Consider the following 144,179-nt stretch of genomic DNA (forward strand, 5'->3'; position numbering starts at 1 on the left):
GGAGGGGGATCAGGCAGCAGCAAATGAATGGGATTATCTCCTCCCCTACCCTCCCTCACTCTCTCTTTCCTTTCTACAACTCTCCAACAAACAATGCGAGCTGCAACATGGAGATAGATGGTCCTTTTTTCTATGCAGAACAGGTAGTCAAAATATATAAAACAAAATCTGATGGTTTTCTTGCAATCTGCATTGTAAGTATTCAATCTCTGGCCGAATTATGAATTTACTGTTCTGAAGAAAGTTTACCAACCTGACACATTCTTTCTCTCCACAGACACTGACTGACCTGCTGAGTATTTCCAACACTTTTTGTTTTTATTTTAGATTTCCAATATCTGCTGTAATTGATGAATTTATTCTCCCGTTGTAATGTACAGAAAATGTTCATAAGGCACTCATTGAAATCAGTGTTATTGCCAGCACATTTTTGTAAATTGGCAATGGGATAGTTTTCTGTCAAATTAACAATATCACACAATGCTGTTAAGATAAAATTTGTACTTCCTGGATCGTTTATGAATTGCAGTGGGATCATCTATAGGATGTACCCAAACACTGCATTATATTTTTGCTGTTCCTAATATTAATGACCCTATGTTGCCTATATCTATTTTGGATATATCTTGATATTTGCTTGCCATTTTTGGATGGTCATTTTACTGGGATCTTTCTGCGATTGTTTGGTGAATTGATTGATGAATCTTGAAAAGAGAGAAACAACATGCCTGATTACGATGGAGAGTTCCAGGGAGGGGGTGGGGATAGGAGCCCGGAAACAGGAGGAACGACAGGGTCTGTGATTTCTCTCCCTGGCTCTGGCAGTGACTTGTGTCACCTACGCAAGGCACCTCTGGGTGCTGGAGAATTTCCACCAGTGGTGCCTCTACAGGATACTCAAAGTCAAGTGGGAAGCCAGGTATATAAACTGCAGTACCCTTACCAAAAACAACTCTTCCAGCATCACGGCCGGAATGATGCAATATCAGCTCTGCTGAGCTGGACACTACAACCACATGGCAAATAATTGACCTCTAAAGCAGATTCTCTTTTCACAACTTAAAGATGTCACCCAATCTTGAGGATAACTGAGACAAGACTTTAAGGACATGCTGACGGCCTTATTGAAAAGCAGATAAGTTGACACTGGTGCATAGGAAGAACTGGCCACAAACTGTACCATGTGGCAGTGCCCCATCCAAGAAGCCACAGCACAGTCAGAAACACACCGCCTAATCTCTGCTGGGAAGAAGTGAAGGAAGAAGTGAAGGAAGTGGAATGAGAGAGAGAGCAGAATACTGGCTCAAGAAACTTCCCCTCCCCCACTTCCCTAGGGCAACGCTTAACCTCTGTGCGCAAGGCAGCTCCAGGATTGACCTGCTGATTCACCCGAGGACACACAAATCGTAAGATGTGGCAGTTTTGAACTGACGGTGACAATGATGAACGCAAAACATTTGGTGCATTGTAATTCAGATGTGAATATACCCATGTGTGCATTTAGACCAGGGAGCATGGCAGCACTTCACCCAGCTTCACCCAAAGCATAATCTTGACTCACTACACTGAGTCAGAAGGCCATGGGTTCAAGTCATATTCATGGTTTTGGGTTCCTGTGACATCAAAAGAAACCCAACACTGTATGTTCAAAAACTTTATCCTTATTGTGATTTTACTCAAATGGAATTCTTTGCTGAACAAAGAAAAGATGGCTGCTACAAGTCGCCTGTCCTCAGGGTTGGCTCTTTGTCTCAGAGCTATCCCTAGGAGTTTCAAGATTATCTGGCCTTTTGCCTAATTGCTCCTTGTGGAATCTCGATGTGCACAAATTGGTTTCATTTCCTACGTTACAACAGTGAGCACATTTCAAAGGTACATAATTGGCTAGAAGAAGTTTTGGAACATATCACATTCATGAAGTGAGTTATAGAAAAGCAAATCTTTCTATTTTAATGTGGTGTTAAAAACATTTCTATGATATGTATAAAATTCATTTTGAATCTTGATGCTATTAAGAGGCTGAATAAAAAGTTAGCCAGCATTTGAATTTAGGGATTTGTATGTCCCGAGCCCAAAAGGAAATGAAAATGGAGGCAGCAACATAACACAAAGCTCCCAGTTCTCAGTAGCTAGCTCTGTCAGGAAACACAATGGGCAGGATTACACGCACAGCAGGTAATTTGGAAGAAAGCTGGTACATTGGTCTTTATTGCAAGTGCAATGAGTATAAAAATAGGGAAATCTTGCTATAACTGTACAGGGCATTGGTGAGACTGAAACAAGAATACTGGGTACAGTTTTAGTCTCCTTACTGAAGGACAGATATATTTGTATTGGCAACAGGCTGATTCCGGCAATGAAGGAGTTGTCTTTTGAAGAAAGGTTAAACAAGCTGAGTTAAAGCAAATTAGAGTAGCTGCCGGAATCTGATACAAAAACAGAAAATGCTGGAAAATTTCAGGAGGTCTGACAGCATCTGTGGAGAGAGAACAGAGCTTATGTTTCGAGTCTGGTTGCCTGGAGAGACACTGGGAGGTTCTGAGGAACAAAGGGACCTTGGCGTGTTTGTCCATAGATCTCTGAAGGCAGAAAGGGACAGGTTAGTAGGGTGGTGGAAAAGGCAAATGGGACACTTGCCTTTATCAATTGAGTAAGAAGTCTCACAACACCAGGTTAAAGTCCAACAGGTTTATTTCTCACTGCACAGAATTACACAATCACACAGTGAAGAAGAGGCCCTTCGGCCCATCGAGTCCACACCGACACATTAGAAACACCTGAACTCCCACCTAATAAATAAACCTGTTGGACTTTAACCTGGTGTTGTGAGACTTCTTACTGTGCTTACCCCAGTCCAACGCCGGCATCTCCACATCATGTTTATCAATTGAGGCATAGATGACAAAAGCAGAGAAGTCATTTTGGAGTTGGATAGAACTTTGGTGAGGCCACAGCTGGAGTACTGGTCATTTGCAGTTCTGGTCATTCTGATTTAGTTGCACTGGAGGGGGTGCAGAGAATATTTACCAGGATGCTACCTGGGATGTAAGAATTTAAGTTATGAAGAGAAGTTGGATGGGCTTGTGTTGTTTTTGTTGGAGCAGAGAAGACCGAGGGATGGCCTGATCAGGGTTAAGAGGTTATGAGGGGCATGGACAAGATGTGGATAGGAGAGGATGATGACAGTCTGGAATGCACTGCCTGGGAGGGTGGTAGAGACGAGTTGCCTCACATCCTTTAAGAAGTACCTGGATGAGCACTTGGCACATCATAACATTCAAGGTTTTGGGCCAAGTGTTGTTTGATGGGATTAGGTGGGAGTTCAGGTGTTTCTAATGTGTCGGTGTGGACTCGACGGGCCGAAGGGCCTCTTCTTCACTGTGTGATTGTGTAATTCTGTGCAGTGAGAAAGAACAGCATTATCAATCCTATCATTTAATCATCTCTTGTTCTTCCCTGGATCTCTTTACAGTCACTTTTTTTCCTTTTCATTTCTTTCCCACATTCTTTTCCCTTATTCTGCTCCTTTTTATAAGCTGTTCAATTGTAATATCTCACAGTTCTGACAAAGGGTCAGGGACCTGAAACGCGAACCAAAAGGATTTCGCTGCTCACTTCATCCTGGAGGTTAAAAAAAAACTGCTCAGTACAATCAAAAATAGTCACATCTAAATAACCCAGCGATTGCAATCAGACACAACCTTCCAAATAAAGATTCGGTTGAAAGAGATTTACTGTTGAGCAAATGTCTTGAATTTTCCCTGGAGGGATAAAAACAATGTAAGAAATAAATGGGACATGGAAAAATACACCAGCAGATTCATCTATTGAAAAAAGATGCATTGTCCTCTCAATGGAGATTGACACAGGCTCTGGGGAGAATGCACCAACTGAATAATCATCAAGATAAGGATAGATGTGTCTTCTTTCCAAATTAATGTGGGCAGCTATTGCGAAAGGTTAACAGCTGGTATTAGAAAAAGAGGTAGCGTTTCCCAGTTAGATGGTTTCCCTGATAAGAAATACTCAGACCCACGGATAAGTTTGACATTATCAGTCTCCCTCCCTGCACAGCCCAATGTAGAGTAAAGGAAATGCCCAGAGTGTTTAATGTCATCTAATGTTGCCTGCACTATGTGCAGAGCACTTAGTACCTGGAATTACTAAATAAAATATGAAGTGTGGGAAATGGAGGATAACTGCATTCAACATCCAATTTGAACCAGTCAACCTCATAATTCTTGCATCAGGTTTCAACTCATTGATAATCAATTAAACCGCATACCTCATGGGGCAGCGCGGTGGCACAGTGGTTAGCACTGTGTGGAGTTTGCACATTCTCCCCATGTCTGCGTGGATTTCCTCTGGGTGCGCCAGTTTCCTCCCACAGTCCAAAGATGTGCGGGTTAGGTTGATTGGCCATGCTAAAATTGATCACAGTGTCAGGGGATTAGCAGGTGGGCTTGGGAGAATAGGTCCTGGGTGGGATTATGGTCGGTGCACACTCGATGGCCAAGAATCATAGAATCCCTACAGTGCAGAAAGTGCCATTCAGCCCATTGAGTCTGCACCAACTCTCTGAAAGGGCATCCCAACCTGACCTGCCCTAGGACCCCTCACCCTATTCCCATAACCCCATGCATTTATCATGACTAATCCACCTAACGGTCACATCATTTTAGACACTATACAGCAATTTTAGCATGGCCGACCCACCTAATCTGCAGATCTTTGGCCTGGGATATCTGTCCTGGGACTTTCCTGCAATACTTTCATTCATCTATCTATAACATCCAGCCCTGGGCATCTTCATGTGCATGACCTTTATTGATTGAACTACAAACACTTTTGGACTGGCATTCCATTCCATCCAGTTAGTGCACAGTATATAACTTTGCGAGGTCACAATGTGAAACTAAGGCATCATATTGTCACATCTGTTCCACTGTGGTGATACAACATTCCTGTCTTCTTATCAGACTTGGAACCCCATTTCAGAGTTACAACAATACTCTGATCCAACTTGACCAGCCCGAAAGTCAATCTCCCCAAAATCCCATTCACCCATGCTGTCAACTGAAATGCAAAGACAGGGGAGTATCACAACACAGAATCAAACCTTTCTGCTCAACTTCTCTATACCAGTGTTGATACTTCACATAAATATTCTCGCAATCATGTGCGATCGTCCATAATTGTCATCATTCCCAGGCTTTTGTTGGATGGGAATTGATTCTCTCATTCTCACTTCTCCGCTCTGTGTTTGGGCAGGCTTCCTTTAATGGGTAAATCATAAAACAAAATTACATAGAATTCAAACCACAGAAGCAGGTTATTCGGTCCATTTGATCTATCCCACCACACTTCATCTATTAATATATAATTCTACTCCTTTCTCCCTTGTAACAATCCAGAGTCCCTCAAATGCTGTTGTTTTTGAAATATGAGATATATATGTGGATCCCTTTCAGGAATCCACTCTGAGAAATCCCTCTTCAGTGACAAATAGAGCCTTAGAAAGAATTCAAATGGATCAATTTAAAATTGTTTCCCAGTCTCAGTGGTGTGTGACATATCCTTGTCAGGTTGAATGTGAACTAAACAAATGCTGGAAATACTCAGCAGGTAACGGCAGCATCTATGGAGTGCGAAACAAAGTTAACACTTAAAGTTGATGATATTTCAAGTGTGGCTGGGCTGACCAGAAAGACAGTAATGCACTGAGCACAAACACAGGAACAGGTGTCAGCCATTCAGCTTGAGTCTGTTCTGCCATTCAATGACCAAACAACAGAACAGGCATTGTCTGTGCAATCGGGCCTCATAATTTAATCTTGGAGTCCAGATAGTGTTCTCGTAAATCTGCACTCCATTCAAGGCCAATGTACCTTCCAGAAGGTGTAGTGCCCAGAAAGGCTCACAGTCTAACCAGGGATTTGTGTAGCTGTTCAAAACATCCAGGTCTTACGATTTGTGTACCCCTTTGTATTCTAGTCCTCTCAATATAAAGATCAGTATTCAGTGAGTATTTTCTGCACCTCATGATGGTTTGGAGTCACATGTGGATTTGGAGTCACTTGTAGACCAGACCAAGTAAGGATGGCAGATTTCCTTCCCTCAGGGACATTGGTGAGCGGCAATCAATAACTGTTCTGTAGTCACCATTCAATTAAATGTTTTAGAAGCTTTAAGGCATACCTTGGGATCATTGGGAAAAGAATCCTGACATCCCAGGAAAAGTCAGGAAATTTTGGGAGTGAAGTCCTGGGTTGGAGTCAGACTTTTGGGGTGGAGGTCTAGGCGAGTTTGGTATTCAGAGTTTGACAGCATTTAAGGACAGAGATTTACAGTGTTCCGGACAATGGGAGTCAAACTGCTATCGGCCCTGAATAGACTTTCAGATCTTGGAGCAAATCTGTTCCTCTTGGTTCCTCATTCAGGCAAATAAAAAATAGAAGTATTCAAAATTATAAGGGGACTAGACAGAGTAGATAGAGAGAAACTGTTCCCACACAAGAAAGGATCAAGGACCAGAGGGCATAGATTCAAGGTGAATGGAAAAAGAAACAATGGCGACATGAGGAGGAACTTTTTCACCCAGTGAGTGGTTAGGGTCCGGAATGCACTGCCTGAAAGTGTGGTGATGGAAGGTTCAATCAAGGCTTTCAAGAGTGGGATATGGGCATCACTGGCTGGGCCAGCATTTATTGCCCATCCCTAATTGCCCTTGAGGGGGCATTTAAGAGAAACACATTGTTGTGGATCTGGAGTCACATAGAGACCAGACCAGGTAAGGACTGCAGATTTCCTTCCCTGAAGGTTTTTCCCCCAAATGGGCTTTTACAACAATTGACAGTGGTTTCATGGTCATTATTAGACTATTAATTCCAGATACTTAGTAAATTCAAATTTCACCATGGGATTTGAGCCCAGGTTCCCAGAGCATTACTGGGAATGTATTTCTGGATTACTCGTCCAGTGTGACACTGCCTCCCCTGATTCTTTGAAAAGAATCAACCTGCTTGGTTACGGGGAGAAGGCAGGGGAATGACACTAGGGCAAATGCTTATTTGGAGATCCGGTGCAGACACAATGGCCTCCTTCTGTGCTGTAATAATTCAGAGATTCTGCAGAAAGAAAAACAAATCCTACTTTGTAAATTGCAGGCAATCCCCAGGGGTGGTTTCCAAGTCAGGCCAGTGTGAATTGCCTCAGGGCAGGACCTCAAGCTGGTGTTAGGCCCTTTATTTGATTATTCAAGTAGGGCTTATTTCAGGTGTGGATATAGGACACCTTTCTTTCCTTGCCCAATATGGCAGATAGTGCATCTCTAACCTGAAATGTGTGAGAGCTGCCATTTTGGGAGTTAGCACCAGGAAAAAAGGCCATATTTCCAGGTTTTTAAATAGTAAAGAATCTCTTTGTCTCATCTCTTTGAAAGTTGCACTGTGAAGTGATTCAGTTCAGTTTTCTGCGACCCAATCTTACTAAGTCGAGGACAGGCACAGTTCAATATGTCTGTGGCTTGTGATATTGTTGTGTCGACAAAAACTGAGATTAATCATTGAGGTGCAGGGAGAGGCAACTTAAATGTTATACACTTGCCTTATTCCTGTCTTGCTTTTATTTGAATGAGTTTCTTTGCAAAAAATGTAATTATAAAACAATTTTGCAGTTATGAATTTATACCTTCCGCACAGCTTCGCAAATGCTTTTCTAGAAAGTGCACAGTGAATACTGTTCAATGTTATGTACAGTGTTTTTATAATACATTTACAATTGTTTATATCCTGCAAAATAATCCACTGAGCGTTAGGAATGTATATTGCTGCAAATAATTATTAGAGCCTTGAGTCTGCTTTTGGCAGCCAATATGTTATTAAGCCGAAGTGATAAGAAAACAATAATGCAATATGTGTGTATGTGAACATATCGTAGCAAACATCACAACTGCAGTTCTCAGCATTAAATAGCAACTATTGTCAAATGGAAAATAAATAGACTTTCATTTGAAAGGAATCTGAAGGTGAGAAAAAAGTCTACGGTACGGTAGCACAGTGGTTAGCACTGCTGCTTCACAGCTCCAGGGTCCCGGGTTCGATTCCCGGCTCGGGTCACTGTCTGTGTGGAGTTTGCGCATTCTTCTCATGTCTGCGTGGGTTTCCTCCGGGTGCTCCGGTTTCCTCCCATAGTCCAAAGATGTGCGGGTTAGGTTGATTGGCCAGGTTAAAAATTGCCCCTTAGAGTCCTGGGATGCGTAGGTTAGAGGGATTAGCGGGTAAATATGTGGGGTGGGATTGTGGTCGGTGCAGACTCGATGGGCCGAATGGCCTCCTTCTGCACTGTAGGGTTTCTATGATATACAGTTTGCAGCAGAGTTCCATTGTATTAAAGCATGCAAGTCACCATTTTAAAACTCATACCAGAACATTACATGAAACGATAGAGAATTATACAGCACAGAAGGAGGCTATTCAGCCCATCTTGCATGTAGTTTTTTGAAAGGCCTCTCCAATTAGTTCTGCTTTCCTCATCTTCCCCATAGTCCTAGAATCATAGAATCCTACAGTGCAGAAGGAGGTTATTCGGCCATTAAGTCTACACTGACCACAATTTGCAATTTGTTTTCTATTCAATGGTGTGCTATCTCTCATATCTGCTGCTTCTCTGTTTCCCAATCTACATCGCATTACATCACTTCTTTGCGTACGTTATGACAGCATGACTCTGCAGTGAACCAAAAGAGACAAATATATAATATTTCCTTTCCCCTTAATTTCAACTTTTCCAAAACAAGTTCAACGTGAACAATAGTCAACGGGTTAGTTCGTACTATAAATTCAGGTCGTCTGGAGGTCATTGCTCTTGGAACCATTGATGGCGAACCTCTGGCGTTTTCACCTTCACACTGAGGTCAGCGGTGGTTGGTTTAACTGGTGTTGACCTGGGAACTGGAGACTGTCTCTGCACCTGAAGAGAGGGTGAGGTGTTGACTTCCTCAACGGTGTCTGGTGGCATAAGGATTACAGGAAAGTTCTGGCTTGGTAAGGCTCAACAGGCTCCAATCTTGGCGGATCTGTTTTTCCCAACCAGTAACTAGTCTGCATGTCTCCTCCAGATAATGTTATCAGAGGTCTGGACAGCATAAGAGACAGGTCAGTCTGCACAAGGACTGTGGCAGGAACTCGGAGTAATTCCAAGCCAAGATTCCTTGTCCCTCTGGAAAAGTCGGTGCTTTGTCTTGCTTTCACGTTGCTCCACTTGTGCTTGTTGCACAATCTCCTTAGTTTTTGGAGGCTTTAGAAGATCAAATGCAGAATGAGTAATGAGGAGAGATCTTGGTCATAGCATGTGTTGTTCCAATGGACTAGTTAGAATTTGTTGCGACGTTGGCTCATTGACGAGATCTTGAGTTTTGTGTTTTTGAATATAAATACTTTTATTGGTAGGCTTTAACTATGTACAGTTAAAAACATAGGGGCCGATCTTACCAAAAGATGGTGAGGCCATCATGTCTGGTTGTGCCGGGGACTATATTTGATCCTCGCCGGTGAGGACCTCCACCATGATAGAGTGTTAGGCAAGTGATTCAGATGATTGCATCCTGGGCTCACTAATTACATTAAAATGTGGTTTTAAATATTTAAATCAGCCTCGCGCCATTACTCCAGCAGATCAGGGCTGGTAAGATCGCGAGTGGCAAGAACCGGGCGCGAATCTGGTTTTTTGCCTCTTTTGCGATCCTACCTGCTTACCATGTTGATCGACTGGTGGGACAAGTTAGTAAGGTTACCCCCATAGTCTTTCCTGGTGCTGAATAATGCTTGCTTGCTGCTTAGTGAGTTCTCTGACCATGTTACTACATAAAATCACTCTGTGGGCAGTGCCGATCTCCAGTCCCACAAGACCCTTCTCTGCCAAGAAACTTGCATTATAATGTATGCAGGCACATAGCATCACAGTACAACAAAGTCTTATATCTTGAAAGTTCTTTCACAATCTTGGTCTGTGACGTGTGAAGGAATGGTATTGGTACTCTGTTTCTGGTACTTTGGCCTTGTGATAAAGTTTCTTCTCTTTTCAGCATTTCAATTCAGCATCTTTTTCTTCGACCATTTTATCATATTGGTCCTTGAGCCTTTCCATTAGTGTGGCCATTTCCGCAATCTTGTTTTGACAAGGCACAGGATTTTCCAGCCATATGTGCCCCAAGACCAGAAGTTCCTGCCCGAGGTCAACAGTCCTTTAAATGGTCCACCAAACTTTCTATTCCACCCGCTACTTCTTGATTGATAAGGGGATCAGGGGTTACGGGTTTTAAAGGCAGGAGAATGGGGATGAGAAAAATATCAGCCATGATTGAATGGCGGAGCAGACTCGAGGGGCCGAGTGGCCTAATTCTGCTCCTATGTCTTATGGTCTTATGGCTACGATTCCCATGGCAGGCGGGATGTGAAAATTTCACCCATTCTATCTCAGTTTCTTTCTGTGTCTGAATTGCTGATTCTGCTGTCAATTTCAATGCTCTGTCCCTTCAGTTAATTTCTCATTCTCAAGCTCTTATTCTCCTGATTCAATTCTTCACTGGACTTGTTCTTATTTTCTGGTGTTCAGCTTATTCTCCATTGTCTTATTAAGTTTTCCTTCTTTACTTTGTAAACTTTTGCATTTTTTTTCAAGTTTGTTGTCAGTCATTTCATCTTGTTGTTTTAATGTCTTCTCTAGAACTTTAATTCTTTTTGCTGATTCCTCTTTATGTTCAATAGTTCCTTGTTCCTTTTGAAGTCTTTAATTTCTGTGATTCTTCTGAGGTGAATCCATCATGGTATTATACATTTCACAAATGGAATCATCATTTCTACTTGTCTTAACTTCAGCTAAACCCTTTTTGGTTTCACTGTTGGTCGGATCTGTCTGCAACGAAGTGTTGACTTGTTTCCAATCTGCAATTCTCTTATTGCCCTCATTCGGTCATTTATTGTCTTTCATTACTCTCCTGGCGTCTTTCATCATTGCACTCCTTTTGGGCTCTTTCAGTGCCCTCCTTCTGGGGTCTTTCATTGCCCTTGATCCAGGGGTCCGTCATTGCCCTCTATCAGGGGTCTTTGTTGTCACTACTTTTGAGGTCTTCCATTGCCTCTTCCTTGAGGTCTTTTTTTGAGAGTTGCCCTCTAGCTGGGTCTTCTCCAATTTTCTTGTCCATTTTTATTCGTTTGTTCTTATGGTTGCTACTTTAAACATATTATCATTTTAAATGCATTACCGCATTAAGATTGTCATTTTTTTTTAAGTGTTGGCAACAGTGCTGGTTCTCTGTATTTTGCCTGCTCTTTTGAAGTTTTGGCACAAACTTGACTGTTTTTCTCTTTTGAACCTTTTTTAAACTTTTAAAACTTTCCTTCTCCACTGATGGAAAGCTCCTCTAGTGATCTCAGCAGCTTTTTATCCTTTCCTTTACCCGCCTGGAGAGTCCATTTTCTTTCTTCCCCTCGATGTGCTGTTCTTTCCTTTGTCAATTCCATTGGAAGATCCAGCACAGTCCCAGCCCATTCAGGACCATTGTTTTTTTTATTAAACTCTTTAACGTCTTCCTTTCAAACATGTTGAAGACTTCTGTTCTCCCCGAAAACTTCAGAACTTCGCTGCCTGCAGTCCCTCAGTACAGGGATCATTACCTGAACCATCCTGCATCACCCCCTCTCCCCGCAATGCTCCACCACCCCCCCCAACCCCCACACCCCTGCAGGCTCTGCTCCGATCGGGAACCCGGCAATCTCAGCCTCTTCATTTTCCTCCACTTCTGGAGACCTCTTTACAGCTCCCTCGAGCATTTTCTCTTCCGCCCAAAGCACTGCTCTATGTTCTATTTTCCTTTTTTTTAAAGCAACTAGTAGCAATTTTTGGGCGGTATTTTCCAGCTGCACTCACCCCAAGACCAGAAATTCCCACCCGAGGTCAATGGATCTTTGCATGATCCTATCCTGCCTGCTACAATTCCTGTGGTGGGCGGGATGGGAAAATTCCACCCTTTGTCTTTTTTTTGTGAAGCTTCATTTTTCCTTAAACTCAAAATCACATCTCTTCCTTCTGAGGGTAATTTTCTTTTATTTTCTTATATATATATGTTTCTAAACTTCTGATTGCGCTGGTCAATTTAGGTCCCATCCACATCCGCCCCTTGGGGTCTGGCAGTATCTCAACATCTGAAATGGGTATATTTGCCCAAAGAGAGGCATTCAGGTGAGTATTTCTTTCTCAGACTTCAATTAAAACTGATGTCGGGACAAAGGCTGCGTCATCATAATCTATCCGATCCTCATTGCCAGTTTTGTTGTGTATTCGGAGACAGACACTCAGGAACACTCGATAAATGAATATTACTTTATTGTGGTGTGTTCTCGCTCATACCTGCTGCGTCTCTGTTTCCTGCTCTACATCACATTACATCACTTCCTTGCATACAGCCAAAAGGGACAAACATATAACTAAAACTTCTCAGAATTTTGAACACTTCTATTACTTCCCCTTAAACTAATTTGCTCAAAGGAGAACAGTCCGAACTTTTACATTATCCCTAAATAATTGAAATCCCTAATTTCTGGGATAATTTTAGTAAATCACCTCTACACTCTCTCCAATGCCATCCTTCAAAAGCGTCACATTCAGAATTTCCCTTTTTCTAACAGCCTGATTTTCTTGCCCCAGCACCTTCAAACACTTCTTTATATTTCTGACACCCTTTTTAAAATCATACCATTAATTTATGTTGCCTCACCTATTTATTCTTCCCAACATGCTTACTCCACGTTCTATTAACAGATTTCCAAGTGAAAATGAAAATAGAGGTAGCTTCGCCAAGGGGGACCTGCTCACAGAACCAGTTTTACACCCAGGCAACATGGTAGTTACTGCTTTAAACGTATTATCATTTTAAATGCATTATCGCTTTAAGACTGTCAGCCTATCAGCATTCTGTTATCCAACAGGTTTTTCTCTGATTGGCCCATATGATTTATTCCATCCCGCTGTTGCTGGGACTGGTCCAAAGAGTGGAGCCGGTGATGAAAAGAGGCAGCGAGAAGTGCTGAGAGGCCTAGGAGAGGTGTGTGTGAGAGGGACAGGAGTGTGTCAGATATCATTCTTCAATCAACTCAGTTTGCTTCATTGATAACAAGAAAAGGCTGAGGATATTAGATACTGCAAAGCTATTGGCACTGGAAGTATCCCAGCAATAGTACAGAAGACTTTTGCTTCAGAATTAGCTGTGCCTCTAGCCAAGCTGTCCCGTACAGCTACAACACTGGTATCTACCTGGCAATGTGGCAAATTGCACAGATAGGTCAAAAAAAATCAGGACAAATCCAATCTGGCCAATCATGAACAAAGTGATGGAAAGCGTCAAGCGGCAATACACAGCAGCCACTGCTTAGTGAAGCTCAGTTTGGGTTCTGCCAGGGCCGTTTTGTTTCTGACCTCATTACAGCCTGGGTCCAAATGTGATCAAAACAGCTGAGCTTAAGTGGTGAGATGACTGTGACTGCCCTTTACATGAAGGCAGCATTTGAAAGTGTGTGGCATCAAGGAACTCTGGTAAAATTGAATTCAATGGCAATCAAACCAGCATCCCATCCATTGACTCTGTCTACACTTCCCGCTGCCTCAGCAAAGCAGCCAACATAATTAAGGACCCCACACACCCTGGACTTTCTTTTTTCCACCTTCTTCCGTCGGGAAAAAGACACAAAAGTCTGAGGTCACGTACCAACTGACTCAAGAACAGCTTCTTTCCTGCTGCCATCAGACTTTTGAATGGACCTACCTTGCATTAAGTTGATCGTTCTCTACACCCTAGCTATGACTGTAACACCACATTCTGCACTCTCTCGTTTCTTTCTCTGTGAATGGTATGCTTTGTCTGTATAGCGTGCAAGAATCAATACTTTTCACTGTATATTAATACATGTGACAATAACAAATCAAATCAGAAGGAAAATTCTCCACTAGGTGGTGTCATACCTGGCACAAAGAAAGATGGTTGTTGTTGGAGGTTCATCATCTCAGTTCCAGGGCATCACTGCAGGAGTTCCTCAGGATAGTGTCCTAGGCCCAACCATCTTCAACTGCTTCCTACCATCATAAGATCAAAAGTTGGGATGTTCGCTGATGACTGCACAATGTTTGGTATCATTGGCAACTCCTCAGATACTGAAGGAGTCCATGTCCATATCAATCAAGATTTAGATTGTGATTGTTGGGGATCTAAGGAGGAGGTCAAGATGGATCATCCATTTGGCACTTCTTCCTGAAGATTGTAGCAAATGCTTCAATCTTGCTTTTTGTACTGATGTGCTGGGCTCCTTCATCACTGAGAATTGGAATATTGATGGAACTTCCTCCTCTTGTTACTTGTTAATTTGTCCACCACCATTTACGCTTGATGTGGCAAGACTGCAGAGCTTAAATTTGATCCATTGGTTGTGGGATTGCATTAGCTCGATTGTATGTTGCTTCCACTGTTTGGCATGCAGGCAACCCTGTGTTGTAGCTTCAGCAGTTTGGCACCTCATTTTTGAATGTGACTGGGCTGTTCTTGGCATGTCCTCCTGCACTCTTCATTGAATCAGGGTTCAATGGCTTGCTAATGGTAGAGTGCAGATATATGCCATAAAGTTACAGGTTGTAGTTGAGTACAATTCTGCTGCTGCAGATACCCACAATGCCTCTTGGATGCCCAGTTTTCAGTTGTTAGATCTGTCCGAATTAGCATGATGGTAGTGCCACACAACATGATGGAGGGTATCCTCAATGCGAAGACAGGACTCTGTCTCTACAAGGACTGTGTAGTGGTCACTCCTGATGTAGTGACATACTGGGTAAGGATGGCCAAATTTCCTTCCCTTAAGGACATTGGGTTTTTACAACAATCAACAATGGCCATTATTAGACTTTTAATTCCAAACTTTTACTGAATTCAAATTCCATCTGCCATGCTGGGATTTGAACCCAGGTCCCTTAAGCATTGCCCTGAGTCTCTGGATTACTAGTCCAATAGCAATACCACTATGCCACCCCCTCCCCAGGTAGATTGGTGAGGATGGGGTCAAGTAGGTTTTACCTCTTGCAAGTTCTAGCACTGGCTGCCACAAATGCAGTCGAGCAGCTTTGTCCTTGAGGAGTCGGTCAGCTCAGTCTGTAGTGGTGCTACCGTGCCACTTTTGGTGATGGAATTGAAGTCCCCCACCCAGAGTGCATCTTGTGCCCTTGCCACCTTCAGTGTTTCCTGCAAGTGGTGTTCGGCATGAAGGGGTACTAGTTCATCAAGTGAGGAAATGTAAAAATAGAAGATTTATCCTCATAATTAAAGTTTATTTATTAGTCACAAATAAGGCTTACATTAACACTGCAATGAAGTTACTGTGAAATTCCCCTAGTTACCACAGTCCGGCGCCTATTCGGGTCAATGCACCTAACTAGCACGTCTTTAAGAATGTGGGAGGAAACCGGAGCACCCGGAGGAAACCCACGCAGACACGGGGAGAATGTGCAAACTCCATACAGACAGTGACCCAAGCCGGGAATTGAACCCAGGACATTGGTGCTGTGAAACAGCAGTGCTAACCACTGTGCTACCGTGCCACCCCTTATTATAGTGAGTTCTGTCAGACTGTGCTGCACCTGACCTGGGAAACTGGAAGCTGAGATTGATCACATAAAATGCAACAAAGCGAGAGTTGGAAGATGTGTGCTAGTGGGTTGAATGCTGTTAAATGCCTGTCCAATCCTTCTTTCCAGTTAAGTTAATATCAAGGATAATCAAACTGTACATGTAATGAGCAGCTCATCCATTATTATCTGTTATCTGTCACCACTGATGTTAATTTTCATCCCTTGGGTGTCCAATATTGCAAAACCTTTTTCATTTCATGTTGGTATAAGAGACCAATATAGAGAGAGCAGTACAGAGGTCAGTATGATGGCACAGTGGTTAGCACTGCTGCCTCACAGCACCAGGGAACCAGATTCAATTCCAGCCTTGGGTGACTGTCTGTGTGGAGTTTGCACATTCTCCCCCTATCTGTGTGAATTTCCTCCGATTTCCTCCCGCAGTCCAAAGGTATGCAGGTTAGGTGGATTGGCAATGCTAAGTTGCCCCTTGGTGTCCCAAGGTTAAGGGGATTAGCGGGGTCAGTATGTTATGAGATAGCACCTGGGTAAATGCTCTGTTGGAGAGTTGATGCAGATTCGATGGGCCAAATGGCCTCCTTCTGCACTGTAGGGATTCTATGATAAGACAGAAACCAGGATTGCTTTAATGAGGCTCTGAGGCCCAGGACAAAAGTTGGTTAGGTCTGAAATGCTTCTGAACTGAACAAGTATCAGCAGGATTTCATGCTGTGAGTGTGACAGAGGTGCATTGGGCTGTGGAGAGCAGCTTCATCACATCTCAATGTGATTCCTTATTTATTCATTGCACAGAAAATGTTATAAATTTTTAAAAATATTATCTTTAGACAGGTGTGAATCAATGTGAAATATCTCTCAGGAGCTTTAGTATAAGGCCTTGCTTGACAGCCAATTATTTTTCAATTTATGAATAATACTTGCACGGCAGTATTTAATGCTCATCCCCAGGTATTCTGAAGATATGAAGGGGTAGATTCTGATTTTGAGTGAGTACGTGAAATGCGTGACAGTGAATAGGCAACTAATTTCACATCTCTACTGATATTTTTCTGCATTAAGGATAAGATATGAAGCAGCTTGCTGATTTTCTACCATCTCTTTCACATTCTCATACAAAGTTAAATCCCAATCAGTCAACCTCATAAAAGTAGGACTGGAATCACATGTAGACCACACCAGAGCAAAGAACAAAAACCAGGTAAGAGTTGGAAGCAAGTTCTCTTCTGTGGAGGATATGAACCATCCCAACTGGGTTTATTTGACAAATTATCAACTTAAAAATAGTAGACAAAGATTTCATTGGGACATAGGGTGAGGAATGGCCATTCGGCTCCTCAAACCTGCTCCACCATTTAACTTGATCATGGTTGATTTTCTACATCAATGTCAATTTCCTGCACTACTTTCATATTCCTTAATGTCATGGTATCTAGAAATCTATTGCCATCTGCTTTGAACAATCATCCATTCAAATATTTGAGTGACCATTGCTAATACAATGGGAAAATCAAAGAAAAATTAACTCGTATTTATATAGCACCTTTTACACTCTCAGTGTGACTCAGCATGTTTTACAACCAATGAAGTGCTTTTGAAGCCTAGCAACCGTTGCCATGCAGGAAAAACAGGAGACAATTTGCACAGAGCAAGCTCCCACAAACAGCAATGTGATAATGACCAGATTAATCTGTTTTCTGAAATAAATACACCATATCACAAGGTAATAGGGAGACTGAAATTGAAATGTGAACTGATCAACTGCGCTGCTTGTGAGAGTTCCCACTGAACTTAAATCACTAGCCCTAAGGAAACTGCTGCCAATATCAGCAGATCTAATGTCAAGGTGAAGTTGCACCAAAAGATAGAGGATAGATTGGAGAGGTTGGGGTTGTTCTCCTTGGAGAGAAGGTGGCTAAGAGAACGTTTGATAGAGCTCTGTTCAACTATCATCAACTGTCATAAAAAAACACCTGGTTCACAAATGTCCTTCAGGGATTCTAAAGGACATTGGAGAGAATCTAAATCTGCCGTCCTTACCTGGTCTGGCCAACATGTGACTCCAGCCCCACAGCAATATGGTTGACTCTTAATTGCCCCGGCCAAACAGCCCACTCCAAAGCACACTGTTAAAAATAGGTTTTCCTCATATCTCCTTGCCTTCTTTTGCATATCGCCTTATATCACTGTCCTCTCGTCTCCAATCCTTTCACAATAGTAATAGCGCCTCCATATCTATTCTTTTCAGACTCATGATTTTGAAAATTTCCCTCTGATCACCTCTGAATCTTCTCTAAGGAGAACAGCCCAGTTTCTCCAATCTATCCAATGGCTGAAGTTTCTCATTCTTGAACAACTTTATAATCTTTTTTGCACGTTCTTCTAATGCTTCATATCTTAAAGTGTGGTGCCTGAATTGGACATAATAATCCAGTTGAGGCTGAACCATGGTTGTAGACAGGTTTATTATATTTTCCTTGGTTTTATACTCTATGAACATACTTTAAAAATTGAGGATCCTGGAAGCTATATTAACTGTTTCCTCAATCTACTCGCCACCTTTAAAGATTTGTGTGCATATACCCCCAGGTCTCTCTGTTCCCTAACCTCTTCTAAAAATGCATCCTTTATTTATCTTCCTACTAAAATGTATCACTTCACACCTCCCTGCATTAAATTTCACCTGTCACTCACCCATCTGCCCATCCTGGTGGGTTGTCAATCTCAATATGTTAAATTGTTCAATTAAAATCATATTAACACAACTATTGCAATTTAACTTTGTATCCAAGGGTTTCCTATGCTTTCTGGAACTTACCAATGGAAGTAAGGTGAGTGCATAATGGCAGTTGAGGGAGATGAATCCAGAGCAGGAAATAATGGCAGTTGTAGTCGATACTCAAAATCTGCTCACATACCTACTTGTGTGAAAGAGTTCTTTTGCTGTGCTTATGCGAAGAGGTTACTTTACGGTTTTGGATGCGTCGACCGGAATTCTCCGACGTCACCCGCAGCTGGGATTCTCAGGTCCCGCTTCAGTGAATAGAGATTTGGTAGCAGGACGTACGACACTGGAGAACTCCAGCCGCCATCCACACATGCAGCTTCGTACATCTGATATGCACTTTGAAAATCTGATCTATCAGATCAGCTCCTGCTGTGTTACTTTGGACCTCAGGTGAGGATTAAGATGAACAGCAGCAGGAACTGCATCAGCAGCAACACTAAGGAGTGTTATATATTAATGTGGTCAGCTCACTTATACTGCAAAGATAAAAGAATGAAAAGGTTGCCAGACAGTGGGTCACTTAACCAGTTAGTGGAGCTTTATTAGAAAAGTGTTGTTTGCTTACAATCCAGGATGGAAGTGAGGGATAAACCCACAATTACCTTTTGTAATGTTTCTACATGTCTCGTGACTAATCAAACAGAGATGCATGGGTTTACAGTACATAACAAGGAGCATCTCAGTCTTGCAGCCTCACAAGAGAGAGGGGATGAGCAAAGAGATGTAGTTCACAGGAGATAAAGGCTGGCATGCCTGGTCTACAGAAAGAGGATATGCCCCTTCTATGTGTCAGCACACCAGTATCTCAGGAAGCTCAGAATGATGCATCAGGCAATGGCAGACGTTTGCAACACTCTGGAATGGGGCCTCTGTTGACCAGGTGGCCATGCCTTACCACTGATTGTCAAAGTATCTGCCAGAGACATTTGAAGGGGCTTGCCATCACAACTCTAGAAATGGATCAGATAGGTGACTGATGGACTGAAACGTTGGCTCTACTCTCTCTCCACAGATGCTGTCAGACATGCTGAGATTTTCCAGCATTTTTCTGAGTTTGTTTCAGATTCCAGCATCCGCAGTATTTTACGTTTATTTAAGTAAAGAGGAGGGTTGGTTAGTTCAGTTGACTGGCCAACTGGTTTGTGATGCAGAGCGATGCCAACAGCAAGGATTCAATTCCTGTACCGGCTGAGCCTATTCATGAAGACCCGTCTTCTCATCCTTGCCCCTTGCCTGAAGTGTGGTGATCCTCAGGTTAAATCACAACCAGTCAGCTCTTCCCTTCAAAGGGGAGAACACCCTTTGGTCATCTGGGACTACGGCGACTTTACCTTTACTGGGGATTTAATTCAGTCCGGTTCATCTGCAATGACAGCAGTCAGAATGAGTGGGTGCTCAGGGTTTGTGACTCTGGCTGCTTTCTCACAGGTACAGAGGGTAGACTTGTACCAATTAAGGAATTACTAGATCATCCAGGAATATTCATCAATCACAAAGATTTCCTCTTCATCACCATACACTGGTGTATACCCATAGAGGGATCTTTGTGCCAGCATGTGTGTATGTGTGCAAGATTCCTGGGGAGCTGGTGTACACCCCCACAGAGGGATCTTTGTGACTGTGTGTGTTTGTGCAAGATTCCTGTACAGCTGCCATGATGCTTTCCTCCTGAGTCAGTCCAAGTTTCCCACCTTGAAGCAGAGTTATTGACTGACTGCTCAGAGAGACCCAGTTAAATCATGGCTGCTGACACCCATGAAGAATCCAATCGACACAGCCCAGGAGCGATATAATGAAAGCTGGATGAAAATCTGATGTTTCATTAAGCAAGATATTGGCATGTACTGAGGGCATTCTCACTTTACATTGCACAGCAGTGAGCTTTGTACTTGGAGGAGGAACAAAGTGCAGAGTGCGGAGCCTCTATGAGGCCATTGTGAGATCGAGGAGGGAGAGCTAAAAGCTGATGAGAGCCTTGAAACATCAGAGTATCACACTGCTGCCCTTGCCACTCCGTTATTGCATCCAGGGAGAAATCGCTGAAATGAGGTGTAGATTTTGAATGTCTGGAATTCATTCAGCTAACTCCTTCTGTTGCGCTCCCAATTCTGAACTCTATCACATTGCATTGTCGGAATTATATTCTGGAGTTTAAAACACCTTAACAGGGTTATCATCAAGCCCACTCATACTCGCTGGTTGAAGAAACCAGAAATGAAATGATATTGTAGAGACTGGCTATAAAGTCACTGACAAGCATACTGCAGTTTGGTTTACAGCATGCTATAGGACACCTCTGCTTCCGACCGTCGCATAGGTAAAGACCATAAGATATAGGAACAGAATTAAGCCATTCGGCACATCATGTCTGCTCCGCCATTCAATCATGGCTGATGTGATTCTCATCCCCATTCTCCTGCCTTCTCCCCAGAACCCTTGATCCCTTTATTGATCAAGAACCTATCTATCTCTGTCTTAAAGACACTCAATGACCTGGCCTCCACAGCCCTCTGTGGCAATGAGTTCCACAGATTCACCACCCTCTGGCTGAAGAAATTCCTCCTCACCCCAGTTTTAAAGGAGTGTCCCTTCACTCTGAGGTTGTGCCCTCGAGTTCTAGTCTTGCCCACTAGTGGAAACATCCTCTCCACATCCATGCTATCCAGGCCTCTCAGTATTCTGTAAGTTTCAATTAGATCCCCACTCATCCTTATAAACTACATCAAGTATAGGCCCAGACTCCTCAACCACTCTTCATATGACAAACCCTTCATTCCTGGGATCATTCTTGTGAACCTCCTCTAGATCCCCTCCAAGGCCAGCACATCCTTCCTTAGGTATGGGGCACAAAACTGCTCACAATATTCCAAATGGGGTCTGACTAGAGCCTTATAAAGCCTCAGCAGTACATCCCTGCCCTTGTATTCTAGCCCTCTCGAAATGAATGCTAACATTGAATTTGCCTTCCTAACTGCCAACTGAACCTGCCTGTTAACCTTAAGAGAGTCCTGAACCAGAACTCCCAAGTCCCTATGTGCTTCAGATTTCTGAAGCCTTTCCACATTTAGAAAATAGTCTACATGGCTATTCTTCGAAAAGTGCATAACCTCACTCTTCCCCACGTTGTATTCCATCTGCCACTTCTTTGCCCACTTTCCTAGTCTGTCCAAGTTATTCTGCAGCCTCTCCACTTCTTCAACGATACCTGTCCCTCTACATATCTTTGTATCATCCACAAATTTAGCAACCATGACCTCAGTTCCATCGTCCAGATCATTAATGCATACAGTGAAAAGTTGTAGTCCCAACACTGACCCCTGTGGAACACCACTAGTCACTGGCTGCCATCCTGAAAAGGACCCCCTTATCCCCACTCTCTGCCTTCTGTCTGTCAGCCAATCTCCTATCCATGCTAGTACCTTGCCTCTAACACCATTGGCTCTTAGCTTATTCAGCAGTCTCCTGTAAGGCATCTTGTCAAAGGCTTTCTGGAAATCCAAATAAATCAGTAAAGCCTCAAACCCAAACCCATCATGAGGTAAAATCAAAGCTTTAATTCTCCGCAGTCTCTAATCCTCACAGAACATGTGTTTATGAAAAAGGAACAAATGTTTTCTTCGATGCCTCATTCTAAGTGTCTCAAATCTGGTTTGCCCTCCTTCCTATACTGTCTAGAAGCAGAGAGATTTCCAGTGGGAATTCTCCCATACACCACAAATATACCTGCTGCAGAGTGAACTAACCAGCAGGAAAGGGGTTGACAAACCACCCAGAGACCAAATGGCTAAAATTGATCCAGTTAAATTTGATAAACCTTTAATTCCCACATACAAAGTGGCTTCGTCAATGCAGTACAGACCTCAAGGATACAAGTGCACTGTTCATATTATTACTGATAGGTTTATTTGGTAGCAAATACCATAAGCTTTCGGAGCACTGCTCCTTCGTCAGATGGAGTGGAAATCTGTTCTCAAACAGGGCACAGACACAGAAATCAAATTACAGAATAGAAATCATAGAAATCATAGAAACCCTACAGTGCAGAAGGAGGCCATTCGGCCCATCGAGTCTGCACCGACCACAATCCCACCCAGGCCCTACGCCCATATCCCTACATATTTACCCGCTAATCCCTCTAATGTACACATCTCAGGACACTAAGGGGCAATTTTAGCATGGCCAATCAACCTAACCCGCACATCTTTGGACTGTGGGAGGAAACCGGAGCACCCGGAGGAAACCCACGCAGACACGAGGAGAATGTGCAAACTCCACACAGACAGTGACCCGAGCCGGGAATCGAACCCGGGACCCTGGAGCTGTGAAGCAGCAGTGCTAACCACTGTGCTACCGTGCCGCCCAATTAGAATACTAATTAGAATGCGAATCTCTACAGCATACAGAATCTAGACCTGGCTGGCTGTAGAGATTTGCATTCTAATTAGTATTCTGTAACTTGATTTCTGTGTCTGTGCACTGTTTGAGAACAGATGTCCACTCCATCTGACGAAGGAGCAGTGCTCCGAAAGCTTATGGTATTTGCTACCAAATAAACCTGTTGGACTTTAACCTGGTATTGTGAGACTTCTTACTGTGCTTACCCCAGTCCAACGCCGGCATCTCCACATCATATTATTACTGATACAGTGGTGCATCTCTCCTGACTTTGATTCAGGGCAGACATTGGGGAATGTTGAGCTGGAAGCTTCGACAATCCCACTTGACCTCATTGAGCAGGAACTGGGTGACTGTGAAAAGGAAGTGATGTATTTTGTTTTGAGTTTGTTATTGATGGATTTGAAGCAGTAAGACTTTCTGTTAGGCTTTACTGAACTCAAGGCCCCAAGAATACCCCGAGACAGGTGAGACATTGAAGGCAAACCCTGTCCTGCTGTCAACTGTGCATCAATTATTGTTTCTTCTATTCTGCTGTTTTGTGAAAAGTTACCAAGGATAACACTGAGACTATAAAACTGTTCTGGTGTTTTATTAAGTAGTCAATGAGTACCAAAGTTACACTTGGTTGAGAGCAGCTAAACCTCATTAACCCACAAGTGCCACTTCATAATGACCCTGCACATTGAAAATTGCCGCTTTGTTGATGTATGGTTTTACCCCCAGGGAATGTGCACATATCCTGCCTGCTCTGTTTCATGCACCAGGAATATCAGTTTCAAAATCATTAGGACCTGTCAATGGCCTGTTAATGTAAAACTAGGGTAACACTTCCTCTCTCTCGCATCCATAAATCCTTGCATTGTCTCACTTTTTCCTTCCTGCATCTACATACACCATTCTTTTTCAGATAATATGTAGAAATTATGTGTTGAGTGCAAAACATTTAACATACTGAATAAGATGATCTTCGACCTAGAATTCAACCAACTCATAAGGCACACAATTGCCCAGATTGAAATCATACAAGGAGAAATTTGCATTAATATTGCACAATTCATAACTTCAAGACATCGCAAAATGCTTTACAATTTTCAAGTGATGATGCTGATGTTGTAGATTTTGTAAAAAAAAACCTGTGCTCTCTTAAACAATGGGCACAGTGGTCCTTAAAAAGCTATCAAGGATCACCTGACGTTACAACTGCAATGTTGTTAAGCTTCTGGAAGGACTTGTGTGGGTTACAAGCAGACATACCCAGATGTGAAAAGACTTGAAATTCAATGAGTCTTCAAAAAGACAATGAATTTGTTTGGAGATTTGAACAGCCCCTTTTTATAGAACCATAGAATCCCTACAGTACAGAAAGAGGCCACCCAGCCAATTGAGTCTGCACAGACTCTCCAAAAGAGAATCCCACCCAAGCCCTTCCTTCCACCCTATCCCCATAATCCTGCGCATTTACCATGGCCAATTCACCTAACTTGCATATCTTGGACTGTGGGAGGAAACCGGAGCACCTGGAGGAAACCCACGGAGACACAGGGAGAACGAGAAACCTCCTGCCTCGGGTCGTGTCCCGAGGCAGTGCAGCCTCGGGTGATGTTTCTGAAACTTCATGCTCACCCCTCCCAAGGCGCTGCTATCGCTGCTGATAGTCAGCAATGATATTTCTCCTTCAGTTTCTCCCCCGCAACCTCAAGAGATGTTAGAACATAGAACAGTACAGCACAGAACAGGCCCTTCGGCCCACGATGTTGTGCCGAGCTTTATCTGAAACCAAGATCAAGCTATCCCACTCCCTATCATCCTGGTGTGCTCCATGTGCCTATCCAATAACCGCTTAAATGTTCCTAATGTGTCTGACTCCACTATCACTGCAGGCAGTCCATTCCACACCCCAACCACTCTCTGCGTAAAGAACCTACCTCTGATGTCCTTCCTATATCTCCCACCATGAACCCTATAGTTATGCCCCCTTGTAATAGCTCCATCCACCCGAGGAAATAATCTTTGAACGTTCACTCTATCTATCCCCTTCATCATTTTATAAACCTCCAAGATGTTGAATAACACGGTGGCACAGTGGCTTAACGCTGCTGCCTCAAAGTGCCAGGGACCCAGGTTCAATTCCCGGCTTGGGTCACTGTCTGTGCGGAGTCTGCATGTTTTCCCCCTGTGTCTGTGTGAGTTTCCTCTCGGCGCTCTAGTTTCTTCCCAAAGTACAAAAGATTTGCTGGATAAGTGGATTGGCCATGCTAAATCGTCCCTTACTATTAGGAGCATTATCACGGTAAATAGGTGGAGTTACAGGGGTAGGGCCTGGGTGAGGTTGTTATTGGTCAGGCATGATGGACCAAATGGCCTCCTTTTATGGGTGGCACAGTGGTTAACACTGCTGCCTCACAGCGCCAGGGACCCAGATTTGATTTCCGGCTCAGGTCACTGTCTGTGTGGAGTCACCACATTCTCCCCCCGTGTCTGCATGGGTTTCTTCTGGGTGCTCCTGTTTCCTCCCACAGTCCGAAAGATGTGCGGGTAGGTGCATTGGCAATGCTAAATTGCCCTTAGTGTCCTGGGATGCGTAGGTTAGAGGGATTAGCGGGGTAAATACATGGGATTATGGGGATAGGGGCTGGATGGGATTGTTGTCAGTGCAGACTCGATGGGCCGAATGACGTCCTTCTGTACTGTAGGGATTCTATGATTCTATAACGTGCAAACTCCACACAGTCACCAAGATCATAATCGAATCTAAGTCCCTGATGCTGTGAGGCAGCAGTGCTAACCACTGTGCAGGTCTGAAATAAAAATAGAAAATGCGATTATCGACTCAGCTTTGATTGTAACTTGAACTCATGACTTATAGGTGAGGGTATTACCAACCGAGTATGATGCAGATGTACAGTATTTTGCAAGATAGAGATCGCAGCCAAATGTTGACTTCCTAATGACAACCAGTCACAGAGCGATTTTAGGGAAGTGACTTGAATTGCCAGCAGTCTTTCAAAACAATTTTCCTTATTGGCCAAAATCAGAATCTATAGATTGCTGAAAGCTTACGATGTGCAGTTTACAACTCTCCTTAGTTTCACCGAAATATCATCAGTGAAGATGCAAACATGCAGGTGGTGAATGCTCTGCATCATCACAGTGTAGGGTGCTCGTTGCATTATCTCATTCTACCTGTTTTACAGAGGCCTAATTGTATTTTACCTCATGTTTGTGTAGTAATCAACTCCAGAATCAGCTAAAGGAATTGGTCTCAGTCAGCAGTCTCTGGCCCAGCCAATCAGAAAGACACAAGTTCACCGCACTGAATTACGACCTCGTCAGCTTAATCATCATCATAAATCTTTGAGCACTAACGGGTACCAAAGATACTGCAGAGAAATTATCTTCCAGCACACTGGAGGCTGCTCTATCAACTCAGAACTTTGCATTCATTATTGACGCTTGTCTGACCATCTGTATCTACCCTGAAGAAATATCCATTCGACTTCAAAACAGCTTCTTTGAACTCCATTATTTGTTTGAACATGCTCCTCAAAAATACATGTCAAAAGTAGAAGTGAGACAGCATCTGTGGAGGGCGAAACAGTATTTCGAGTCAAATATCACTCTTCTTCTGAGGAAGAGCCTTTTCAAATTGAAACATTAACTCTGATTCCTCTTTCTTCAGATGCTGCCAGCCCTGCTGTGCTTATCCAGCACTTTCTATTTTTATCTAAGATTTCCAATATCTGCAATTTTTTGCTTTCATTTTAACATTCAACAAAGGCTTATGAATGGGAGTTTGCAACTGAACATTGTGGCCCACTGACTATGCACATTTGGAAATCACAAGCACACTACTGACCACTTTCCATCGATTACAATCATGGATAACACAATGGCAATTGCTGGGTTCGGGCAAAAGCCAGCACGTTCAGAGCAGCCTAGAGTTATTGTTTTCACATGACTTGCTGAGACTGTGACACAACGGCAGTAAGTCAACAGTGTGTGGAAATCAAGAGCCAACGAGGATAGAGATGATCCTCCCGGGATCTTGTGTGCTTGCAGGAGATCTTTTGGCAGAGCCAGCCAGGATCTCCAAAACAGTCATTACAGCTCAAGCTGATCAGACCCTGAGCATTTGCAATATTCAATGGCTGTATAAACATACTGGTCCTGGCACTCTCGTCTCCTATATTAAAGCAACACACTTTAAGAAGTCAGATTGCCTATGCTGCCAAATGTTTGAACAGAATAATTAATGTGACACTCTTTTACTAGCACAGTCATTCAACTCACTTCTGTATGAGCATTAAAAAGTCATTAACAGTGAAAGGGGCCCCTCCTTCCTCCCACCTTCTTTGGTTATTAATCAGACGATGGAGAATTCTTCCCTGTCAATTTTAATTCTCTGTTTGACAGCTAAACATGGTCTGACTATAGAAGTTGAAATATTAAACCCAATGTGCTGTCACCAGGTTGGTAAGAGAGAGGCACACAATTGCCTACAGTAGGGCGGCACGGTGGCACAGTGGTTAGCACTGCTGCTTCACAGCTCCAGGGACCTGGGTTCGATTCCCGGCTTGGGTTACTGTCTGTGTGGAGTTTGCACATTCTCCTCGTGTCTGCGTGGGTTTCCTCCGGGTGCTCCGGTTTCCTCCCACAGTCCAAAGATGTGCGGGTTAGGTTGATTGGCCATGCTAAAAATTGCCCCTTAGTGTCCTGAGGTCAGAGGGATTAGTGGGTAAAATATGTAGGGATATGGGGTAGGGCCTGGGTGGGATTGTGGTCAGAGCAGACTCGATGGGCCGAATGGCCTCTTTCTGTACTGTAGGGATTCTATGATTCTAGTTCTGGTTATATGGCATTGGGGGGGGTGTGCTGGTAGTGAATTTCAACTCAACTTCATGAAGCGGCTTTTAATCTGAGGGAAGGAGGGAAGCAAGCAGTGTCCCTATTTGCTCCCTCAGGAGTCAAACATGTTGGTGCGGAGGCACCAGCCAAAGATTATCATTTTCTTCTTGAAGTTCCACATGATAGGAGTAAAAGTGAATCAGTTCAAATGAGTTCTCGTGGGAAGAGACAGTTTTATCCTTCAAAATAAGAGCAGAATTAATGCAAGTTGTTCTTCATATCAGGGGGAAATTTGTCAGGTTAGAAGGAAAGAGCAGGGGAGTGGGACTAATTGGATAGCTCTCAAAGAGTTGGCAGAGTAGATGGACTGAATGGCCTCTGTGTCGTATAATTCTTTCATTATATGATATATGTCCTTAAATTCTGTATTAATATAGTTGAGGTTAGTAGTGTGAAATTAGTCTTTCCTCAGTGACAATATGCACTATTGTTTTCAACATCCAAACTGTATATAACTTTGCTTTTCGTAACTCCCTTTCCCGCTATTCGACAACATTTAAATGTTATCCTGATGGTCATTTTCAAGTCATGAAAGTTCCCTTGGAAATTAGCATTATAGAATCATAGAATGTCCATAGTACAAAAGGAGACTTGTGCCAGTAGTGCCTATGCTGATTCTACTGGAGTTACTCATCATCCTCTCTCAGTTCACAATAATTCCAGTTTTGCATCACCTGCAAATTTTGAAATTGTGCCCTGTACACCAAGGTCTAGGACATTAATGTAGATCAAAAACAGCAGGGGTCCCAAAACTGACTCCCAGGGAATCCCACCGTATAACTTTCTCTCGTCTGAAATACAAATGTTCCCACTCTCACCTTTCCCTTTAGCCCTGCAAATCTTTTGTGTTTAGATAATCATTCAATTCTCTTTCGAAGACCCTGATTGAACCTGCCTCTCGCACACTCTCAGTCAGTACAGTATCTTACATTGGCCGGAATTCTCTGGCTGTTCATGCCCTGCCGCCACTGCCAGTGAGAAAGGAGAATATGGCGCGAAGCCAAATCTCCATTCACTGCAGCGGGACCAGAGAATCCCAGCTGTGGGCAGGGGGTCAGAGAATTCCAACCATTGGCACAATGGTTAGTACTGCTGCATCAGGAACCTGGGTTCAATTCCGACCTTGGGTCACTGTCTGTATGGAGTTGAACATTCTCCCCGTGTCTGCGTGGGTTTCCTCCGGGTGCTCCAGTTTCCTCCCACTTTCCAAAGATGTGCGAGTTAGGTTGATTGGCCATGCTAAATTGACCCTAGTGTCAGGGGGATTAGTGGGTAAATGTGTGGGGTGGGATTGTGGTGGGTGCAGACTTGATGGGCCGAATGGCCTCCTTCTGCACTGTAGGGATTTTATGATTCTATGATTCCAAGTCCACCCCAGACCAGGAACTGTCAGGGTTGGATAGGGTCCCCAGTCTACACCCTGTCTGATGCTGTGTGATTTTGCTCATTATTTTGGGCTGCAGATCAATATCATGGGTTCCAATCTGAGTTTGAGTCTGCTGGGTTGCAGTTAATTTAGATTAAAGCAGATTGTGAAACTGAGGGCCCGATTTTACCAAAACTTCGCGCCCGAAATCGCGGTAAAGTTGGGCGTTGGGCCTATACCACGATCTGCACCCGATTCCGAGCAGGTCGCAGCTTTACCGACACCCAATTCGGGCACGGGTCCGGCCCGCGCCCGAATCGGGCAGCCCGACGATTTAAATGCATTAGCATGCATTTAAATCGACTTAATGAACTCTACCGCCTCTGGACCCAACTCTACAGCCAAATCCCACTTTACCGTCTTCTGGCCCGTTCCGAATCTGCGCTTTTAGCGACCTGCAGAATAAAAGTCCAAAGTGGATTTCTATTCTGCAGGGGAACCTCCGAAGCTCTCTCTGCCCTTGTGAAGTCACCATCCTCCTCGACCATCCTTCGCGGACCTCCCCGCTAACCACCCCGGCAGACCCCCCCACCCCCCGCCCGGGATCAGACCCCCCTGGGAGGCAGGCTCCCCCGGCAGACACCGCCCCCCGCCTGGGATCGGACCCTCCTGGGAGGCAGGCTCCCCCGGCAGACCCCCCCCCTCCCCCCCCCCCCCCCCCGGATCAAACCCCCCTGGGAGGCAGGCTCCCCCGGCAGACCCCCCCCCCCCCCCAGGATCGGACCCCCCTGGGAGGCAGGCCCCCCGGCAGACCCCCCCCCCCCCCCAGGATCGGACCCCCCTGGGAGGCAGGGTCCCCCAGCATACACCCGTCCCCCCCGGGATCGGACCCCGCTGGGAGGCAGGCCCCCCCCCCCGGCAGAGCACACCCCCAATCTACCTCAATCGCTGGTCTCCCTCCACCATCCTTCCGTTAGCAAGATAAGCTTTATGTTCCTCAGCTAGATCCACTTTGGTCAACACAAAGATGGCCCTTCTGCCTTGTGGGTCCATCTGGCTCACCAAGTCAGTTACAATACTGGTTTCAGCATCTACTGAACCATCTTGGATACAAAGGATAATGAATGGTACTGGTCGATCTTCCTGGTGCTATCAGTACTGTAACATCAGGAATGGCTGCCAACACCAAGGATATAATTTTTAGCATAAGCAAGGCTTACATGCAAAACCCTAATGTCATTATCCATTGTATCCAAGATGGTTCAGTAGATGCTGAACGCAGTATTGTAACCGACTTGATGAGCCAGATGGACCTGTCACACCCCCTCTCCTCCTTCCACCCGCCCCCCCCATCCCCAGAGGGTGATCTGGGTCCCACCCCTTCTCTTCCTCCCATCCAGCACCCCCCCCCCCACCCCCCAGAGGATGATCTGGGTCCTTCCCTCTCTCCTTCTCCCATCCACCCCCCCCGCCCCCCCCCCAGAGGATGATCTGGGTGCCGCCCCCTCTCCTCCTCCCCCCCCCCCCCCCCCCACCCCCAGAGAGTGAGAGAGTGATCCGTCACGCCCCCTCTCCTCCTCCTCCCAACCCCCCTGCCCCCCCCCCCCCCCCCTCCACAAGATGATCTGGGTCAGAGAGCTGCTCTCTCTGCTTTTTTCTCCCCACCCGGGCGCGCTGCTTCGGATTTTATTTTCGAACTGAGCATGCGCAGTTCAGAGCTCCGATTGTTCCGGCAGCGCTAAGCCCCGCCCACAGCGCGAATCAGACCGGAGCCGGCAAAACACGTATGGGCGCGCTGGAAAGAGGATTCCAGGCTCGGGTCTATTTGACACCCAGATTCGGCACTTAGACTCAAAATGGTAAAATCAGGCCCTGAATCAAGACCAGTCCAATTGTGCCTTAATGAAACGAGTACAAAAGCTGCAAGTGTAATCTAGAAGACAAATGGAAACTCAGCCTGCAGACACACCAAATCCTGCAAGAAGCACAAGTATACAAGTGCTGTTTTGTTTTGCAAGTGCTCTGTTTTTCATGCTCTGTTTTTCATGCACCTCGGTGACGGAATGACTAAACACTGACATGACAAAACCTCAATCACAAAGCACTGTGTTAGAACGCAGGTGTACACAATGCTCACTCAGTGTTGAGGGTTCTTTCACTTTAGAAATGAGTGGGAGTCTGCACTCATTCATCAAGAGCTGAAGCAAGGACAAGTGAAAAATTGAGGAGACAATATCTTTGACATCTTATCAGCCCAAAGCCAGTTTAGTGGAACAAAAAGGATGTCTGAGAGGTGGAAATCTCTCCTTCCCATAGCACTTTCTGTGTCATTTTATCAGAATAACATAAAGACGTTCTTTTAGTCAAATGATACAGTTGTTCTTGCAGCAGAGAACTTTAGTGCTAAAGTTTAAGCACTGTTTAAAATGGAACTTTTAGAAGTTGTTTGGTTGACCATATTCTTGGAGGGTTTTATCACAATGAAAATTAGAAACATAGGACTTAGGAGTACGAGTAGGCCATTCAATAACATCATGGCTGAGCTGGTTGTGGTCTCAGCTCCACTTTCCTGTCTTTCTCCCCCATAACCCTTAATTCCCCTGTCTATCAAAAATCTATCTAAATCAGCCTTGAAAGTATTCCATAACCAAGCCTCCACTGCTCTTTGGAGTAAAAGATTCCACAGACAAATGCCTCTCTGAGAGAAAAACATTTATCTTTCTTGCCGTCTTCCTGATGTTGGCCTCCATGCTCTGCCAGTCGACATGCTCTTCCTCACACGCAACATATTCCCATTTCAGTTGAAAAGCAAACATGATTAGACAATTCAGTTTTAACAAGTTCCAGTGATGTTTCTCCTGAAATGCTGCAACAGTGTCCCGGGAGATTAATCTATATCTACTGGATCATCCTGGAGGGTTGGAAACCTTTCCTGAGATGCATTGCTGACCTGTTTATCCAAGCTGTTCCGCATGACCAGTAGATGCTGTTGCCAAAGTTGGTTAGACAGGAACTAGAGTCAAAGGTTACTCAGATGTTAAATAATTACTGTCAAATGAAGACCAGAGCTGGAGATTTTTAAAAGATCACAGTTGCCCTGGAGAGTTAAACTGATGAGTTCAAATGGATGCTGAGCCAGTGATAGATCTGTAAACTTTACTGAAGGAAGTTTCACATAGACAGCGACCCATTTTTCTCTCCCGGCTCTCTATATTTCAACAATCCAACTGCAGTCTCTGCTGTTCCATGTCAATTGTCCTGCATTGAATGTGCTACTGCTGGTATTTGTTCACTTTTGATTTCACTATATTCACTGCACTTGATTCACTGGGAGAGGGAAAGGTTGAATTCACTGACCTTTTCTCCAGGCAGCCTCTCATCCCATTGAGAATTTCAGTTGAAAAGGGGAATGAAACACGTCAAGAAAATAACCTATGAAGAGCAATGCTGCATTGATTGTCAGTGCTGAGGCACTGCCCCATCCTTTCCCTCAACACAAAGAAACAAGACTTGCATTTAAACAGTGCACTCCATAACCTCAGGATTTCCCAAAGCATTTCATGAAGTACTTTGAAATAGAGTCACAGTTGTGATGTAAGAAACCAATTTGTGATCAAAAAGCTGCCACACTCAATGAGATAAATTACCAAAAAAATCCAATTTTAATTGATGTTGGTTGAGGCATGCCATAGAGGAGTCTTCTGATCTTCCTCAGAATAGCAGCAGGCATGCCTCACATCCACCAGAGAGGGCAGACAGGGCCTTGCATTATTGGTTCATCTGTAAGATGGAAAAGAGTGTGTCATATTTCCAGTAGAAACTGATAAGGCACAGAAGAGAAAGGGGAGAAGGTTACATTCAGCAAATGTAATTAAGAAATTTAACAGGTCGATTTTAAATCAGCCCACTCATTGGACCATTGCAATTCTTTGAATATTAACTAACTTTATTGAGTACATGGTAAGGATATCTTGATGGAAACTGATTAGATTCTTTGCAAAGTATGTTGATTAGATTTTCAAACAATTCCATCAGGGCCCTGAGCTAGGAGTCTCTGTGTCTCCTGCTCGTTTAGCTTCATGGGCAGATGAGTCAGGTCAAAGCAGGCCCAAAGATAGTACATTTTTAAAAATGTATTTTGTCATAAAAGTCATGGAGTCATACAGTACAGAAGAGGCCCTTTCTTCGGCCCATCAAGTCTGCACCGACAAAACTACACCATGGGCGGATTTTACTGCCTCACTCATTCCGAAACTGTAAAATCCGGCCAAGGTCAATGGACCTTCCCATTGTTCACCCCTCACCCGCTACAATTCCCATGGCGGGTGGGGCGGTAAAATTTCAGCCTAAATCTACACCAATCCCACTCTCCAGCACTTGGCCCATTGCCTTGAATTTTATATTTCAAGTGCTCATTCATGTACTTTTTAAGCGTTGTGAGGTTTCCTAGCCTCTACTACCCACCCAGGCAGTGCATTCCAGACTCCCATCATCCTCTGGGTAAAAATGTTTTTATTTAAATCCCCTCTAAACCTCCTGTCCCTCACCTTAAAACTATGCTGCTCATTATTGACCCTTGAACTAAGAGGAACAGCTGCTTCCTATCCACCCTATCTGTATCCCTCATAATTTTAAACACCTCAATCAGGTCACCCCTAAGCCTTATCTGTTCTAAACAAAACAACCTAAGCCTATCCAGTCTCTCTTCATAGCTCAAATGCGCCATCCCAAGCAACATCCTGGTGAATGTCCTTTGCACCCTCCCCAATGCAATCACATCCATAGAACCATAGAATTCCTACAGTATAGAAGGAAGCCTTTCAGTCTATCGAGTCTGCACTGACTCTCCAAAAAAAATCTTACCCAGGCCCACCCTGTAACCCCGCCCATTTACCATGGTTAAACCATCTAACCTACACATGTTTATACACTAAAGGGCCATTCAGCATGGCCAATCCATCTAGCCTGTACATCTTCGGACTGTGGGAGGAAACCAGAGCACCTGGAGGAAATCCTTGCAGACACAGGGAGAAGGAAACTATTGGAGCAAATTCTGAATGAGAGAATTAATCTCTACTTGGAGAGACAAGGTTTGATCAGGGATAGTCAGCCTGGCTTTGTGAGGGAGGTCATGCCTAACAAATTTGATTAGATTTTTGAGGAGGTGACTGGGTGTATAGATGAGGGTAGTTCAGTTGATGTAGTTTAAAGTTTAAGTTTAAAGTTTATTTATTAATCACAAGTAGGCTTACATTTACACTGCAATTAAGTTACTGTGAAAATCCCTTAGTCGCCACATTCCGGCGCCTGTTCGGGTACATTGAGGGAGAATTTAGCATGGCCAATTCACCTAACCTACACATCTTTTGGACTGTGGGAGGAAACCAGAGCATCCGGAGGAAACCCACACAAACACAGGGGGAATGTGCAAACTCCACACAGACAGTGATCCAAGCCGAGAATTGAACCTGGGTCCCTGGCGCTGTGAGGCAACAGTGCTAACCACTGTGCCACCGTGCCGCCTGTTTATATGGATTTCAGCAAAGCTTTTGACAAGGTCCCACATGGGAGATAACAAAGGTAAAAAAGCACATGGGATCCAGGGTAACATGGCAAATGAACCCAAAACTGACTTCGTGGTAAGAGACAGAGAGACGGTGGTGATAGGAGACTGTTTGTGTGACTGGAGGCCGGTGTCTAGTGGTGTACCAATAGGATGAGTGCTAGGTCCCTATTGTTCATGATATATATAAATGATATAGATGGGGTCCGGGTCCATAGGACTCTAAAATCGGCCCCGCAGGTGGAGGAGGTGGTTAAGAAGGCGTATGGTGTGCTGGCCTTTCTCAATCGACGAATTGAGTTTAGGAGTCCGAGGATAATGATGCAGCTATATAAGACCTTCGTCAGACCCCACTTGGAGTACTGTGCTCAGTTCTGGTCGCCTCATTACAGGAAGGATGTGGAGGAGATTTACAAGGATGTTGCCTGGATTGAGTGGCATGCCTTATGAGGATAGGCTGAGGGAGCTCGGTCTTTTCTCCTTGGAGAGACGTAGGATGAGAGGAGACCTAATAGAGGTATATAAGATGTTGAGAGGTATAGATCGGGTGGACTCTCAGAGGCTTTTTCCCAGGGTGGAAATGGCTGCTACGAGAGGACACAGGTTTAAGGTGCTGGGATGTAGGTACAGGGGAAATATTAGGGGGAAGTTTTTCACACAGAGGGTGGTGGGCGAGTGGAATCGGCTGCCGTCAGTGGTGGTGGAGGCAAACTCAATAGGGTCTTTTAAGAGACTCCTGGATGAGTACATGGGACTTAATAGGATGGAGGGTTATAGGTAGGCCTAAAAGGTAGGGATATGTTCGGCACAACTTGTGGGGCCGAAGGGCCTGTTTTGTGCTGTAGTTTTCTATGTTTCTATGAGAATGTTAGGGTAAATGATAAGTAAGTTTGCGGATGACACGAAGATCGTCGTTGATAGTGAGGAAGAAGCTCTTATGTTGAAGGAAGATATTGATTGGTTGGTCAGATAGACAGATCAGTGACAGATGGAATTTAATTCTGAAAAGTGTGTGGTGATGCACTTTTGAAGGGGCAACAAGACAAGGGAGTACTCAATGAATGGCAGGACACTAGGAAGCTCAAAGGCACAGTGAGATCTTGGGGTGCTTGTCCACAGATTCTTGAAGGTGGCAGGCAGGTTTATTGAGTAGCTAGGAAGGTATATGGGACATTTGCCTTTATCAGTCATGGCATGGTGGAGCTGTACAAAACTTCATTTAAGCCACAGCTGGAATACTGTGGGCAGTTCTGGTTGCCTCACTATAGGAAGGATGGGCGGTATAAGGTCAGAATCAAACCCCTCCATGTCCAGGCCCTCCAGGGGCCACCCACCAGTGGCATCACAGGTTACAGGGCATAGAACGCAGTATACTGTCTTCACTTCCCATGTGCACTCTGGGGAACAGCTAGAAGGAGCAGGAGACCTCATAAAGTTAAGAAGTTGCAGGAGCACTGAGTTGGCACGGGTGAAATATAGAAGGGTTAGTCATAGAAGGGTTAGTTATGGAGAAGAAGGCACTGAATTACCATTAAAACAGTATTCACCTTCAGCCCGAGTACCTTTCACTTTGCTCAGTCAGCCTCATCAGTGGAGGATGATGGATGGAGGGTGGGGGATGGTGAGATGAGGGATGGTGGGATAAGGGATGGGGGGATGGGGGATGGGAGAATGGGGTTGGATGGCTCTTCTGTCTCCAGCGCAATATTCATGCTCTCACCAGCCCAACAAACCTAACCTCCAGTAGAAGCCATGTGAACCAGAGTGAGACATGCTGGCTAACAACTGTACCACTCTCCCTGCAGGAATCCCTCATCCTCGGCCAAACCCCCCCCCCCCAAATCCCCCACCCCAATCACACCCCGCCCCACCCCCGGCAACCCAGTTACCCACTGGATTACCTGTGGGCCAGATGGAAGTGCCCCCATCATACACTCAGGGATGGAAAAGGAGGTCAGTGGAATGTCTTGAGGTAGACAGAAGTTAGCTTTATCATCATGAGGGGCACTTCAGCATTCCTCAGTGATTCGCCATCACTCTCCTGCCTTGCAATCAGACCCGTTGGCAATGGGGGCAGGGGTAGAAATGGGTGAGGGGTGTGTGGAGGAAGAGTGGGTGTTCCAGAGGAAGGGGAGGGTGAGTCTAAAATCCATGACAGGTCTGAGGATATGGAGGTGGTGGGGAGTAGTTGAGGGGAATACTACAGATCGGTTTAAAAGGGAGGTGGATATCCCTTGAAGGAGAAAACATGCCAGAATGGCTCCCTTTGGACATCAAACCTGGAGGCAATTAGAGGCTCCCTGGTCCTACGGCCCTGTAGCACCCAGGCCCCACCTGTCCAGCATCCTCTGGATCCTCCTCGGGCTCCTCCTCAGTATTGTCATTGTCTTCCTCCCCATCCCCCTTCTTGGAGACTGCCTGTCCCTCCTCCACCTCTGCCACCATGTCGCCCGACTGCTGTGCAGGATTATGGAGCACACAGCAAGCAATCACAATCTCTACGAGCATCTCTGTACTGCAAAGCCACGCCAGACCAGTCCAGGCATCTGAACCACATCTTAGAGGGTGTATGCACTGCTCAATAACATTTCAGGTGGCAGAATGGGCCTCATTGTAACAGTACTCCGCCTCGGTCTGTGGCCTCCGCACTGGCATCATGAGCCATGACCTCAGCGGATAATCCTTGTCCCCCACTAGCCAATCCCTCAGTCAAGGGTTTACCCTCGGAGGCTCCGGGTACCTCTGAGTTTGCCAAGATGTAGATGTTGTGCACGCTCCCAGGATAACGTGCACAGACTTGCATGATATTCAGCTGGTGGTCGCACACCAGCTGCATGTTTTGGGAATGGAACCCCTTCCTGTTGATTTAGGGCATTCCCTGTTGAGATGGTGCTCATAGGGTGACATGTGTGCCATCAATCGCCCCTTGGACCAGGAGCATTCTGGTGATGGCACTGAATCCTGAAGCCTGGGCATCCTGATGGGCTTGGTCCAGTTTGAAACTGCTGTAATCTGATGCCTGAACATAAAGGGCATCTGTGACCTGACCAGTCACCAAAGTCAGTGCCTATGTTCATCTGGCGACTTTACCTATATGCCACTTCTGCTTTTGGTTTGCATGTAGAATTTTGATTAGCTTTGGATATGAGGTGAAGGGGCACAGAGGCAAGAGACGGGTATTAAAATCACGGAGACTTCAAGTTACTGAGGTCAGGATAACTGCCACTTGCATCAAAGCCCCACCTATCCCAGGTCTGCCCACTTGACTCCTCATTGGCTTTAACATTTGGCCAATCAGGTAAGAACAGGTGCAAAACACCTCAAAGAATTTACAGTACAGAAACAGGCCATTTGGCCATTCACCCAACTGGTCTACGCTGGTGTTTATGTTCCACACAAGCCTGCTTCATCTCACACGAACAAAATATTATTTTCTCCTTCAAGGGATATCCACCTCCCTTTTAAACCGATCTGTAGTATTCCCCTCAACTACTCCTTGTACTGGAAAGTTCCACATTCTCACCACTCTCTGAGTAAAGAAGTTTCCTCGATAAGTGAAGAAGATAAATCATTGCCTAAAAGTAATCTGCTATTTCTGACAACTCTTCATCATCACATTAAATATTTGGCCATCCTTTATATCGGAAAAAGATAATGCACACTTCTATCAGTTAATGCCATGCTGCAATGTTTGGGTGAGTCAAGGATAGCAAACTGTCCTCTTTTATCAGTATTAATATAGGAAAATCCAATTCCAATTTACAGTCGTACAACAAATGCTTCAGATCCCAGCACACTTTCTAATTTTTTTTGTCCCAAATGGCCAAGTAGATGACCCACTGTACATTTATTATCATTAATCTGTTATATTATATTTTTACATGAACAGCCATTGCAATGAATCTTCGACGATAAACTGCAAGTTTACAGTCTTCACACAATTGGGTCTGCGGTGCGTTCACAGATCAATTGATCAGGAATGTGAGTCTGAGAACATTTGCATTCCAACTCAAATCAGCAGATTAATTGTTATTGTGCTCATTTGCCTTGCCTGCGAGTGGAGGGACAGGGCAAATGGAGAAAAGACTGCAGAACTGCATTCAATGATGCTTTCAAATGGATGGGGACCATACAGTACCAAAAGAGGTAAATCAGCCCATTGTGCCTATGCTGGTTCTGTGAAAGAGCTACCCAATTCACTTTGCCCCTTCACCCTGCCAATTTTACCTTTTAAGCGTGTATCCAATGCCCTGTTTCGCAGCTTCCATCACCCCTTTTCAGGGAATGAATTCCAAATCACAACAATATAAGGGGAGAGAGAGCAGAAGGAAATACAGAAATTCTCCATCCAACAGGGCTAGAATTCCGTCACCTTAACTCTGCTTCTCTGGCTGTATTTATCCCGATTTACTCGACCAAACCCAATCGGAATTTTAAACAACTGTCTTAAATCTCCACTTAACTTTTTCTGTTTGAAGGAGACCAATGCCAATTTTTCCAGTCTCTCCAGTTTATCTAGCTTCTTTTCTAATTTCACCTGTGCACTCTATATTCCTCTAGACTTTCTGTAATATTGAGCTCTTAGAATCTGACATAAGCTTCTTTTTTGCCCTCTCCTGCTCAGTACGCTCTCTCATATCCATTAGGAGTCCCACCATGTTCTCTGTGGAGACGTATTTCCTCTGGACTCTTTCTACCTCCTCCTAAAATGCCTCTCACTGCTCTGACACTGATTTACCTCCAAGTAACTACATCAAAATCACATCTCTGCCTAGTAAAATTCCCTGACTTAAAACCTTTACTCTCAGTCTATCTTTATCCTTTTTCACAACTATCCAAATCTAACTGAATTATGATCATTGCTACTCAAATGCTCTCCTATTCTTAGAATCCCTACAGCACAGAAAGAGGCCACTTGGCCCATCGAGTCTGCACCGACCACAATCCCCACCCAGGCCCTACCCCCATATCCCTACATATTTACCCACTAATCCCTCTAACCTACGCATTCCAGGACTCTAAGGGCAATTTTTAGCTTGGCCAATCAACCTAACCCGCACATCTTTGGACTGTGGGAGGAAACCGGAGCACCCGGAGGAAACCCACGCAGACACGAGGAGAATGTGCAAACTCCACACAGACAGTGATACCTCACCCAACTGTCCAGCTTCATTCCCTAAAAATAAGTCCAGAACTGAACTTGTTTCTTGTTGGACTTGCTTCCTATTTGACTAGAAACTTTCTCCTGAGAGGAATTTTTAAAGGGGCAGCACAGCAGGTGCCGGAGATATATTTCAGGTGATGTGTCCCTTTTTATATGGAAATATGGGCTTCTCTGTCATAAACAGGACCCTGATTACCACTTTAGATCTGAGCTGGTTGGAGGTGGCACTGTGTCCAATCTGTCTGACCAGCTCCTCAGGTAATGGAATTGAGGCCAAACAAATACTTCAGTGGCCATATAAAGGGCTATATATAGGGAGATCATGCTCTCTTTCACTTGCAGGATACATTAAAGAGCATTTTGACTTTGGGGCATTATGATCAGCATCAATGCATTTGGATAAGTACACAAGGGAGAAGGAACCATAGAAACATAGAATCACAACAGTGCAGAAAGAGGCCATTCAGCTTACTGAATCTGCACCGACACTCCAAAAGAGCATCCCACCCAGGCACTCCCCTCCACCCTATCCCCATAACTCTGCACATTTACAATGGCCAATCCACCTAACTTACACTTTGGACTGTGGAAGGAAATCCACACTGACACAGCGAAAACATGCAAAATCCACACATAGTCACCCAATGCCAGAATCAAACCTGGGTCCTTGGCATTGCGAAGCAGCAGTGCTAACCACTGTGCCACCATGCCACCTGGAAGGATATATTAATAAGAGATAAAGTAGAGTTGGAAGAAGTTTGTGTGGAGCATAAATACCAGCATAGACTACTTGGACAAATGGTCTGTTTCTGTGGTGTATATTCTATGCGAAAAGGTAAAGTCACCATAGTCCCAGATGACCATATACTGCTCTCCCTTTGAGGGGGAGAACTGACTGGTGGTGATTTAACCTGAGGAACACCATTACCTCAGGCAAAGGGTAAGGTTGAGAATGCAAGGCCTTCATGAATAACCTCAACTGGTACAGGAATTGAACCCACGCTGTTGATGTCGCTCTGCAACACTAATCAGCTGTCCAGCCAATTGAGCTAAACTAACCTGCTTTTCTATGTATGCTTATGCCAAATGGTTAGAGTGGGAGAGTCATCTGGTCAGCCAAAACCACGTGGTGGTTGCAGTGCAACAGTCTCCAGATGCGCAAATTCTTAACATGAGCTGTACTCCATGGCAAGTGTCCTCCTCACTTCAAGGGACTGCTCCTGCCGTGGATGATGATAGTCTATGTAATTCAATGTCATTTGGTTTACATATTCCCCTTCAAAGGAATGCTGTCTGTACACAGCATGCGAGGGACAGAGAACAGGAGGGAATATGGGAATTCCCCATCCAACAGGGCTAGAAAAACAATGAAAATTATGGACGGCCCAAACCTCAGTTAATGTCTTTATTAATGGATCTCGACTTTAATTGAATCTACCTCCATAAACTATTTTCTCCAACAGTGCTCCATCTGTGCGACTCTGATTTTGATCATTAATTTTAAATTGCCTTTTTCAACACTGAGTTTAATCATTTACTGCAGCCTATTCTATTCTGCATATGGACATTGTGATAGAAAAAGGAAGTGCAGCTTTTGCTCATTTTGTCCTAGACATTTCTACACTGAAACACTGAAGAGAGCAATACTCTCCCCTGCTGTTGATGTAGTGTTGGAATATTCGATCACAGACAGTTTTGTTCTTAAATTACTGCTTGATTGTTTCGTTAGAGTGAAGTTTGTTTGCAATGCAGCTGTGATTTCTACATTACAATGGCAACAGCTAATGCATCTCCACAGGACTGTATTTTGCATGTTGGTTGCTTTTGTATCTGATAGTCTTGCTTAATTAACCAGTAGGCTCACTTCCTACAATGGTAGCTCTGTGTCCCTCAATATATATTCACTCTTCTCTCAACGGACTAACCATGCTGTACTTCCCTGAATAAGATTTTGCTTTTCTTTCCGTCTCTCTACTTCTTCCTTCAATGGAGGCCCACTCGTTTCCTGGACAACTTCTTCCTTAACTCCACTCATTTCCTCCAAGTGAAAGTTTTTTGTGGGAATTGTTACTGTCCTGCCTTTCATGGGATATGAAGGATCTTCTTTGTTGCAGACCAGCTTAGGGCCCATCTGTCACCTCTTTTCCTGTTGCATAGAGCACTATTTGTTTTGCTTCCAGTTTTTGCTCGTAACTGGAAAACGTTGTCAACTTTACTTTCAGTTTTCATCCTTCTCTCACTTTCATGTGATCGCTTATCAACTCTCTTCAACTTCCCAACTCCATTTCTGTGGATAGATTATTGACCAATATTCACTATAAGCCCACTGACTCCCACAGCTACCTCGGTGCCACTTCGTCTCATCTCCCTTCCTGTAAACACTCTGTCCCATTCTCCCAGTTTCTCCACCTTCATGTCATGACAATGGATCATAGCCGCAAATTCCTCCTGAAACATTCAACTTCTAAATAACTTTTAATTTTTTTTTAAAAGGAGATTCAAACAAAAACTGGCTGAGACTTTAAATAACAATTTCCTGGAATTCCAATGAGAATTAAACTTGCAGAAAATGCTGGAAAATCTCAGCAGGTCTGACAATGTCTCTGGAGAGAGAATAGAGCCAAGGTTTTGAGTCATGATGACCTTCTGCCAGAGCTCTCTACAGATGCTGTCAGACCTGCTGAGATTTTCCAGCATTTTCTGTTTTTGTTTCAGATTCCACCATCCACAGTATTTTGCTTTTATATTTGGATTATACTTGACCAACTTGTCCTGTGAGAATGGCATGTCACAACTTTTCCAGACAAAGATATTTCAAAAGAAGAGATGCATTGCAAAGACTGAACTGTAATCTCTCCTGAGGAGATAATGGAGGTTGATTACCATCTCAGCAGAAACCATCTCCTGTGAGTTAAATGCCAGACTGTGGGCATAATGTGAGTTGAAAGAAAGCAATTCTGGGTGAAAGACATGTCCGTGTTTTTTTTCTTCCAGGAATACACGAGATAAAGGGTTACAAACAAATTGGAACCCTGGTCTCTGTTTGCTTGTCTGGAAGTCTAGTTCTACTGTGCTAGTGTGCGCTGTGACGGTCATAGCTAAAGAACAATCACTGGGCATTCCTGCACTTGCAGGTAAAAAGGTCTGTCTCTTTGTTGACTGAAAGCAAGTCACGAGTCAGTAAAGCCACAATCAAAAAGGAAACAGTACAGCTCCCTTCAGCTAACCTGCAGAACCAAGAATATCCAAATCAATTGCTCAACTGCCAAAGTCAGTGCCACTGAAATCATCCAACCTAATGACTGCAACATTTCACCAGCTACTCCTCATGGACAGGCCAAAGATTGATGCTTACATCTTTTTAATTTTTATTTTGGATCCACTTCTCATGTCTAATATGTATATATGTATATGTGTGTGTGTATTGCATTTCATTATTTTTTCAAGCCTTTTAGTAACTAATAAGCTCACTCTTTCATTAACTCAAGAAAGTCTGGTTTTCTTTTAAAACATAAATTCATTTGGACTAAGAAAAAGGATCCAAGAGGGAAGGGGTCTTTTGTAAACTAACCTTGTTGGGACCAACGAAGGGGAGCCCAACTCATCCCTTCTCACCCAGGAGTATAACAAATTGGGGGACCTCGTCCAGGGACCAGTTGTAACATTCATCACATCTGTCCAAATTATGCCACCTTCACCGTCAGTGCTTCTGATATGTCTCCTTTTTCATTAACTGAAGATTCCCCTCTACTATGGTTGACAGGCCCTCGGCAGTGTTCATCACAATTCCTCCATTCTCACCTTTATCCCTTCCCCTCCCTCTGAGAACCATCTACCCACCAGCTGCCAAATGCAGTGGCTCTAAATGCTTCAATACTCATTTCTGTCACACAGACATGATGTCACTTCCACACACATCTTAAATGCTCCACCGTTTCAGCATTCTGAAGGGACTGTTCCTTCAGTGGCATCTTAATCCACTCATCAATCATCCCCTACACACACCCCTCCCCTTCTAATGGAGTTTTCCATGTAAATGCAAGCGATGGAACATGACTTTTTACCTCATCTATTCTCATCACCCAAAGTCCGAAACACTCCTTCCAAGTTGCCAAATGAGTCATATGTACTTCTTTCAATTTAGTATACTGTATTCACTGCTGACAATGTATTCTCATCAACATTAGCGGGGGGGGGGGGGACACAAACGTAGATTTAGTGACTGCTTTGGAGAACAACTCTGTTTAGTCCACAAGTCTGATCCCAAGATTCCTACTGCGTCAATTTAGTCTCCACTCCAATCGTACTATGACCTCCTTGAACCTTGACCTCTGAGACTGTTTCAATGAAGTTCAATGTAAGCTTGAGGAACAACATCTCATCTTTTAATTCGGCATTTTACAGCCTTCTGCATTTAACATTGAGTTCCATAACTCTGCCCCCATTTTTTTGGATAGAAATTGTTTTAATGATTCTCTTATTGCCATTCACACCTCCTCTGGAACCATCTTTTGTTTCTTTACTTGCCCCATTACTATCTTCTTCTGTCTTGTCCCATCATCCCATTTGTAATTGAATCGTTCCTGCCTTCCATCCATCACAGATTTTAATTTTTTCTCTTTCCCTTTGCCTCTTTCTCTGTGTCCCTTAAACTCTAAGAAGTCTCACAATACCAGGTTAAAGTCCAGCAGGTTTATTTGGAATCGTGAGCTTTCGGAGCACTGCTCCTTTCCCAGGTGAGTGGAGAGTTGGGTTCACAAACACGGCATATATAGACAGAGACGCAATTGCAAAATAATGGTTGGAATGTGAGTCTTTACAGGTAGTCAAGTCTTTACAGATACAGACAATGCGAGTGGAGAGAGGAATAATCACAGGTTAAAGAGGTGTGAATTGTCTCAAGCCAGGACAGTTAGTAGGATTTTGCAAGCCCAGGCCAAATGGTGGGGGTTACATGTAGTGTGACATGAACCCAAGATCCACATTGAGGCCGTCCTCATGTGTGCGAAACTTGGCTATCGATTTTGCCCGTTGATTCTGCGTTGTGTGTCTTGAAGGCCGCTTACCCGAAGATCGGAGGCTGAATGCCCTTGACTGCTGAAGTGTTCCCCGACAGGAAAGGAACACTTCTGCCTGGTGATTGTCGCGCAGTGTCCATTTATTCGTTGTCATAGCGACTGCATGGTCTCGCCGATATACCACCCTTTGGGACATTCTTTCCTGCAGCGTATGAGGTAAACAACCTTGACTGAGTAAGAACGGGATATAGGGCTCAACTCATCAATCGACAGTTCCGACGCGCCACAGCGAAAAACCGCACCGACCTCTTCAGAAGAAAAACATGGGACACGACCGACAGACTACCCTCTGTCATCCATCTGACAAAGGAGCAGCGCTCCGAAAGCTAATGGCATTTGTTACCAAATAAACCTGTTGGACTTTAACCTGGTGTTGTTAAAACTCTTACTGTCTTTACCCCCGTCCAACGCCGGCATCTCCACATCATATCCAGTGCTTCCCCAGAGTGGAGAAATTAAGACATCTTCTTCGGAGCCTTCAACATGTCATCGATAAAGACAAACATCTCGCCAAGGCCATCCTCACACCCCCACTACTTGCCTTCAAACAACTGTGCAAGCTCAGACCATTGTTTGCAGCAAACTACCCAGCCTTCAGGAGAACAGTGACCATGACACCTCACAACCCTACCACGGCAACCGCTGCAAAATGTGCCGGATCATCGACATGGATACCACCATCACACATGAGAACACCATCCACCTGGTACACAGTACACACTTATCTGACTCGGCCAACGTTGTCTACCTCATATGCTGCAGGAAAGAATGTCCTGAGGCGTGGTACATCGATGAGACCATGCAGACGCCATGACAACGGATGAACGGACACCGTGCGACAATCACCAGGCAGGAGTGTTCCCTTCCTGTCAGGGAATACTTCAGTAGCCAAGTGCATTCAGCCTCCTTTCTTCGGGTAAGCGCTCTCCAAGGTGGCCTTCAAGACACATGACAACGCAGAACCGCCGGGCAGAAACTGATAGCCAAGTCCCACATGCATGAGGACAGCCTTAACCGGATCTTGGGTTCATGTCACACTACATGTAACCCCCACCATTTGGCCTGGGCTAGCAAAATACTACTAACTTTCCTGTCTTGAGACAAGCACACCTCTTTAACCTGTGATTATCGCTCTCTCCACTCCCAATGTCTGTACCTGTAAGGACTTGATTATCTGTAAAGACTCGCATTCCAACCATTATCTTGCAATCGCGTCTCTGTCTATATGTGCCGTGTTTGTGAACCCAACTCTCCACTCACCTGAAGAAAGAGCAGCACTCCGAAAGCTTGTGATGCCAAATAAATGTGTTGGACTTTAACCTGGTGTTGTGAGACTTCTTACCGTGCCCACCCCAGTTCAACACCGGCATCTCCACATCATCCCTTAAACTCTGTTATGTCTCTGACTTTTTCTACAGAATCACATAATTAGTGCAGCACAGAAGGAGGACATCCTGTTGCTCATGTCGAACGCCAGCTCCCCAAATAAACAAGCAATAAAAAATAGTTGTTTGATAGTACAGAACTTTGGAATTGCTGAAAAAAGAGACGAGCTGTCAAAGATTTTTGTCTTGTGCTCATCAGGATAGAATTGCAAGAATACCACATTTCAAAGGGAGCAGCAATATATACTGCATGAGAAAAGGGTGCTGATTAGTTGGCAAGTGGACTTTGATTGATAGAGGCAGTCCCATACAGAATGCAACATGGAATTGTGGACATGCTTTCCTGTTTGCAAAGGACAGGGACAAGTATGAATATATATATGACTTCCAGTATGCAGAAGTGAGGCACACTGTAAGCCCCACTGATAAATTGATTTTCAATGTAACACTTAGCATATTCAGGATTGTTTAACATGTGTTATCCAATCACGGAATCACATTTCATGTTGGACACTATGTTCTGAGTTTTTCAAGCATGGGCTGGTTGAGTATGATCAGTGCTTGCTGCAAATAACCGAAAGGAAAACAAGATGTGTTGTTTGATATGATCCACAAGTCCTTTGGACACACGGCCTACATACCTAGCATCATACAGTCACTGAATTCATACCACGTTACTCATTTGTGTGGTAGGAGGTGATGGGGTCGTTCCATTGAAGATGCAATTTTTGTGGAAACTGACAAAGATGTTACTGAGAGCTGGACCTTAAAGGGATCCCATAGCAACTCTATCTACATGGGCACATATAGTGTCATTAAAACTGAACTCAGCTGCATAAGTTGCTGAGTTCGTAAGTTCAGTGAATACTGATTCGCGCAGTGGTGGCGGGTCTAGATCACCGTGATTTAGTGATGGGGGCACAATCTTACTGCCCGTTCACGCCAATCTCCCACTGCAACGAAGATGGAGAATTTGGCGACAAGCCAAATCTCCATTCACTGCAGCGGGATGGGAAAATGTCTAATGTCTGGTGTAAATGTCGATGGCTTCCTTAAATGGTACATTGGTGAATAGGCTAGCAATACCAAACGAGTACATGGACACGGTATTTCTCTTGATATGAATGTCCTGTATGGTCTTCGCAAGTGTGAATGAATCCTTCACCGTGTATATGGAAAACTTGCTCAAGACTATTTTTAACAATTAAACCAACCATTTAACCAATTCATGCTGTGCAGAACCAGGCATGGATAAGATAGGACATAAAGGGAAATCACTTTTGTATGTCTTGGGCAGCTGATACATACACAAACTAGGGGAACTATGAGGATGAATCCTAGCATATATACCACTGGGCAGCTGGTTACTCTTAAATAAGTCTTACAAATGTTTCTTGGTTTTGAACAGGACTGTGTGGTCATGCTTAGCGATGGAACCAATGGATACAGGTTTGGACCCATTGCTAACAAGGGCGTGCATTTGTCAATGTAATCACGTATTTCCATGGCAACCCCTCTACCAATTACAGTCCACTTGCCAATCAGCAGGTTGTTCTCATGAAATATAAATTGCTGTACCTTTTGAGAGTTAGCATTCTTGTGATTCTGTCCTAATGAGAGAGTGCAAGACAGGGGCAGAGTAATGATGAAACACACCCTGCTCTGGCACAGGGCCTCCAAATGGCAGCGAGCCACAAAATGATGAGTGAGTCTCTCTCAGCCTATCAGAGACAGGCGTCCCTTCTAGAATTTACATATCAATCACTCTGCTGAGCCAATCAAGGAAGGGGTAGCTCTTTCCTGATACAATCACCGTCAGAAGTACATCACCCATGTGTATTGTGGCACTATGTACCTGTGCAGTGAGGAGCGACAGTATGCAATCGGGGAAGACCCAGCCCGCGGTGCTTGAAGGGAATTGTAGTTCTGACATGGATGGCTACTGTTGGTGCCTAGTGCTCAGGGGTTTGAATCTGAAAAAGCGTGAGCCCAAGAGGCTGTCACATGGCAGGGCTGGATTGGAGGTGTGCATCTGTAAATCCCAGCCTCGGGCAGCAGAAACAAGATTACAACCATTTTACTCCCTCTTCCCTGCCTCTCACCCCCAAACCCCGGCCCCCCCCCTTCACCCTCATCCATCTCCTTCACATGTTATCCCCTCTCCTTCACCCCCCAGCCCCTATCACCCTCATCTCCCTCCTTCACTCGCCATCCCACTTTCAACCCCATCCCCTCTGCTTCACCCCCATCCACCCTCCTTCATGCACAATCCCAACTCCTTTATCCCCCATCCCCAGTCCTGCTTCCCTACCTGAGTAGAAGAACGCTGATTATGTAGGAGTGTGTGTGTGTCTGTGCATGCATGTGTCTGTGTGCTTTTGCGTGCGTTTGTGCATGTGATGTGTGTGTGTGTGTGGTGTGGATGTGATTGTGTGTGGGTGTGTTTGTGTTGGTGCATGTGTGTGTGTGTGTATGTGGGTGTGTTTGTGTTGGGATATGTGTGCATATGTGTGTCTGTACCTGTTTTTATCCAGTTTCCTTCAACAGTGAGTTAACCCTCAAAGCAGCCATCACATGGGGAGGTGCCCTCTGATACTGTGATGCAGTTGACTTCAGTAAGTGTTCAAGGGGCAGCCACGTTCGCATTAGAATGTACAGGAATGCACCTCCAGCTCACCGGGAGAGAGAAGCACTTTCTATAGCTAAATCCTTCACTCTCCCACTGAAATGAGGCCACGTCAGTCTACTTTAATCCTGTATTCAGTCAAAAAGAACAATGTATTCTGCTTTTCGATTAATGTCCTTTCTTCCTTTGTGTTATTGCAAGCAGGAGCGAATCAAGTCAATGGCCTCAATTATGGAATCTCAGAACCAAGGCTGCAACCTCTGTAGGCTTCCCGTTCTAATAAATATTTAATAAGGATCAAGACCTGGGTCATGTAAATTCTCTAGGAATATAGAGGTTTCTTTAGACCCCAGAAGTTCTGTCAATCACATCCTTTATCCTATTTGAAGCGTGACCACAAAACTTAAAAATGTATATTATGAAACGATGATAATTAGTCAGAAATTAGAATGCGTTACCTTATTCAATAGATAGGATACCAGGGCAAAGATAGTGGAGGGTGCAGGCAAGAATTTCTTCCTTAGTCAACATATTGGAAAGTAATGGATTTAATCAGTAGCAGTACTCCTGAGATGGTATCTGATTTCCATGTGGAGACCGTTGAACTTCAGCACAGATGGAAGCTACCTGCTCCAATATTGTCACGGCACAGCTCTCAGAATGAACTATCCATGTCATCCTATTCCCAATACCTCTTTATGGTTTTAATTTTAGATATGGAGGCCACATTCTTACCTGCCGTTCATGCCACGTTCCCGCTGCAGCAAAGTCAGAGAATTTGCCAGCCAAATCTCCGTTCACTCTGGCGGGATGGGAAAATCTCGTCGGTGTGAACGGTGGTAAAATTCCAACCAGAATCTATTCTTGCTGTTTCTGGTAGGAACATTCCATGTCCTAACAACCCCTAAATTCATATCAATAGTCATTGTATCATCATATATCTTTCGGTTGAGAAACCTCTGGCTGCAGACAACTTGCTGTACCTTGCTTACACCTGAAAATTGAATGGGTTCAGTTTCCAGGTACAAAGAAAGGTTTTAATAATGTAGATTGGGGTGTGCTGATTGCTGGAAATAAGTTACAGTGAAGAACAGTAAAGTTATTTACGTAAACAGTCAGAAAGTAGCCTCAACAATAAATATTTCACAAGGTATAAAAGATTGGCAATATTGCATGCATAGACATCAGATACAGGTGACATTAACTAAAGCCACAATTGAATGCCAAATGCATGTTAAAAACAACTGATCAGGTGGCATTCCCAGGGTAAAGCTTTATAAATTCTGTTAGTGGTCACATAGGTCCTTTGAAAGATTTTGCACAGTGGTTAGGATTGAACAAAGAACAAAGAACAATACAGCACAGGAACAGGTCCTTCGGCCCTCTAAGCCCGCGCCGCTCCCTGGTCCAAACTAGACCATTCTTTTGTATCCCTCAATTCCCACTCCGTTCATGTGGCTGTCTAGATAAGTCTTAAATGTTCCCAGTGTGTCCGCCTCCACCACCTTGCCTGGCAGCACATTCCAGGCCCCCACCACCCTCTGTGTAAAATACGTCCTTCTGATATCCATGTTAAACCTCCCCCCCCTCACCTTGAACCTATGACCCCTCGTGAACGTCACCACCGACCTGGGAAAAAGCTTCCCACCGTTCACCCTATCTATGCCTTTCATAATTTTATACACTTCTATTAGGTCACCCCTCATCCTCCGTCTTTCCAGTGAGAACAACCCCAGTTTACCCAATCTCTCCTCATAACGAAGCCCCTCCATACCAGACAACATCCTGGTAAACCTCCTCTGCACTCTCTCTAAAGCCTCCACGTCCTTCTGGTAGTGTGGCGACCAGAACTGGACGCAGTATTCCAAATGCGGCCGAACCAACGTTCTATACAACTGCAACATCAGACCCCAACTTTTATACTCTATGCCCCGTCCTATAAAGGCAAGCATGCCATATGCCTTATTCACTACCTTCTCCACCACCTTCTCCGCCTGTGACGTCACCTTCAAGGTGGACTTGCACACCCAGGTCCCTCTGCACCCTTTATGTTTCTGCCATTTATCGTATAGCTCCCCCCTACGTTAGTTCTACCAAAATGCATCACTTCGCATTTATCTGGATTGAACTCCATCTGCCATTTCTTTGCCCAAATTTCCAGTCCAGGAGTAGGACATGACTGAAATATAAATATATTTGTTTTGTATTCATTTTGACTATTGAAGATGATAAAGTAGGACATGGTAGGCGCAAATGCTTTAGATATTGGCTCCTTAAATGTAAATACATAAATGGCCTTAGCTTGGTTCAAGGCACCGAAGCTTGGCAAGATTAATGGACTTGATAACATTTGTCTTGAAATCTGCCTGTCTTCTTGGAGCTCTCTATTGAGAAAATGCCCTGGTAAGGGGACTTACTGGGGAGCTATCCTGGGCCTGTCTCTCAACCAATTTACTGCTTTCCCCACCAGCATCTCCCAGTCTGCCACCCATTCTTCTCCAGGCCCTCTGATTGAAAATACAGGCAAGGGGGAACTGGATCTTTCAACTTATTTGCAAATCAGACTTAGATTGATGGGATGAATCACTGATGACTGACTCCAACCAAAGAAAGCTGGGTCATCCCTATCTAATCCATGGAGTTCATTACCTGAGTGACTGCAGCCTCCATTCCATACTTGAGTATTGCTGCACTGTGATCACTGCTAACTCTATCTGCACAAAACTCATTAGAAGCTGCAGTAACACACCTCATATGTCCCAGTCCATTGGCACGAGCTGAACGGTATCCAGCAATTTATTTTGGTGAATTGCCCATTTCTTTGGAGAGGTCAAAATCTGAAGCCCCTGAACATGAAGAATTTCTGCACAATAGTCAACAAAACTTTCAGCATCCTCAATTGGTTGTCTGTCACGAGTATGTGAGTAATCGCCCTCTACTCTTTTTCAAATGCATTAAATCGTCCTCCCAAATACAATTGCTCCTCTGTGTCTTGCATTTAAGTAAGCAGTGGTTTAGTGGTCGCTCTCACCTGAGACATTCAAGAGTTATGTGACATACTGAGGTCTTAAATGGTGCTGGCTAAATTAAAGCTCTTTCTTTGTTTACCATCTCTGGATGGTACAGTTTGGTGAGATGGGGTACAGAGTCTGCGTTGGTTTCCTCCAGGTGTTCCGGTTTCCTTGTACAGTCCAAAGATGTGTAGGTTAGGTGGATTAGCCCTGGTAAATGCCCAGGATTATGAGAATAGGGCAACGGGGTGGGTCTGGGTCCGATGCTCTTTCAGAGAGTCAGTGATGACTCGATGGACTGAATGGCTTCCTTCTGCACTGTACAGATTCTGTGGATGGGATTCTTCAGCTGCACATGCCCCGAGACCAGAAATTCCCACCACAGCTCAACAGACCTTTAAATGGTCCACCGAATTTTCAGTCTCACCTGCTACAATTCCTGCAGCAGGCGAGACAGGAAATTTCCAGCCTATGGATTCTATGGAATTCTGTGGATTCTATGGTTCTTTGATTTTTACGGATTCTTTGGACGCTATGGAATTCTGTGGATACTATGGTTTTTATGGACTGTGAATTCTATGTACTTTATAGAAAGATTTAGACAGTTTAGGAGAGTGGTCCAAGAAGTGGCTGATGAAATTCAACGTGGGCAAGTGCGAGGTTGTACACTTTGGAAAAAAGAATAGAGGCATGGACTATTTTCTAAACGGTGACAAAATTCATAATGCTAAAGTGCAAAGGGACTTGGGAGTCCTAGTCCAGGATTCTCTAAAGGTAAACTTGCAGGTTGAGTCCGTAATTAAGAAAGCAAATGTAATGTTGTCATTTATCTCAAGAGGCTTGGAATACAAAAGCAGGGATGTACTTCTGAGGCTTTATAAAGCACTGGTTAGGCCCCATTTGGAGTACTGTGAGCAATTTTGGGCCCCACACCTCAGGAAGGACATACTGGCACTGGAGCGGGTCCAGCGGAGATTCACACGGATGATCCCAGGAATGGTAGGCCTGACATACGATGAACGTCTGAGGATCGTGGGATTATATTCATTGGAGTTTAGGAGGTTGAGGGGAGATCTGATAGAAACTTACAAGATAATGAACGGCTTAGATAGGATGGACGTAGGGAAGTTGTTTCCATTAACAGGGGAGACTAGGACGCGGGGGCACAGCCTTAGAATAAAAGGGAGTCACTTTAGAACAGAGATGAGGAGAAATTTCTTCAGCCAGAGAGTGGTGGGTCTGTGGAATTCATTGCCACAGAGGGCTGTGGAGGCCGAGACGTTGAGCGTCTTCAAGACAGAAATTGATAAATTCTTGATTTCTCGAGGAATTAAGGGCTATGGGGAGAGAGCGGGTAAATGGAGTTGAAATCAACCATGATTGAATGGTGGAGTGGACTCGATGGGCCGAATGGCCTTACTTCCGCTCCTATGTCTTATGGTCTTATGGTCTTTATGGATTCTATGGAGTTTAGACCCCTTTCTGCAGACCCCAGTCCTGAAAATGGCACAATCTGATAAACACATGGCGGTGGCAAACACACAACATGGTCCTGAATTTCCAGGAGCTTTTCCCTGATCTCTATTGATAACATTGGCTGAAGATCTAGGAGAGCCTAAGGAAAGGAGTGAAAATTGTCATTTACGCTCTTTCTTCCCGATTTCTGCTGATCTCCTGCAGTCGAAATCAGAAGAACCATGTTGAAAATTTCAGGGTTTAGCATCACTAGGACTGGTGTAGCCACGATGGGCCAAATGGCCTCCTTCTGCACTATAACAATTCTGTGACTTTGTGATTCTGTGATTGCATTAAATCCTGTTGGAACTGGAAGTCATTTTGTCATGAAGATATTTGTACAAATCAGGACCGATATCAGCTGCACCAACATCAGGGCTTCCCAAACTATGAAGGATTTCTATCATGTATGCCATCTAACAGTGTTAGGTTTTCACGCTGTTGCATCCAGCAACTCTAGGCCTTAATACTGAGATCTTTGCACTCCAATTTTGGACTTCTGCTCAGCCCAATTTTCATTGTGGCACCATTGCCATCTGTTACATCAGTTGCCTAAACCCTAATCCCTGGAATTCCTTCTCAATAGTTCTCCATTTCTCTAGTTCTCTCTCTCTCTCTCATTCGTGCTTTAAGATGCTCATTAAAACTTCTTCTTTATTGAAGCTTTTGGCCACCTCTTCTAATATCTTTATGTGGTTCAGTGTCGAATTTTGCTTGCTATCATTCCTGTGAAGCATTCTTTATGGTGTTTTACTATATAGGTGCGATATAAATGCAAGTTACTATTGTTGCATGCACCTCCTATCTCTTGCCTGCACAGCACTTAAGGCAGCTTTCTTTTGAAAAGAATGCATTGAATGAGAAAGGATTTGTCCGGTAATAGTGCGCCTGTCATCACACTGCACTCATTACAGGCACAACAGGTTGAAATATGAAGTACTTTGCTCAGTAAAGTTACGAAAGGTCTGGTGAGTAGCTTTGTTTAGCATTTTGCTTTGGGCAATCAGCAACCTTTCCCACCTGTAATTTCTCCCGTCTGTCTTTTGTCGACTGCCGTAATCCTTTCCAAGTGTCTTCATTACCTCATCTATTTACTGTACTTGCATTAAGTAACTGGATAAATTAGCCTTAATGATACTCTTCAGTGAAGGTACTCAAGCAAGCATGGCTGGCAGCTGAGAACCTCCTGGGAGATTGAAGCCAGCAACGTAAACAATTAAAAAACCATAACTAATTATAGGACTGGAAGGGTTCATTTACCTTGATTTCCTTGCCATTCTTGTTAAACTCAAAGATCCTATTGTGCACTTTGATCCATATGGATGAGGTGATCAATGTAGCTTTCATCCACTCAGGCGTTCTCTCGTACCTGCTTCTCTCTCTGTTTTTTGGATTCCCTGACCAGAATATCCTTCAACATTCCTTCACAATCATAGAATCATAGAATCCTATAGTGCAGAAGGAGGCTATTCGGCCCATCGAGTCTGCACCGACCACAATCCCACCCAGGCCTTATCCCCACAACCTCATGCATTTACCCTAGCTGGTCCCCCTGACACTAAGGGGCAATTCAGCATGGCCAATCCACCTAACCCGCAGATCTTTGGACTGTGGGAGGAAACCCATGCAGACACGGAGAATGTGCAAACTCCACACAGACAGTGACGCAAGCTGGGAATGGAATCCAAGTCCCTGGCGCTGTGAGGCAGCAGTGCTAACCACTGTGCCGCCCATTCTCTATTGAATTGTTCCATATATCTTTCTTATAATTTCCTATAATGTTTTCTGCTACAGGCGCTTGTGTTATTTCCTTGGGGCCTTGTTCATGAAAGAGGATCCAGGACCACCTTGGGTAATAGTCCTGGGATGGTATATAGGTTATCTTTTCTGCCTTTATGAACACAGCATATATTCTAACTGTGTAGTGCTGGATTGCTCCACCAGGTATTATTTCTAATGTATCTATGCCATTTAGCAGGTCATTGCGTCTTAGGAGTGATCTTGGGGTTGTGTCCAGGTTTCTGCTCTTGAAATGAATATTAAAAGTGTTTCCCAATTAATCAGCTAGAGAAAAAAACAATTTGTCCTTTCTACAAGACATGCCTTGGGTATTGTGTCAGATACAGCCTGCAGTGATCTGAGAGAATTAGATTCAGGAGTATGCCCATATGGTCTATATAGAATGAAACAGAAAACAACCCAGTTGTGGAATAGGATAGATGCTCTTTTGTTCTCAACTGAAGAAATGTATCTTCCAAATGGATCGTCATGCATATTTCTCCAATCTTTTGGACTGAAATATTTGGCAAAATATTTGGGGGTGCCATAGTGGTTAGCATTTCTGCCTCACAGGGTCGAGGACCCGGAATCGATTCCAGCATTGGGTGACTGTGAAAAGTTTGCATGTTTGCCCTGTGTCTGTGTGGGTTTCCTCTGGGTGCTCTGGTTTTTTTCCTACATTTCAGAGATGTGCAGGTTAGGTGGATTGGCCATGTTCATGGTGGGAGATATCGGAAGGACATCAGAGGTAGGTTCTTTACGCAGAGAGTGGTTGGGGTGTGGAATGGACTGCCTGCAGTGATAGTGGAGTCAGACACTTTAGGAACATTTAAGCGGTTATTGGATAGGCACATGGAGCACACCAGGATGATAGGGAGTGGGATAGCTTGATCTTGGTTTCAGATAAAGCTCGGCACAACATTGTGGGCCGAAGGGCCTGTTCTGTGCTGTACTGTTCTATGTAATGCACAAAGTTACGGGGATAGGGAGAGAGTGGGCACCGATGTACTCTTTCAGAGTGGATGCTCGATTGGCTGAATGGCCTTCTTCTGCACTGTGGGGATTCTATGAAAAGAGGGCCAGATGATAATCATTGAGGTAGTTCATTCCAGGTAATAAATGAATATACAGATCCAATGTTAAAGCAAATTCCACTAACTCAACGCAGTCTCACTTTTTTTTCTTTGTTCATTCACATCTCTAATCTGGAAACTGACGAGTCACCTTCTTGGATACAACAGAATGGCCATTCCAGGGACCAGTTTAGAGTCAATCATATTGCTGGGGGTCTGTGGTCACATGTAGGCAAGACTGGATAAGGATGGCAGAATTCATTGTCTAAAGGACATTAGTAAACCAGATGAGTTTGTACAATAAATCCAGTCCCCTCCTGGTCATCATTCGCTTTTTATTCCTCATTTATTTGATTAATTCAGTTTAAATTCCCTAGCTGCAAGGTGGGATTTGAAATCATGCTTCTAGATCAGTAGTCATGATGTAGTCTAGATCAGTAGCCCAGGCCCGTGGATTACTAGCTAATAACATTACCACAATGTTACTGTGTTCTCTATTCTCTGCCCTTCTGCTTGTAAATTAGGAGAGTATAATAAACCCTGTGCCCTGTCATTGTCATGGATTGTCTGGTTTGTTACATTAGCTACTTTTTAAAAATGACTACAGAAACTCACTTTTTCATTCAGCTCAAAGGCAAAGACTCTGACTCATATTTAGTCTATTCAGAGACTTTTCATTCCGAAATATCATATTCCCCTTCTTATATGTTAATTCTGACCCTGTAAGCAGAGGGTCAGTCGCCTTTCAGTCTAGGCGTTCACCAGAGGCTATGTCAACCAAACCAATTATCCATGTTCCTCCAACACCTCTTGGAAGTAATTGCCTTATTTAAACCTGCATAAATTTGTTTTATTTTAAAATGTAGTTCTTACAAATAGTTCAGCTCACAAATCTATTTTGTGAATTTTGTAAAAATCCACCTCCCCTCCTCACCCTACCAAATAGGGTGTTGAGAATCTTCATCAAGCTCTGGTGATACCCAAGTTTGAAGATCTTGGTGTAACAACCATCTGCCAAAATGTAGCAGAGTATACCTTCTGTTATATATTTAAATGGTTGCATGATTGCTTTAAGAGCCAGTCACATGATTTGATGGTGATGTCATTAGGGTGTTGCACAGGCTGCTGTTTAGTTTCAGTTTTTCTCTGTATAGGCAACAGCTCCGACGATAAATCTGTTAGTTCAAATCTACATGTGCAAACCACATTTTTCCTTTTTGTTTAAAACACACAACCCTTAACATTATTAGGACATTTATTGGTGGAATTTTCCAGCCATTCATCCCGGCAGGATTTTCTGGAGCTCCAAATTCTCCATCCTCCCTTGCAGTGGCGGTGGGGCATAAACAGTCGGAGAATTCCATCCTACATCTTCCATTCAACCCCTTTCAGTTAGGTAAAGTATTACATCAACAAGAAGTTAGTTATTTTTTTTAAAAAGGCATTAGAGTGCTTCATCTGGATGCTTCTAGACAAAACTTAGATATGTAACTATTCTCAGACGAGATTCAAGTCTTTATATCTAACAAGTTCTAAATGCTTCCAGCAGATTCTCCAGCCTGTCTTCATTCCCTACCATGCAGCAGAGTTTGAGAATATCAAACATGACATCAATCAGATTCTACACAGTTTATAACGAGTACTCTCAAACAGGACTGAACGAGATGAGGAGAAGTGCTTTGTGTTTTCTGAGCAGATTTTCTTTTGGGAGGTGGGGCATTTGTCTCTGCTGCGTTTTGAAAGCCTGCGAGAATTTTGATTCCGATTTTGATGAAAGAGAAAGTCCAAATTATATATCAGACTAATGTGAGTGGAATCAGGACAAATGGAACAAATGATTTATCTTTGCTTTCTTTACCTGCCATGCTGTGGCAGTGCCGATGATTGCTGGGCTCATTAAGAGGATGGTTACAAACCAGGTTCAGCCTAGCATGTCCTATTATTCAGTAATTGATTCATTATAATTATTCAATCTGACAACTCTCCCTCAATGTGTCAACATAATATCTTCCTACAGAACAGAAATTTAGGAACACGAAGAGGCTATTCTGTCCTTCGAACCTGCTCTAATGTTCAATTCGATCATGGCTGATCTGTACCTCAACTCCATTTAACGGCCTTAGCTTCATATCCCTTGATTCTCTAAATCAAGTAAAACCTATTGATCTCAGCTTGGAAAGCTTCAATTTTTCCCTGGCATCCATAGTCTTTTGTGGAAGAATTTTCCCGAATTCCAGATACTTTCTAATTTCCCTCCTAAATGACTGCGATTGAGTTTTAAGGTTATTTCCTCTTATCCTTGATTTACCCAGCAAAAGAAATACATTCTCCATCGACCTTCTCAAAATTATTTTTATAGTTACACGCCATTCCCAGATTATCCCCTCAATCTTCTAAACTCCAGAGAATATATGCTCTGTGTTGCGGGTGCAGGAACTAAGGCTGGAATTCTCCGGTCTTGCACGCCCTGCCATTGCTGCCTGATGCTGTGAGGCAGCAGTGCTAATCACTGTGCCACTATGCTGCCCCTATAAATTTGGTCGGTGGGTCTCTTCTTAATTCGAACTGAAAAATTGAATCAATACTTCTACACATACTGGTGTTTGGCAATCTGACTTAGGACACCAATGAGACTGATTAGTTAATAAATCTGGAATATAAATCTAGTTTCATTAATGGTGACCATGGCAGCTTTCATTATTAAAAGTCATCTGGTTCAGTAAAAATCCTTTAGGGAAGGAATTCTGCCATTCTTACCTGGTCTGGCCTACATGTGACTGTTAACTGCCCTCTGAAATAGCTTAGCAAGCCACAAGGAGAAGTTCATGTAGGTCTGTACCAGATTTCCCTGGGAGTTGTCCCAGTGCTTCCATATTGCAAGAATCTAACATCGGAACTTTTCATCCCAGGAAGCAGACTCAAGGGCTGGATAATAGGAGAGAAGGGATTCCCAAATTAAACTTGCTTCATGACACCCTGTAAGGAATGGCAAGAAGCAGGGTGGATGAGGGTGTAAGACACAGGAGCACCAGGTGTGACATTGAGCAAGCCATTGGAATGTTGAACACAGCTTTCAGGTGCCTTGATAGGCCTGCAAGCTCCTCAGTGCTCACCAGTGAGGGTGTTCAGAGTGATAATGTTGTGCTGCATCCAACATAACATTGTGAGGCAGGGAGAACTGCAGGTGGAGGAGGACCAAGAGACTCGTCACTCATCTTCAAATGAGGAAAATATTGAAAGGAGGATTAGAAGGAATATGAAGAAGGGGCTCAAGTATCACAAAGGTTTACCTTCTGTAAATGTAAGAAATGACTGTAGTTCTCTCTTACTATCAGGATCATCTTCCTCTCCTGTAAACTGAACAGCTCTTCAATTACTCACCCACCCACTGCACGTTCATCCAATGGATGCTGTCATGTATTGACAGTCACCATGAAACAAGCAAAAGGATGATATAACCTCCCAGAACGCAATAATGGAACAAGAGGGAAGTAATGTTGATCAATAAATCTTAGCGCTATAAGGAAAGGAAGCTTAACAGCATAATATTTTGTCAACCACTCTTGTGCATGTCCTTGTTGAATTAAAATAGCTTTAACCCAAGCCTCCTATTGCTCCTGTGGACTGAGTAGAGGTAGAGGCAGGCTTCTCCACTCCTTCCTCTGACTGCTGAGATGCTTTTGGCTGCTGCCCTCTGGATTTTGGAATCTATGAGGTGCCCCACAAAAGACTGTTCCACCTGCATCTGTCTAGGAGCAGAATCAGTAATATGGAGAGGAAGCATCATATCAGATATTGACTGAGAGAGGGCTCTAGATTGGAAATGGGAGCATTTTGAGTGAAGTTCCCCTTCCATGTCCTTTTCCATTGTCATCCCTCACCTGAGCCTTTCTGCTCAAGTCCAGCTTAGTTCAACTCATGGCACACTGTAAGGTTATGAAAACGGTATCTGTAATCTGATTAAGGCAGTAAGAAGTCTCTTAACACCATGTTAAAGTCCAACAGGTTTATTTGGTAGCAAATACCATATTTGCTACCAAATAAACCTGTTGGACTTTAACCTGGTGTTGTGAGACTTCTTACTGTGCTTACCCCAGTCCAACGCTGGCATCTCCACATCTGATTAAGGCAGCAAACGCATTAGGATCCAAAGTTACACAGCTATGAACAGCGATGCTTGAAGCTTCATTGACGCGGCCTTGCTCTTTTTATGGCAGACATCTTCCAATTACCTGCACCATCAACTCACTTGATTCCATTGGAGGCCGCCATTCTGTCTGCTCTTGTGAAAGTATGCATGGCGTATCTGTGTTAGATCCTTGCCACCAATGTGTGCTCACATTTGATGTGTGAATCATCAGGATAATACCCAACTAACTGCCTGACTAAACCCACCAGTGTGAGAATCTGCACTGGTGTATGGCTATATTGTGATAATGCATCCTTAGAAGGAATAAGATTCTCTGAGGAATTATCCTCACACATATGCACAGACCTTTCTTCTCCAGTGAAAACCAATGGAAGACAAAGAAAGGGTCTTATTTAGTTGTAGTAAATTCACACACTTGAAAATCATCATAATCAGTCTTCGCATAGTGCAGTCATTGATGAAACAAAATTAGTAAATGTGCGTCAGAGATGTTAATAATACTCCCACTCACCTGACGAAGGAGCACCACTCCGAAAGCTAGTGGCGTTTGCTACCAAATAAACCTGTTGGACTTTAACCTGGTGTTGTTAGACTCCTTACAATATTTCTGTCACCAGCTATCAGTGAGCTCCCTGTCTCTCACCAACTTTTACAGATGCACCATAGAAAGCATTCTTTCTGGTTGTATCACAGCTTGGTAGGGCTCCTGCTCTATCCAAGACTGCAAGAAACTACAAAGGGTCGTGAATGAAGCCCAGTTCATCTCTCAAACCAGCCTGCCACCCATTGACACTGTCTACACTTCCCGCTGCCTCAGAAAAGCAGCCAGCATAATTAAAAGTAAAGTAAAAGTAAAATTTATTTATTAGTCACAAGTAAGGCTTACATTAACACTGCAATGAAGTTACTGTGAAATTCCCTAGTCACCACAGTCTGGCACCTCTTTGGGTCAATGCACCTAGTTAGCGCGCCTTTCAGATAACACTGAGGACCCCACGCACCCCGGATATACTCTCTTCCACCTTCTTCCATCAGGGAAAAGATACAAAAGTCTGAGGTCACGTACCAACCGACTCAAGAACAGCTTCTTCCCTGCTGCCATCAGATTTTCGAATGGATCAACCTCGTATTAAGTTGATCTTTCTCTACACCCTAGCTATGGCTGTAACACTACATTCTGCACTTTCTCCTTTCCTTCACTCTTGAACAGTATGCTTTGTCTGTATAGCGCGCAAGAAGCAATACTTTTCACTGTATTTAATATATGTGACAGTAATAAATCAAATCATCTCCAAATGAGAGAGATGCAGTTGTGGCACTTAGCTTCCAGATTGTTTTCTCCTCCTCGACGAGCTCTATATCTATCAGTGGTGCCATCTCCAGTTCTCTCTCTTGCTTTTGCATTCTCTCCTCCTACAAGAGGTGAGGAAACAGTGAGTGGATGAAGGTCAGGTGATGGTGTAGTACATTTGGTGATGTTGATGGTGAGACAGGTACACATGAGTGGATGAACAAATGAGTAAGTGATGAGGTTCATAGAAAGTTCACTTTTGTGTGCTACTTTAAGGTGAGAGGGTTTGAGAAATGATGCATAGAGCAGTAGTTCCCAACCAGAGTGCTGTGGCACACCGGTGTGCCGTGAAATCCTCCCCAAGTGTGCCGTGAAAAAAGATTCAAACTGATTTAAAATTCACCTAGTTAAGCTAAAACTAACCTTCGTCTTCAGCTCTGTAGTTGGCATCTCCAAGACCCGATGAATCTTGGTCCTCTCCTGCTTGTGATGGCTGGGAAAGAGCCACACGTGCGTGGTTTAGATTTTTTATGTTGGTCAGACACATGCACATGACCAATGAGGCTTGGAGCTGAAGGTCCCATCCACCTACACAGAAAGCAAAAACTCAAAAAGGGCACAAAAACCTTGGGAGAAGCAAGAGAAATAGGGAGCGGTTAAGAAAAACAGGTGAGGCGACGGAGAAGTTAAAAATAAAGTTCCCAGTCAGGGAGGAAGGCAGAGAAAATAAGAGAGGAACCACATTTTTTTAATAATATAGAGGTGTGCCATGACGTAAAAGGTTGGGAAGCATTATGGTAGAGTACACTGAGCAAGACAGATTGAAAGGACAGTGCTTAAATCACAGGTTGTAGATGAATCAGCAAATGTATTCACCTTTCCTGACCTGGTTGGATAATTAGAATTTTCCTCCACTGCATTCTAGACACAATGTTCCTACTGCTCACATCATCGTGATGAGAGCAGCAGATTTCTTCCTCACATTGCTGGGGACAGGTTTGTCCCTCTCCTTACTGCACTAAACAGGAATTCAATAATTCTAGTTGCTACCCAGCTTGCTGCCTGCACCACGAATGTAGACATCTCCTGGCTCCTCCAAACCCCATCTGTGTATTGTCTCTTTCAGTGCAGCACTGTGCAGTTTCACAGAATTGCAGAAAAGGCCCTTCGGACCATCGAGTCTGCATCGATGCATGAAATGCCCTGACCTGCCCAATTAATCCCATTTGCCAGCACTTGGCACATAGCCTTGAAGTGCCAAGTATTCATCCAGGTACTTTTTAAAGACTGTGAGGCATCCCGCCTTCAGCACCCTCCCAGGCACTGCATTCCAGACTGTCTCCATGTTTTTCCTTACATCCCCCCTAAACCTCCCACCCCTCACTTTTAACTTGTATCCCCTTGTAACTGACCCTTCAACTAAGGGGAACAGCTGCTCCCTATCCACCTTATCCATGCCCCTCATAATTTTGAACACCTCAATCAGGTCGTCCCCTCAGTCTTCTCTGCTCCAATGAAAACAACCCAAGCCTATCCAACCTCTCTTTATAACTTAAATGTTCCATCCCAGTCAGCATCCTGGTAAATCTCCTCTGCACCCCCTCCAGTGCGTTCACGTCCTTCCTATAATGTGGTGACCAGAACTGCAGCTGTGGCCTCACAAAATTTCTACCCACCATCATGACCTCTCTGCTTTTGTAATCTATACCCCAATTAATAAAGGCGAGTGTGCCTTATGCCTTTTTCAGCACCCTATTTACCTGCCTTTTCGCCTTCGGAGATCTATGGACAAACACGCCAAGGTCCCTTTGCTCTTCGGAACTTCCCAGTGTCAGACCTTTCATAGTTTACTTCCTTGTCAAATTACTCCTTCCAAAGTGCATCACCTCACACTTTTCAGGGTTAAATTCCATCTGTTACTTACCCGCCCATTTGACCATCTCGTCTATATCTTCCTGTAACCCAAGACACAGTACGGTATCACAGTGGTTAGCACTGCTGCTTCACAGCTCCAGGGACCTGGGTTCGATTCCCGGCTTGGGTCAGTGTCTGTGTGGAGTTTGCACATTCTCCTTGTGTCTGCGTGGGTTTCCTCCAGGTGCTCCGGTTTCCTCCCACAGTCCAAAGATGTGCGGGTCAGGTTGATTGGCCATGCTAAAATTGCCTCTTAGTGTCCTGAGGTGTGTAAATTAGCGGGATTAGTGGATAAAATATGTAGGGATATGGGGGTGGGATTGTGGTCGGTGCAGACTCGATGGGCCAAATGGCCTCTTTCTGCACTGTAGGGTTTCTATGATTCTATGAAGACACTCAACTTCACTGTTAACCACCCGGCCAATCTTTGTGTCATCCACAAACTTACTGATCCTACCCCCACATAGTCATCTATGTCATTTATATAAATGACGAATAATAGGGGGCCCAACACATATCCCTGTGGTACGCCACTGGTCACTGGTCTCCAATCCCCTTGGTCCCTAATGGGCCCTACTCTTTCCCTGGTTATCCTCTTTCCATTGATATACTTACAGAATATCTTAGAATTTTTCCAACTTTTACCAGCCAGAGCTTTTTCATATCCCCTCTTTGCTCTCCTAATTGATTTCTTAAGTTCCATCCTGCACTTTCTGTACTGCATTAATACCTCCACAGATTTACTCCCCTTATACTTGTTAAAAGCCTCTCTTTTCCTTCTCATTGTATCTTGCTTGGAGACACAAAACCCAAAAGTCAAAATGTCTTCACTCCGTCCAGTCGAACTTGGAGAATCCCCCCCCCCCCCAACCCCATCAACTTGACCTCAGGATTCACCCACACCTTTCCCACTCAGAAGTTGCCTTCACATTAATGTTGGATCCTAAAGGCCCATTCTGTTTGTGCCACAGTGAAATTTCTAGAACAACCGAGAAGTCAATAAATTATATTTGGTTCACATGTAGCAGAATAGACGTGGCACATTTGTGACTCACTATCACCCAACGTGAACAACATTAAAATGAGCTTTAAAAAGCATCTTGTCGCCCACAAAGTTTATCATAATGAAAAATTGCCGTCTGGTAGCATCCATCCCCAGATAGAAAATCTAATTGGTTTAGTCACTGAGTACTGATCCATTACAGCTGTGGTTAATTCACTATGGGAATCACAAGACCTGCAGTAAATCTGCTCGAGACAAAATTAACACCAGAGAGATTTCTCCTACTCCAGGTATTAACAGACAGGCCAATTTCTGAATTATTTGTTTGAAATTTTCCGATTTAAAAAAAATGCCTCCATGTTCATTTCTGGGTCGGTCTCATTTTGAAATCTCAAGCATAAAATTTCATTTCAAAATTACACTGAGTTTCAAAGCACAAAGGTGCAGCAAGATATTAAATAAGATCTCCACATGCTTTATCAGAGCCTTCACACCTCCCAATGCTTGTGTTCCACTATTTTGCATAAGTAGGTTTACTCACAGCAGTCAGAGAGGGATTTGAGTGTCCAGCCAGGGACACCAGGGGACCACTCTGACTCTGTTGGTTAACTGCTGCTCTCTGCAGCTTTCTCAACGCACTGTATGGCCACCTCAATCTGTATTCTGTCAGTAACCCTGTGTGTTTATTCCACATCAAATAATCCGCAATCTATTATACTTTACTTTCTTACTGGAAAAATCATTGACTTCACAGCTAGCCAGAGTTAGCTGATGAAAATTAATGCGAGAACCAGGCACTGTGCTGGGTGTTCTGAGGTAATCATATGAAGAAAACCTGTCATACATTTTTATGGCTCATCTCCTGCTGCTGTTGACAAATATGCTAAACACAAGATGCAGCGGTATTCTGTAATAAATATTCATGCTCTCACAGCACATTATTTTCTGTGTATTCTGGAAAATATTACATTTCAATAGCATTACATGTCTTCAGGCGCTCTTACATAACAGAGCATGCATGGTGACTGACATATTTGCTTCAAGTCATTTATCTTCCTGGCTTAATCCATTGTCTGCAAATACGTATAGCAATAGAAACCTGACGCAAAGGCTGGAATACATCAAAGTCCAAGCATAGAAGTGAATTAAAATGGAGGTACTGTAACTGGAACTAGTTCAGTTAGGTTATCATTTGAAGCAGTATCAGAAATGCACAAGTGTAGAGGTTACATTGCCAGATTGATAGTCCTGAAGGCCGAGACTAACAATGAAGACAACGAGAGTTCAATTTCACCATGGCTGGTAGTAAATTTGAGTTCAGTTTAAAACAAAATTCAAATTAAACTGTCAATAAATGTGAACATAAAACTGTTGGATTGTTGCAAAAACCCAACAGTTTTAAACATAACATTTAAGAAAGATAACCTGCTATTGTTATCTAGGCTGTAACTTGAGCCCCACACTGATGTAGAAAAGTAAAGTCGTCATAGTCCAAGATGACCACAGATTGCTCTCACCTTTGAGGGGGAGAGCTGACTGGAGGTGATTTTAACCTGAGGATTACCACAACTCAGGTGAGGGGCAAGGTTGAGAAGGTGGCCTTCATGAACAACCTCAGCCAGTACAAGAATTAAAACCACACTGTTGGCATTACTCCGCATCACAGACCAGCCGTCCAGTCCACTGAGCTAAACCGACCATCCTATGCTGATGCATTTGCCTCTTAAATATCCTCTGAAATTGTGTTCAACTGCTGGCAATTTAAGAATGTTCAATTTCTCAAGGGCAGCTAGAGATGGACACTAAGTGCTGACCTTGTCAGCAAATACTCATATGTCCCAAGAATAAATCTTTAATAAAACAATCAGATTAATTTCCCAGAACCCAAAACTTATCTAGGTCCATTTATTTTCAATGAAGTTCAATAACAATTACCTTATATACCACCTTTAGCAAAGAAAAACATCTCGAGCTGCTTAACAGGGACATTAAACAAACCACAAAGATGAAGACATTAAGACAGGTGATGAAATGTTTTCTAAAAGAGGTTGGTTTTAAGGGCATTAGAAAGAAAGATAAAGGTGAAGAGGTAACATGAGGGAATTCCCAAGCTTAAGGCTTACACAGCTCAGGGCATTGCTGCTAATGCTGAGGCAAAGGACTTCAGTGATGCACTGGAGATCAGAATTGGAGGAACACCTAGATCTTGGAGGGTTGTAGATATTACAGAGATCGGGAGGGCCATGGAGTGATTTAAACACAAGGACCTGAATTTTAGATTTGAGGAAGATGAGGTTAGTGAGTACAACTGGTACACCACCTTTTCCTGGACATATAGGTGAACATTTTCCGATCCTTCCCGCTGCTGGGGTCTTCTGCAGGGCACACAAGTCACATAGACCTCGACGGAACTTGAACAGCTACTGCAGCCTACTTCCACCATTAGAAAATACGCTGCGGGGTGCCTGAAAATTCTACCCATAGTATCATCCTCGGGCCAGTAGGAACACCTTCACCACATGAATTGCAGAAGTTCAAGGAAAAGCAGCATCTTAGACCATAAGAAAGTGGAACAGGAGTAGGCTTTCCATTGAGTGGCGCACACCCAACACAACAGTACAAAATCTCATTACCTCTGAAACTCACAGATGGTAAAAAATGTACTTTAGGTGTAATGTGCTGCGGTAAGTGTTGTTTGATCAAACATCAGAATCCCAGCCGTCAACTTGACTGACTGATCTGACTGAACTAATCAATAAGGCCTGGAAAGCTGTGCTGATAGATTGAGATGAAGTAGAGGTGAGAGAAAGTTCGAGTAGAGCACAAACACAGTTCAGTGCAACTGTCCTGAATTTGTAAAACCATATACGAGAGAAAGTAAAAGTCACAGGAAGCCGTTCAAACATACAGTTGAACAAAAAATAATGGACTCTGCACCAGGGAATTGAGAAAAACAGATCACCTGAGAGTGTTGACCTGTCATCTTGTCTTCTGGGTCGTCTGTTTATCCTTTGTCCACCACCCAGAAAGCTAACCATTTTAAACACAGAAGGTAAGAGTACTCCAAATTGACCGGCATCGCTTTATGTAAACCAGTAAAAACACGCCACAGCACCACAACAAATACTGGCACAGTGATGAGCACTGCTGCCTCACAGCGCCAGGGACCTGGGTTCGATCCTCAGCTTGAGTCACTGTCTGTGCGGAGTCTGCACATTCTCCCCGTGTCTGCGTGGGTTTCCTCCACATGCTCCGGTTTCCTCCCACAGTCCAAAGGTATGCTGGTTAGGTGCATTGGCCATGCTAAATTCTCCCTCAGTGTACCCGAACAGGCGCCGGAGTGTGGCGACTAGAGGATTTTCACAGTAATTAGAAACATAGAAACATAGAAAAACTACAGCACAAAACAGGCCCTTCGGCCCCACAAGTTGTGCCGAACATATCCCTACCTTCTAGGCCTACCTATAACTCTCCAACCTATTAAGTCCCATGTACTCATCCAGGAGTCTCTTAAAAGACCCTATTGAGTTTGCCTCCACCACCACTGATGGCAGCCAATTCCACTCGCCCACCACTCTCTGTGTGAAAAACATACCCCTAACATCTCCCCCGTACCTACCCCCCAGCACCCTAAACCTGTGTCCTCTCATAGCAGTCATTTCCACCCTGGGAAAAAGCCTCTGAGATCCACCCGATCTGTGCCTCTCAACATCTTATATACCTCTATTAGGTCTCCTCTCATACGTCTCTCCAAGGAGAAAAGACCGAGCTCCCTCAGCCTATCCTCATAAGGCATGCCACTCAATCCAGGCAACATCCTTGTAAATCTCCTCTGCACCCTTTCAATCTTTTCCACATCCTTCCTGTAATGAGGCGACCAGAACTGAGCACATTACTCCAAGTGGGGTCTGACGAGGGTCTTATATAGCTGCATCATTATCCCCGGACTCCTAAACTCAATCCCTCGATTGATAAAGGCCAGCACACCATACGCCTTCTTAACCACCTCCTCCACCTGCGGGGCCGATTTTAGAGTCCTATGGACCCGCACCCCAAGGTCCTTCTGATCCTCGACAGTACTAAGAGTCTTTCCCTTTATATTGTACTCCTTCATCCCATTTGACCTGCCAAAATGGACCACCACGCATTTATCTGGGTTGAACTCCATCTGCCACCTCTCCGTCCAGTCTTGCATCCTATCTATGTCCCTCTGTAACTTCTGACATCCCTCCAGACTATCCACAACCCCACCAACCTTTGTGTCATCGATAAACTTACCAACCCATCCCTCCACTTCCTCATCCAGGTCATTTATGAAAATGACAAACAGCAAGGGTCCCAGAACAGATCCCTGGGGGACACCACTGGTGACTGGCCACCATTTAGAAAAAGACCCATATATACCCACTCTCTGCCTCCTTTGGGCAAGCCAGTTCTGGATCCACAGGGCAGCAGCCCCTTGGATCCCATGCCCTCTCACTTTTTCTAGAAGCCTTGCATGGGGGACCTTATCAAACGCCTTGCTAAAATCCATATAAACCACATCTACCGCTTTCCCTTCGTCAATGTGTTTAGTCACATTTTCGAAGAACTCCACCAGGCTCGTAAGGCACGGTTTGCCTTTGACAAAGCCATGCTGAGTATTCTTGAGCATACTAAAGCCTCTCTAAATGCGCAAAAATCTTGTCCCTCAGGATTTACTCCATCAGCTTACCAACCACTGAGGTTAGACTCACCGGTCGGTAATTTCCTGGGCTATCCCTATTCCCCGACTTGAAAATAGGAACCATATCCGCAATCCTCCAACCTTCCGGCACCACTCCCGTCTCCATCGACGACGCAGAGATCATCGCCAGAGGCTCTGCAATCTCTTCCCTCGCCTCCCACAGTAACCTGGGGTACATCCCATCCGGACCCGGCGACTTATCTACCTTGATGCCGTTCAAAGATTCCAGCCCAACCTCTTTCTTAAAGTCCACATACTCAAACTTTTCAGTCCACCGCAAGCCTGCAGTACATCCACCCAGGTCCTTCTCCTCTGTGAAAACCGAGGCAAAATACTCATTAAGCACCTCTGCCATTTCTAATGGTTCGTACAGACTTTCCCACCTTCACCTTTTATAGGTCCTATTCCTTCACGTCTCATCCTTTTACTCTTCACATATTTATAGAACGCCTTAGGGTTTTCCTTAATCCTACCTGCCAAGGCCTTCTTGTGACCCCTTCTGGCTCTCCTTCTTTAGTCCCTTCCTACAAGCCATATACTCATCTCGATCCCTATCTTCGCCAAGCTCTCTGAACCTTTAGTACGCTTTCCTTTTCTTCTTGACTAGGTCCCGCACAGCTTTCGTGCACCACTGTTCCTTTAACCTACCAACACCTCCTTGTCTGCTCGGAACATTGTCCTGTAGAACCCTAGACAGACATTCCTTGAAAAACTGCCACCTCTCTTCAGTACATTTCCCCGAGAATACCTCCTTCCAATTTACTCCTCTAATTTGCTGCCTTATGTCTTCATATTTCCCCTTACTCCATATAAACACTTTCCTAGCTTGCCTGATCCTCTCTTTTTCCAATGCAAGCATAAAGGAGATAGAGTTATTACATGTGAGATAGGAGATAGAGTTATTACTGCTAATTACATAGCAGTAAGTGACTAATAAATAAACTCATACTTTTACAGTTGCAGCAACACCTTTTTCTTTTATATCCCAACCCCCTTGAAATAAAAGCCAGAATTCCGTTTGTCTTCCCAATCACCTTATGCATCTGGATGCTAGCTTTCTGGGTTTCATGAACAAGGACCCCCAAGTCCCTTTGCACTGGAGTTTTCTGTGGTCTCTCTCCATTTAAATAATAATCCACTTTCTCATTCTTTCTTCCAAAATGAACAATCTCACATTTTCCAGCATTAAATTCCATTTGCCAATTTTCTGTCCACCCACTTAACCTGTCAAAATCTGGCCGCTGGCCTCTCTCCCCCACCGATCCCGACTGCAGAGCTGGACCCCTCACCCACACCGATCACCTCCCCCAGAGGCCCTGACCCATCAGGCCTGGCCCCCTTAGGCCTAACTCCCATGGCACTGCCCCATGCTTGATGGGCAATACCAAGATACCCCTTGGGCATTGGCGCATTGCCCCTTGGGCAGTGCCAGCGGGCCCAGGCAATCGAGGTCCCCCAGAGGGTCGGACCCTGAATTGCCACCTTGGCAGTGGCAGCTTGGGCCCCCTGGCACTGCCAAGGTGGCAATGCCCAGGGGGCAGCCCCCCTGCACCCGACCCTCTGGCGGGCCTCGACTGTCCTCCCTTCACTCAAGCGGGTCAGGTCGCTAGTTCCCCGAAAGTGGGGAGCTACTGTAAAACCCATTGGAGTAAAACACTCCTGGCAGGGGCGGGGAGATGCTAGCTGGCTCGGAGAATTCTGTCCAGGGTCCGCTAATGGCACTGAGATTATATGCAAATTAGGCACTGCATATATTTTGCAGCTCCACGCCTATTTCTCTCACAGAGCTGATGGCACCAGAAATCCAGCGCTGGGAGACGCGCTCAGGCCCGGATGTCCAGTGCGAGTCGGCCCACTGCGCTAAAAAACCAGTGCAGTGGAATGGGAGCATCGCCCCAATGTTGTCTCATTCCACACTTCCACAACACCACTTAGAACAAGGGAGAACAAGGGAGGAACAATCGAGGGATTGAGTTTAGGAGTCGGGAGATAATGATGCAGCTTTATAAGACACTCATCAGACCCCACTTAGAGTACTGTGCTCAGTTCTGGTCGCCTCATTACAGGAGGGATGTGGAAATTATTGAAAGGGTGCAGAGGAGATTTACAAGGATGTTGCCTGGATTGGTTGGCATGCCTTATGAGGATAAGTTGAGGGAGCTCGGTCTTTTCTCCTTGGAGAGACGAAGGATGACAGGTGACCTGATAGAAGTGTACAAGAAGATGAGAGGTATAGATCGGGTGGATTCTCGGAGGCTTTTTCCCAAGGCTGAAATGGCTGCTACGAGAAGACACAGGTTTAAGGTGCTGGGGAGTAGGTACAGAGGTGATGTCAGGGGTAAGTTTTTCACTCAGAGGGTGGTGGGTGAGTGAAATCAGCTGCCGTCAGTGGTGGTGGAGGCAAACTCGATAGGGTCTTTTTAGAGACTTCTGGATGAGTACATGGAACTTGATAGGATTGAGGGTTATAGGTAAGCCTACATATAAGCCTAGGTCGGTAGGGACATGACCGGCGCAACTTGTGGGCCGAAGGGCCTGTTTGTGCTGTATTTTTTCTATGTTCGATGTTCTATGTTCTAAGTTTAGGGAAGCAAGCCCAGAGCTGCAGGTTGAGGTACAAGAGGCACAGCCACCAACAGCTCATACAAATGGGTGATTTGGAAGAGACCAGAATTGGAGGATGGCGTATCTATCAGAATGTTGTCAAGTTGGAGAATGTTACAGGAATAAAGAGGGTTAAAGGCAGGGTGACGAATTGTCCTACATTTTAAAGGATCGTCCATTATATTGACTGCCTGTCCCATGTTCCGTATCTCTCTGACAGTCTGTAGGAAGCTGAATCTGGGAGACTCCTCTTGTTTATTGCCTCTTTGGTTTTTTTTATGAGCATGTATCTTCTGACTTCTCCCCCGCACCACCCCAGCGCCAACTCCCCACCCATCACCTGATCCCATGGTTGAAGTGCCCCTTATTTTAGTTCATAAGAGTTGATCACTCTCGGCCACTGAGGGATGTGAAAACAAGGGCTGGAATCTTCTAGTCCTTCACATTGGTGGGATCTTCTATTCCTGCTGGTATGAACAGAGATTTCAACGTCTCACTGGTCCCCTCATGGAGAAGCTGGAAAATTCCAGCTGGGGATGAGAAATGTAAAATTGCAGTGGCAATGTCCCAAAGGTTTTAAATTCAGCTGAGTACCATTTTTAATGAGCTTTTGTTTTGAAATATTTTTAAACACAGCAAAGCGTTCTGCCTTGAGCACAAAACTTACTTTGCTTTTGCGAAGCTACCTGGAAACTTGAGGTGACAAGTGAAAGTTGCAATCCAGAAGGAAAAGGCAATATGAGTGCGACTGTGGATTCAACCAAGCTGCAGAGGTGCTCCATAGAACCACAGAATAGAACCATGGAATCCCTACCATACAGAAGGAGGCCATTCAGCCCATCAGGTCTGCACTGACTCTCCAAAAGAGCATTTTACCCAGGTCTGTCCCCATAACGCTGTGCATTTACCATGGCTAATCCACCTAACCTGCACATCTTTGGACTGTGGTAAGAAACAGGAGCACCCAGAGGAAATCCACGCAGGCACGGGGAGAATGTGCAAACTCCACTCAGACAGTCACCTAAGGCTGGAATTGAACCCGGTTCCCTGGTGCTGTGAGGCAACAGTGCTAACCACTGTGCCACCTCCACAGTTAAACAGTCCACCAAAACCCTGGGCCCAATTTCTCAGCGCAGTCTACATGGGATGGAGCCTGGCTTGGGTGAGTGTGGATAGATCTAGAACAAGACAAAATCAATATCCATCCCATGGATTGCAACTGGTTCTGGCCACCAAGGTTATACATTTTTGTACATTGCTGCTAGGCCTCTCTCTGCAGGGTGATTCTGGTAGGTATTTATTTAGCAAATGCAGAGTCCCTAAGCCAAGCAGTTTCTTCCAGTATTGCTGTGTTGAGTGTGGGTAGGCCTCCACTGAGTCTCTGGATTGGACACTCTTCTATGATGTGGTGCATCGTTTGCTCTCTCCCAAAGGCACATGGAGACTGAAACTAATACCCCATGTGTGGAGATTGGCCAGGCAAGGGCCGTGGCTGCTCCTGAACCTGTTGAGGTTGGCCCACTCTTTCCTTGGAAGTTGAAACCAGGCAGCTGTTGGGTTTAGTTTGAGACCAGGTACTTGTTTATCATGTCCCATTCATTTGTCCAGGTGCAATTCTAGTACTGGAAGTTTAAATTGTTCAGTTATTTGCTTGCTTAGTATGTGGCTGAGTTACAGGAATAAAAATAATATTAAAACAAATATAATTGTAACTGCAACTGGCATTTACATGCACACCACAAAAGCACATTCATACAGATCACATCCTATTGATCTGCAGTCACAACTCCCAGATCATGTGGGATGTGACTTCACTTCCTTCACTGAGGCATGATTTATTGTCTCTGAAATTGCTCCTACACTGGGGAGGGCGGGGAGGAGGGTAGCTAGCAGTGGCCAACAGAGATGTTAAAGAACCAGCTGAAGAATCAAAAAAAATGTTTTTAAATTGTCTAATTTCAAATCCCTGTTATATATTTAAAATCCAATCTTTTCAAATTTGTATCTTCTACTCACCTCCCTGATGACCTGGGAATGCCCTATCTCTGCAGTTATAAGGCTGTAATCAGTGTGACTACATCCTCCTCTTCTTGTGATTCTTATTATTGATAAGATTGTTATTGTGATTATTCATCAAAGCACAGTGATTTTTCACTGCAGCTCGAATGAAAAGTGGAATCCGAAATCTGATTCAGTTGAATCAGTGACTGAACTCAATGCTACTGTGGTGTCTGCAGGGTTGATGCCAGGGGGCACGGAGGCTGACAAATTAAAGGAGCTTTACTAACAAGGTGTGTTCAGTACCGGCTGCTTCTTTACTCTGCCAGTTACCCCTGCTAGCGATCGGTGATGTCAAGCATATATAATCATATAGTGCTCAGTGTAGCTTCAGTGCTGCTTCTCCAAAATCAGTATAGGTACATAACCTTTCTTCCCTCTTTAAATCGAATGTCCCCAATAAATTTAAACAAGTGTAACATGAACAATAATAACCAATAGGTCGGATGGTTTGAAGATTGCCATTCACTGAATTGTTGCCAATGAACCTCAGGCGTTTGCTTCTTGGCACTGTTTGTAGCCTCTGATGTTTTCAACTTTGTACAAACATCGTCAGTGTTTGTTTTGACCGGTGTTGTTTTTGTAACTAGAGGTTGACTCTGTGCTTGGTCTGAAGGTGAGGTGTTGTTTTTCTCATCCGGTTCTGTCGGTGTCAGAGTTTCAGGAAGGCTCAGGTCTTGTACAGTTGAATTTGGATTCACTGCAGGTTCTATCTTTGACAGATCAGTTCTCCCTGCCAACAGCTGGTCCACATGTCTCCTCCAGATGACATCAGCCCAGGTCTGGACGATACACAAGACGGGTGTGAAGATGATCGTGGCAGTATCCCATTTCTTTCTTGTAGACTTGTTTCTAGTCAGAACTTCTTGTCCTCGGCAGAGGACAGAATGTTTTGCTTTGTTTTCCCATCATTCGACCTGACCTTGTTGCTTCTTTTGGACGATTTCTTTAATCTTTGAAGGTTTTAATAAGTCAATTGCCGAATCTGTGGGAAGGGAGGCAACGATTACAATGAATTGTAATTGATAATCCGAACCAATAGTAATGATATTTGCCAATCTTCTCTGTGTGTATATGTGGAATGTTGTATATATTCTATGCTGCACTGGATTTTTGGGGTTTGCTTTCCATTTGGTAAAATGGAAAATCATCAATAAATACATTTTATTAAAAAAATAAGCATTACAAGTTATTTAAATCAGGTGCAGAAGATAACCCAAAAGGCCACTGGAAGTCTGTTCATATTTCAGTTATACAAAGCGCTGGTTTGATCACACCTGGAGCACTGGGAGTTGTTCTGGTCACTATACATGCGGAAGGAGCTTGGATGGAGTCCAGAATGGTCCCTGGGGCTCTGGGTCACCCTGTCAAATGGAAGGGGTGCAAGGCAATGTGACTGGGCATAAACAAAATGTTCTTGTGGGTACAATGTGCCTACCCCTGTCATGCAAACAACTTCATCTTCCAAACATTGCATGGAATTGTGGTTTTTCCAGGCACTGGGAAAAAGGCATCCTCTCCATTACTCTTTTCTTGATAAAATGCTCCCCGTCCAATATCAGGACCATGGCTCCTTCCAAAAGGATTAAAGGAACTGAATTTTTTAAAGGAACATTGTCTCCATGAACAAAACCAAATGAGCCTTGTCTTATTTTTGTTATGGGGCAATCACGTACCAGCAAGAAGAAATTTAAGCTTCAATACAATTTGAGTCACTGCATGGTGTGTTTGTTTGTAAATGGCCTGGTGATCACTAAGTTAAGCAACACATCAATAGCAACCGCTTGGATAAGGTAAAGTATTTGACACTAATGAGCGAGGAGTCAACATTCGGCCAATCAGAGTGGAAGAGGCTGATGAGGAAAAAAGATGAAGACTCATGGTTTAAAACTTGTTATTAGATTGTACATTAGTAATACTAACCCCACAAGTTATTTATCTGTATTTGCCTCCTGCAGTTTGCTCTTTGCTAACTAATCACTGGTGTTAATCACTTTGGGCTGAATTTGAAGCTATAAGTGTACATGGGTTTGGGTGCAGGTGAGGAGGATTTAAAACCAATGAAATTAACAACCCACCAGGAAGCTGGCTAAATCCCACCAACTTTTACATTTCATTGCAAATAGGTTAAGACTGCGTGCACGCAGCCCCCTCGACAGAAGTGAGTTGCCAAACAGCATTTGCTAATTGCTTAATTGGAAGAATAATGCTGTGGGCTTTCTATGTAAACACTGGGCCCAAAGGTTTCCTAGCCTTCCCAGAATTCACTAACAAAAACAGGGGAAGAAGAAATCAGCAATCGGAGCGAACTGAAGACATGTCAGGGAAACAAGCCAACAAATACTGAGTATTCAACAGCTGCTGTCTATCCTGCTTGTGGGTGAAGGTGCTGAGAGGTTACGTTCTACACTGTGGAGGTTTGATCTATGGAGCTGTGTTCTATCAGGTCAGCATGGCTTCTGTTTTCATCTCCTTAAACTGGACCTCATGAGCAGGAGCAGTAACTGGCTGCTCTTCACGGACCTGCAACTCCACAGGAGAGAGGGGATCGGCAGGGAGTGAAGTTTGCAGGAGAGCCATACCTGTCACAGTCTGAGCATTCTGACACATTAGAATACCAGTGTACCCAGAGGCACAGGGTGTCACATCAGAGATTCGCAAGCTTCTGGGATGAAACCAGCTGCCAAGTGGACCTGGTGATCAGTCTTTGCTTTACCAGTGGTTAGCAAAGCCATCATCAAAGTCAACTCTTTAGCCTTTTGATCACTCCAGGGTTCTGCTGGGGACAGTTACAGGATCTTCCAGTTGACAGCCCACCAATGAATCAGACAGGTGATTGATAGTCTGTTTACCAGGGTCATCTGCAATGACACCAGCCAGAATGGGTGGATGCTCAGGGTTTGTGACTCTGGCTGCTTTCTCACAGGTACAGCGGGTAGATTTATACCAATTAATGAATCACCAGATCAGCAAGAAATGTTCATCTACCACAAAGGTTTCCCCTTCATCACTGTACAGCTGGTGTACACCCACAGAGGGATCCTTGTGACAGTGTGTGTGTGTGCAAGATTCCTGGGTGGCTGGTGTACAATATTGCATAACAGTGAGGTTTGGACTTGCAGGACCAAATTGTAGGAACACAGAGTCTCTCTGAGCATTCCAGGAAAGAGGATAAGGAAAGAGAAAGGAGGAGGTGTAGCTGGAAGGTGATGTGGACAATGAACCATTAGAGTCACCCACTGTTGCCTGGGATGCCCTCATTAATATGAAGTTAATTTTGCTTCTATCAGTTCACCCATCTGATAATCATATGTAAAAGACCTCCCTTCCCACCTGCCCCAATGCCCCACCACAACCCAGTCTTGCAAACCAACCGTATCTCCCTTTTACATTCCCCACTACTCACTGTCAATTCACATCTTCCCATTCATCAACTCCCCACTGAAAATGCCACTTGCTGGTCAGCAACCAAAACTGGAAAGTGATGGAAAGTAATAATATTTATGAGGCTCAAAAATGAACCAGAAACTTAGTCAATCTAACACTTTGTAACCCACCAGAGTGCATATCATCTACACATCTTTTTACTTCCTTTCCTGAGTAATTCTATGAGGTGTCACCTCTGTGGATTTAGCAGAGGGAGAAGCTGGATGCTGAGATCCCGACTCTGATGTTGAATCCTCTTAGCTCACATGTTCTGGGTTTAGGAGCCCATGAGCGGAGACATCATCACTCAGTTGAAGACATCTACCTATTGGGGTAGACTCAGCCATCAGAAGATGAATCTTACTGAGGGGGTTGTGGGGGTTGGAATAAATGGTTGAGAAGTAGTGGCACTTTAAGCTGAATTGCCACTTTCATATTTCCCTTCCAGTGTCATCATTCTCATGACCAACCCACACTTCCCTGCGAGCACTGAACTGAGAAACATTTTGCTGCAGGTCCGTGCATCGGCTAAGGCTGGGGTATCATTCATCCTATTCAAGGTGACTTTCAGCACATACAATCCATTGGTGAGGGCCTGCCAGCGCTCATATGATTGCTCCATGAATGTGGTAACACTATCCATAGATGAGGACATCATGTTAATGCCAAGGTAATCTGCTCTGATCTCTATAATTGTGCACTGTGTGGTTGGAACTCCTAACAGTACATCACACATTTTTTTGTTGCTGCTCAAGAAGTCTCCTGTTCGACATGGACTCCCTGAGGTACAACATCTGAATCTAGCTGAGCAGAGCTTGGAGAGTTTGGCACCCTCGGATGTAGACTCTTCATTGCTGTCCCTGTCTCCTCATCTACTCTTGCTCATTTGTGATGTGCAAGTCACCAGGTGAAAACTCATCTCATCCTCACCACTCCCACCAAAGGGAGAGTATCTGAGCCAGTGTATGTCTGCATGTGTCCTGTAAGAGTGCACACTCAGAGGGAGTGATCTCCTCTGAGGATCAATTTCATCAAGGGTGAACTGGACCACTGCCTGCTGAATGTGTGATGATCTATGGGAGATAACAGATTTGAATGTGTCCGGCCAATGTTTGAAGTTCATAGAAATCATAGAAACCCTACAGTACAGAAAGAGGCCATTCGGCCCATCGAGTCTGCACCGACCACAATCCCACCCAGGCCCTAGCCCCATATCCCTACATATTTACCCACTAATCCCTCTAACCTACACATCTCAGGACACCTAGGGCAATTTAGAATGGCCAATCAACCTAACCCGCACATCTTTGGACTGTGGGAGGAAACCGGAGCACCCGGAGGAAACCCACGCAGACACGAGGAGAATGTGCAAACTCCACACAGACAGTGACCCAAGCCGGGAATCGAACCCAGGTCCCTGGAGCTGTGAAGCAGCAGTGCTAACCACTGTGCTACCATGCCGCCCAAGAACACAATATGCACATGATAATATTCCACCTGTTGTTGCCATCAGGTCCACAGTGTAACTAGTAGATACCCCACTTCCCTTGGCTAGGCACACGCACACTCAGATGATCTTCAACCCAATCATGCTTTGTCTCCCCATGGCAACCTCAACTGTTTCAACTTGCATGCTTGAAGTGTCCCTTTAAATAATGTACTGTAGATCACGTCGTGTGACTGCCAACGATTGGGTGGGAAACCTAAAGTGAAATGATAATGTGGTAGCTGAGTTATTTCTGCATGTTATTCCCTCACCCCTGCTCTCAGTGCATATGCAAATTAAAATTCAGCTCATTGGCTATGCGCGTGAAAAGGTCAGATCATATCAGTTCAAAACAAATTTCAGTCAATTTACCAAAACTTCTGAACTTACTGGTTGACAAATCGCTGGACCGATTTGCAAATCACATCAAGCTTGAGCAGATGAACATGAAATATCTTATTGCAATGATTACCTCTCATTGAACATACATGAGGTACATCCCAATGCAGTGACGACTACACAATTCACTTACCAATACACCTAACCAGCACATCTTTCAGACTGTGGGAGGAAACCGGAGCACCTGGAGGAAACCCACACAGACACGGGGAGAATGTACAAACTCCACACAGACAGTGACCCAAGTCGGGAATCGAACCTGGGTCCCTGGGGCTGTGAGGTAGCAGTGCTAACCATTGTGCCACCGTGCTGCCCGATACCATTAAAATGTCATTGCCACTCGCTAACAGGATGGACTAGGTTTTCCCTTGCTAATGTGGGACAGAAGTGCATCAGGTAGACTTTAGAAATGGCGGGAGGATCCTGATTCTGAGGTACCTGCTCCCATTCCTGGTGCTGGAAATTTTCAGTGGAGTGGGTTGTGTTAGAAGCACAGATTCATGCAGATATCAGAATATTGCCTACTCCATTGTGCAAAGGGATATTTGAAACTTTCTAGCTGGTTTGGAGGTGGAAATCATTTGAAAGGTCAGTACAAAAGGTGCTGGCAACTTCATATGTCATAATGAAATGGCACCGCTTAAGTTTTATATGTTTTCATACAGTGAGTAATGATAGAAAAGGTAAGTGACCATTAAATTAAGTGGTTGCCAAGTTGTTACTTCAGACAACTGGCAAGATATAAAAAGAAAGAATAATATTGTGAAAGTGGAAAAGACTTCAGATGCATTGGAGTAGATTATCCACTCAATAAAGAGCTACTCTACTTTGTACGATAGCAAAAACCAGACTTAATAGTGTGAAATGTCCCAGCTGCTTTGATTCTTTGTTTGACTTTCAGTTCAGCAATTTGTTTGGCTGTTTTAAAGCTTTGACAGATGGTTGAGCTCTTGGCTATCTTTAAAGACTTTAATAGCTCTTGCTCAGAAAGACTTATTGACAGAGTTGTCCAGTACAATTTCATAATAAATGTTTGGATGTCTTCTAAACTATTAATGGATTCTGTGCAGCAGGGGTTGTTGACACATTCCTCAAGAGGATTATGAGCTTATTCATTTTGACAAGTTTATGAGTTTTTAAGAAGGTAATACTTCAGAAATGGATCTCAAGTAATATTTGTTTGTTTTGAAAGATAAATAAGATAAATTTTTAAGTGAGTCACAGGTAACACATCAGACCACCTGGCTGCAGAGCATTCGGATGCCATTTCACAAGGGAGCCCCGATCTCACAGTATACTGGGACCTCCCTCCTCCCACAGACATCAGGAACCCCATCTCATCGGAGGCATGTTCCCCCAAACCACCCCCCCTCCCGACATGTGTCCCTGGCATTGGGGTATCGGGGCCTTCCTGATGGGTCCCCCTGCCTGACATGCACCCCAATCATGACCTATGACATACCCCACATTATTCCCCCTTCTTGCTCCACCCCTGAATGACTCCGACCCGCCCACCGCATAGCCCCCCTACATTGTTCCCCACATTGTCCCCCCATCATAGCTCCACCTCCTTGACACTGCCCCTGGCACATTGGTAGTACCCAACTGGCACTGCTAGGGTGTCCAGTGGAGGCTACCAGAGTGCCAGTTGGGTACTACCAGCTGAGCACTACCAGGTGAGCACTGCCCAATGGGCAATACCCAGCTATGCCCCCAACCATCCGAGGGCCTCAATGACCTCCAAGAGGGGCAGCGTGGCCATCGCACCTGGTCTCATTCTTGCTGTTCTCACGCTGTGCCTCAAGATTGGAATATCCTAAACGCTGAGAGTCGAACAGGCTATGTGTATTTAAATGCTACCTTAAATATGCTGATCGGCTTTATGCTCGCTCTGGACGCAATCTAGTTCGTGCCATTAGAAAGGGACCGGGATGATTACAAACTGTTGCGCCAGGCATGGAACCGATTTTTAGGCTCAGAAGCTATTTTCCGGGATCAGCGTGATCTACACCAGACACGGCGAGGTCGGAAAATCACCTCCATAAATTGAATTTGCTGACCAATATTGCGCACTATACTCAGGGAAATCTAATCTTCCAAACCAATACCATCACAGTGGAGGCATTACAGTGAGATACAATAATAGGGAAGCAAAGAAGGGAAAATGGCCACAGTACATTACTGGGCCAAATATGCTTTCACCGATTGTCACTGACTAAATATTTTGTTTTACTCAGAATCGAATTTAAAGCACTGATGATACAATGCCGGAAAATGCCAATGTAAATCAATATAGATTAGTACCATCCTAGAGGCAGAGATTCAAATCTAGATATAGTTTTATCCCAGCAGAAAGGTTAAGTATTGAATATTAAACTACAAAGTGTCAGCAGGAAATATTAAATGTCATTTCAGATGAACGAAAGAATGAAATTTGACCATTTATGTTTTAGTCCTTTATCTGCACCCATGACCCATTGTTTCCCAAAGGATTCCACATTATTTGCTCTTCACACTTATAATTATTGCCAATACCTGACTTCTTATATTCTTAAAATTATGAGGGGTAAAATTGGATAACCCCTGATATTGAGGGCCGGGATCACAATGGACAGTTAACATGCGCCCATTTAAATTGTCAAAGGCAGCTTGTAAACTTGGTGTTGTCTACTCAGTATACTAGTTGTGACACAAAGCCCTCCACTGGATATAATATCTGAGAGGCTGCATATCTCAGCAGAGGTAGAAAAGCAAGTTGTGAGGAAGACACAGTGTCTGCAGAGATATGGAAAGGATAAATGAGTGAGGAAAATTGACTGGGAGAGAATATTGTGGGAAAATGTGAGGCTGCCCACTTTTGGCAAAAGGAATAGAAAATCTACATCTGCACTGGGCATCAGTGAGACCACACCATTGTACTGCACACACTTTTAGTCCCCTTCGTGATGGACGGATTTACTTGCATTGGAAACAGTTCAGAGAGGTTTAATAGGCCAATTCCTAGGATGATGGGGTTGTCTTATGAGGAAAGACTGAAAAGGTTCAGCCTATACTCACCTTTAGCAGAATGAGGTGATCTTATTGAAACATAAGATTCTTGACAGGGTATTTATAGAATAGAAACCCTACAGTGCAGAAAGAGGCCATTCGGCCCATCGAGTCTACACCGACCACGATCCCACCCAGGCCCTATCCCCATATCCCTACATATTTACCCACTAATCCCTCTAACCTAAGCATCCCAGGACACTAAGGGGCAATTTAGCATGGCCAATTAACCTAACCCGCACATCTTTGGACTGTGGGAGGAAACCGGAGCACCCGGAGGAAACCCACGCAGACACGAGGAGAATGTGCAAACTCCACACGGACAGTGACCCAAGCCGGGAATCGAACCCAGGTCCCTGGAGCTGTGAAGCAGCAGTGCTAACCACTGTGCTACCGTGCCGCCGGGTAGATACTGAGAAGATTTGTCCTCATGGGGGAATCTAGAATTGGAAATACAATTTCAGAATATGCGATCTCCCATTTAAGATGGAGATGAGGACAAATGTATTTCCTCAAAGATCTCTTACTCTTTGAAACTCTCTTCCCTAGAGGAGATTGGAGGTTGTGCCACAGAATATATTCATGGCTGAATTAGACAGATTTTTGATGAACAAGGGAGTCAAGGGTTATGAGGGGCAGGAAAGTGGAGTTAAGGGCACAATCACATCAGCCATGCATTTACTGAATGGCAAAGTAGGCTCAAGGATCAGATGACCTACTCTTGCTCTTATTTCTTGTGTTATGGTCTACGTTGGTGTGGAGCAAACACCACTTAAAGCTTGCCCATGCGGTTTAAAACTAGTCTGCATTTCTTCAGGGCAAGATGTATTCTGGCTGCAGCAGGGCTAGAAGTGGTAACAGAGGAGTTAAAGATGAGAAAGAACCAACAAAAGTGGTGCAAAAGGCCAGATAGCAGGGCCCAAGATTCTTAACCTCACAGGAGTGGACAAGGTCAATGAATGTATCATCTAATGCTTTCTGCTACCAACTGCACCGCAAACCTCACGCACTGCTCTCTTCCTTTGGCTATCTCCAATCTCTATCAAACACAAATACCATACATTCATAGCCCTACCACACCCATTTATCATTGCTGCAAACCTCATAAACATCTCTCACAGCTCGCATGCACTGCCAGCCATTCAACTGTGCCAAGCACACTTACTGGCACAGAGGCCCGCACTGTCTCCCAGGACACTGTAGTGTATAACTGAAAGCAGCAATGCCTATTGGCAGCAGCAGGCACAGCTGCATATGCTCATTGCCATGGAGGAGATGGTGCTGGAAATTACTGGAGTGATTGTCACTGAGCCGTGGCCAGAGGGAATGCTGAAACCATGAAAGGTAACTGTGTATTCCTGCCAAATCCTCCCTCTCGCATCCCACTTCACCCACATTATACAATCTCTTCCGATTTATAATTGGCGGATGCTGTAGCCATGCGCTTCTTGTTTCCTGGCATTCCCCTCACCTCAATACAACCCTGCGCCTTTGTCCTTTCAGGTACCCAAGGACTGCCACCAGGATAGATAGTGGTGCAGGAGGCTCAAGTCTGCGAGGAACAAGAGACTGATCATCATTGATAGTCATTGAAACCCACCCTTGCAGCCACCAGCTTAGATACTGACACTGCGTGTACTCTAAGGGGTAGCATAAAGAGGTGAAACACTGGGCATGGATGGCCTGCACGAGGGCATGGGGGCAAAGATCAGGCAGGCAAAACAAAGGGAAGCTCTGTGACAGGGTGGAGGACAGGGGAGATTAGCTAACTGAAGATTTCATGATGCAAAAGTCAAAGAGAATGTCATAGATATAGAAAAGAATCTGTCTAGATGAGGTGTGACTGGTATATGGCAACCATCTGAATGCAGCAGGAGGGAATAAAGAAAAAAACAAGCTAGTCAAAAAAAACCAAGAAAAACATGATCCATTCCACTATTTTGGCTGTTGCACTGTGAAATCTTTTGTTAGTTATCACAAATCTTCCCTTTTATTCTTCCTGCTCTCTCCATCCATCATCCTCCCCTCCCCTTCCCACCCCCAATCCCTTATCCTACATTAAAATCTCCTCCATTTCTATCTTTCTTCAATTCTGATGAAAGATCATCAACCTGAAATGTTAACTCTGTTTCCACCCGCAGATGGAGTCTGACCTGCCAAATATTTACAGTATTTTTCATCTTTATTCAAAGGAGAGAACAGCTGTGGCAACTTTAAATTTACCTCTGCCATTGAGGAATTTTTTGGACTTTCTGGCACCCCCCCCTCAAAATTGCTGCCATGGATGGCCCTACTAGGAACAAAGAGTTTTGGATGGCATCACTCAATAGATCATTGGAGTGCTCAAGACTTTCCATCAAGGTGGCAATCCATGGATGGAGCTAGTATTTTACAAGTGCTGCATATGTGTGATTGGGCTACGGAAGAAAGTCATGAGCCAGGTGTAGAGCGATAGCCCTTGTTATCCAGCAACTACCCTCTGGCCTGGTGCAGTAGCTGATAAACTGACACTGAACAAATGTTTCATGTTTGCTCCAAGAACAAATAGGAATGGGCAGCAGAATCCATGTTGAGCAGTTCTCTTCAGGATGCCCTTCGCTCACTGCAGGTAGGGAGAGGCCAGGAAAGGTGCTGGACAGTTTATAAACTTGTTCGACCAATGATAAATATCCATCTCAAAGCAGCCTGATTGAAAAGAGGAATTCTGGGTTCAGATCACAATCAATCTGAAAAATCCAATTTCAGAACAATGGGATCAAATAAAGACAACTGAACTGGACTCCAATGTCCAGACCATGGGGTACATGCATCATTGTCACCAGGGCTGGTTTAATGAACATAAGGTTAAAATGTGTGATGTCCTGAAATAAAATATAATGCCATTCACCAGCCTGATGAGCTGATGGTGATCATACAGCAACTGCATATTCAGAAGGACATGGTCAGCAACCACATGCAAACACCACCATTTTCAAGTTCTCCTCCAAATTACACACCATCCTGACTTGGGACTATATATCGCTGCTTTATATTGGAACTTTATATCGGAACTTTATATCAGTAAATTTGCAGATGACACCAAGATTGGTGGAGTAGTGGGTGAGGCGGAGGGCTGTTGTAGGCTGCAACGAGACATTGATAGGATGCAGAGCTGGGCTGAAAAATGGCAGATGGAGTTTAACCCTGATAAGTGCGAAGTGATTCATTTTGGTAGGACAAATTTGAATGCGGATTACAGGGTCAAAGGTAGGGTTCTGAGGAATGTGGAGGAACAAAGAGATCTTGGGGTTCATATCCACAGATCTCTGAAGGTTGCCACTCAAGTGGATAGAGCCGTGAAGAAGGCCTACAGTGTGTTAGCGTTTATTGACAGGGGGTTTGAGTTTAAGAGCTGTGGGGTTATGTTGCAACTGTACAGGACCTTGGTGAGACCACATTTGGAATACTGTGTGCAGTTCTGGTCACCTCACTATAATAAGGATGTGGAAGCACTGAAAAGCGTGCAAAGGAGATTTACCAGGATGCTGCCTGGTTTGAAGGGTAGGTCTTATGAGGAAAGAATATAATATTAAGGGTAAGACGCTTGGCAGTGTGGAAGATCAGAAGGATCTTGGGGTCCGGGTTCATAGGACGCTCACAGCAGCGTCTCAGAGGCTGTGGTTAAGAAGGCGTATGGAATACTGGCCTTCATCACTAGAGGAATTGAGTTTAGAAATCGGGAGATAATGCTGCAGCTGTATAGGACCCTGGTCAGACCCCACCTGGAGTACTGTGCCCAGTTCTGGTCGCCTCATTACAGAAAGGATGTGGAAGCCATAGAAAGGGTGCAGAGGAGATTTACAAGGATGTTGCCTGGATTAGGTGGCATGCCTTATGAGGATAGGTTGAGAGAGCTTGGTCTTTTTTCCTTGGAGAGGCGAAGAATGAGAGGTGACCTGATAGAGGTGCATAAGATGTTGAGGGGTATTGATAGAGTGAATTCTCAGAGGCTTTTACCCAGGGCTGAAATGGTTGCCACAAGAGGTCACAGGTTAAGGGTGCTGGCGAGTAGGTACAGAGGAGATGTTAGGGGTAAGTTCTTCACTCAGAGGGTGGTGGGTGCGTGGAATCGGCTGCCGGTAGTGGTGGTGGAGGTGGATTCGATAGGGTCTTTTAAGAGGCTTTTGGATAAATTCATGAAAGTTAGTAAGATAGAGGGTTATAGGTATGCCTAGTAGGTAGGAACATGTTCGGCGCATCTTGTGAGCCGAAGGGCCTGTTTGTGCTGTAGTTTTTCTATGTTCTATGTTCTATGAAAGGTTGAGGGAGCTCGGGCTTTTCTCTTTAGAGTGGAGGAGGTTGAGAGGTGACTTAATAGAGGTTTAAAAAATGATGAGGGGGATAGATAGAGTGGACGTTCAGAGACTATTTCTTTGGGCACTAGAATGGTCTAGTTTGGACCAGGGAGCGGCGCGGGCTTGGAGGGCCGAAGGGCCTGTTCCTGTGCTGTATTGTTCTTTGTTGTTCTTTGTTACTAGGGGGCATAACTATAAGGTTCGTGGTGGGAGATATAGGAGGGATGTACAAGGTAGGTTCTTTACTCAGAGAGTGGTTGTGGTGTGGAATGGACTGCCTGCTGTGATAGTGGAGTCGGACACTTTAGGAACTTTCAAGCGGTTATTGGATAGGCACATGGAGCACACTAGAATGATAGGGAGTGGGATAGCTTGATCTTGGTTTCAGAAAAGGTTCGGCAGAACATCGTGGGCCGAAGGGCCTGTACTGTGCTGTACTGTTCTATGTTCTATGTTCTATGCTCCTTCACTGTTGCTGGGTCAAAATCCTGGAACTCCTTTCCAAACAGCACCATGGGTGTATCTACACTATAGGAACTGTAGTGGTTCAAGAAGACAACTTACAGTAACCTTTTTGAGAGCAATCAGGGATGGGCAATGAATGCTGGCATTGTCAATAATGCCCACATCCCATAAATAAAAAGAAAGCCGTGTGTGCAATCTATGATACCCTGCACCCTGGCAAAGCCACATGCATGTTACACCTACTTCTCTCTGCTCAAAGAGAACACAATAAGCTGCTCTCACTTGTTATAAAAAGGCTCTGTCAACACGAATGCAGCAACAGATGGTAAACTAGGTGATGTCACCAGCCTGTAGAACCTGGAAAGTTCTGTCCAGAATTTTACCGTCCAACCCCGTCCTGGGAATCAGAGCGGGCGAGGGGCGGACGATGGAAAAGTCCGTTGACCTCCAGTGGGATTTTACGGTTTGGGGACTGGCTATCCGACAGGAAGCAAAGAGTCGGAATAAATGGGTGTTTTTCCGGTTGGAGGAAGGTAACTAGTGGCGTGCCGCAGGGATCGGTACTCGGGCCGCAACTGTTTACCATTTATATAGATGATCTGGAGGAGGGGACGGAGTGTAGGGTAACGAAGTTTGCAGACGACACAAAGATAAGTGGAAAAGTGAATCGTGTGGAGGACGGAGAAGATCTGCAGAGAGATTTGGACAGGCTGAGTGAGTGGGCGAGGATATGGCAAATGGAGTATAACGTTGAGAAATGCGAGGTTATACACTTTGGAGGAAATAATAACAAATGGGATTACTATCTCAATGGAAACAAATTAAAACATGCTACCGTGCAAAGGGACCTGGGGGTCCTTGTGCATGAGACGCAAAAGCCCAGTCTGCAGGTACAACAGGTGATCAAGAAGGCAAATGGGATGTTGGCCTATATTGCGAAGGGGATAGAATATAAAAGCAGGGATGTCTTGATGCACCTGTACAGGGCATTGGTGAGGCCGCAGCTGGAATACTGTGTGCAGTATTGGTCCCCTTATATGAGGAAGGATATATTGGCATTGGAGGGAGTGCAGAGAAGGTTCACCAGGTTGATACCGGAGATGAGGGGTTTGGATTATGAGGAGAGGCTGAGGAGATTGGGTTTGTACTCGTTGGAGTTTAGAAGGATGAGGGGGGATCTTATGGAGACTTATAAGATAATGCGGGGGCTGGATAGGGTGGAGGCGGAGAGATTCTTTCCACTTAGTAAGGAAGTTAAAACTAGAGGACACAGCCTCAAAATAAAGGGGGGTCGGTTTAAGACAGAGTTGAGGAGGAACTTCTTCTCCCAGAGGGTGGTGAATCTCTGGAATTCTCTGCCCGCTGAGGTGGTGGAGGCTACCTCGCTGAATATGTTTAAAGCGCGGATGGATGGATTCCTGATCGGTAAGGGAATTAAGGGTTATGGGGATCAGGCGGGTAAGTGGTACTGATCCACGTCAGATCAGCCATGATCTTATTGAATGGCGGGGCAGGCTCGAGGGGCTAGATGGCCTACTCCTGCTCCTATTTCTTATGTTCTTATGGGACCAACGGGGCTGTAAAATCCCACCAATAATAATTAATGGCCACAGTCACCTTCAGAACCATTGGCTGTGCTGTCATTGTCTGCCTCTGAGGGTGCAGATCTGGTTCCAGAGTCCTATGAGCACCTACTTCATGGATCACAAATGGTGCATATACTGCTCCTGGTTTAGGCTGAGGTCAGAGAATTCCTCTCTGAAGATAGTGAGTGGATAAGGCCTCCAGCAGAGAGCTCTTTTCCCTCTTCTCCCTATTTAAGCAGCTTGTCTTCTTATTTGCTGCCTCTGCTCCAGGCACCTTCTCATGCTGAAGCCCATGCTACATTATTATGATAACACCTGGGAGCAAGTGAACTGTCCAGTGTTCATGCAGTCACTTCCAACACCTTCCCCAAGTAGTAGACTTTGCTATCTGTAACCAATTCCTTCAACACCTAGGTGATGCGCGATTAATTCACTCGGGAGGCTAGGACGTACCCGGGAATAAAGGCTTTTATTCACAACAAGAATAGAGCATACTGCTTAACAATATGATCCCAGACTAAGGGCTACTAGGAAGTAGCAGTGACCTTTATACTCCTGTAAGGAAGGCAGAGCCAAATGGGGTGTACTACAGAACAATGCGAACAGGTGGAACACCCCAACCCTAACCCCAACAGTAACAAGAGTAACATATGTACAAGTACCCATAGTGGTAACCATCTATGGTTCACCACATTCACCCCTCCTTTAAAAACAAAGGCCGGTGGGGTAAGGAGACAATACGAACTGTCCACATGTTCACAAGTTCAGCCGTATCGGAGGTCCGCACCATCTCTGCGACCTCCGCAGCACTGGCTCCAGTGCCAGTTCTGGTGACGGTGGTGACGACCCTCTCTCCGAGGTGGTGTCCAGTGACTCCTCCAGTTCCTCACACGCCTGTGGACCTCGAGGTGGCGACAATCTCCTGGACTCAGGCAAGCTGTACACAGGAGTAAGAGGATTAAGTTGAGGTCCCGATGCTGCCCGCGCCGTGTCAGGAGGGGAGAGAATGGGCAAAGGAATCCTAACCAGGGGTGCAGGAGTGGCGGGGGTTTCCAGGTCCCCTGCAGGTGCCAGATCTCTGATAGAGACCGTGTCCTCTCGCCCGTCAGGATATGCCACATAGGCATATTGAGGGTTGGCGTGGAGGAGATGGACCTGTTCAACCAAAGGGTCGGACTTGCGGGCCCTAACATGCCGCCGCAGGAGGACAGGTCCTGAGTACGTCAACCAAGACGGCAGTGAGGTCCCAGAGGAAGACTTCCTAGGGAAGGTAAACATCCGTTCATGTGGGGTAGCGTTGGTTGCCGTACACAGGAGGGACCGGATTGAATGGAGCGCATCAGAAAGTACCTCTTGCCAACGGGAAACTGGAAGACCCCTGGACCTTAACGCCAGTAAAACAGCCTTCCAGACTGTAGCGTTTTCTCTCTCGACCTGTCCGTTACCCCTGGGGTTATAACTCGTAGTCCTACTTGAGGCAATTCCTTTAGAGAGCAGGTATTGCCTCAAGTCGTCGCTCATAAACGACGAACCCCTATCACTGTGGATATAACTGGGGTAGCCGAACAGGGTAAAAAGACTCCGCAGGGCTTTGATGACCGTGGCAGAGGACATGTCAGAACAGGGGATGGCAAAGGGGAATCGGGAATATTTGTCAACCACGTTGAGGAAATACACATTCCGATCTGTCGAAGGAAGGGGGCCCTTGAAGTCGACACTCAGTCCTTCAAAAGGGCGAGTGGCCTTAATGAGGTGTGCCCTGTCAGGCCGGTAGAAGTGCGGCTTGCACTCTGCACATACCTGGCAGCTTCGAGTTATCGACCTGACATCCTCTATGGAGTAGGGCAGATTCCGAGCCTTTACAAAATGGAAGAGCCGAGTGATCCCCGGATGGCAGAGATCATTGTGGAGGGCCTGTAACCGGTCCTCCTGCACACTGGCACATGTTCCACGCGACAGGGCATCTGAGGGCTCATTGAGCTTCCCCGGACGGTACATGATATCATAGTTGTAGGTGGAGAGTTCGATTCTCCACCTCAAGATTTTATCATTCTTAATTTTTCCCCTTAACGTGTTGTTGAACATGAAGGCCACGGACCGCTGGTCCGTGAGCAGGGTAAACCGTTTGCCAGCCAAATAATGGCGCCAATGCCGTACGGCCTCCACAATGGCCTGAGCCTCTTTCTCCACAGAGGAGTGCCGAATTTCAGGGCCTTGGAGGGTGCGAGAGAAAAAGGCGACGGGCCTGCCCGCCTGGTTAAGTGTGGCGGCCAGGGCGAAATCAGATGCATCACTCTCCACCTGAAAGGGGATGGACTCATCGACAGCGTGCATCGTGGCTTTCGCGATGTCGGCTTTTATCCCTTCAAAGGCTAGGCGAGCCTCTGCTGCCAGGGGAAAAGAGGTAGATTTTATGAGCGGATGGGCTTTGTCCGCGTAATTGGGAACCCACTGTGCATAGTACGAGAAGAAGCTGAAACATCTTCTCAGTGCTTTGATGCTCGTGGGTAGGGGAAGTTCAAGGAGGGGACGCATACGGTCTGGATCGGGGCCGATGACCCCGTTTTCCACCACGTATCCGAGGATTGCTAGGTGGTGCTTGCTGAATACGCACTTCTCCCTGTTATAGGTCAGGTTCAGGAGAGCCGCAGTGCGTAAAAACTTCTGAAGGTTGGCGTCGTGGTCCTGCTGGTCATGGCCGCAGATAGTGACGTTGTCCAGGTACAGGAAGGTAGCCCGTAGCCCGTTTTGGTCCACCATTCGGTCCATCTCACGCTGGAAGACCGAGACCCCATTAGTGATGCCGAAAGGGACTCTTAAAAAGTGGTAGAGACGGCCATCCGCCTCAAAGGCCGTGTATTTGCGGTCCTCTGGGCGAATGGGGAGCTGGTGGTAGGCTGACTTCAAGTCGATGGTGGAGAACACCCAGTACTGCGCAATCTGGTTGACCATGTCAGATATGCGCGGGAGAGGATACGCGTCCAGCTGCGTGTACCTATTAATGGTCTGACTATAGTCTATGACCATCCGGGGCTTGTCTCCAGTCTTGACCACCATGACTTGTGCTCTCCATGGGCTAGTGCTAGGTTGAATGACCCCTTCCCTGAGGAGCCGCTGAACCTCAGATCGAATAAAGATCCGATCCTCAGCGCTGTAACGCCTGCTCTTAGTCGCGATGGGCTTGCAGCCTGGCACGAGATTTTCGAATAGGGAAGGCGGGGTAATTTTGAGTGTCGATAGACTGCATGTGGAGCGCGCTGGACAATTTGGAGGCTGCTGTTCTCCCACTGAAAGTGGAGGGAGTGGCCCATCGTACTGCAGGGTCACACTCTTCAGGTGGACCATAAAGTCTAGCCCCAGGAGTACCGGAGCGCAAAGGTGCGGTAACACGACGAGCCTGAAGCTCTCGTAAACTGTGCCCCGCACCGTTAAGGTTACCACACAGCTCCCAAGAACGATAACAGATCGGGACCTCGACGCCATGGAGATTGTCTGCCTGACAGTTTGCACACAGAGAGCGCACAGTTTCACTGTATCCAGATGGATAAAGCTCTCCGTGCTCCCGCTGTCCAACAGGCAATGCGTCAGGCGCCCGTTTACCTCTATGTCCATCATGGACTTGTCGAGTCTGTGAGGCTTGGCCTGGTCCAGGATGATTGACGCCACTGTTGGATCCCGAGTGTAACTGCAGGCAGCTGAGATAGCCGACGACAAGGACCCCTGCTGGTCTTCTGCGGCCGGTGTCGACCAAAATGGCTGCGCCCACGAATCGCACATGGTCGATGATGTTGAAAACGGCGGCACCCGCAGGTCGCACGTGGCTTGCATCGTCGTCATAGGAAATGGCAGCGCCCGTGAATCGCATGTGGCTGAAGACATCGACGAGGCCGGAGACGAGGAGATGGATCCTGGGGAGTCACACGCATCACTGCTGGGCTTGGAAGGGGTCTTTGCTCGGCACACTTTTGCATAGTGCCCTTTCTTTCCACAGGTGGAGCAAAACACCGTCCTGGCCGGACATCTCTGATGAGGGTGCTTCGCCAATCCGTAGAAATAGCACCGTGGGCCTCCAGGAGCTGCCGCAGCCGTCAGGTCTGAAGTTGAGAGCATTATCGCGCAGTTCCGAGGAGCCGCTGGGTACAGTTGAGGCGGTGGCTGTACTTGCCACGATGTTCCCACGTGGTCGGTGGGGTAGGTTTCAAGACTTCTGGAGGCCGTTTCCATTTCACCGGCCAATTCTACCGTCTTAGCCAGCTCCAAGTTACCCTGCTCTAGCAGCCGCAGGTGAATATACGATGAGCCGATTCCCGCCATGAACGCATCTCGGATCAGATCATTGGTGTATTGAGTAGCCGACACCTCCTTGCAATTGCAGGCTCTGGCTAGCTGTTGAAGTTCGCACAGGTACTGTCCCGTAGTTTCGCCGGGCTGCCGCCGTCGAGTGGCTAATAGGTGACGAGCATGAATTTCGTTCGGCTGTTTATGGTACAGCTTCTTGAGTAATTCGATGGTCTCTTTGTAATTTTGGGAATCACGGATTGTTGCATACACAGTGTAGCTCACCCTTGCGTGGAGGACCCGCAATCTGTCAGCGGCGGACTGGACTGCTGTCGAGGCGTCGATGTAATCCTCGAAACACTTCAACCAATGGTCGAAAGTATTCGACGCTCCAGTGGCACGTGGATCCAAGGTTAGCCGATCGGGTTTCAGCATCTGCTCCATTTTCCTTTGAACAAAATTTTCGGAATTTTGTTGTGAATAAAATTGATGCGCGATTAATTCACTCGGGAGGCTAGGACGTACCCGGGAATAAAGGCTTTTATTCACAACAAGAATAGAGCATACTGCTTAACAATACTATCCCAGACTAAGGGCTACTAGGAAGAAGCAGTGACCTTTATACTCCTGTAAGAAGGCGGAGCCAAACGGAGTGTACCACAGACCAATGCTAACAGGTGGAACACCCCAACCCTAACCCCAACAGTAACAGGAGTAACATATGTACAAGCACCCATAGTGGTAACCATCTATGGTTCACCACACTAGGTCTTCATAAACTTTAAGGGCGGGATTTTCCAGCCTCGCTCGAGTGAGACTGAAAATTCCCGCCCAAGATCAACAGACATTTCCGTTATCCACCCCTCACCCATTGCAATTCCGTGGCAGGCGAGGACGTAGAATTCCAGTGATAGAGTCTGTAGAAAGTAATCATTTGTTATTGAAAGTTTCTTTAAATAGTGCTAGCGATGGAGGGACACGTTGGAGAAATTGGTCTTTGTGTTGTTAAAAGTATTTTTGTGTGTGTTTAAAAGAGGGCACTAACTGGGGGGATGAGGTCGACAATGGCAGCTCGATGTCATATCAGTGTTTGATTTTTACTGATGTCATGATCTGTCAGCTCTACCTTCGTCCAGCACCCTCTCACAACTCCCATCTTAGCACCTCATCAGAATATCCCACCTATCCAGAGGTGTGGTCTTTTAGATGGACGCCAAACTATATCTTCATCTTGCTCGTCAAGTGAATGTGAAAGTTTCCATGACACTTCTTCAAAAAGGGAAAAGTCCTCCCCCCTTCCCCTGCCCCTGATGTCCTGGTCAATATTTAACACTCAGCTAACAGCTATGTTATGATCAGTGTTCATCGCTGGGGCAGGAGCGGGGAGGTGGGGGGGCCTTGTGTCTGGCTTGGGACCAATAATCGTTTTGTTTAAAGCAGATAAAGGCTGACATTCAAGGCATCTACCTTTTGAATAAAGCCACAAGATTCCACAGATTTTGAACAAGCAAAAATAAACTTTACTATGCAAGTTCAGAAAGATAAAATAACTAACAGTGTCTATCTTATGCTCGAGCATTCAGGGTAAGTATGAGGTAGATGTGAATTAATGAATGAACTGTGGTCAAACACACCACACTACAGAATAAATGACATTTGCAACCAAGACAGAGCCCACAGATAACTCAAGAACTCACCTAGACGTCAGTAAACACCAAGTCAAGTAATCTCACTGAAACTGTCTCACAGGAAATTCCTAGCTCCACCTTCGAAGATCTCTCCTCGGAATCCCATCTAGCGGTTGTTCCAAATCTGACGCCTTTTATAATGATCCACCCCACAGGGTTTCAATCTTGCCTTCGAAGATTCCTACTCCCTGGATTCCCGAATACATTCAAACACTAGCTTACAAGCACAATTTCAGATCTATGACCATGCCAAGCAGAACACCACTGCTGATGCAGCGTACCTTTGCTCTGGTGGGATGGAGTCAACCTTCTAACTGCAGCCCTTTTTTAAAATTCAGAGCCTATTTCCTTACTCCCTGCATATAACTTACTTCACGGGATCTGTTCCTATGTCTGTGACATTTCTGACTGACAGACTGCCTCAAACTGACTGCCTCAAGATGAGTTGCTCACTGACACTTGAACTCTCCTGGTGAACTATCAAAACACTCCTAGAGATTCCCATCCTTGTTGCTAGGCAGCAACCAATGTAACAAGCATTGGAACTGTCCTGCACCTTAAATGTTACAATCTCCACGGACAGGTTTAGCACCAAAGGACACACAGATCAAAGGACTTCATGACAACTGAAACGGATTGTTCTTTATGGGATCTTGCTGTGTGGGGATTGTTTGCCTGGCTTCCCAGATAACATTAGTGACTACACTTTAAGATGCTTAGCTCGCTGTAAAAAATATGATTGTGAAAGACAAATTGTTTTTCTTATAGTCCCAAGTTATATGAATATATAATTATATGTTTGGAAGTGTGGACATATTTCTGAACATAAAGCCTTGTAACCATTTACAGGAGAGGTCAGCACCATTACAGCCAAGGGAATATCTAAGGCCTCATCAGCCTTTCAATCTCAGGGTTTATGTAGCCTAACAGTTTAACTTTGATTCAAATCGCTTCCTCTAAATTCTCTTGCCCTTAAGTGTCTGTTCAGTGAGGAAGTGGGGGCATGGTGGCACAGTGATTAACACTGCTGCCTCAGAGCGCCAGGGTTCGATTCCCGGCTTAGGTCACTGTCTGTGCAGAGTCTGCATGTTCTCCCCATGTCTGCGTGGGTTTCCTCCAAGTGCTCCGGTTTCCTCCCACAGTCCAAAAGATGTGCTGGTTAGGTGCATTGGCCATGTTAAATTTCCCTTCAGTGTACCTGAACAGGCGCAGGAGTGTGGCGACTAGGGGATTTTCACACTAACTTCATTGCAGTGTTAATGTAGGCCTACTTGTGACAATAATAAAAATAAACTTTAAACTTAACAAACTTTAAATGGCTGCTGAAAGAATGACAAACCTCCAGTACCTCACCCCAGCTGCCTATTTTTATCATGTGAGTGTGGATAGTAATGTCTTTCAGTTATTCAGCTTTGGAACCATGATAATTCCATTCAGTATTTAATAACAAATTCCATCCAATAGAGCTTTGGAAGTGTGAACCAATGACATTGACCTCCCAACACTTTCTTCTCACTTGCCTGGAGATTCCTGAGACCAAGAACAGCAGATTAATGCTTGGCCTGAGATTGAGAAACTTAGGGATTGAACATGTAACTTCACAAACTGTGTAGGTTACCACTACATCAAATGGGGAAATTTGAATAACTGGATACACATCCAACTCTTCAGACCCAAGTGTGCTAAAATTGTTCCCTGCAAAGCATCCACAATCACAAATTCTAAAAGTCAGCATAACCCTTTCATCTGTCCATGATCCTTTCTACCTCACGGTCCCACGACAGCGAAAATCTTATTAAAGTACAAAATGGAGAATAAGGGCTGAGATTTTCCAGAACGTCATGGCAGGTACCGTCGCGGGTGATTTGGTGGCCTGGTCAAAAATCCATCAACTGTCAGCTGGACCGGATGATTCTGGTGGTGGGCGGGATCATAAAATCCCACCGAACGTTTCCACAAAAAAAGTCAAAGAAATGCTTCCATTGTTGAAGAATGTTCCAGCACAGAAGGAGACCACTCGGCCCATCAGGCTCTCTTTGGAAGATCTATACAATTAGTCCTACCCCCTGCTTTGGCCCTGCGAGCTTCCCTTGTTCAAGGGCTGCCTCGTTAAATGTGTTTAAGTCACAGATAGATAGATTTTTAACCATTAAGGGAATTAAGGGTTATGGGGAGCGGGTGGGTAAGTGGAACTGAACCCACTATCAGATCAGCCATGATCTTATTGAATGGCGGAGCAGGCTTGAGGGGCTAGATGGCCTACTCCTGCTCCTACTTCTTATGTTCTTATGTTCTTATTAATCTAATTACCTTCTGAAAATTGAATCTGTTTCCATCATTGCTTGCATTCCAAATCACAATAACTCTCTGCATTAAAAAAATTCTCAACTATCATCCCTGAGCTCACTGATCTATAATAGCCCCAGTCTGGCAACATCACCAAACTTAAAATTCTCTTTCTTGTTTTCAAATCCCTCCATGACATCTTCTATACTCTCCTCCAGTCCTCCAACCTCCATGATCACCGCGCTGCTCCAAGTCTGGCCTCATGTAAATCTCTGATTTTCTTTACTGCACCTTTGGCGCACGTGCCTTTAGCTGGAATTCCCTCCCAAAACCACTCCACGCTTTCACCTCTCCTTATTTAAGATGCTCCCTAAAACTTATCAAGCTTCAACCTGTCCTCACATCTCTTTATCTGACCATCTGTCAAATTGAATTTGTGAAACAGCTCGGCCAATTACCTTAGTCATTCTATACAAATGCGAGTTATTGTTGGTATTTATTCCATCAAAATTTTGCCAACTCTATTAAATTGCCCTTTAACTTTTCAGCTCTCAAGATAACTATCCCAGATTTTTTAGTACTGCGATATAACTGAAATCCTTGTTCCTGGTACCATTCTATTAAACCTCCTCCGCACCTTCTTCAAGAGCATGGAATTCTTCCCAATCCGTCATGCCCAGAAGTGTGCAAGTTACTATTTTGTGGTAAATGTATTGCTGGGTCAAACTGCACGTTGTCCAGGATTTCATCACCAGCAATTGCAGACATAGTGAAAAGCAAATGATACATTCATGACAGCAGGGAAAGGCTGTACAAAGATGGACAGAGTGAGGAAAATAGATCGACATGAACCTTTGAAGACAATTCAGTCCTCGTAGAATTCACACTTATTCTTAGATTGATATATTTAAAAGGATTTTCCTCTACTAATGAAGGGTGCAGAGGTGACAGAAAGAGAGATTCTAGTCAGGCAGTCCCTACAGTCTGTCTTTCACTTCTTAAGAATAAAAGCATTCTGTTCGGAAGTTAACCCGAATTTCACTGTGATTCATCAATCCATAGAAATGCCAGCAACAAACAAAAATTTTTTAAACTGTAGTTTTATCTTCATTGCCCCTGCTGTTCTGTTCCCAGAATAGGTCCAGGCAAAACAAACCTGAAAATTGAAAATCTGAAAATCTTTCTGCATTTAATGAAATTGAAGAAGTAAAAGACTCTCTCCATTCAAGTCTCTCCAGGACACAGAGTCTCAGATCCTACTGCTTGCACACATGTCTTTCTTTCACTTAATGCTGAAGCACAATGTCCACGAGCCTTGCTGTATTTGGTGACAACATTTCAGACTCAGGCTCCAAAGGAAGAAAGAGGATCTCAGCACAGGTTCCAGTTTACATAGGGCTCAATCTTCACATCATGCATTCATGTTAAATGAATTTTAAGGCAGGTAGAACCTTAAATCCTGACAGTGCAGAAGGAGGCCATTTGGCTATTGAGTCTGCTCTCCAAAAGAGCATCCCACCCAGACCCACCCCTCTGCCCTATCCCCGTAACCCCACACACTTGCCATGGCTAATCCACCTCACCTACACATCTTTGGACTGTGGGAGAAAACTGGAGCACCCGGAGGAAACCCACGCAGGCACGGGGAGAAGATGCATAGAACATATAACATTACAACGCAGTACAGGCCCTTCGGCCCTCGATGTTGCGCCGACCAGTGGTACCAAACTAAAGCCCCTCTAATCTACACTATTCCAATATCATCCATATGTTTATCCAATAACCACTTGAACGCTCTCAACGTTGACGAGTCCACCACTGCTGCAGGCACGGCATTCCACGCCCTTACTACTCTCTGAGTAAAGAACCTACCTCTAACATCTGTCCTATCTCTATCACCCCTCAATTTAAAGCTATGTCCCCTCGTGCTCGCCAACACCATCCGAGGAAAAAGGCTCTCACTATTCACCCTATCTAATCCTCTGATCATCTTGTATGCCTCTATTAAGTCACCTCTTAACCTTCTTCTCTCTAACGAAAACAACCTCAAGCCCCTCAGCCTTTCCTCATACAATTTTCCCACCATACCAGGCAACATCCTGGTAAATCTCCTCTGCACCCTTTCCAACACTTCCACATCTTTCCTATAATACGGCGACCAGAACTGTACGCAATACTCCAAATGCGGCCGCACCAGAGTTTTGTACAGTTGCAGCATGACCTCCTGGCTCCGAAACTCAATCCCTCTACCAATAAAAGCTAACACACCGTACGCCTTCTTAACAACCTTATCAACCTGGGTGCCAACTTTCAGGGATCTATGCACATGGACACCCAGATCCCTCTGTTCATCCACACTGCCAAGTATCTTACCATTAGCCCAGTACTCTGTATTCCTGTTACTCCTTCCAAAGTGAATCACCTCACACTTTTCTGCATTAAACTCCATTTGCCACCTCTCAGCCCAGCTCTGCAGCTTATCTATGTCCCTCTGTAACCTGCCACTTCCCTCCGCACTGTCTACAACTCCACCGATTTTAGTGTCATCCGCAAATTTACTAATCCATCCTTCCACGCCCTCATCCAAGTCATTAATAAAAATGACAAACAGCAGTAGCCCCAAAACAGATCCTTGCGGTACACCACTAGTAACTGAACTCCAGGATGAATATTTCCCATCAACCACCACCCTTTGTTTTCTTACAGCTAGCCAATTCCTGATCCAAACCACTAAATCACCCTCAATCCCATGTGTCCGTATGCAAACTCCACACAGACAGTGACCCAAGCCAGGAATCGAACCCGGGTCCCTGGCGCTGTGAAGCAGCAGCACTAACCACTGTGTCACCGTGCCACCTGTCAGTGGAAACATACACTCAATTTGAATTAATTGCCCTTGCCTTGAGCTGGCACAACAACAAAAACTTAGATTTATGTAGCACATTTATCATAATGTAATTCCCAAGACACTTCACAGGAGGCGTATCAATAAATATATGACATTGAGTCATGTAAGGAAATAAGGGCCGGAATTCTTCAGCTGTATTGCCAGTGGGATTCTCTGGTTCCACCGTTAGCAGGCGTAGGAAATAGGAAATCCCATTGACAGCAGCGGGACCAGAGAATCCCACCGACAGCGAAAAGGACGCCACTTCCTGCCGCTGAGAAATACACGGCTGGGAGGTCAGAGAATCCCATGGTGGCTCTGACATCCATCATTATGAAGTGCTTCGAAAGGTTAGTCATGGCATGAATCAATTCCAACCTCATGGATTGCCTGGATCCCCTACAGTTCGTCTACCACTGCCACAGTTCCACAGCAGATGCCATATCTCTGGCCCAGCACTCAACCCTGGAACATCTAGATAACAAAGACACCTATGTCAGACTCCTATTTTTTGACTACAGTTCAGCCTTCAACACCATTATTCCGATGAAACTCATCTCCAAACTCCATGGCCTGGGACTCAGCTCTTCCCTCTGCAGCTGGATCCTGAACTTCCTAACCCACAGACCACAATCAGTAAGGATAGGCAACAACACACCCTCCATGATCATCCTCAACACCGGTGCCCCACAAGACTGTTCTCAATCCCCTACTGTGCTCCTCATACATCTATGGCTGTGAGGCCAAATATCCCTCTAACTCGATTTTCAAGTTTGCTGATGACACCACCGTAGTAGGTCGGATCTTAAATAATGATGAGACAGAATACAGGAAAGAGATAGAGAATCTGGCGAACTGTTGCGACGACAATAATCTCTCCCTCAATGCCAACAAAACAAAGGAAATTGTCATCGACTTCAGGAAGCGTAGTGGAAAATAATACATCAACGGGGACGAAGTGGAAATGGTCAAAAGCTTCAAATTTTTAGGTGTCCAGATCACCAACAACCTGTCCTGGTCCTCCCATGCCAACACTATAATTAAGAAAGCCCACCAACGCCTCTACTTTCTCAGAAGACTAAGGAAATTTGACATGTCAGCTACAACTCTCACCAACTTTTACAGATGCACAATAGAAAGTATTCTATCTGGTTGTATCACAGCTTCGTATGGCTCCTGCTCTGCCCAAGACTGCAAGAAACTACAAAGGTCGCAAATCTATTCACTCTGTCTACACTTCCCACTGCCTCGGCAAAGCAGTCAGCATAATTAAGGACCCCATCGTACCCGGACATATTCTTTTTCACCTTCTTCTGTCGAGACAAATATACAAAAGTCTGAGGTCACGTACCAACCGATTCAAGAACAGCTTCTTCCCTGCTGCCATCAGATTTTTGAATGGACTTACCTTGCATTAAGTTGATCTTTCTCTACACTCTAGCTATGACTGTAAAACAACATTCTGCACTCTCTCGTTTCCTTCTCTATGAATGGTATGCTTTATCTGTATAGTGCACAAGAAACAATACTTTTCACTGTATACTAATACATGTGACACTTATAAATCAAATCAAATCAAATGCGACTGTTGGAGAAATGAATAGTAAATTAGAGAAATTTCAAATAATCCAGCATTTAATCACTAATAAAACTACTAGCAATGAGTGAAATGACCTCAGATCAGACTTTCAGTCTAACAGGGGTGCTGTCTGCATGAAGACGGTACGAACACAGTAAGAGATTTTAAAATGTATGAGATTTGAACAAGTATTTCTGATTTAAACATGTATTTTGGATTTTAAAATGTGTTTTATCTGTATTTTTAAATTAATTGTACACTTTAGCCAAAGGCAGGCTGCTGCGATGCATCATGGGATGAAGACTTAGCAGACAAACCACATTCTTTGGAACAATAAAATTACAGAATGTACATAGTTTTATCAGTAAAAATTATGAACAGTATGGGGGCTATTCTCCCATCCCAGCGCAATGGGCTGGGGGAACCGTGTGTCAGCTGATTCACAGGATTCGGGCATGCGCTCCTGCCGCGCGCGCACCTCCCAGCGCCACATATCTGGCGCAATTGGAACCACGCTAGAAAACGGCGGGAACACCAGGTAAGTCATTTAACATATTTTACATATCTTTTTAATGTGATTAGCAGACTCGGGTCTGAATTCTTTAGGCCCGCTAGCATCTCCCACCTCGTCAGGAGTATTTCACTCCAGCGGGGTTCAGACTAGCTCCCCATTTTCAGGAACTAGCTGGACGACCCTATTGGAGTCAAGGAGAGGCAATCAGGGCCATCCAGGGGGTCGGGCAGCACCGGGAGTGATGCCCCCTGGGCATGGGCACCCTGGCAGTGCCAGCCTGTGCCCCCAGCACTGCTCAAATGGCAAAATGCCCATGCCCATGGAGCATTTTGTCACTGCCCACCAGACATAAGGTAGTGCCAAGGGTTAGGGGCCTAGGAGACAGGGTCTGGGGCAATCGGTGGGGGTGGGTGGGGTCCTGCTGCCACTTTGCATGAGGATCCATTGGGGCTGGAGGGAGGCCAGTGATCAGGGTGAACGGTCAGCGGGGGAGTCTTCCTGGGGGCGGGGGGGGAAGGGTGGGTGAAGGGGTCTGCTGGGTTGGGGTGGGGGAATCACTGCTGGGAGGGTGGGGGTGTCAGGGATGGCCTGCGAATACACGGTGGGGGGGCTGAGGAGGCAGCAGAGTGGGGGTCCCGGGCTGGCCAGCAATCGAGCTGGCCAGCAAATGGGAGGCTGACAGTTCGGGGCCACTGCTCACTGCGCATGTGCAGAGGCAAGCTGGTTTCAGCTTTCCAAGCGGGAATAGGTCCCGCCCCCCTTGATAGTGATATTCACGATCGTGGCCTCTGCATTGTAGAGTGTGGGAGATTCTAGTTGAACTCCCACTAAAAAAACAATCATGATTTACACCAGTTTTCCCGCGAATTCAGCACTTGGAACTTTTTTGGCATAATCGCGACCTATGGTTCCCAAAGCTATTTTATGAATAGGGCTCTTCAAGTTGCCCAGATAAGACAGTTCTTATGATGTGAGAATGTCAGCTGTCTGGTTCAGCCATTGATGTGAATGAGAATTGGTGGGAACAGTACATTTGACCTTTATAGCTAAGCATCTGGGGTTGCTAAGCGACGGGGGAAGAAGCATCCAGATTCTACAGACCAATGAAATCCAATGATTCCAGAGGGTAAAATGCAATTGGCTAAGGTATATGACAACTGTTAACAATGATTGATTTGTACTAATAATGACTGGTTCATAACTACCGGATGGGCGGGAAAAGTAAAACTTGAGAAATGTACAATTGATCTGTCTGATGCATTGTAACTCCAGACTGCTATTGGAACGCTCAAGGCCTTCACTTCTAGAAAGGCATTGGACTGCCCAATGCTAACCTCTCCCATTGATCGTTGGTCAAATAATGATACGTCTTTAACCGGGACACTAGTGTCATGATTCTTTGTATTAGCTGAAGTTTCGGCATTACTTAGTCTCTGAAAAGACCCCACAATTGCAACCCTTGTGCATCTACTCAGAATCCTAAATAAGTCACCCTTGTTTGCCTTAAAGGTGCATTTCTTTCTCTTTAATTGTACTCCAGTTTACTGGAATCCTTTTAAAACCTCCTTTAGGTTGGTTACATGTTCCTCCTCTGTGGCTCCCATGATTAGCACATCATCCAAGTAAACAACTACCTTTAGCAAATCTTGTAATAGGCTCTCAATCGTGTGTTGAGAGATTGCACAAGCCAATGAGATTCTGATTGGCAGTCTGGTGTACTGGTAATGTGTTAATCATGACAAATTCTCTGGCTGCCTCATCCAGCTGGTGCAAATAACTCATGTCTAACTTAGTGTAATTTCAACCTTCAACTAGGTTGGCATACAGGTCCTCTATTTTAGGTACAGGATACCTGTTCCATCTTGCCACCTAATTCAAAGTTAATTTATATTTCCCACATATTCATTGCAGTCATAACTGGCTTAAGTATTGGCACAATGGAAACTGCCCACTCCACGAACTAGGCTTGACAATGGCTAAATGGTCTAACCTTCTAAGTTTGGTCTCCACCTTCTCATGTAGTGAATAGGGCACGAGTCTTGCTCTGTAAAATTTGGTGTAGCCTTTGAATATACACAAATTTTGGCTTTCAAGCCGTGTATTTTGTTTCGTTCTTCTTCAAATACCTCCTGGTATTTCTGGAGCACATCATGCAGGTCCCCTTCAATCATTTTAAAACTTTCTAGCCGATTCAATATTATTTTCTGCAGCCAATCTTGTCCCATGCAAGCTTGGCCCTTTGTCCTCAGCTGCAATTAAGGGCAGTTGGGAAGACTGCTGTCTGTAACTTACAGGTGGTGTTGTTATTTCCAAAATCCGTACAGCCTTCCCCCCATGTGCATTGCCAGCCTTACTGCCGTATTATTTAATCTCAGGGGCTGGTCGCCTCCCTGTAGATATCGATAAACTTGTTCTCCCATTACTGTGGCAGAGGCTCCTGTGTCGATCTCCATTTTGAGCGGACAACCTTGAACAATCAGTACGATTGCGATGGGAACCACTTTGGCCACTTTAATATTATTCAACCTGTATACATCTGAATCTTCTTCATAATTACTCTCTACTCTGTGCACTGGAGTTGGAATTTATTTTTCTCTAGCACTGAGCAGTCCCTGTTCAGTCTTTACTTGCTTCTTATATGACCAATTCTGCCGCAGTTGTGACACATAGCTTTCCTAAACCTACACTTCTCCTAGGGTGGGCTCTCCCACACCAATAGCATCCTTCACAGTTCTTGGTTTTCCTATATCTCTGCACTCTCTCTGGTTCTGTACTTCTTCGTTCGCTAAGCTCTGCACCCATATTCCTACTGCCATTAGCAGTTTCCCTCCAAACTTGGTGGACCTTGCCAGCTTGCATGCTTTGAAGTTCTACTGTGCCTTTTTCTGCACTTTCCATAGCAAGAGCAATTTCTAACACTGCCTTTAGGGTTATTTCTGCTTCTGACAACAGTTTCTTCTGTATGACAGTATTATTCACCCCACATACCAGCCAGTCTCTCAACATCTCATTAAGAGCAGGCCCAAATTCAGAATGTTAACCTCATCATGAAAGCTGTTTTTGCTTCCCAAGGGGCTCTTGCCATTGAATTAAATTTATATCTCTGCATAGTCACTGAGGGATTCGGGTGATAATACTCTTACTATTTCTGTGAGTTCTTCAAAGTTTTAGTGTAAGGGGCATCCAGAGAAGTCAAGCTCTTATGTTTGGACACTGCAGGCTGTTAACAGAATTACTCTCTGCTGCTTTCCCCCACCCCCCCTCCCCCCACTCCATCCCCATTTCACTTGCTTTGAGGAAGTATCTCAGGCATTCAACATACTGAAACCAATCCTCCGAATTAGGTTCGAATGGCTCAAGCTTTCCAAACAGAGGCACTACGATAACTCACTGACTGCTGAATAGACATGTTTCCAATGACTTTTCTGCCCTGCCATTCTCTGTGGCAAATGAAAAGTGCTCAGTTGATCCTTGCCGCCAAGTTTAATATCTTGGAAAGAGTGGTAACGCCAAGTGGAGTAACTAAAGAACTATTTATTAACGGGAATAACTTTGTACAGAGTGAGGAAGATGCTACTAGTTACTTCGATTCCAGTCTCCAGACTGCCTGGGAGAACCCACATGTAATGCCAAGATTTGTGCACGTTGCATGACTCTTCGAAACATCAGACCTAAAAGGGGCTCACTACTGCAAACATGCTGCCCAGATGCTGGAACCTCTGATAATGCAGCACTGTCTCAGGATGGCACAGCAATGTCAGTTTTGGAGTGGGGCATGACTCAGACAGCCCCAGAAGAAACTGCCTGCCAAGGCATGTCACCAACATCAGAAAGACAAGGGACGAAAAACAAATCAAGTAAACGTTAGACTCGTAAATGAACTAACCACAAGATGACAGAAATCAATATTATGTTTGTTGTACATACGTTCTTGAACATGATACAGTTTCATCTGCTGAACATAATGATTTGGAATAATCATTCTGCTTTGAATCTATTGTCACTCCTGCTGCAAATAATGAATAAATAATTGATTGAAACTCGTGATCAATTGAAATGCAGTCAAGTTCTAAGTGGTTGTTTGGAATGGAGACAGCTCATTCAGTCAGAAGGATATTTCAGCATGTTTGATTGTGAGCAGATGATGCATAATTCAAAGTCACACCAAGCAGCAATACAGGAATGGAAAACTGGAGGCTGATCTGGACATTGCCCGAGTTCAAAGCTTTGACCATAATTAGGTTTTGGATTTCTCAGTCTTCATCATTTCTGAATAACATAAATCTGAAATTCAAGTTGCTCCAGTTTCCAGCATGAAATGGCAGCAGGGTAGGGAGAAGATCTGATCAGCCCACATGTTGGTCCTGGATTGGGTGGAGGGCAGAGTCTGAGCTGTAGTATTTCTACGGAACCAGGAGTAAACACTCTCCTGTTGTTATCACAAACAGAACTCCAGTTCTCCACCCACTTAGATTCTCATCACAATCCCAGAACTTGTACCCAAGACCATGATTTGCATTTGCAATACCTCATGCTTGTTTCAGGAAGGTGAGTTGTACAACGAAAAGTACCTGGCTTCCAATTTGACTAGGATACTACCAGTGAAGACCGAGAAAAGAGGATTTCAAAATCTGCTTGCCCAACACTGATTGAAACATCCAATAAACAGGCACAATTATAGAATCATAGAAACCCTACAATGCAGAAAGAGGCCATTCAGCCCATCAAGTCTGCACCAACTTTCAGAAGAGCATCACGCACAGGCCCTCCCCTCCATCCTAATCCGATAATCCCATGCATTTCCCATGGCTAATTCACCTAACCTACACATCTTGGTATACTAAGGGGCAATTTAGCATGGCCAACCATGTCGAGAGGGCTAGAATACAGGAGCAGAGATATACTTCTGAGGCTCCTTCAACCAGAGAGTGGTGAATCTTTGCCACAGATGGCTGTGGAGACCAGGTCATTCAGTGTCTTTAAGACAGAGATAGATAAGTTCTTGATTAATAAGGGGATCAGGGGTTAAGGGGAAAAGACAGGAGAATGGGGATGAGAAAAACATCAGCCATGATTGAATGGCAGAGCAGACTAGATAGGCTGAGTGGCCTAATTCTGCTCCTATGTCTTATGGTCTTATGACTGCACATATTTGGACTGTGGGAGGAAAGTGGAGCACCAGGAAGAAACCCACGCAGACATGGGAAGATCGTGCAAACTCCATAGAACATAGAACAGTACAGCACAGAACAGGCCCTTCGGCCCACGATGTTGTGCCGACCTTCATCTGAAACCAAGATCAAGCTATCCCACTCCCTATCAACCTGGTATGCTCCATGTGCCTATCCAATAACCTCTTAAATGTTCCTAAAGTGTCTGACTCCACTATCACTGCAGGCAGTCCATTCAACACCCCAACCACTCTCTGCGTAAAGAACCTACCTCTGATATCCTTCCTATATCTCCCACCACGAACCCTATAGTTATGCCCCCTTGTTATAGCCCCATCCACCCAAGGAAATAGTCTTTGAACGTTCACTCTATCTATCCCCTTCATCATTTTATAAACCTCTATTAAGTCTCCCCTCAGCCTCCTCCGCTCCAGAGAGAACAGCCCTAGCTCCCTCAACCTTTCCTCATAAGACCTACCCTCCAAACCAGGCAGCATCCTGGTAAATCTCCTCTGAACTCTTTCCAGCGCTTCCACATCCTTCTTATAGTGAGGTGACCAGAACTGCACACAATATTCCAAATGTGGTCTCACCAAGGTCCTGTACAGTTGCAGCATAACCCCACGGCTCTTAAACTCCAACCCCCTGTTAATAAAAGCTAACACACTATAGGCCTTCTTCACAGCTCTATCCACTTGAGTGGCAACCTTCAGAGATCTGTGGATATGGACCCCAAGATCTCTCTGTTCCTCCACAGTCTTCAGAACCCTACCTTTGACCCTGTAATCCATATTTAAATTAGTCCTACCAAAATGAATCACCTCACATTTATCAGGGTTAAACTCCATTTGCCATTTTTCAGCCCAGCTTTGCATCCTATCTATGTCTCTTTGCAGCCTACAACAGCCCTCCACCGCATCCACTACTCCACCAATCTTGGTATCATCAGCAAATTTACTGATCCACCCTTCAGCCCCCTCCTCTAAGTCATTAATAAAAATCACAAAGAGCAGAGGACCAAGCACTGATCCCTGTGGCACTCCGCTAGCAACCTGCCTCCAATCTGAAAATTTTCCATCCACCACCTGTACATCCACCACATACAGACAGTCATCCAAGGCTGGAATTGAACCCGGGTCCCTGGCGCTGTAAGGTAGCAGTGCTACCTACTGTTATCTGCTCCCTGTCTATCTCACATTTTGTATATCACGTTAATAAAGAACAAAGAACAAAGAACAAAAAACAGTACAGCACAGGAAACAGGCCCTTCGGCCCTCCAAGCCTGTGCCGCTCCTTGGTCCAACTAGACCAATCGTTTGTATCCCTCGATTCCCAGGCTGCTCATGTGACTATCCAGGTAAGTCTTAAACGATGTCAGCGTGCCTGCCTCCACCACCCTACTTGGCAGCGCATTCCAGGCCCCCACCACCCTCTGTGTAAAAAACATCCCTCTAATATCTCAGTTATACTTCGCCCCTCTCACCTTGAGCCCGTGACCCCTCGTGAACGTCACTTCTGATCTGGGAAAAAGCTTCCCACCGTTCACCCTATCTATCCCCTTCCCCAATAATTGGGGATTTTTGATAAACATAGTTTTTGTATTGTATATTTCTATTTTATTGTTCTTGTTTAATTGGGTTTGTACCAAGAACAAAGAGAACAAAGAACAAAGCACAATACAGCACAGGAACAGGCCCTTCGGCCCTCCAAGCCCCCGCCGCTCCCTGGTCTAAACTAGACCATTCTTTTGTATCCCTCCATTCCCACTCCGTTCATGTGGCTATCTAGATAAGTCTTAAACGTTCCCAGTGTGCCCGCCTCCACCACCTTGCCTGGCAGCGCATTCCAGGCCCCCACCACCCTCTGTGTAAAATATGTCCTTCTGATATCCGTGTTAAACCTTCCCCCCCCTCACCTTGAACCTATGACCCCTCGTGAACGTCACCACCGACCTGGGAAAAAGCTTCCCACCGTTTACCCTATCTATACCTTTCATAATTTTATACATCTCTATTAGGTCTCCCCTCATCCTTCGTCTTTCCAGTGAGAACAACCCCAATTTACCCCATCTCTCCTCATAACTAAGCCCCTCCATACCAGGCAACATCCTGGTAAACCTCCTCTGCACTCTCTCTAAAGCCTCCATGTCATTCTGGTCGTGTGGCGACCAGAACTGGACGCAGTATTCCAAATGCGGCCGAACCAACGTTCTATACATCTGCAACATCAGACCCCAACTTTTATACTCTATGCCCCGTCCTATAAAGGCAAGCATGCCATATGCCTTCTTCACCACCTTCTCCACCTGTGACGTCACCTTCAAGGATCTGTGGACTTGCACACCCAGGTCCCTCTGCGTATCTACACCCTTTATGGTTCTGCCATTTATCGTATAGCTCCCCCCTACATTAGCTCTACCAAAATGCATCACTTCGCATTTATCTGGATTGAACTCCATCTGCCATTTCTTTGCCCAAATTTCCAGCCTATCTATATCCATCTGTAGCCTCTGACAATGTTCCTCTCTATCTGCAAGTCCTGCCAATTTTGTGTCATCCGCAAACTTACTGATCACCCCAGTTACACCTTCTTCCAGATCGTTTATATAAATCACAAACAGCAGAGGTCCCAATACAGAGCCCTGCGGAACACCACTAGTCACAGGCTCCAGCTGGAAAAAGATTTTTAAATCTTTCAATCTAATTTAGAAAACATATCAATTCAAAGGAAAGGACTGATTCATTCCTGTTACATCTACAAAGGATCTATTATACAAACACCCAATTTCCAATTGCCTGTTAAGAAGTCACTGTCAGAACCACTGATGTGATTCAGGGGACCAATGGTTTCCTGAAGATTTGTTGAGAAAGACTTGTGGACTTAATGGAAAGGAAGACTTGAACTTATATTGTGCCTGAATGTGTCCCATGGCTCTTCAAAGTAATTCATTTAGGTACAGCACTGAATGTACAATGAAGTATTTTGAATTAGATTGAGTCTTGTCGTGAATTCAAATCGAGCAGCTGTTTTTCACAAAGAAATATCTTAGAATCAACATCAGACCAGGTAATCTAGTTTTACTCTTACTGATTGATACATGCATGTCAACACAAGGGGAATTCAGTGAATAGTATCATAGGATCTATGGTGTGTACCTGAGAGGGCAAGGTCTTGCTTTAAGGACTCATCGAATTCGGCAACTCTGACAGTGCAGCACTCAGCACTGCCCGTTGTGGCAACTTAAATTATGTGCTCAATAAGTTGTAAATGCATAACCTTCTGATTCAGAGGTACAAGAGCTCCCAATTCAGCCAATCTGGCACAATGCATGAAACAATGCTGTAAATCGCAAAATCACAGATTGTCATGGAGCAGAAAGAGGCCATTCACCCATTGTGTCTGTACGAGTTCTTTCCTTGAGCAATTCACTTAGTGCCAGTTTCCCATCTTCTCCCTGTAAATCTGCATATTCCTTCCACTTCAAATAATAATTTAATTCCCTTTTGAATGTTTCAATTGAACTTGCCTCCACCACACTCTCAGACCTTAACCACTTGCTGTGTGACAAGGTTTTCTCTCATGTCCCCTCTGTGTCTTCTGACAATCACTTTAAATCTGTGCCCCCTCACTCTCGATACTTTCACCAGCGGGAGCAGTTTCTCCCTATCTACTCTGCCCAGACCCCTCATGATTTTGAACACCCTATCAAAACCTTCAAGGAAAACAGTCCCAACTTCTCCAATCTATCTTTATAACTGAAGCTCCTCATCCCAGAAAACATTCACATGATTTTTTTCTGCATTCTCTACAATGCCTTCACATCCTTCCTAAAGTTCAGGACCCAGACTGAACACAATACTCCAGCTTAGGCCCAACTAGTATCCAGTTGAACATAACCTCCTTATTCTTATACACTATGCCCCCATTACCTATTAATAAAGCACCCTCACCCTGTCCTGCCACCTTCAATGATCAATGCACATATACATTCAGATCACTCTGCTCCTGCACCCCTTTAAGAATTTTACTCCTTATTTTATAATGTCTCTCTATGTTCTTCCTACCAAAATTAATCACCTCACACTTCTCTGCCTTGGACTCTACCCGCCACGTATCTGCTCATTTCACCAACTTGTCCATACTGTCCCTTTTATTCTTGAGCTATAACTTTGCTCAGAAGTCTGTTGTGTGGAACTGTATGAACTGCCTTTTGGAAGCCCATGTAAACCACATTACCCTCGTGGACAGAGTGGATAGTGGCATGGACAGAGTGGATAGTCAGAAGCTTTTTCCCAGGGTGGAAGAGTCAATTACTAGGGGGCACAGGTTTAAGGTGCGAGGGGCAAGGTTTAAAGGAGATATACGAGGCAGCTTTTTTACACAGAGAGTTGTGGGTGCCTGGAGATCATTGCCGAGGGAGGTAGTGGAAGCGGATACGGTAGTGACTTTTAAGGGGCGTCTTGACAAATACATGAAGAGGATGGGAATAGAGGGATATAGTCCCCGGAAAGGTAGAGGGTTTTAGTTAAGTCGGGCAGCATAATCGGTGCAAGCTTGGAGGGTCGAAGGGCCTGTTCCTGTGCTGTAATTTTCTTTGTTCTTTGTTTCTGTCCTTTTGAAGTTCTACATTGTTCTCCTCACATTTTATAATGCTTCCAAGTTTCACCTTCAATTTTGAAATTGTGACCTGTAGACCAATATCTAGCTCATTAATATGTAGAGAAGAGCAATAGTCCCAATACTGACCCCTGGGGAACTCCACTATAAAACTTCCCCCAGCCAGAAAAAACACCCATTAACCATCACTCTCAGTTTCCTGTTACTCAGCGAATTCCCTATCCATGTTGATACTAAAGTTAAAGTTTTAAAGTTTATTTATTAGTCACAAGTAAGGCTTACATTAACACTGCAATGACGTTGCTGTGAAATTCCCCTCGTCACCACACTCCGGCGTCCGTTCGGGTCAATGCACCTGAACAGCATGTCTTTCAGACTGTGGGAGGAAACCAGAGCACCCGGAGAAAACCCACGCAGACAGTGACCCAAGACAGGAATCGAATTTGGGACCACTATGAGGCAGCAGTGCTAACCACTGTGCCACCATGCCACCCCCCACCGTGCCGCCCCATTTGTCCATACTGTGCCTTTTATTCTTGAGCTATAACTTTGCTCAGAAGTCTGTTGTGTGGAACTGTATGAACTGCCTTTTGGAAGCCCATGTACACCACATTACCTTCATCGAACCTCTCTGATACTTTTTCAAAAAAACTGCAGCAAGTTAGTTAAACATGATTTCCCTTATGAAATTCATGCTGCATTTCCTTAATTCACCCAAGTTTGTTCAGAATTATTGTTTTTAAAAATTATCCCACCATCAAAGTTACTGACTGGCCTGTAAGTTTTGAGTAAAGATGTAATGTTTGCAATTATCCATCCTCTGACACAACCCCTAGTCTAAAGAAGACTGAAAAATGATGGCCAGTGCATCTGCAATTTCCACTCTCACCACTGTCAGTATTCTTGGAGGCATCTCACTGGTCCCTTAGCAATTTTAAGTACCAATAACCTATCCAATATTTCCTCCCTATTCATTGTAAATCCTCTAGTGTCCGAACTACCTTCTCTTTTACCATATCCTGGATAGCATCTTCTTTTTTGGTAAAGTATTCATTTAATACCTTAGCTATACCCCCTCTCTCCATGTGTAAATCCCCTTTCTGGTCAGAATACCTTCCTTTTACCACCCTTTTACTACATATATATATATATATATATACACCTACAGAAGATTTTCAGATTCCCTTTTATGTCAACTTCCCATCTCTTTTCATGTTCTCTCTTTGCTTCTCTTATTTGCTTCTCCAGCTCCCCTCTGGTTTCTATATTCAATCTAGTTCTCAGTTGTATTTCCTTCCTGACATCTGTCATAGGCAAACTTTCTGTCCTGGGAGCTCTAGATTTGTTTGTCCTACCTTTCCCTTTTGAGGGAATATATTCTGGCCCTCCATAATGCACCTCCACCACCCACCCACCCCCCCAATCACCACCACCCCAACCACCCCCCCCCCCCCTCCCCCACCTCACTTCTTCCTGTCCTATTTTTCCTGAACAGTTTGTATTCAGGGATTCCTAACACCTGGTTCTGCTCTTCATTCAGATACATGATTTAGACTCTGTTACATTCTCCATTATTCTAGCCCCGCCTATTAACTTCCCCTATTCTAGTGCTATCTCTCCCAGTATTCTGTGCACCATAGTATTCCTCTCTGATTTTATCTCCTGGTTCTCACACCCCCTGCCAAGTTAGTTAAACCCTCCCCTATAAGACTAGCAAAACACCGAAAAAGGAACTCAGTCCCCGCTCTGTTTAGCTGCCTTTATCCTCCTCCAGAGCCAGTCCCAATAGCCCATGAGTCTTAAACCCTTCCTCTTGCACCATTTTTCCAGCCATGCATTCACCTGTTTGACCCTCAGCTTTCTGTACTCACTTGCACATGGCTCTGCGAGTAATCCAGAGGTGGCTACTTTTGAAGTCCTGCTTGATAATTTTCTACCCAACTCTCTAAATTCTGTCTGCAGCACCATATCCCTCTTTCCATCTATATTGTTTGGACTGATGTGGACCACGATTGCTACTTGTTCACCCATCCCCCTCAGGGTGCTCTGCAGCCAGTGACATCCTCGACCCTGGTACAGAGAGGCAATACACCATTTTGGATTCATGTCTTTGGCCAATTCATGATCACGGTTTCTCTTCCAGTTTCTCTTGTGCCCCAGTGTACAGTTCAGCCACCGATGGTACCATGGATTGGCTCTGATTGTACGCCACAGATGAACTATCATTTTCATCAGCATTTAGAACTCAATACTAGCTTGGAGAGTGAGATGCACACAGGGGACTCCTGCACTGCCTGCCTGTTTCTTTTTGACTGTCTGCTGCTCATCCAGTCCCTCTCTTCCTGCATAACCTTAAGCTGCAGGGTCACCACATCAATAAACATGCTATCCACAAAGCTTTCTCACGGATGCACTGCAGTGACGCCAGCTGCTGTTCAAGTTCAGAGAGTTTAAACTGCTGCAACTGATGACACTTCCTGCCCAATTGGTTACCCAGGACATGGGAAGCATCCTGGAGTTCTCACATAGTACAGGATGTGCACTCTTTGAGATTTGAGTAGTCCTGCTATTTATCTATTACTAATAAACTTGTTAGTACCAATACCTCATACTACAATCAGTAAACGTTTGTCAATACTGATAAATCTTACTATTAATAAACCTTAGCAATATTAAGAAACATTATTAATACTTTTAATTTCAAAAGATAATTGATGCACCTTACTAGCAGTAATAACCCTCACTTTAAAAAACACATCAAACTCACCAGTTTATTCCCTAATTTACATCAGAAATACTAACCAGCCAATTATTTATCTGCTTCCCTGTGAAACCACATCATCATTTTTCTATGTTGAATCCAGGCATTCATTGGAAAATGATTACAGTCTCTGACAGAGTTCTCACCTTCCATCCCTGTACTCTTTATAGCCCATTGCTCTCACTCTTTCTCTCCCCTCAGACTGAGTACTTGTCTTCCCTCTCCTGCTCTTCTCACACTTTCTCACTGCTCAGCCTTCTCTTCTCCAAGGAAAACACTCCTAACTTCTCCAATCTATCTCCACAACTGAAGTTCCTCATCCCTGGAAACATCTTTATGAATATTTTCTGCAATCTCTCCAATGTTTTTACATCCTTCCTAAAGTACGGTGCTCAGAACTGAATGCAATGCTTTAGCTGAAGCTGAACCACTGTCTTATACAAATTTAACATAGCTTTGTTGCTTTTGTACTCTATACCCATATTAATAAAACTTAGGATAATGTATACTTTGTTAACTGTGCTCTCAACCTGTCTTGCCACATTCAATGACTTATGCACAACAGGTGTAGACCCCCAAATCTGTTTCAACATTCGATAAAATCACGGTTGATCTTCTACTTCAACTTGACAATCCTACTCAATTCCCATATCCCATGATTCCCTTAGTGTTCAAAAATTTATCAATCTCAATCTTGAATATCCTCAAAGACTGAGCATCCACAGCTCTCCAAGATAGAGTTTCACAGGGGCTCACAACACTCCTTGTGACAAAGTTTCTCATGATCTCAAAATAATCAACCTCTTACCTCACGACTGTGACTCCTGCAACTGAGACCCTTCATCCAGGGAAAGAAACATCTTAGTACCTCTCCTATCAAACCCTGAAAGAATTTTATACATTTTAATGAGGTCATGGGGTGAAAAAGACAGAACCAAAAGTGTGCAGTCTGACAACTCCTGCCCCTGTCCTTTATATGAGGTGAATAATGCATTGTGGCCAATTAGAGGAACCCAGCAGGAAGCCGGTGAACTGGGGGAAGGAGAAGTGGACAGCATGGCCAATCAGGTCTCTTGGGAGAGGGGTCACGTTGTGAATCAGTAGTCAGTCAAGGCCACCCATCTAAAGGCACCCCGGCACTGGCTGGTGGCAGCAGCAGTGGCAGAAAACTATTTGGAAGCTATGAACATACGAGAGAAACAAGAGGTAAGAGCATAGAAATCATAGAATCATAGAAACCCTACAGTGCAGAAAGAGGCCATTTGGCCCATCGAGTCTGCACCGACCACAATCCCAACCAGGCCCTACCCCCATATCCCTACATATTTTACCCGCTAACCCCTCTAATCTACACATTTCAAGACACTAAGGGGCAATTTTAGCATGGCCAATCAACCTAACCCGCACATCTTTGGACTGTGGGAGGAAACCGGATCACCCGAAGAAAACCCACACAGACACGAGGAGAATGTGCAAACTCCACACAGACAATGACCCAAGCCGGGAATCGAACCCAGGTCCCTGGAGTTGTGAAGCAGCAGTGCTAACCACTGTGCGACCATGCCGCTTTCATGGCTATCGTACTTCAAGTGTCTCATTCAAGTTCTTTGCCAGGAACCAAAGAATATCTAAGCATACCTGTCACATTCCCCTTCTGAATATAAAGTCTTCAGAAAAAGTTTTAAAATCTCCCCTCTAACTCTATTTGTCTCTCCACAATGGAAGAAGCTCAACCAGTACCTTCTTCAGCTTTTCCACAAATAATAGAAGCAGGCCAGATAGCAGGGTCCAGAACAAGGAAAGGCCCATGTTTTGTTGATGACTTCCTGCAAGTCCTCCTCCAAGCTGTAAGTGATCAATTGGGGAGAGGCGAGTGGGGGGGGGGGGGGGGATGTCCTCATGACAGAGACCTCCCTGTCAGACCAAGGAAGCCTCCATGGAGATCACAGAGAAGGTCAGCAGCCATGTGGTTTTTGGAAGGACCTGGCTGCGGTGCTGTAAGAGTCCCATTGCACAGCAAACCATGACCATCAGTGATACATGAGCAGGTGAATATATAGCAATATACTACCTGAATGGCATCCAATTTCTATTTTGAGCAGATTAAAGTTCTGACCTTGGTAAAAGCATGACTCTCATTGTACTACTTCTCAGACTATGTGCCAGATTTCTGACTGGGATCATGAACTATCCCCTGAGAGGGTATTTCTTTCCACCCACAGAGGTCAGCCATCCAAAGGTTCCAGTGTACAAAATGTTTCTGACATCTGGGAGGGCCTCAGTATGTTTGAATCATGACCAACTCCCAAGACACTACACAAACCTGCAAAAATCCTTTGTATGGTCACAGACAAGCTGCGCACTGATCGAATGTAGTCCTTTTCTGTTTACAAAGGCCCCTGTCTCTCTCAATGGTAATATGATTGCCATATGTGTGCAATCAATGTACTTGTGGGAATTCAGCAATAACTGCAAACCCACAGGTTCTGTCTGCGAGACTGCCATTCTCTCCGGGTGAATGACGTGAATGCACGGGCATGCCTGAATATTGCATCTGTGAAAACCTTGTCACAATGACAGACTACAAGATGAAGGCATGTAAAATCGCCGGCTCCAACGCACCCATCCCTGATGAGCTCAATGCATTCTATGCCCGTTTCGAGCAAGAGGTCAGCGAGAGCATGCCCTCCGCCCTGAAAGCCCTGGATGAACCTGTATCTGGGGTCACCATTGCAGATGTCAGAGCAGCTTTCTTGAAGGTCAACCCACGGAAAGCAACTGGCCCAGATGGGGTACCCGGACATGCACTCAGATCCTGTACGGATTAGCTGGAGGAGGTAGTCACAGACATCTTCAACCTCTCTTTAAAACAATCTGAGGTCCCTATCTGCTTCAAGAAGATGATCATCATCCCAGTACCTAAGAAAAACCAAGCAGTGTGCCTTAATGACTATCGGCCGGTGGCTCTGACATCCATCATTATGAAAGGTTAGTCATGGCACGAATCAATTCCCGGACTACCTGGATCCATTACAATTTGCCCACTGCCGCAACAGGTCCACAGCAGACACCATTTCCCTGGCCTGCATTCAACCCTGCAACATCTTGATAACAAGGACACATTTGATTTGATTTGATTTATTATTGTCACATGTATTAACATACAGTGAAAAGTTTTGTTTCTTGCGCACTATACAGACAAAACATACTGTTCATAGAGAAGGAAACGAGACAATGCAGAATGTAGTGTTACAGTCATAGGTAGGGTGTAGAGAAAGATCAACTTAATGCAAGGTAAGTCCATTCAAAAGTCTGACAGCAGCAGGGAAGAAACTGTTCTTGAGTCGGTTAGTATGTAACCTCAGACTTTTGTATCTTTTTCCTGAAGGAAGAAGGTGGAAGAGAGAATGTCCGGGGTGTGTGGGGTCCTTAATTATGCTGGCTGCTTTGCCGAGGCAGCAGGAAGTGTAGACAGAGTCAATGGATGGGAGGCTGGTTTGCGTGATGGATTGGGCTACATTCACCTTTTGTAGTTCCTTGCGGTCTTGGGCAGGGCAGGAGCCATACCAAGCTGTGATACAACCAGAAAGATTGCTTTCTATGGCGCATCTGTAAAAGTTGGTGAGAGTCATAGCTGACATGCCAAATTTCCTCAGTTTTCTGAGAAGGTAGGCTTTCTTAACTACAGCGTTGGCATGGGAGACCAGGACAGGTTATTGGTGATCTGGATACCTAAAAACGTGAAGCTCTCAACTCTTTTTACTTCGTCTCCATTGATGAAGACAGCGACATGTTCTCCTTTACGCTTCCTGACGTCGATGACAATCTCCTTTGTCTTGTTGACATTGATGGAGAGATTATTGTTGCCGCATCAGTTCACCAGATTCTCTATCTCATTCCTGTACTCTGTCTCGTCATTGTTTAAGATCCGACCCACTACGGTCTGACATAGGTATCCTTGTTATCTAGGTGTTCCAGGGTTGACCTATGTCAGACTCCTATTTATTGACTACAGCTCAGCCTTCATAAGAACATAAGAACATAAGAAATAGGAGCAGGAGTAGGCCATCTGGCCCTTCGAGCCTGCCCCGCCATTCAACAAGATCATGGCTGATCTGAAGCGAATCAGTTCCACTTACCCGCCTGCTCCCCATATCCCCTAATTCCCTTATCGATCAGAAAACTATCTACCCGTGATTTAAACATATTCAACAAGGAAGCCCCCACCACTTCAATGGGCAGAGAATTCCAGAGATTCACTACCCTCTGAGAGAAGAAGTTCCCCCTCAACTCTGTTCTGAACCGCCCCCCCCTTATTTTGAGGCTGTGCCCTCTAGTTCTGGTTTCCCTTCTAAGTGGAAAGAATCTCTCCACCTCTACCCTATCCAGCCCCTTCATTATCTTATATGTCTCTATAAGATCACCCCTCATCCTTCTAAACTCCAACGAGTACAGACCCAATCTGTTCAATCTCTCCTCATAAGCTACACCCCTCATCTCCGGTATCAACCTGGTGAACCTTCTCTGCACTCCCTCCAAGGCCAATATATCCTTTCGCAAATAAGGGGACCAAAACTGCACACAGTACTCCAGTTGCGGCCTCACCAGTGCCTTGTACAGTTGCAGCAAGATCTCCCTGCTTTTATATTCTATCCCCCTCACGATAAAGGCCAACATTCCATTCGCCTTCTTGATCACCTGCTGCACCTGCAGACTGAGTTTTTGCGATTCGTGCACAAGGACCCCCAGGTCCCTCTGCACAGTCGCACGATGTAATTTTTCTCCATTTAAATAATATTCCAATTTACTATTATTTCTTCCAAAGTGGATAACCTCACATTTGCCAACGTTATATTCCATCTGCCAGATCCTTGCCCACTCGCTCAGCCTATCCAAATCTCTCTGCAGACTTTCCGCGTCCTCCACGCAATTCGCTTTCCCACTCACCTTCGTGTCATCAGCAAACTTGAATACCCTACATTCAATCCCCTCCTCCAGATCACCTATGTAAATGGTAAACAATTGAGGCCCCAGCACCGATCCCTGCGGCACGCCACTGGTCACCAACTGCCAACCAGAAAAGCACCCATTTATCCCAACTCTCTGCTTCCTGTTAGATAGCCAATCCCCAATCCACGCCAACACCTTACCCCTAACTCCGTGTACCCCAATCTTCTGCAGCAACCTTTTGTGAGGCACCTTATCGAACGCCTTCTGGAAATCTAAAAACACCACATCCACCAGTTCCCCTCCGTCAACCGCACTAGTGACATCTTCATAAAAGTCCAGTAGATTCGTCAAACACGACTTTCCCTTCATGAATCCGTGCTGCGTCTGCTTGATCGAACCATTCTTATTCAGGTGCTCTGTTATTTCCTCTTTAATAATGGACTCTAGCATCTTCCCAACTACGGACGTTAAGCTAACCGGCCTGTAGTTACCCGCCTTTTGTCTACTTCCTTTTTTCAACAGCGGCGTAACAGTAGCTGTTTTCCAGTCAGCCGGCACTACCCCAGAGTCCAGTCTGTTACAATTCCAGAGTTCAATACTATTATTCCCATGAAACTCATCTCCAAACTCCGTGGCCTGGGCCTCGGCACCTCCCTCTGCAACTGGATCCTGAACTTCCTAACTCACATACCACAATCAGTAAGGATAGGCAACAACACTTCCTCCACGATCATCCTCAACACCGGTGCCCCACAAGGCTGTGTTCTCAACCCCCTACTAGACTCCTTATATACCTATGACTGTGTGGCCAAATTCCCCTCCAATTCGATTTTCAAGTTTGCTGACGACACCACCGTAGTGGGTCGGATCTCAAACAAGACGAGACAGAGTACAGGAATGAGATAGAGAATCTAAAGAACTGATGCGGTAATATTAATCTCTCCCTCAATGTCAACAAAATGAAGGAGATTGTCATCGACTTCAGGAAGCGTAAAGGAGAACATGTCGCTGTCTTCGTTAATGGAGACAAAGTAAAAAGAGTTGAGAGCTTCAGGTTTTTAGGTGTCCAGATCACCAATAACCTATCGTGGTCCCCCCATGCCAACGCTGTAGTTAAGAAAGTCCACTAATGCCTCTACTTTCTCAGAAGACTGAGGAAATTTTGCATGTCAGCTACGACTCTCACCAACTTTTACAGATGCACCACAGAAAGCATTCTTTCTGGTTGTATCACAGCTTGGTATGGCTCCTGCTCTGCCCAAGACCGCAAGGAACTACAAAAGGTGAATGTAGCCCAATCCATCACGCAAACCAGCCTCCCATCCATTGATTCTGTCTACAGTTCCTGCTGCCTCGGCAAAGCAGCCAGCATAATTAAGGATCCCACATACCCCGGACATTCTCTCTTCCACCTTCTTTCTTCAGGAAAAAGATACAAAAGTCTGAGGTCACGTACTAACCGACTCAAGAACAGTTTCTTCCCTGCTGCTGTCAGACTTTTGAATGGACTTACCTTGCATTAAGTTGATCTTTCTCTACACCCTAGCTATGACTGTAACACTACATTCTGCACTCTCTCTTTTCCTTCTCTATGAACGGTATGTTTTGTTTGTATAGCGCGCAAGAAACAAAACTTTTCACTGTATGTTAATAAATGTGACAATAATTAATCAAATCAAAATCAAAAGGTTGTGAAATCCTATAATGATCTCTGGCTGAGGCCTGGAAGATCCCAGAGGTAAACATAATTCCAGTCCATTGTAACCTTCAGTACAAAGATGTGTAGGTTAGGTTGCTTAGCTATGGTAAATTGTCCATTAATGTCAGGGAGATTAACAGGGCAAATGCATAGGGTTACGGGGGTAGGACCTGGGTGGGATTGTTGTCAGTGCAGACCTGATGGGCCGAATGGCCTCCTTCTGCACTGTAGGGATTCTATGATTCAATGCCACAGGCATAGGTTGTCCACCAACTCATCTCAAGATAATCTCTACAATCAACAAGTCACGCAATGATACAACTGTATCTCTGGAGAGATGCCGTCATTGAAGGCATTGGTGTTTTGCCATTTGGAGATAGGATGGAGCCTGCCTGCTACTAATGTCCCTCCTCCAAAGGCCCTTCATAACTCCCTGGACCACTGGGTGCACCTGTTCCTGGCCAGTTTCCCTCCTCCCTACTCTCCACCCCCTCCTTCACACTGGAAGGAGAGCCTTCTCGAGAATGGACAATGCCATGGAGCACACGATCTCAGTGTCCAATACTAGAGACTACAAACTCCAGTTTAACTGTACATGTAAGCCCTCCTCCCTGACAATATATCTCACTGCAGATGGAAACCAATTATTAAAGGAAGTTAAAGCACAAGGAAATTCTCACAACTTTGCCAACAGACTCTTTTGCTGAATGCAGCTATTCTACCCATCTTTGCAACAACTCCTCATACCTGGTGGAAAGCCCTCTGAATATTTTTCATATGTGTCCACTAGAAAATGGATGTGGACAATAAATTAGCTAATATCTACTGGGATGTTAACAACCAACTTAATAGCTTGTTCATTTGATTTTGAAAGATGGTGGGTAGGCTGCCAATCCTAGCTCAGCCCAGGCCTGACTATGTTGGATTAGCAGCCTGACACCATCACGCCAAATTTTATGTAAGTGTGTGGGGAGTCAGCACGCCCAATTTCTGAATCTAAAATTCAGCCCATGTCTCCACCGTGTTCACTGCTCACAATACAAAGTAAGAAGTTTAACAATACCAGGTTAAAGTCCAACAGGTTTATTTGGTAGCAAAAGCCACACAAGCTTTCGGAGCTCTAAGCCCCTTCTTCAGGTGAGTGGGAATTCTGTTCACAAACAGGGCATATAAAGACACAGACTCAATTTACATGAATAATGGCTGGAATGCGAATACTTACAACTAATCAAGTCTTTAAGAAACAAAACAATGGGAGTGGAGAGAGCATCAAGACAGGCTAAAAAGATGTGTATTGTCTCCAGACAAGACAGCCAGTGAAACTGTCCACGCAACTGTGGGAGTTACAAATAGTGTGACATGAACCCAATATCCCGGTTGAGGCCGTCCTCGTGTGTGCGGAACTTGGCTATCAGTTTCTGCTCAGCGACTCTGCGCTGTCGTGTGTCGCGAAGGCTGCCTTGGAGAACGCTTACCCGAATATCAGAGGCCGAATGCCCGTGACCGCTGAAGTGCTCCCCAACAGGAAGAGAACAGTCTTGCCTGGTGATTGTCGAGCGGTGTTCATTCATCCGTTGTCGCAGCGTCTGCATAGTTTCCCCAATGTACCATGCCTCGGGACATCCTCAACGAGGACGGCCTCAACCGGGATATTGGGTTCATGTCACACTATTTGTAACTCCCACAGTTGCGTGGACCTGCAGAGTTTCACTGCCTGTCTTGTCTGGAGACAATACACATCTTTTTAGCCTGTCTTGATGCTCTCTCCACTCCCATTGTTTTGTTTCTTAAAGACTTGATTAGTTGTAAGTATTCGCATTCCAACCATTATTCATGTAAATTGAGTCTGTGTCTTTATAAGCTCTGTTTGTGAACAGAATTCCCACTCACCTGAAGAAGGGGCTTAGAGCTCCGAAAGCTTGTGTGGCTTTTGCTACCAAATAAACCTGTTGGACTTTAACCTGGTGTTGTTAAACTTCTTACTGTGTTTACCCCAGTCCAACGCCGGCATCTCCACATTACAATACAAAGAACAAAGAACAAAGAAAATTACAGCACAGGAACAGGCCCTTCGGCCCTCCAAGCCTGCACCGACCATGCTGCCTGACTTAACTAAAACCCCCTACGCTTCCAGGGACCATATCCCTCTGTTCCCATCTCATTCATGTACTTGTCAAGACGCTCCTTAAAAGTCACTACCGAATCCGCTTCCACTACCTCCCCCGGCAACTTGTTCCAGGCACCCACCACTCTCTGTGTAAAAAATCTGCCTCGTACATCTCTTTTAAAACTTGCCCCTCGCACCTTAAACCTATGCCCCCGAGTAATTGACTCTTCCACCCTGGGAAAAAGCTTCTGACTATCCACTCTGTCCATGCCTCTCATAATCTTGTAGACTTCTATCAGGTCTCCCCTCAACTTCCGTCGCTCCAGTGAGAACAACCAAGTTTCTCCAACCTCATTAGTGACAGACAGCATGGTTTTGTAAGAGGGAGGTCATGCCTTATGAATTTGGTGGAGTTTTTTGAGGAAGTGACAAAAACGGTTGATGAAGGAAGGGCCGTGGATGTCGTCTATAATAATTTCAGTAAGGCATTTGACAAAGTCCCACATGGCAGGTTGGTTAAGAAGGTTAAGGCTCATGGGATACAAGGAGAAGTGGCTAGATGGGTGGAGAACTGGCTTGGCCATAGGAGACAGAGGGTAGTGGTCGAAGGGTCTTTTTCCGGCTGGAGGTCTGTGACCAGTGGTGTTCCGCAGGGCTCTGTACTGGGACCTCTGCTATTTGTGATATATATAAATGATTTGGAAGAAGCTGTAACTGGTGTAATCAGCAAGTTTGCAGATGACACGAAGATGGCTGGAATTGCGGATAGCGAAGAGCATTGTCGGGCAATACAGCAGGATAATTGGGCACAGAGGTGGCAGATGGAGTTTAATCCGGATAAATGCGAAGTGATGCATTTTGGAAGAAATAATGTAGGGAGGAGTTATACAATAAATGGCAGAGTCATCAGGAGTATAGAAACACAGAGGGACCTAGGTGTGCAAGTCCACAAATCCTTGAAGGTGGCAACACAGGTGGAGAAGGTGGTGAAGAAGGCATATGGTATGCTTGCCTTTATAGGACGGGGTATAGAGTATAAAAGCTGGAGTCTGATGATGCAGCTGTATAGAACGCTGGTTAGGCCACATTTGGAGTACTGCGTCCAGTTCTGGTCGCCGCACTACCAGAAGGACGTGGAGGCATTGGAGAGAGTGCAGAGAAGGTTTACCAGGATGTTGCCTGGTATGGAGGGTCTTAGCTATGAGGAGAGATTGGGTAGACTGGGGTTGTTCTCCTTGGAAAGACGGAGAATGAGGGGAGATCTAATAGAGGTATACAAGATTATGAAGGGTATAGATAGGGTGAACAGTGGGAAGCTTTTTCCCAGGTCGGAGGTGACGATCACGAGGGGTCACGGGCTCAAGCTGAGAGGGGCGAAGTATAACTCAGACATCAGAGGGACGTTTTTTACACAGAGGGTGGTGGGGGCCTGGAGTGCGCTGCCAAGTAGGGTGGTGGAGGCAGGCACGCTGACATCGTTTAAGACTTACCTGGATAGTCACATGAGCAGCCTGGGAATGGAGGGATACAAACGATTGGTCTAGTTGGACCAAGGAGCGGCACAGGCTTGGAAGGCCGAAGGGCCTGTTTCCTGTGCTGTACTGTTCTTTGTTCTTTGTTTTGTTCTCTCCTCATAGCTAAATACAGTCTCCCCTACATTGGGGAGACTAAACACAGACTGAGTGACCACTTTGCAGAACACCTTAGCATGACCCCCAACCTTCCTGTCGCTTGCCATTTTAACTCAGCATCTTGCTCTCATTCCCACATGTCCATCCTTGACCTGTTGCAATGTTCCAGTGAAGACCAACGCGAACTGGAGAAACAACATCTCATCTTTCAATTCGGCACATTACAACCCTCAGGACTCAACACTGAATTCAACAACTTTAGACTGTGATCTTTCTCCTCCAACTTGACCCCTTTTATTCAATATCCCATAGGTGCATTGCAACCCCACCCTCCGCTCTCCCACACTAGGCCTTCTGAATTTTGTTCTTAAGGTTGCAACATCATGTTGCAATCTCTCACAGCTGCAGTTTAATATCTAACACATTTCTCCCCTCCTCGGTTCTGATGAAGAGCCAAATGAAATCAAAACGTTAACTCTGTTTCTCTCTCTACAAATGCTGCCTGACCTGCTGAGTTTTTCCATCAGCCTCTGTTACTGTTTCAGATTTCTGCATCCACGGTATTTTGCTTATCCAAATTTATTCAAATTATCAGTGTAATTTAACATCCTAAGGACTGATGTAAATTCTGGTGAAGCCAAGTTGCAGACCGTCCAAACAATATATCTTTCCTGAGATATCATGCCCAGAATTGAAAGCAATACTTCAGACGATGCTTCACTGTGATGTTTGTGTCCACAAGAAGGTGGAGTGCATCTCCTCTGAACCTTCACCTTCTCTAGATCAAATAAAAACCAGCAGTAAACACTATTTCTCAAATGCAAACCTTTCAAGATTCCTTATTGTTTTATTACACTTCTCTTCATAACATTTTTTTAGCTTGCATTACTGGTCATATGTTCCATGACCATCGGCACAGCGTTTCACCCAATGGGCATTTGTGATGTCCACTTTGAAGTGGATTCTCCAATGGAGCAGCTTCATGGAAAGCTTTCCTCATTATTAATTCATTGGGAAGACATTGCCATAGAAACAACATGGGGCATTCATATACTGTCAGATTGAATTCATTTTGAAGGGTGTCAAGATACAGAATCTACAGCTCCTTTTGGTTGAACTATTTGTCCCCAATTTTCTTTGTCTTAAACCTCTGTGTCTGGCAGTTAACTGGAAATGGAAATTCATTTTCCGTTGGGTCTTTAACTGCCAAACACACATAAAAATGTTAAGAAAGAGTTCAAGTTTATTTATTAGTCACAAGTAAGGCTTACATTAACACTGCAATGAAGTTACTGTGAAATTCCCCCAGTCTCCACATTCCAGCGTCTGCTCGGGTCAATGCACCTAAGCAGCACATCTTTCAGATTGTGGGAGGAAACCGGAGCACTCGGAGGAAACCCACGCAGACACGGGGAGAACGTGCAAACTCCACACCGACAGTGACCCAAGCCGGGAATCGGACCCGGGTCCCTGTTGCTAGGAAATTATCTTTGGAGTTTGTAAATTGGAAAGAATATCAAAGATGGAGGAAACAAATGGAACACTTGATACAGGGAATGAAAGCAGGAAACATATTTCAACAGGAAATTCTTATCTTCAGTGGAAGAAATGTGTCCTCACACATATACAAGAACAGCATGTTGGACTATAAACCTTATAGTTCTGCCATGCCGTCAATACTACTGCTAATTTTTTTGTAACATTGAGCATTCTTAAAGTATCCCCTCACACCCTCCCCTTGCTTTCTTTTGAACTCCACTTTCTATCCTCCTCCTACCCTCATCATCCTGCTGCCCTTGCCTTCTCTACATGCTACCTTGTCCTTTCCTGCCACTTCTGTACTTATCCTTGATGTACTCTCTCCTCTCCATCTTTTTCTCCCCTTTACTGTCTATTCACCATTCTTCTGTATATTTGATATATTTATTTACTTCAGAACAATGCCAAAATGACACTAGTTTCTATCAGTGCAACCGGGTTCATTTATAGACACTGGTGTTTACTTTATCCCAGCTCTCATTTCTAGATCTTTCTCTGGTGTCTGAGTCCACACCCAAGCCTAAACAATCAAAGCATAGTTGGCATAGTTCAGTTACCATCTCATGTGATTGAATACTGAATAATGGACCATTGAACACTACAACCACCTCCTTCCTTTCCCTGTGCACATTGCCTTTCCCATCATCTTTTGCCCCTTTCTCCACCTACATTTCTTTGCTTCTCTTCCTCCATCCCTTGCCTCAGTTTCCCTCTCTTGCCATCTTCTGCTCTACCCATACCTCAGTTTCACCCTACCCACTGCCCCACATACACACACCTCCCCCTGACACACACAACAAACTCCCCCCCCCACCCCACACACACATACACTCAACAACTCCCTCCCACACACACACATATGTACACAAAATCCCATTCTCACCTAACTTTCTCCCTTTTTCAGTTTAGCCAGCTGAAACATAGAGCTGCTGAGCCCAGGAGAGCTCTGTATAGAGCAGAATGGATTACTGCAGACCTCCGGTAACAGGGAAAAGGATCAGAGTGCCTTGTATTATGGTCTCTCCTGGTGGTGCTTGGTGCAGCAGCCTCTTGGGCAATCAGGCACACAATCCCCTCAGGATAGCATGCAACATATCAGAAGGGGAGTCTAAAACTAGAGGGCATAGGTTTAAGGTGAGAGGGGAGAGATACAAAAGGGTCCAGAGAGGCATTGTTTTCACTCAGATGGTGGTGAATGTCTGGAACGAGTTGCCAGAGGCAGGAGTAGAGGCGGGTACAATTTTGTTCTTTTAAGAAACATTTAGACAGTTACATGGGTAAGATGGGTATAGAGGGATATGGGCCAAATGCGGGCAATTGTGACCAGCTTAGTGGTAAAAACTCGGTGGCATGGACAAGTTGGGCTGAAGGGCCTGTTTCCATGCTGTAAACCTTAACGACTCTAAGAGAGATCCTAGGAAATGGCTCGCAGGAACAACCAGAGGCTGTACTTGCAGTGACCAGTCTGGTGATTCACAACTCAATCATCATAATGTATGGAGCAGATTAATATGGTTGTGATAGTTTTGTGTATGCACCTCTAAAGACTGTGTATCTTAAACTGCTGTGCATCATTACATACCTCAGGAAAATATGATCAGACAGATAACGAATAGCAAGTTAAGAAGGGAACATTAGAAATAGCTTAAATTTTTAACTTAAAACTTAATTGTTAAATCACTATTCCTAAACTCTCCTGCAGAGAAGACCTCATGTGTAACGACATATCTTAACTGCCCAATGTCTATGTGACTTGTAACAATCTCAGGATTGAAACAGAAAAGGCATCACTACTTTTCAGTTCTATCACATATTCTCACCTACTCTCCCAATGCCTTGTCGGCAGCAAACCAAACATTCCACTCAATTGTGACTCAAGTTTTATGCTGACAAACAGATGTTTAGGAGTAAACAGAGATGTAAACAGTGGCAATGACAAACTCTAGATGCATAATAGTCACAAACTTCACAATTGTTCCAAAATAATAGAAAATATAAAAGCAATATAGTTTAGACCACAGAACATAGAACAGTACAGCACAGAACAGGCCCTTCGGCCCACGATGTTGTGCCGAACCTTTTCCGAAACCAAGATCAAGCTATCCCACTCCCTATCATCCTGGTGTGCTCCATGTGCCGATCCAATAACCGCTTGAAAGTTCCTAAAGTGTCCGACTCCACTACCACAGCAGGCAGTCCATTCCACACCCCAACCACTCTCTGACTAAAGAACCTACCTCATACATCCCTCCTATATCTTCCACCACGAACCTTATAGTTATGCCCCCTAGTAACAGCTACATCCACCCGAGGAAATAGTCTCTGAATGTCCACTCTATCTATCCCCCTCATCACCTTATCAACCTCTATTAAGTCACCTCTCAACCTCCTCCGCTCTAAAGAGAAAAGCCCTAGCTCCCTCAACCTTTCCTCATAAGACCTACCCTCCAAACCAGGCAGCATCCTGGTAAATCTCCTTTGCACTCTTTTCAGTGCTTCCACATCCTTCTTATAGTGAGGTGACCAGAACTGCACACAATATTCCAAATGTGGTCTCACCAAGGTCCTGTACAGTTGCAGCATAACCCCACGGCTCTTAAACTCAATCCCCCTGTTAATAAACGCTAACACACTATAGGCCTTCTTCACGGCTCTATCCACTTGAGTGGCAACCTTCAGAGATCTGTGGATATGAACCCCAAGATCTCTCTGTTCCTCCACATTCCTCAGAACCCTATCTTTGACCCTGTAATCCGCATTCAAATTTGTCCTACCAAAATAAATCACCTCGCACTTATCAGGGTTAAACTCCATCTGCCATTTTTCGGCCCAGCTTTGCATCCTATCAATGTCTCTTTGCAGCTGACAACAGCCCTCCACCTCATCCACTACTCCACCAATCTTGGTGTCATCCGCAAATTTACTGATCCACCCTTCAGCCCCCTCCTCCAAGTCATTTATAAAAATCACAAATAGCAGAGGACCCAGCACTGATCCTTGTGGTACACCGCTGGTAACTGGTCTCCAGTCTGAAAATTTTCCATCCACCACCACCCTCTGTCTTCTATGAGACAGCCAGTTACTTATCCAATCGGCCAAATTTCCCTCTATCCCACACCTCCTTACTTTCTTCATGAGCCGACCATGGGGGACCTTATCAAACGCCTTACTAAAATCCATGTATATGACATCAACTGCCCTACCTTCATCGACACACTTAGTTACCTCCTCAAAAAATTCAATCAAATTTGTGAGGCAAGACTTACCCTTCACGAATCTGTGTTGACTATCCCGGATTAAGCTGCATCTTTCTAAATGGTCATAAATCCTATCCCTCAGGACTTTTCCATTAACTTACCGACCACCGAAGTAAGACTAACCGGCCTATAATTACCAGGGTCATTCCTATTTCCTTTCTTGAACAGAGGAACAACATTCGCCACTCTCCAGTCCTCTGGCACTATCCCCGTGGACAGTGAGGACCCAAAGATCAAAGCCAAAGGCTCTGCAATCTCACCCCTTGCCTCCCAAAGAATCCTAGGATATATCTCATCTGGCCCAGAGGACTTATCGACCTTCAGGTTTTTCAAAATTGCTAATACATTTCCCTCATAACATCTGCCTCCTCCAGCCTATCAGCCTGTATCACACTCTCATCCTCACAAACATGGCCCCATTCCTTGGTGAACGCTGAAGAAAAGTATTCATTCATCGCCTCTCCTATCTCTTCTGACTCCATGTACAAGTTCCCACTACTGTCCTTGACCGGCCCTGACCTCACCCTGGTCAATCTTTTATTCCGCACATAAGAGTAAAAAGCCTTGGGGTTTTCCTTGATCCGACCCGCCAAAGACTTCTCATGCCCCCTCCTAGCTCTCCTAAGCCCTTTTTTCAGCTCATTCCTTGCTAACTTGTAACCCTCAATGGACCCAACTGAACCTTGTTTTCTCATCCTTAGATACGCTTCCTTCTTCCTCTTGACAAGACATTCAACCTCTTTTGTGAACCATGGTTCCCTCACTCGGCCATTTCCTCCCTGCCTGACAGGGACATACCTATCAAGGACACGCAGTATTTGTTCCTTGAACAAGCTCCACTTTTCATTTGTGCCTTTCCCTGACAGTTTCTGTTCCCATCTTATGCTCCCTAATTCTTGCCTAATTGCATCATAATTACCCCTCCCCCAGTTAGAAACCTTGCCCTGCCATACGGCCCTATCCCTCTCCATTGCAATAACGAAAGACACCGAATTGTGGTCACTATCTCCAAAGTGCTCTCCCACAAACAAATCTAACACTTGGCCCGGTTCATTTCCCAGTACCAAATCCAATTTGGCCCCACCTCTCGTCGGCCTATCCACATATTGTGTCAGGAAATCCTCCTGCACACACTGTACAAAAACTGCCCCATCCGAACTATTCGACCTATAAAGGTTCCACTCAATATTTGGAAAGTTAAAGTCACCCATGACAACTACCCTGTGACCTCCACAGCTATCCATAATCTGCTTTGCAATTTCTTCCTCCACATCTCTATTACTATTTGGGGGCCTATAGACAACTCCTAACAACGTGACCGCTCCTTTCCTATTTCTAACTTCAGCCCATATTACCTCAGTGGGCAGATCCCCCTCGAACTGCCTTTCTGCAGCCGTTAAACTATCCTTGATTAACAATGCTACTCCACCACCTCTTTTACCACCTTCCCTACTCTTACTGAAACATCTATACCCCGGAACTTCCAACAACCATTCCTGTCCCTGTTCTAACCATGTCTCCATAATGGCCACAACATCGTAGTCCCAAGTACCAATCCACGCTCCAAGTTCACCTACCTTATTTCGGATGCTCCTTGCATTGAAGTAGACACACTTCAACCCACCTTCCTGCGACCTTGATATCCTCCTCAGTACCTCACTACACTCAACACTGACTTCTGGACTACTTTGTTGTGTTAAACATCAATGTGATCTAAACGTGATACATGACCCACGAATATTAACCTGACATCAGTCGATACTAACCTTCCCAGGGTCAATGGTCTATCTAACTCTCTTTGAGGGTTTCAGATTAACCATTCAATTGGAAAGACAATCCGTATTGTACTTGTAAAATACAACCAGGACAAAGGAAATGAAAATGTGCATTTCAAACGTTAATATTCAAAAAACAACCACAAGTTCTTGAATCGAGTAATGCACCCCTTTCCTTTGCATACTTGTGGCAAATACCCAGCAATTTGGCCAATAATCATCTTTTAATTAACATCATTTAGAGGCATGGTGGCTCAGTGGTTAGCACTGCTGCCTCACAGCGCCAGAGACCTGGGTTCGATTCCCGGCTTGGGTCACTGTCTGTGTGGAGTTTGCACATTCTCCCTGTGTTTGCGTGGGTTTCCTCCGGGTACTCCGGTTTCCTCCCACAGTCCAAAGATGTGCGGGTTAGGTGGCTTGGCCATGCTAAATTGCCCCTTAGAGTCAGGGGGACTAGCTAAGGTAAATGCATGGAGTTATGGACATAGGGCCTGGGTGGGATTGTGGTCGGTATAGACTCGATGGGACAAATGGCCTCCTTCTGTACTGTAGGGATTCTATGAATCTATCACTGAAAAACAAAAACAGAAAATGCTGGAAAAACTCAACGGGTCTGGCAGTATCTGTGGAGAGAGAAACAGCTAATGTTTCAAATCTGTACGAGTCTTCTTCAAACTCCAAACATTAACTCTGTTTCTCTCTCCACAGATGCTGCCAGACCTGCTGAGTTTATCCAACATTTCCTGTTTTATTTCAGATTTCCAGCATCTGCAGTATTTTGCTTTTATTTTAGTGTTCAATTAACTAAAAAGTAGATTATCTGGTCATTATCACATTGCTAACTGTGGGGAGTTTGCTGTGTGAAACCTGGATGCTACATTTTCTGACATGACAACAGTGAGTATACCTCAAACATACTTCATATCGGTGGAAAAGTGCTTCAAGATGCCATGAGCTCCTGAAAGACGTGTATCTGACAAGACAAGTCTTTCATTCTTTGTTGTCGCTATTGCATATCAAAACACATTTGCCAGAATTTCCCAGTACCCCCCCCGGCAGAGGCATTTTGCCATTTGCCGGCGACGGAATCTTCTAGCATTTTCCATGGCTTGTCCTTCCTGTTGCCGGGAACCCGTGGTGGGGGTCAACATAGGAAGGCTGGGATTGCACTAGAGAATGCACAGAAGAGATTCATCAGGGTGCTGCCTGGGCTAGGATGTTTCAGTGATGAAAAGAGGCTGGACGGGTTGAAGTTGTTTTCCTTGGAGCAGGGGAGGCTGAGGGGGGACCTGATAGAGATGTACAAAATTATGAGGGACATAGATAGGGTGGATAGGAAGGAACTATTGCCCTTAGCAGAGGGATTAATAACCATGAGGCATAGATTGAAGTTAAAGGGCAGGAATTTTATAGGAAATGTGAAGAAAACTCTTTGCACCCAGAGGGTGGTGGGAATCTCAAACTGCATTCGATGAGCACTTGAAACACCATAGCAGGGATACGGACAAGTGCTCAAAAATGGGATTTGATTAGATGGGTGCTTGATGGCTGGCACAGGCATGATGGGCCAAAGGGCATCTTTCTGTGCTGTAAAATTCTATGGCTATAACTTCGGCGAAACCGAAAGATTCCACTTGTGGGAAGGACCGGAAAATCCGGACCATCAGGTCATTTTCCAGAAGTGAATTTTGCCTCTTCAACCATATGTGCACCAGCAGGCAGGAAGAAAGATGGCAATAAGACATTCCATCCTGATAATCTCCTCTGCAGCTTAATTTTAACCAACCAGTAAAATAAACTTTCATAAACACCACATTCAACAATGTATTAAAACCAACACGGGGAAAATATCAACAACCGTCAGCTACTGTCCTAACATGACAGGGCAAGGAGCCAGTAGCATCTCCCAGCAATTTCCTTTAATGAAACTCAATCTACTAATACCTTTCTGGCTTATATAGTGCAATTGTTTTCAAGGACTAAAATCAAACTCTTTCATCTGATATCATTCCATCATGAGAACAGTATTATGGCAGCAGCTTTATATCTGACCAAGGCTGTTAAACCTCAAACAATGAGGTCAAAGAAATACTGGAGCTACACTGAGTAAAAATTGTCCTTTGGTTCCCATAAGAACTGAGTAATGAAGAACACTTCTGTTTTCTATGACCTATGAGTGGAATGAATTGATTCATGTCATAATAAAAATGCTCAATTCTCCTTTCATTCCAAGAAAAATAAAAAGAAGTTTTCCAGGACTGTGTCACAGGATTGAGGATCAGTTCATGAATGAATTTCCTCTCTCTTGGCAATTGACATTACATCATTGAAAAAACATTTTTGTAAAAAAATTGACCTGTAATTTTAAGGTGAAATGCCCTTCTGATACAACAGCCAACCTTAGTAATGCTGCTTCACACCTATTCTATTCATTGAGTGTGAATTGTATCCGCTCTGAATATTATAATGATTTAATTTAACCACCCACACTCCAATAGCTCAGCACATTAGCCCATCGTGGGCTAATCTGTATTAATGATGGGACTGAGTGTAACATATCCAAGTTCATTAATTATACAAAATTACGTTGGAATGGAAGCATTGAGGAGGACACAAAGAGGCTACAGAGAGATATAAACAGGTTGGGTCAGTGGGCAAGAACATGGCAGATGGAATGCAATATGGCAAAATGTGAAGTTTCCCACTTTGATAGGAAGAACAAGAGAAATATTTGTGAATGGTGAAAAACTGGGATATGTTTGTATTCAAAGCAATCTGGTTGTTCAAGGATGGAAGATTTGTGTTCCATTGAGCCACTGCCATTCTGCTCGGGTAACATTAGCAACCGTATTGATAATTTTCAGATTAGATTGCTGGAATGCTGTCACATACCGTAGGCTCCTTTGAAAAGTGGTATTCAGAGCTACAATGACAGCAGTCTGAGATTCCACTGGAACATACGGAGAGTTGATGGAAGCGTTTGCACTGCAATGGAAGATGTGACAGTGGGCTTTAGACATTGTCCCACAGAGTGTCTGTGCTGTGTTGCTGTGGGGGTGGGCCCCACAGAAGTGTGATAATGAAGATAACCATGCAGGAAAGGATTGGATCTGTGCAGAATTGCTGTGGGGGTGGGCCCCACAGAAGTGGGATAATGAAGAAAAGGATGGATCCAAGCTCTGTGCAAACCCTATGTCAAGTTAGTGCCAAGCATGCTACTCAACATAAAGTGTGGGCTTTCTGGGAGGCTTCCCGAAGTTGATTATGTATACTGATCAGCTTGCTTCTGCCATCTGGTCCAGCAAAGATCTCAGTGGAATTCTCTGGCTAGTGGCACATTCTCTGGTCCCACTGGCAGTGCACCCCTACTGAGCATTTCCTGGCAGTATAGGATGGCTACAAAAAGAAATCCCATTGAGAGCGAGCGGGGCCAGAAGATCCCACTGCTAGCAAACGGCATGCCACCTCTCGCTACCGAGAAACATTCTGATGGGAAGCCGGAGAATTCAGGCCCTCATCTGAGCTCTTGGCAGCAATGTGTGAGGGGGTCAGTTAACAAGCTAGCATCTGCTCTATCCTTTCTCCTCTGTGCTGGTTTCTGCACACTTTCACTTAGTGTCTCACCATGTGCAGATCCCTGCTCTATATTAGGCTCTGAAGTACACAGTGTCAGTATCTGAGCTAGTGTCAGTGAATGTAAGATCAAGTTGTCAATGTCTCTTCATTTTCATTGTCTTTTTCCTCTTCCTCTACTGACTGGACAGGTTCCAGTCCTTGAGGATCTGAAATGAAAAAGGGTCAAGGGTGGGTTGTGGTGAGTGGGGGGGGGCGGGGGGGGAGTAAGGAGTGTGAGTTTACACCACCTGCAGATAACAAGTCCGAAGACATTGTAGGATGAGGGGGAAGTTGGAGTGAGGAGGAGGAGGATTGGGTATGTGAATACTGTCATCTTCAATGGCTTCAGCCTTGCCAAAGGCCACAGCCTCAGCACAATAGTCAGCACTGTCTCCTCCATGAGTGTTAAACAGGCAGTGTGCTTGTCCATCTCAAGTTTTTACTGATGTGTTGCACCTTCTCCTGAAGGTAAGAGGGAGTATGTCAGTAAATTTCCTATAAGATGTTTGAGCAATTTGGCTGCTGTAGTTGAATAGCTGCCAGTGTGTGCAAGCTGTGACATGTAGGTGTGAGACTTGCAACAGTGGTAAATGTGTGAAGGGGAGGTGAAGGGCAGGTGAAGGACAGGTGAAAGGGAGGCGAATGAAAGGTGAAGCATAGGAATCGTAGGGTGAGAAACAGGCAATTGGTGAGAGAGCGAAAATAATTGATGGCCTAGTTAGTGATGCCCACATCCCATGATTGAATAAAAATACTTTATCGCTGAGGTACTCAGGGAGTAAAAGATGGAAAGTGGTGTCTTCCATGATTATTTATACTGATTCCACAGCAGTTTCTATGTTCCAGCAAGTACTAATGTGATTCTCTGGAAATTTGGACGCTAGTTGCCGTCAGCAAGATCAATGAATTGCCTGAGTTACAGCGACAGATCAATGGATGCAACGTTTCATAGCGAGTCCAAACGGACACAACTTGAAACACATTCAGAAGTGACCTTTCTAATTCCCACAAATGAAATTTGGACTCAAATGCCCTTATTATAGAGGTTTGACTGCATTCTGCAGGATATTGTAAGATATTGACATATTTATTCCCTGGAGTTTATTGTCTTGTTTTATTACTGATTACAACATATATTGCAACAAAAAAAAATCTTCCTCATAGACAAAGAACAATGATCAGAATCAGTGTTCCATCCAGAATGTACCTCGATATATTCAGTGATGAGTTGTGATTTGAATTAGCCTTAGTTCAAAGATCGATGGTATCCCAATTGATGACCCAATCTATGTAATTGCGAATAAAGGCTATTCCACTACTGATGCACTTTTAGATACCCTAGTGCATCGAGTGAATTGTGTGGTGCTGATAATGTGTTGTTTGGCGTCGATAGCACACTGGGCAGCAGTGCATTATAAAACTCATATTGTCTTTTGATTCTTTATTTGTTCCAATATAATATTTTGACCCTGTACAGCCAAACCTTTTGTCATTTAATTCCTCCTGTTTTAGGGATTATCCTATCACAGGCCTTTTGTATGTTTATCTCACTGTTCTCCCTCCCTTCCACTTGCTGAAAGCCTATTGTATTTCAAACTTCTGCCAGTCCCGATGAAAGGTCATCAACCTGAAACTTTGGATCAAATTCTCCCATCCAGCCTGCGGCAGATTTTGTGTTGGGCAGGAGAATCTCATGGTAGGCAAAAATTTGGAAACTTGCCAGTGTAAAAAACAATTTATAATTCTCCTGATGGCCGGTTAATGATAGGTTGGTTACCCCCGCTGCCTACTACCATTTAAATTCACTGACATCTCATATCCTCACACCTTCCAATCTTGTATTGCCCAGCAGGAAATTACATCGGCCTCAAACCCGTTTGAAAATGAATGCCGTTCACAAGTCAGACTTCAGTTCACTCGTGACTTTGGCATGAGTGCAACATTCAGAGCCTACCTGCCATCGCACTGCACTGAACTTGTTAGTGTTGGGGCTGTAGGGTTGGTCTGCTCCTGCTCAACACTGACAGCACTGTGCTGTGGGACTCTGGCAAAACTCCACTCTCACAAATGAGCACTTCGACCAGGGGTGGGGTGTGAGGAGAGGATGGGGATGGCACAAGGAGGAGAATGGGGCTGGAAGGCTATGCGAGGGCTGTGAGGGGGGTAAAGGGGGCACAATGGGAGGCAGAAGGGAAATGAGGTGGAGGAGGGTGAGGGACAATAGAGACAGAGGGATGAAAAACTGCAGCCAAACAAGGTTACAGGAATCATTGACAAACAACGGGGGCGGGAGGGGGGGGGGGGGGGGGAGATCAAAGGGATGCTACATTTTTGACTGGAAGAGAGAGCCTGCTGAGCACCACCCCCTGCCCTTGCTACCAACTCACCTACACCATCAAACCCATGAGCCCTCTCTCATCAACACTGACCTCTGATTTAGGTCAGTCTGTAATTCTGGGCCTCAAGTGGCTGTTATTCTGGCAGCTGCCACCATCTCCCCAGTGGCACTGCTGTTCAAAAGAGCTGCCAACTGCTGATTGGCCGGTGATTCTCAGTAGATGGGACTTCTGCCCCTGGGGTCCTGATCATGGGGAAAGATTGTTGCTGGCCTCTCAACTGCCTGATCAGCTCATATGGGCCTTCCTGGATAGAGATGACACTGACAGCAAAGTTCCCCTGTTGCTGATGCAATACTCTGTTCTCAGCGGGTGTTTTCTGTATAGTCTCTATATCTATGGTTAGCCATATGTTGGTCTTCTGACTGATCATTTTCTCTGAACTTCAGAGGAGCCCATGCGATTAGATTCAGAGGCTGGGAATCTTGCGGCGAGTAACTCACCTCCTGACTCCCCAAAGCCTGTCCACCATCTACAAGGCACAATCAGGAGTGTGATGGAATACTCTCCACTTGCCTGGATGAGTGCAGCTCCAACAACACTGAAGAAGCTCGATACCAACCAGAACAAAGCAGTCCATTTGATTAGCACCCCGTCAACCGCAATAAACGTTCACTCCCTCTCCCACTGATGCACAGTAGTAGCATCTACAAGATGCACTGCAGCAATTCATCAAGGCTCCTTCGACAGCACCATCCAAACCCACAAGCTCCAACACCTGGAAGGACAAGGGCAGTAGATGCAGGGAAAAACCATCACTTGCAACTTCCCTTCCAGATCACACACCATCCTGACTTGGAAATAGATTGCTGTTCCTTCACTGTCGCTGAGTCAAAATCCTGGAGTTCCTTCCCTATCAGCATTGCGGGAGTACTTAAACTTTATGGACTGCAACAATTTAAGGCAGTGGCTCACCACCACCTTCCAAAGGGCAATTATGGACGGACAATAAATGCTGGCCCAGTCGGTGACACCCACACCCTGTGGAGGAATAAAAAAAAATTGCACTAAGTATTTTTTTTCAGAGGAGATCTAAAGGTAAAGTTGCCATAATGCCAGATGACAATAGGCTTCTTTTTCCTTTGAGAGGCAGAGCTGACTGGTGGTGATTTAACCTGAGGATCAATTAAGAGTGATGCTGTGACTAATTGGAGATGTGTTATAGGATCATACAGAACAGGAAGGTCCTTGGTTAAATCTTTGCTGTGAACAGTGATTCCTGCTTCTGACTAATAGGCATTGTCTCCAGCTGAAATATTTGTTAAGAGGGGAGCAGCTTTGCTTGGCTGGATTGTGTCCTGAGGTCAACAGAAAATCCTGAAAATATTCTTCAAAATGGATCTGAAATGTTAACTCTGTTTCTTTCTCAGATGCAGCCTGACAAACAGAGTGTTTCCAGCATTTTCACCTCATTTTTCATGTTTCCAGCATCCACATTTTTAGATTGGCCTCACATAAAGAATGTCCACTTGAATGAGAGCTGTTCGTGTCTGTGGAATTGTATCCTAGTGTGAGCAAACAATCTCGAGGAAAGCAGGAGAAATAATTTACTAAAATCAATGGGAGGAAAGAACATTACTTTGACTCTTTCAGTTGTGTCCTGGACAGGTGAGTTTGCTTCAAATTCATAATCACAGGTCTAAACAGAAAAGGGAATGATAACAAATGAACTCTTTCAGGAATGATGGATTAAATAAAGCAGTAAAGACTGTTACTTCATGAACTATTATTAACCATTCGACTTATCAGCTATTTCAATCCTACATCAATTGAAGTGATTCTTTGTGACTAGTCACATGACATTCACTGATTAGATTAAGGGATCCAGATGCACGGACTTCCTCAAACTGCTCTGTTAATATAACTTCACCTCAAGGAGCCCTTTGTGCTCAATTTGAAAGGGGTACAATGATAATAACCTTCCAAACCTATCTAATGACAGGGCAGTGATCTTTAGTAATTCAAGGCTATGTCATTTGAGCATGACATCCTCTTCCTCATATTGGAATAAATGAGAGGGGATTCTCTGGTGCGAGGGTCCTACATTGTGGTTCTGAATTAAATTGTAGCATTATTAGACAGGTCAAGCAAGTTACATTCCTAGACATTCAACTTCTGTGCTATAGCAATCAAGCATAAAATGAGGTCTGCACTTTGTGATTTTGTTCATTTAAAGAGACAGTATCCCCTTTGTTGGCACGCACAAGATTTCCTTCAACATTAATCAAACTCACCTCAATGTTCAAAGCATTTTAGTTTTGGGAAGCAATGGGCTCTTCTGTTCCTGAACATATTGTAGATATTCCCATGATATAAACCATAATATTCTGAGCCAATACTTTAATGGCAGTGGATAGGATGGGTGTGAAAGTTGATGATATATCTGCACATTAATGGAAAGATTCACCCAATATCTTCTCTTTCTTCAACAGGGTCTGCCAGCAGTACACTACTTATCTTATTATCTCATTTTGTTGGTTGCTTGGTGTGGTGAACCATAGATGGTTACCACTATGGGTACTTGTACATATGTTACTCTTGTTACTGTTGGGGTTAGGGTTTGGGTGTTCCACCTGTTATTATTGTTTATGTGGTACACTCTGTTCGGCTCCGCCTTCTTACAGGAGTATAAAGGTCACTGCTACTTCCTAGTAGCCCTTAGTCTGGGATAATATTGTTAAGTAGTGTGCTCCAATCTTGTTGTGAATAAAAGCCTTTATTCCCGGGTACGTCCTAGCCTCCCGTGTGAATCAATCACGCATCACTTGGCCTGTTTTAAGTGGCATCATTTTAATAATTCTTTAAAACTCATCCTAACCTCTGAGAGGCAACGGATTTAGACCTGATTACCTATGTATAAAGCAATACTCATCCTTGAATCACAGAAGAAGCTCTGTTTTACCAATTCAAACTACAAAGACATGAATAGTTTTACTAATTCCCAGAAGTGCACTTTAACAATGTTTGAAATTCCTGAGATTTTTTAAAAAACTGAAACTGTAAAGAATTACATCAAACTAACTATGAAATTACTCACACAAGTCACAGCCTGATAAGTTCGTGGAGGGACGTGTAAGCACAATGAGGTCCTTTGAACTAAAAATTACTTTTAACATCATAGATATATAAATACATAGTTTTACTTAATTTCTATTCATTCCTTTCAAGTTTATCCTTCTTTATACATTTATAAAGATCAATGTTTTTAAAATTAGGGATAGGTGCATTGCAAGTCCATCAATTTGATCTCAAGTGGAGACCCTTCATCACAACACCTTCATATCTGTTGCATCTGACCCAGTAAAAACATCCCAAAGCCCTTCAGTTGCACAAGCAGCAAAATAATTGAAACTCAGCCAAGGAATATTAGCAAAATTAACCAAATGCCCAGTCAAAGAGAGAACAACAACTTATGTTTATATAGCACCTTTAATTTAAAATAAAATGCCAAGGCACTTCACAGGGGTTTTATAAAATGAAATATGACATCCAGTCACATAATGAGACATTAGCTCAGTTGACCAAAAGTTTTGTCAAAAAGATGGATTTTAAAGAGTGTCTTAGAAGGCATAGAAGAGAAGGGGTGCAAGAAGGGCACTGCAGATTAGAAGGGCTAAAAGCCTCCATCCTTGTTTGTGGCTGGGATTCTCTGGTGCCGCTGAAGTGGATGGAATTTTGGCTGGAATGCCAAATTCTCCGTTCTCACCTCTAGTAGGACGGACACAGATGAGATCAGAGAACCCTAATGGAACCAATGGTGGTACTTTCAAAATCGGGAGTTTTCAGAATGCCAGGATTAGAGGAGATGATGTGGAGATGCCGGCGTTGGACTGGGGTAAACACAGTAAGAAGTTTAACAACACCAGGTTAAAGTCCAACAGGTTTATTTGGTAGCAAAAGTGGCTTTTGCTACCAAATAAACCTGTTGGACTTTAACCTGGTGTTGTTAAACTTCTTACTAGGGTTAGAGGAGCACAGGGGTCTCCGAGGGCTGTAGGGCTGGATCTGAAAAGATAAAGGAGAATTTTAAAATCATAACTTTGGTTGACTGGGAGCTAATGTAGGTTAGATGGTTACATGGGACTGGTGCATGTTAAGACACAGCTATCAAAGCTTTGGATGATATCAAGTTTAATGAGTGTAGCATGTGGGGGACCAGCCAGGAGTGTATTGGAATAATTAAGCATAGAGAAAATGAAAGCTTCAGCAGCAAGTAAGCGGAGGCAGGGACAAAGTTGTTATGAAGGTGGATATAGGTGGTCTTAGTGAACATAAGGTCAGAAGCTCACCTCAGGGTCAAATGTGACACCAAAATTGTGAACAGACTGTCTTAATCACAAACTGTTGCTAGGGAACAGAGTTTGGAGTGGAGGCAGAAAACAATGGCTTCAGTCTTCCCAATATTTAATTGGAGGACATTTCTGCTCAATAGGTTTGACAGAGTGTCTTATAGCAGGAGAAGGAAGTGGAAAGAGAGAGACACTGTGGGAAAAAATTCCAGAGCATGGGACTGAGATGGATAAAGGCATCTCTGCCAGTGATGAGGTAAAGGACATGCAGGATGCGTGAGAGACCAGAATTGGACAATGAACGTGCTTGGTTATCACTTGAAATACAAATTTATCTTTCTCATTGAGATGCTGACAACCTGCTTTTTCTACTTTGATTTCGTATTTCCAGCGCTAGATGCTACTGTTTATATCCATATATCAGAGTTCATGTTCTATCCAGTAATCTGATGTATTTGTATTAAATTAATCTGGGGAATTCCAATGAATCGCTACACTAGGGCACTGAGTTGCTTATGTGTTCCACAGACAAAAGCAGCAACTCACAAGGGAAATCACAACAATTATATTAAATGACACAGATTCTTGGTATTGTTTCTCATCTTTCATTTGGTAATTTGAAACTTCTTTTCCAAACCTGCTGTCTTTCATTTGAATTTTTCGACTTCCCATTTATAAGCATTTCCTTCAAACAATAACAAGTTGCAGTTATGTAGTGTCTTTAAATAAATACCATCCCAAGGCACTCAAAGATGGCTGTAAGGAAAACAGACTTTTAAACCCAGAAAAGGAGAGGTTTAGAAGGATAATCAAAGATTTCTTTGAAGAGGAGAGACAGGTCGAGATTCAAAAAGGTTTGTGGAGAGGATGTAAGGGCTGGATCCAGACAATTGAAGGTTCAGCTGTCGGTGCTGGATAAATATGTTGAGGACAAAGGCCAAGGATTTTAGATGTAAAATGTTGGAGGATCAGTAGCCAATGCAGGCCAGATGGAAAAAGTGTTGGGAAAGCTGGACTTTGCCGGACCCTAACCAATGTATCTCTGCACACATTGCAGTTTATGGAGAAAGCAGAGCAAAGACCAGCTCTGTGAGTAATCTAGACTGAAGGTGACAAAGGCATAAATTAGTGTTTCGGCAGTGGAAAGTTAGAGGTAAGGCTGGGGGTGGAAGAAAGTGCTTTTTTTTTCACCAAGAGGTTTTGAGGTTGAACCTTGGTGCAAGACGCCAGATTTTGATTGTTCTAATTGAACCTAATGGTTCAATGGGAGTAAGAGTTATGATGGGAACCAAAGACACCAGTTTGAGTCTTCCCATGTTGAGGATATATCAGTGCAAATGGTGGAATGGCTGCCTTAGCCCATTAGCAATCCAGGTGTTGAGACAAAATCATCTTGTCCCCTTGCCCTAACATCCATCTACAGTGTCATGTTGGAAAAACTGAAACTCATAGGTAGGTTGGCATTTTAATATTTATTTTCTATTACATTCATAGATTCTAAGGAACATAAGAGTCTATGACCAGAAATTTCCCATTCCACCCACCGCTGAAATTGTAGCAGGCAGGACAGAAAATTCAGTGGGCTAATTAAAGGTGTGTTGACCTTGGGCAGGAATTTCCAGTCTTTGGGCATGCATGGAAACATCCCACGATATGTATTTACAGTGCTGATAATATATGCCAAGAGAGGCTCAATCAATTAATAACAGTAGCTCGAGGACTTCACTGCAGGAGTCCCTCAGGATCGTGTCCTTGGCCTAAACATCTTCAGCTGCTTCATCAATGACCTTCTGTCATAAGATCAGAAGTTGAGATGTTCACTGATAATTGTACAATGTTCAGTATCATTCTTGATTCCACAGATACTGAATCAGTCCATGTCCAAATGCAGCAAGACCTGGACAATATCCAGGCTTGGGCTGGCAAGTGACAAGTAACATTCGCACCACACAAGTGCCAGGCAATGGCCAGCTCCAGCAAGAGAGAATCTAACCATCGCCCCTTGACGTTCAGCGGCATTACCATCACTGAATCCCCCACTATCGACATCCTGGGGGTTACTACTGACCAGATACTGAACTGGACTAGCCATGTAAATGCTCTATAATAATGGGTCAAAGGCTAAGAATCCTGTAGTGAGTAACTTACCTCCTGACTCCCCAAAGTCTGTCCACCATCTACAAGACACAAGTCAAGCATGTGATGGAATACTCCCCACTTGCCTGGATGAGTGCAGCACCAAAAAACACTCATTGATGATTCGTCAGGAGCAGGAATATTGCTTAAACAGTGGGCACCAAGGCCCATTGCGATTCCCC

Source organism: Mustelus asterias, chromosome 3 (assembly GCF_964213995.1).
Source record: "Mustelus asterias chromosome 3, sMusAst1.hap1.1, whole genome shotgun sequence".
Classification (NCBI taxonomy): Eukaryota; Metazoa; Chordata; class Chondrichthyes; order Carcharhiniformes; family Triakidae; genus Mustelus; species Mustelus asterias.